Here is a 144,179-nt window from a genome sequence, read left to right as displayed (position 1 = left end):
TGCACTCCAGTAACAGCAGTTACACTCGAGGACACGCACAGGGTCCCTGGTACGCTTGTGTAGCCTGCCCTGCCTCAGCTCACTGCTGTAGTTACTGGCGCTAAATCAGCTCACTTGTGCTCACTCACACACCTCTGATTGCAATACAACAATAGTTATGCTGGGAGCTGCTGCAGGCCCCGTGTCTGAGCGTTTTGTGCTGTGCTCTTAGAATGGATGTTGCATATAAGGGTGTGTCTAGGTTACATGCCTCCGTCGATGGAGGCATGTAGATTAGACAGATAGGCAAAGGGAAATGAAGCCGCGATTTAAATAATCGCGGCTTCATTTAAATTTACATGGCTGCCGAGCTGAGCCGACAAACAGCTGATCAGCTGTTTGTCGGCTCCGCGCACTAGTCTGGACGCGCCGCGCTGACCTGAAAGCATTTTATCGACATCCCCCTTATGCCTTGTAGGATGAGGTTTACAGGGGGTGTCAATAAAAGGCTTTCATTTCGACAGGGGAGCTTCCAGACTAGCGCCCGGAGCCGACAAACAGCTGATCAGCTGTTTGTCGGCTCAGCGCGGCAGCCATGTAAATTTAAATGAAGCCGCGATTATTTTAATCGTGGCTTCATTTCCCTTTTTTGAATACACAAATCTACATGCCTCCGTCGACAGAGGCATGTAGTTTAGATGTACCCTAACTGACAAAGTCTGACTGCAGGAGCAAGGCCTGTCTCCTGATCTGTTACTGACTTCCTGAGTGCCCTTGGGCAAATCACTTATCCTCTGTGCCTCGGTTTCCCATGTATACAATGGTGATGCTAGCCCCTAAAGATAGTGAAGTGCACACATACTACAGTACTGGGGCCATAGCAATATCATAAACTACTGGGCACCTGCCATATAACTTGTTGTATATTGGGTTGTAGATATAGATCTTGTTGTTATGGTAACTGAGTAGGTCACTGGGGTCAGCCCAGCTAGTCTGGGCTTGTTCTGGTGAGTTCTATGCTATGCAATAAAATGGACACTTGCACCTACTCAAGCTCTCTGCCTTTCCACTGATTTCTTCCTATACTGTGAAACTCCCCACGACAGAACAAGTGGCGACGAGGGTGGGATGCCTGTGCTGCCTCCAGCAACAAAAGAAATAGAAGTCAATGTAAGAAAACAAACTCTTTCTGGCTGTTCTGGAAGGTGGGGTAAGAACTGACGGCTACCCTGTGCAAACTGAAACTAAGATCAAGGAGCCCAGAGACTGGAAAAGAAAAAAAAAGGGGGGGAGTGCAGCAGCCATGGCTACACTTACAGGGCCACTGGGACCTTTTGAGGAGACTGTAGAGCAATGGCAGGTATATACTGAGCGCTTTGAACTTTTTGTTATTGCAAATGACATTAAAGAAGAGAAGAAGGTGCCAATATTTTTAAGTGTTGTAGGGGCTAAGACCTATTCTCTGCTACGCAGTTTGCTGCTCCCTGTTAAGCCAGAGACCAAATCTTACAGTGACATTGTGGAAATCCTGGGGTCACATTATGCTCCAAAACCACTGGTAATTGCAGAAATGTACAGGTTCCATAGCAGAGACCAAAAAGAAAGTGAAACCATTGTACAATTTGTAGCCAATTTGAAAAAGCTTGCTGAACACTGTGAATTTAAGGAGATGTTAAATGATGCCATACGTGACAGGTTAGTGTGTGGCCTGCACAGTGAAGCTATACAGAGGCGTCTGTTAACAGAAGCTCAGCTCACCCTACAGAAGGCCATTGATATTGCGGTCTCCCTGGAACTGGCCACACAGGAGGCACAATACCTGAGTGCACCCCCTGGGGTGCATAAAATGTCCCAAGAACCTACTCACAAAACAGTGGGGAGCCAGGAATGTTACCGCTGTGGTAAGACAGGTCACCATGCCGCAGAATGCTGGTATAAGAACCTAGTGTGTCGACAGTGTGGAAAAAAAGGACACATTGAGCGTGCCTGCAGACAAAAGAAAAAGAGGCTTGTGGCCTGGCGGAACAAAAAGGAAAATCTGCATCCCATCGAGCAGATGCCTGATGATCAAAGCGACACCTTGTCTGAAGAAGAAGTGCCCTGCTATGTTTTGTCTTTGAAAGGGGGCTCCCATGAATACTGGGTAACCCCACTGTTGGATGGCAAACCGGTACGCATGGAAGTGGACACTGGTGCAGCAGTTTCATTGGTCTCAGACTCGGTGTATAAGGAAAAGTTGAAGCATCTTCCACTTAAAGCAACAAAGATCATTCTGAAGACATACACCGGAGAAGCAGTACCCCTATTGGGCACTACTGATGTTAAGGTGGAACTAAATGGACGGACTGCAGAATTACCACTGTTTGTGGTGAAAGGCCATTACCCAGCCTTAATGGGGAGATCATGGCTTAGGAAGATCCCACTGGACTGGGCAGAAGTGCACCGGATGACTAAAGAAGAAACAGGTCTGACTGATATATTAAAGAGACATGCTGCTGTTTTTGGAGAGGATCTGGGAAGTATGAGGGGAATCACCGTGAAACTGAACATTAAACCTGGTAGCCAACCAAAATATCTGAAGGCCAGAACTGTGCCATATGCTATCAGACCAAAAGTTGAAGCAGACCTGGAGCGCCTAGTAAAAAATGGAGTCCTAATACCAGTTACCCATAGTCCATGGGCAACTCCAATAGTTCCAATATTGAAGAAAGATGGTTCTATTCGGATTTGTGGGGATTTTAAGGTCACTGTTAACCCTGTTTTATGTGCAGAGCAATACCCCCTTCCTCGCATCGATGACATCTTTGCGGGCCTGGCTGGGGGACAAAGGTTCAGCAAGATTGATCTGAGTCAAGCATATTTACAGATGCAAGTTGAGGAGGAATCCCAAGAGCTGTTGACTATTGTGACTCATAAAGGGCTTTATCGTTACTGTCGCTTACCCTTTGGAATAACTTCTGCTCCAGCCTTGTTCCAGAGAGCTATGGACCAGATCTTGTGTGGCTTGCCAGGAGTTCAGTGCTATCTTGACGACATCCTGGTCACGGGTGGGAATGAGGAGGATCACCTTAAGAACTTAGAGGCTACCCTACAAAGACTGGAAGAGTATGGCCTACGAGTCCGTAAAGATAAGTGTGCATTCTTTCAGCCCTCTGTTGAATATTTGGGACACATCATTGATGCTACTGGTCTTCATAAGTCCCCTTCAAAAGTTAAGGGTATTGTGGAAGCTCCACCCCCTCAAAATGTTAGTCAACTTCGCTCATTTCTAGGACTATTGAACTATTATGGAAGGTTTATTTCATAGCTAGCCACACTATTAAAACCACTTCACGAGCTCCTTGGCCAGAACAAGGTCTGGAAGTGGACTGACGCCTGTGATGTTGCATTTAACAAGGCTAAATGTGCATTGCTGAATGCAGAGGTCCTGACGCATTTTGATCCATCCTTACCTTTACAATTGGCTTGTGATGCCTCCCCATATGGAATGGGAGCGGTCTTGTCACATGTTATGCCCTCAGGAGAGGAGAAACCAATTGCTTTTGCTTCACGCACCTTAAGCACAGCTGAAACTAACTATGCACAAATTGAACATGAAGCATTGGGAATCGTTTTTGGAATTCGGAAATTTCACCAGTACCTGTTTGGACGGAAGTTTACACTTCTCACTGACCATCGACCTCTGACGGCAATTTTTGGTCCACACTCAGGTATTCCACCAATGGCTGCTAGTCGTATGCAACGATGGGCATTGTGGCTTTCAGGACACACATATGAGATCAGATATCGAAAGCCACTCTACATGGCAATGCAGATGGTCTCTCTAGGCTGCCTTTGCCAGTCAAACATCAAGATAGTGGCCAGAAGGAAATCTTTTACTTTGAGCAGGTAGAGAACAGGCCCATCACTGCTGCACAAGTTAAGAGAGCAACTCGTGTTGACCAAGTACTCTCCCAAGTAATAGAACTAGTGATGCGTGGAACATCTCTACGGAACTCTCAGGTCTCATCTGATCTTGTCCCTTACATGTCCAGGAGAATGGAGTTATCAACCCATTCGGGGTGCTTGTTGTGGGGAATGCATGTCATTATTCCAAAAATACTGAGACAACAGATGTTAGAGCAACTGCATTCAGGTCACTGTGGAATGGTGCGCATGAAAGAAATTGCATGAAGCTATTTTTGGTGGCCTGGTTTGGACAGTGACATTGAAAAGAAGGCAAGAGCTTGTATTTCTTGCCAGGGTGTGAGGAATGCACTTCAATTGGCACCTCTGCACCCATGGGACTGGCCTGAAAAACTATGGCAACGTTTTCATGTTGATTTTGCTGGCCCATTTAAAGGTAACATGTTTTTGGTGGTGGTAGATGCTCATTCCAAATGGCCAGAAGTCTGTATAATGCCTTCCACTACTGCTGAGAGTACTATCCAAAAATTACGGGGAATCTTCTGTCATTTGGGTATTCCTGAACAACTTGTGAGTGACAACGCAGTCCACAGTTTGTGTCTCAGGAGTTTGGAAATTTTATGAAAGCAAACGGGATCCATCACATCACTTCAGCACCGTATCACCCGGCCACAAATTGATTGGCTGAAAGGTTTGTCCAGACAATGAAACAAGCTTTGAAATCGGTTAGAGAACATTCACTTGTACAAAAGAGTCTGGACACCTTCTTACTATCCTACAGAAACACTCCTCACGCTACAACCAAAGTGTCCCCGGCTTTTCTAATGATGGGACATCAGCTACGCACGTGCTTTGATTTGCTGAAACCTTCAGAACCACGACAAATTGTGCAACGTCAGCAGGAAGGTCAAGTTATCAGGCGTGCATCCAGAGCAAAAGACCAAACCTTTAGTCCTGGACAGACAGTTTTGGCTCGGAACTATGTTCCTGGAGCTAAATGGATCCCTGCCACTATTATTGCTCAAACAGGACCTGTTTCCTATACTGTCCGGACTGCGAAAGATCTCATCTGGCGGTGGCATGTAGATCAGTTATTGACAGGTTATTCCTGCCCCCAAGGCACATCTCCACTTGAGTTGCCTGTCCTTCCCACTGCTGGTGAGCTACCATGTCAAGAATCACCTGCTCCTGACTCTCTTCCTCCATCACCACCAGCGGCGAACAATAACCTACTCCCTGAGCAGGCTGATCCAACAGCCTCACCTGTTCACACTTCAAGTTCCCAGCCCAGTGTCAGGCCTGCACCCATAACATCTTCGGGTGCGAGAACGCCGGATGTCCACCGTAATCCACCTAGAGAAAGGAGGCCTCCTCCTTTAGTTGGGATTAACTCACAGATGGGGCAAAATAATCCCCAGGGTTAGCTGGGAACTTGAGGCGTTCTACCCTCATTTCATAGTTAGTTTTTGTTTTCTTAAAGGGACGTTTTTATTAAGGGGGGAGGAATATGTTGTATATTGGGTTGTAGATATAGATCTTGTTGTTATGGTAACTGAGTAGGTCACTGGGGTCAGCCCAGCTAGTCTGGGCTTGTTCTGGTGAGTTCTGTGCTATGCAATAAAATGAACACTTGCACCTACTCCAGCTCTCTGCCTTTCCACTGATTTCTGACCCATAGTCTCCTATAGACAACCACCTAACCTCAAGATGATTCTTACCAACCACCACAGGACATACCACACTAATACCAACCCTGGTACCTTCCCTTGCAACAAACCCCGTTGCCAGCTTTGTCCACATATTCGTTCTGCTGATACCATTATTGGACCTAACCAAGTGAGTTATAAGATCAAGAACACATATTCCTGCGCATCCAGAAATATAATCTATGCTATCATGTGCCGAAAGTGTCCGTCTGCTATGTACATTGGACAAACATCTCAGACACTTCGCCAAAGGATTAATGCCCACAAAACAGATATCAGACAAGATCACAAAGAGAAAACAGTTTCTTGCCATTTTAACCAGAAAGGACACTCTCTAAATGACTTAACCACCTGCATTCTGCTACAAAGACCTTTTACATCTGCACTTGAAAGGGAATCCTCTGAACTGTCATTCATGTTAAAATTCGACACTTTCCAAAAAGGACTCAACAAACATTTGAACTATCTCACCCATTACCAAGATAGTTTCCCCAATTATCACCTCTAATACCATTAACTCACAAACATCCCACTCTCCCTACCTCTAATATCATCAATTCACAGACACTTACCTTCCTTCCTCCCCCCCCCCCCCTGCATCCTCCTCCTGTTCTGCAATGTGATTTGTCCTTTTCATATTTGTTCATTTTTTTAATTGTATCCTTTGGTATATATGGTTGTGACTACTTTCTTCCACTATTTGATCTGAGGAAGTGGATCTGGCCCACGAAAGCTCATCATCTAATAAACCATCTTGTTAGTCTTTAAAGTGCTACATTGTCCTGCATTTTGCTTCCTATACTCTGAAACTCCCCACGACATAACATAACTCACCCCTGTTGTTCAGAAAAAAAAATGATCTGATAGCACTTTATAGACTTACAAAACATGTAGATGGTATCGTGAGCTTTCGTGGGCATCGCTCATGGTACCATCTACATGTTTCGTTAGTCTGTAAAGTGCTACCAGACCATTTGTTGTTTTTTTCTGTAACAGACTAACTCGGCTACCCCTTGAAGTTCCTGTTGTTTAGGTTACTGCTGAAATTAGCCCATGAGAGCCTCGTCTAATTCCTTTAGTGTCAGGCATGGGGGACTGTTGTTTCTCATAATTAAGGTTGTGACCAGGATGCCAGAGTAGGAAACAATCCTGCACACAAATCTCACTCTTGCAGGGGACAGAAAAAAATAACCTAGAGGGTCTTTTTTCTAATGTGGGAGCGAGAGGGAGACTGAAGCATTTATCTTTGTGAGTGACCTCATCTAACAGTGCTTTTACTTTTATTATTTAAGGTCTAAGGTATAAGTAGTGCTTTAAAAATACTTAGAAAGACATGGCCCCTTCCCCTAGAAATTAGCACATTTGCCTTGGTTCTTACAATTTATTTGTTAAGTTAGTTAGTGTTCCAGCTACTAAACCACAGTTCAAATGGCATCAATCTTCCTGTCTTATTCTGGATGTGGCTGCCTTTATATACATGTTGCCTTAGCTAAAGAGTGCCGACTCACATTTCTTTAGTGCTGGGCATCTGTTGTAGTTTCCCGCACCCCAATGTGCAACCAAAACTCCCTGGCCCAGCTGTGCCACAGCTGTTTTCTGCATATAATTGTCGGGCTGGCGTTAGGGGTTAGGAAGGAGGGCAGTTGCCTGGGGCCCCATGCCACAGGGGGAACCCCAAAGCCAAGCTGCTCAGTCCTACAAATCGAGACTTTGGCTTTCTGCCCTGGACCCTAGTGAGTCTAACACCAGCCAGGCCCGGCAGACCCCTTGAAACCTGCTCGCAGCCCCCAGTAGTCCCTGGACTCTGGCTGAGAACCACTGATTTACGTCACTGGAGACTCTGGCCTGTTCATCTAAGTCAAAGCACTACTGCAGGTGTGGCCAGTTTGAGCCAAAGACAGAGCCACAGTTTACCAATGTACATTGCCAAAGAGCTACAGTAATTTGTCAGCAGTCCCCATCAGGTGCCTCCGCTCCTGTCTCCAGTATCTTTTGCCCACCAATGGGCCCACCGATCAGTGCCTCCTCTTCCTTCCCCACGCCTCCTGCCCACTATATCAGCTTTTGCATGGCACTCGGTGGGGGAGGAAAGGAGCGAGGGTGCACTACGCTTGGAGGAGGAGGTGGAGCCAGGAGTTGAGCACTAGAAAGTTGGCACCTGCCGCTGCAGCCCCAGAGTCAGTGCCTGAGCAAGGAGCCACATATTAACTTCAGAAGAGCCACAGGTTGGCTGCCCCTGCACTACTGTGAGGGGATCCAAGCTAAGCTCCTAAAGTCCCAGGCTGGGGGTGGGCAGTAGAGGGTATAAGACACAACTCACACTTACTCCTTGCTCTGAGTGGCTGTGGATTGTCCCCAGTCTGATTCTCCTCCAGAGGGCAGGTGACTGTCATGTTTGCAGTAACAGCATTCAACACACTAGAGGCCCAGTTAGGAAAAATAATAACCGCTTTTAATTAAGAAGCTTAATTCAATTGTGCTCAACTCACACTGCATGAGCAGGGACATCTAGCTTATCCACAGCTTCCTCTGGCAGGTCACTGAGTGACAACCCAGCAGGCCAATAAAATGCAAGTAGAATCATCACATCATGGGACCAAGCTCATGCTGGCAGTGACCCAAGGCAGACTAATGTTATTTCCATCATGTAGGTTTTTGGAGGGCAGTGCAAAGGAGCATGTCAGATTTTCCATGAGCGCTAGCGATGGGTGACCCTGATGAAGTTTGAAGTTTGTTTAAACCCCATTAATGATTTGTTGGGGAGAGGGTTCCCCAAAATAGTTCAACTTTCTGCTCCCCGTACTTGAAACTCATATTTATGACAGGGATGTTTTATTTTAGAGAAATGCCATTGAGATTTCCAGCTGAAGACACTTGGGCTCATTGGTAGGGACAGAAGAGCCAGACAGCAGCTGGAGTGACGCAAATGGATACAGAGGAGACCTCAGTATTTTGCATTAGCGTTTTCTCAACTCCTCCCACTTCACACTCCCTCTCATACCATATTTCTGTGCTTTTTTTTTCATGGTCTCTCCCAGGCAGAACTTGAGACAAACTTTTGAGCCTATGAGCTCAGATCCATGCAGCGTTATTAAATATTCTATATACTGGGCACCCCGTCGAGTGCAACAGAGCGGCACCTTGTAATGCCCCACCTCATCTCTTTTCATGTCCATAAAGGCACTTTTGTACCGAGAGTAAGTTCTGTGGCCCGTGTTATGTAGGAGATCAAACAAGAGGACCACAGGGTCCTTTCTGGCCTTTTAATGTATAGGGCTATGTAAGCATCATTCCCATGAATAAAAAGTCCAGTGAAAGAACAGATTTTCTTGCAACCGTATTGGCTTGTTTCCTAAGCAGAAAGCAGCGTCCTGAGAGCTCCTAGCTAGGAGGTGCTGGGATGCTGGGAGGGACCCTCTGGTGGCTAGCCAAAAAAGAAGTAGTCAAAGCAACTGGCAGCCAAACCAATTCCACAGGGCCTTAGGGCTGAATTGTTCAGTCCTTAACTTGCTGTCAGTGAGCTCAGTGCCTGCAGAAGACATCCCTGAAGGTCTAGTTCTTGTTGCACCAGTGAAAATGAGAGATGGCTCCAGCCCTTGCAGTGCGTTTTCCCCACCCTAGCTTGCCGGCAGGGTAAAACCTAAAGTGAAACCATTTATAAGTTTGCAACTGTTAAGTTGCAGAGAAGTCTCTCAAGGGAAATGGTGCAGGCCTCACTGGCTAAACTAGGTCAGGTGCACTCTTTGTATTAAAGTTCCATTCAAGTACATCAAAGGTTGTTAAAGAGAGGAGAGCGATACATTGTTCTCCTTATTCATTTAGGATAGGACAAGAAGCAATGGACTTAAATTGCACCAAGGGAGGTTTAGGTTGGACATTAGGGAAACTTCCTAGCTGTGAAGGTGGTTAAGCACTGGAATAAATTGCCATAGGGTGTGTCTAGACTACCTAGTTTTGTCGACAAAAGTGGACTTTTGTCGACAAAACTATACCAGCGTCTACACACAGCAGTTTTGTCGATGCTGGTATACCTCATCTTACGAGGCATAACACCTTCTGTTGACAGAACTCTGTCGACAGAAGGTGTTATTGCCTGTAACATTGCGTCCAGACTACGGAGTTCTGTCGACAAAGCAGCTTGCTTTGTCGACAGAACTCAATGTGTCTGGACGCTCTTTGTCGACGGAAGTTTTGTCGACAGTATCTGTCGACAAAACTTCCGTCGACAAAACGCGGTAGTCTAGACATACCCTAAGAGGGTTAAGGAATTTCCATCATGGGAGGTTTTACAGACGGGTTAGACAAACAGCTATCAGGGATGGTCCAGATAATATTTGGTCCTTTCTCAGTGCAGGGAGCTGGACTAGATGACGTATCAAGATCCCTTCCAGGCTTAAATGTCTATGAGCTCAATAAATGGTTTATGCAGGGTTAATAAATAATGTTTTAAGATACCAGTAGCATGTGTTATGGATGGTCACAAGCACATCATTAGCCTGTTATGTTTATAGGACATGGTTATAAGCAATCTATTGGAGTCCTCAGCAATCTAAAATGATTGACTGACCATTTATTCAAACATCAGTTCTGGTTTAATAATCTCTTATGGGCTATTTATAAATGGAACCTTAATATAAAGTGTGACAGGTACAATATACTCTGGGGAATATATCCCACACTAGACTTCCAGGGGCAGGAGTGCATAAGATGATCTAGATGCTTCTCTCCATCGCTATGACAGCTATACTAAAATGTAGACTTTATTCTCAAAACGGTAATTTCACTCAGCCTAGGAGCAAAGGCTGGAGGGAAAGGATTTAACCTTAGGCTATGTCTACACTGCAGGCTTCTTGCACAAGAATGGTCGTTCTTGGGCAAAAACTTGCGGAGCATCTACACTGCACACATGTTCTTGTGCAAGTACATTTACAGTAAGGCATCAGAACAGAGGGCTTCTTGCACAAGAGTTATTCCGCTCCCCAGGAGGAATAAGCCCTCTTGTGCAAAAGCTCTTGTGCAAGAAGGCAGTGTGGACGGGCAACAGGGATTTCTCGCACAAGAGAGCATCTGCACTGCCATGGACGCTCTTGTGCAAAAGCACATGGCAGTGTGGATGCGCTCTTGTGCAAGATTTTTTGCGCAGAAGTTCTTGCGCAAACCAGTTCTTGCGCAAGAAGCCTGCAGTGTAGACGTAGCCATAGGCTGCGTCTAGACTGGCATGATTTTGTGCAAATACTTTTAACAGAAAAGTTTTTCCGTTAAAAGTATTTGTGCAAGAGAGTGTCTATACTGGCATGTGCCTTTGCGCAAAAGATTTGCTTTTGCGCAAAAGCATCCATGCTAGTGTAGCTCTCTTGCGCAAGAAAGCTCCGATGGCCATTTTAGCCATCGAGCTTTCTTGCACAAGAAATTAATGTTGCTGTCTACACTGGCCCTCTGTCTACACTGGCGCAAGAATACTTTCACAAGAGGGCTTATTCCTGAGCAGGAGCGTCAGAGTATTTGCGCAAGAACCACTGATTTTGTACAGTACCAAGTCAGTGTTCTTGCGCAAATACTCGCAGCCAATGTAGACAGGCGGCAAGATTTTGCACAAAAGCAGCCACTTTTACACAAAATCATGGCAGTCTAGATGCAGCCTTAGAGTGCAGTACAATGGCCAGCCAATAGCCTATGTCATGATAAGGCTCTTCCAGTTTTTCAATGTTACTTTTGGTCCTCTCTGAGAAACTGAAAAATCACCAATCCTTTCTCCCACAGGTGTTATCACCCTCCAGGCCAGAGAACTACTGTGGGACAGAGATTCCTTCAGAACGTCTCTGAATTGATATGTGGAACTCCCTGCCACATGGTATTATTCAGTCCAAGTGTTTAGCAGAATTCCGAAAAGTATTGACCATTTACACAGATAACAGATAAAAAGAAAAAAAGAAAAGAGAGTTTTGAAAAGGAAGTTAACCCTCCCGCTTCAGGGCACAATCCAACATCTCCTACTGGCAGTCAGGAAGGAACTTTCCCGCGAGGATGATTAGCCTGTAGAGCTCCTGGCGGTTTCCACCGAAGCTGCTAGTGCTGGTCATTCATAGCAACAGAATGCTGGACACGAGAGAGACCCCTCATTCAATCCAGTCTGGCAATTTTTATCTTTGTCCCAGCTGTGCCCCCTGTGTGTGCACATCAGGGTCCTTCTCTTATTTTCTTTTGTCCCTGGGATCACTCCTGGATTTAACTAAGTCCTGGACCTCCTTCTCCAGCACCTTGTTCCTCTTCTCGACATCCTCCCGCGCACGCTCCACGTTCTGAAGCTTCAGTTCCAGCTCCACAAACTTCTTCTTCTCTTTCTCAATCTCCTCATTCAGCCGCACCACTTTGGCCCAGACTTCGTAGTTCTCCTTGTGGAGGCTGCAGTGAGAAGGACAAGGGGATAGGAAGGTCATCGTGTGGCTGTGTTATTGTGCAATACATCACTTGACGCTGTTGCCCTGAATTTGCATATCCTCTTTCGAAAATAGAGCGTACTCTAGACATAGCCATGATGATTGACTGACGATTAGGCCATGCTGCCCTGAAGGACTTAGGCTGTGGCATTCCATATGTGAGGGCAGGACCATGGGAAGTACAAATACCCCCTCCCCACTCCAAGTGGGGATGGAGCACAGATAATATTATGCCAGATTGTGTCTATTGGCTACAGTTCTGTACTGGAGGTGGGACAGAGCTCCAGTGATCTAGAAGGAGCTTTGCAGCACTATAGAAGGGTTTAAATAGTGGTCTTCAACCTTTTTTCATTTGCAGAGCCCTTTCGAAATTTCCAAAGGAAGTGCTTTGGAAATCTCTTGTCATTATATATAGCTGAATTCTGTTCGGTCAGTTTTATGGACCCTTTAGACATAGGCCATGTCTATACTACCAGAGAAGGTCAACCTAAGATTTTCAACTCCAGCTATGAGAACAGTGTATCTGTAATCCATGTACCTTAAATCAAATTTTTCCAGTGGCCCCACTGCAGGAGGTCAATGGGAGAAACTCTCCCTTACTAAGTTACTCCTCATGACCAGGAGGAGTACCAGGGTCCATTGGTGCCATCAGCGGTCCATTTAGCAGGTCCTCACTAGACCTGTTAAATCAAACCCTCGGAGATCAATCTCCAGAGCACTGATCTTGGGGTAAGTGAAGACAAGCCCATAGCTGTGGACCCTGGACCACAGGTTGAAAGCCAGTGGCCTAGAATGCATTCTCTCTCATAGGCAGCAGCGGGAATGCATGGAGCTGTGAGTGTGGGGTGTCTCTGAGTTGTTAGAAGGGTATGCAGTCATGTTTGGTCCTTACACCATGGGCAGAAGGGAAGGGAGGGGCAAAGATACATGCACCCTCCTCTGTTCCTGCAAGTTTGCAGCTGGCCAGGTATTTTTGCAATGAAATATTTTTGGCTAGAAAAATGCCAACACAGCTGCAACAACACTCTTACCTTTTCATTTGCTCTTCATAGTCCTTTTTCTGCATCTCCATTTCTTTTTTCAGCTCCAGGATCATCTTTTGAAGGGACTCCTGGTTCTCCTGACCAGAGCCACAGTCCTCGGCATCGTGGTTTGGACCCACTAGTTCCTTTGGCACCAGGCTTGGGCTTTGGCTTGCTAACAAATCTTTCTTGGAGTTGCAGCTTGCCGTCCTGAGAGGCCTAGTGCAAGTGTTCTCCCTGCCCTCAGCTTGGCAGGTAGGGACATTGTCATAGGTCGAAGTCCGGTGAAGGTCGAGCAGCTTACAAAGATCCTGAGACAATGTTCTTTTGTGTCCATCAGTTGGGAAGGTAGGTGAAACCTGACTTCCTGAAGATGTCCAAAAGTCATTGCAGAATATGTCATTTTTATCACTGTTGGCTTTCTCTCCCTGCGAGGAATCAGTTAGGAAAGATTTCCTGTTGGGAAGAGTCTGAGTTCTTTTCCTGGACTGTGTTTTCCACATTCCCAATGCATCTTTGGGTTGATTTGTGTCATTATCTTCAACCAGAGCACCCAGCTGGGCTGCTGCTCCAGAGGACGTGGGGCTGCTGGCATCTAGGTCGTCTCTCTGAAAATAGAGCCAAGGACATTCGAAAGTAATTTCATTTTCACTCATACACAGTGTGGATGAACACTGGGGACAAAAAACACATTTTATATTAAAGTTCACAAAGCACTCGTTAATAAATGATGAGTGGCCTGGTAAAATGAATGGCAAAAAATAATGAGTAGAATCATAGAACACTAGAACTGGGAGGGACTTTGAGAGGTCATCAAGTCCAGTCCCCTGCCCTCATGGCAGAACCAAACATATTCTAGACCATCCCTGGTAGATGTCTATCTAACCTGCTCTTAAATATCTCCAGAGATGGAGATTCCATACCCTCCCTAGGCAACTTATTCCAGTGTTTCACCACCCTGACAGTTAGGAACTTTTTCCTAATGTCCAACCTAAACCCCCCTTGCTGCAGTTTAAGCCCATTGCTTCTTGTCCTATCTTCAGAGGCCAAGGAGAACAATTTTTCTCCCTCCTCCTTGTGACACCCTTTCAGATACTGGAAAACCGCTATCATGTCCCCTCTCAGTCTTCTCCTTTCCAAACTACACAAGCCCCATTCTTTCAGTCTCATATTCTCTAGACCTTTAATCATTCTTGTTGCTCGTCTCTGGACCTTCTCCAATTTCTCCACATCTTTCTTGAAATGTGGTGCCCAGAATTGGACACAATACTCCAACTGGGGCCTAATCAGCACAGAGCAGAGCGGAAGAATGACTTCTCGTGTCTTGCTCGTAACACACCTGTTAATGCATCTCAGAGTCATGTTTGCTCTTTTTGCAACAGTGTGAGTAGACCTAGTAAAGGAAAATTCTGTCAAAACTTTTTCTCTGGAAAACTGAATTTTCAACTAATTTAATATTTCTGTGGAAAGTATCTTCTTTGTGGGGGAAATTTTGACTGCTTGGTAAAAAAAAAGTTTTGAGGTTTCAACCAAAACTCAAAAATAAAATTGTCTGAAAATTTAACTCTTTATTTTTCACTGGAAACTTTTTGGTTTTAAGATTTCCAAATAAAAATGTAAATTTTCATTGAAAAGAAACCTGTTTTCCCACCAGATGTTGTTATAATCATTTTACAGGGACAAACAGTATTTTCTCTAAGCACATCTGTATGACAGGATTATAGATGGTTATTAGTAATCTCTTGACCTGTAGATGACCCATTTATTGAAATGCCCACTAATCATTTACTTACCATGTATTGACTAGTTATCATTTGTACCTTAATACAAAGAGTGATCAGAAATTCATCTATGAAAAATGTCGTCCCTTGTATTATTAACAATACAGATGTTGCATGAAACAACCCTGCTGGGATACATGAGTTTCATGAACATTTTTGAGTTGTCAGCCTTTCACATTTTGATGGCAAAGAAAACCAGAGGAAAAAAATCCAGATTAATTCTCCCCCCTGTTACCTTGTTTTAAAACACACAGCTCTAGATGGATAAAATATTTCAAATGTTTTGAAATGTATCAAGTATGTGTCATCAGAATCTGAATTAAAAAATGGTGATAGAGATGTAGCCGTGTTAGTCTGGTGTAGCTGAAACAAAATACAGGACTATGTAGCAGTGAGGAAGATCTGAGGAAGTGGGTCTGGCCCATGAAAGCTCATCATCTAATAAACCATCTTGTTAGTCTTTAAAGTGCTACATAGTCCTGTATTTTGAATTAAAAAATGGGGGTAATGTGGTAATTTTCTTGATTTTTTTCTTTCCCTCTTTTTTTTAACCAGCACTACTTAGTAAATCTTTCCAATCCATGGAGGCAGCGTTCTTAGTGGCTAGAGCGCTGGACTGTGACTCAGAAACCTGGGTCTTTCCGTGGCCACTGTTCTACTTTAGGAGCTTTGGCAAGTCACTTCACCTACCGGTCCCATAATTTCCCCACCTAAGCAATAGGAATAGTAATGCTGACCTCCTTCATAAAGCAATTTGAGATCCCATGGTTGATACATGCTCAATAAGAGCTTGGAATTATTATCTCACAAGCTTGATTCTTACCGTTTGGCCTTGGGTTAAAATGTTTGCCTTAGACGCTGGCGGTTCTTCTGCAGCATCCCAGCCCACAGAACTGCGGGGCACTTGGATTTTCTTGGAATTGCTCCTTTGGGAGGGTGGCGAAGAGCTCTCATCTTTTGAGATAGGGAAGAGCTTGGCATGGTCACTTATCATCACTGTCATCACTCTCTGGATCTGGGGAGTGCCTGCAATAGAAAAGAGCTGCATCTTTCAGCACCAAGGGAGAACTCCCTGAGCCATCAAGCTAGGAATGCAGTCAGCTGAACCAGCCGAAGAAACAGTCTGCTTCTATGGCTCAGTAACATGAAAAATGCACCACGGTTAATCAAATACCAGGCGCAAGGGAATAAGACATGTGGGAAGAAATGCAAACCATTCTTTTAAATCAGGCACACAACCCTAAATACTTTCCTTCCTGGCATTCACTGCACATTCTTCAAAGCAGAGCAGAATTTGGGGTTTGTGTGAAAGTTTTCTCTGTAGAAATAGTGGGACTTAAGCAACTCACAGGCCTCACCATCAGTGGTCACATTCACCATTTGGTAGCTCTGTGAAGTGAGCAAATCTTACACACCTGACACATTTCCTTAATTAGTTTTGAAGCATTTGCCCTTTGACCACAAAGTTCGGTGGAGAGGTCAAAAATCTACCAATTACCTTGAATGGCTATTTTCTGGAGTTCCACATGGGGCTGCAAAGGTATGAAAGAATTTCACACCTTTCTGAGGCCCAGCATGTTGCGTATCCACCCTTGTATAGATGGGATGCACAATACAAGGGTGAGGCATTATTATTTCAGACACATGCGTTGCCTGATTGACCTGCCATGCTTCAGGCAGAATGTTTTCTATCCAGGTAAAATGGTGTTGTGGCTTCTATACTGTGCCAGACTTAGGAAGCTCATTGTTTTAATCCTTTGGATACAGTAATCATTCAAATAGTGCTTGGGTTGCCTAAGTCAATGGCGTTACAGGCTTCCACTGTACCTCTCATTATAGCTGCAGGGTCTTCTATCTTTGGCCTGATGAGATTCACTCCAATCACTGTTGCCAGGTTATCCACACTCATCTTGTTAATGCTGGAATTCAGCTGTATTTCATGTAGGAACCTGCCAGAATCCAAGAGCCAACGTTCCATGTTGGAAAACAAACAGTCGGAAGATAAATCTTTTAAAAGATTTTATAAACCCCAAACAATCCATCCAGCACTTGCTTCAGGCCCCAGGGACAAAATCATAGATACAGACCCCTTATTATTACAAAGCAGGCTGAGCCTTTGTCTTTTTGGCATCTCTACAGAAGCCAAATTTGTCAAGTGGTAAAATAATTGCATCCCCCCCCAAAGCAAAAAGAAACAAAGATTGGTTCAATCCTTAATGATATTGCCAAAGAAAAATGAGACACCAAACAGGGGTGGGGTGGGGCGAAACTAAACAGTTTCACCATGCAAGGGTTTGGCTACATACAGTCCTTGATTCTAACTCTGCTGGGTTCAATGCACTACACATAGAATTGCACATGCAAGGCATAGTTAATCTCACTGAGGTCATTAAATTCATGGGTTTTAAGATCAGGAAGGGGAATTCTGATCATCAATTCGTGGCTCATCTATTCTGACCTCCCTGAACAGTGGCCAGAGAATTTCATCCACAAATTACTGCACCCAGCATAAAATTACATCTCTGTTCACTGGGGCTAAATTTAACCCACAGTTTCCCTCTCAGTTCTGGGCCAAGCAAAATGTGTTAGAACCCCTGAATATGTAATAGATATCTCATTAAAACCAATTGAAACCATGTTTTTTTATGACAATTTATAAATGAGCTCACATTTACAGAAAGCACAAAAAAGGTTTGTGGGTGTCTAGCCACAAAATCTAGACACATGTGACAAACCACCCCATGTCTGGAAGAGTTCAGATCTGAGAGTCTGGTTCAGGTCTTTGTAAAGACAATGAGATTCAGGTTCACATTTCAGACCAGGAGGTTGGGGAGAGCCCACCTTGGGGCACCTGAGCTGAGTTGCACATTTGGAAAGAAAAAGCCCAAAGCGGGCGAGCTTTGCATGATTTGGAATTTACTGGGATACCATTTTGCTCAGATCTGGCAAAATGAAACCTGTGTAGGGGACTCAAAAGAATTCAGTCCCTGAAGGTTTTAAAGGGGACCTGATTGGAGTGTAAGTAGGGTGGCCATCAAGGTACCTCAAGAATAGAGGACAGTTGCATTAAGTGCATATGGAGCCCAGGGCAGAGGGATGTGGGGGGTTTAGGAATCAGGGCTATAGGAGTGAGTAGGGGAGAAAAAGGCACCATTTTGGGATAGTGGGGGGCTCAGCCGCACATATAATGTCGCTGCTGCTCTTCTTCTTTCTCTGACTCTCAGGGAGTGAGGGGAAAGTTCACAGCCAGCTGCATCTTCCTCTGCAGCCAGGAGCAAGAGGAAGGCTCAAGCTGAGCTCCCTGATGGTTGGGGAAGAGGAAGAAGACCTGGCATGTGCAGCTGCAGCCCCTTGCTGTCCCAAAAGGGTGCCAGGGAAGGGGCTGGGGGCAGCCTCAGACCAGGGAGCAGCGCACCCCCACCCCCCGCCCCACCTCGTCCCTTTCACCTGCCTGGCCTCTTGTTGCTTAGCAAGGCAGACTACAGGAAAGCTCCAGGAGCCCAGCCTGGCTGGGAGCAGCTGCAGCCAAGCGTCCAGCCAGCCAGCTGCTTCTTGCCAGAGCACCACACCGGGCACATCAGCTCCTTTCACCTCCGCTCTCAAGAGAGAAATGGAGGCTGGAAAGGTGTCCTGTTTCATCTCAACAGAGGCAAGAGGACTGAGTAGCAAAAAAAAAAGAGGACAAACGGCCACCCTAAGCGTAAGGCAGCCTCATGTTTGCCTTCTGCAAGTGTCAGTTTCACCCGTAGGCTATGTCTACACTACTAACTTATTTCGAAATAATGACTCCTGAAATAACTATTTTGAAATAAGTTTATTCCTCTTCACAAGCAGGAGTTATTATTTTGAAATAACGGGCTTGGTCGTGTGGACGCTCGCCTTGTTATTTCAAAATAACTCATCGGTGTAGACATGCCCTTAGAGACTAAGGTTCTACCTCCTCAAGATCCCCAGATCTGGGCCTAAGTTTTCCCACGCCATGATGAAAGGGCACATACCTGCAGATGTAACTGAGAAGGTTGTAATTGACTCGGGGAAGCAGGGACAGCTGCTTCACTAGCTCCTGCTGACCCTAAACAGAATTTTAAAATTGCTTTGTAAAGGCTCATCAAAACCATATCTCAACTCCAAAGCATCTGTGAATTTGCCCCATTTCTCCAGTCCTCTCCTGGTGCGGTATCTCCTCTCAGTGCTTGCTCACCTTTGGAATGGAATCCACATGCTGAGTTTCTTTAGCAGTCCCAGTACATAACATGGCCAAGATTTTCTTGGCTGCTGAATCATCATTCGGGACCTATTTTCACCTCCCATTCAAGCAGCAAGATTAGTGGCTAGATATCCAGAAGTACTCCACTCTGGTGCGGGCTGAGCTCTTTTCAGAATCTGATCTCATGTTCTTATATTTACGGTGTCAAATTTTTTATCACATGGCATGTTGAATCCCAACGTGAAACTACCTGCAGGAGCCATCCATCATGGAAAAGCAGCTGCCAATGAAGTGAACCACTGCTGCTCTTTGGGAGCACTCTACTGAGCAACAGAAGTACGCTACTCCTGTGTAGAACTGTTCCAAACACAGGGACTCGGATTCCCAGCCAGGAACCCTGGCCCTCTTGTGCTCGGCACTGTACAAACACAGAGCAAAAGGATGGGCTCTCCTCTTCCCCAACAAACTAAAAACTTCCATCAACAAATTGAAACTCAGGAAATGTCAATCTGCTTTTTTCTGACTAGCTCTAAAGACAGATTTTCACCACACACGCTGTCATAGTGTGACAGACAATACTAATTATGCTCATCCAATTCCTATGTCCCTGTCTGAGTGACTGAAATGTTAAAACCCAGAGACTCTCAGCTTCTTTTTATATAGATCAACCCTCGTCCTCCCCAGCTAGTGCCACACAATGGCTGGTTGGTTGGATTTGTGGCTTCTGTGAGAAAGCGAGAGTGAAAACATGTCCCCACAGTCATTCTGCTCTGTTCCTGGCATGAGCTCCTTGCTGCAGGGCCATCTGCTAGGAAAGTTCTGATCCCAGCCACTGCTCGTGTTTCCCCAAACCATTGATCCAGTCTGGTCTGTGCTTCTCTCAGCCTCGTCATTCGCCCCATCTCCTTTCTTGCTCACCCCATCGGCATGCAGGATGTTGCACTTCCTTCCTCTGATAATTTTTTGCACTTTTCATTTACTGCAGGGACACTCAACTAAAAAAGGAAATATGAGAGACTGGGCCACATTCACACACCCTGACTGCTACACCGTAGGGTAGGTAAGCCTACACGGCCAGACTGGGGAGCTAAGTTTACTTCTTTGAACAGCAGTTCAGACAGGAAGACACATAAGTCATGCACTAATCCCTCTAATGTGCGACTGAGCCCACATGCAAGCACTCTCCTACTGGAAGTGGCTACACTAGTGTGAGGTCTGAGGGGAGTCAAGACGTGAAGGGGAGAATGCAAATAGCATCTTTGCCTGCGGCACCAATACTAGCCAGGATTCCAGTGTATCTTGGCAGCTACTTTTGAAATTGTAAAGCAGCAAATTCATCCCTCATGTAACTCCAAGGCAGTCAGTGAAAGCCAAACCTCGCCGAATGGCACTAGAGGAGTTTGTAACGGACCCCTCCTCCCCCATGCTTGATTAAATTGTCTTGTGGATACAAATAGGCATTGCTCAAAGATGCTTTGGGACAAAATATCTCATGTAATCTATCAATCTTCATGTCATAATCTATACATGATCTATACATCTTATTTTGGTGTCTGTATCACTCCTCTATGTAAAGTTAGATATATGGTTTATGGTTTTCAGTATTCAAATGCAAGCCATCCAGGGTGTGTCCCTCAATGTCGGGGTGATTAGCTATAAACAGCCCCTTTTGTCCTTTAAGTCATAGCAGCAATTGGTTCTTGGAAGTCATGTGACCTCCCCAACTGGAAGGGTGGAATGTAGAAACAGAATTTCCTACCAAAGTGGAATCTATAAAACAATGGGAAGCTGGCTGTCCCTTTGTCTTTGGCTGGTGTGGCACACCAGAGGTAACTAAAGACCCCGGGGAAAAGGAGATTTCCCTAGTTTGGAGGCTTAGCTGGAACAAGAATAATTTTAGGGTGAATGTAATAATAATAATAATGGGCTACGTCTACACTGGCCCCTTTTCCGGAAGGGGCATGTAAATTTCACCAGTCGTCGTAGGGAAATCCGCGGGGGATTTAAATATCCCCCGCGGCATTTAAATAAAAATGTCCGCCGCTTTTTTCCGGCTTTTAAAAAAGCCGGAAAAGAGCGTCTAGACTGGCCCCGATCCTCTGGAAAAAGCGCCCTTTTCTGGAGGCTCTTATTCCTACTTTGAAAAGGCCCCGATCCTCCGGAAAAAAGCGGCGGACATTTTTATTTAAATGCCGCGGGGGATATTTAAATATCCCCCGCGGATTTCCCTACGACGACTGGTGAAATTTACATGCCCCTTCCGGAAAAGGGGCCAGTGTAGACGTAGCCATGGAGATTGCCTATCTCTGAGAACTGGAAGGGACCTTGAAGTCATTGAGTCTAGTCTGCTGCCTTTGCAGCAGGACCAAGTACTATCCCTGACAATTTTTGCCCCAAACAGTCTCTGCAAGGATTGAATTTACAATCCTGGGTTTAGCAGCCTAATGCTCAAACCACTGAACTATCCCTCCCCCCGTTTGTAATAAGCTTGAGTGTATGTTAGAATTATCTAAACATTTTTTGTTATTTTACATTTGTAATCTACTATGCTTTGCCTGTTTTCACTTATAACCACTTAAATCTTACTGATTGTACTTAATACAATCACTTTTATTTACTATCAACCCTAGTGTAAATGTCACCTGGGGGAGCAGTCAGTGTGTACATCCTCCTTTCATTGTTAAAGGGGGCTAAAGAATTCCTTTGGGGATCTGATCCCATTTGGGGAGTGGTACCCATGGGCAGGGCTTGACAAATCCGCTTATCTACTCACCCGTGGTGAGTAAATTTCAGCCGGTCACCCCATTCACCGGCGGTTGGCGCATGCGCAGTGTGGGGCTGGTGAGTGGTTTTCACCGCAGTTTGTTGAGCTCTGCCTCTGAGTGCTGTGCCTGAAACTGCATTCGCCTCAGAACTAAAGTAATTCAGTGTCTGCATTGCTCTTTTTTGGGGGGAGGAGGAGGGTGGATCTCAGCTCTGTGCCTTGGCTGGGGGAGACCAGGTGAGCTGACCCAGCAGGACAGGGTGGTGAGAAGCCCCAGAGAGCAAGGAGGTGAGTGTCAGGGGCTTTGTCAGCCCTTCGGGAAGCAGCCCCAAAGGGTCTTCTGTGATCGCAGCCTGTTACAGTGTTATTATATTCACTACAGTTGTGATCTGAGGGCCAACCAAAAATATGGCACTATTGTGCAATGCACTGCACAAACACAGAGTAGGAGATAGACCCTGCCCCAAATTGTGTCTCTTCTTTTCTACCTACTGCCATACAAATCTATCTATCTATCTATCTATCTATCTATCTATCTATCTATCTATCTATCACATCCATCAACATTTGTATTTACGCACTGAATTGTAGATTCATGTAGCACTTCAATTCTTCGATTTCCGAGAAGTGTTTAAGGGGGGGGCATAGCCCCCTTCCCTCCTGCTTGAAGTGGTTTCCATTACATACTGGCTGTGTCTACACAGGCCAGTTTTTCTGGAAAATCAGCCGCTTTTCCGGAAAAACTTGCCAGCTGTCTACACTGGCCGCTTGAATTTCCACAAAAGCACTGACTTCCTACTGTCTGAAATCAGTGCTTTTTGTGGAAATACTATGCTGCTCCCGTTTGGGCAAAAATCCTGTTTGCGCAAAACTTTTGCGCAAAAGGGCCAGTGTAGACAGCTCAGATTTGTTTTGCGCAAAAAAGCCCCGATCACGAAAATGGCGATCGAGGCTTTTTTGTGCAAAAGCGCGTCTAGATTGGCCACGGATGCTTTTCCGCAAAAAGTGCTTTTGCAGAAAAGCGTCCGTGCCAATCTAGACGCTCTTTTCCGAAAATGCTTTTAATGGAAAACTTTTCCGTTAAAAGCATTTCCGGAAAATCGTGCCAGTCTTAGACGTAGCCTCCGGGTTTACAGTTTGGTTCAATGGCTTTCAGTATGCCCACTATACAAATTGTTCCAGCCCCTCTTTAGTCATTGGTACCTTCATTTCATCAGCATTCAGGAGCATTCCACACAGGAGAAAATCCTCATACTGCAACCAGGGCACAACCGGCTCGGGGAGTTCCCTCAGGTAGAGTTTGAACAAAGAAGCCACCGTATGTACATCGGTGTCACTGTAGAACAAAAGGTGAGATTGGAATCAAAGAGCGATTCAGATGCTGTGGGTGAGGGAACCATGGGTCAGTTTTGCTCATCTTTGTTGTGTGAATTTAGCATTTGGGAAACCTGCTTTGAGCAACCCTGGCCTCCCCCTCAGGAAAGTGGTGGGGCTACGAAGGGACTGAGGACACAAATCAAAACTGGATGAGCAGGCCACCAGCGGGGGACACCAGGAAGAGAGCCCAGGGAGCACCCACTGCTCTGAGACGAGACTAAAGGAGACAGAGGAAGGGAAGTGAACGTTTATCAGAGCTTCCTGCTCTACCACAGGGTTAGTGGTGTCCCATCATTCATAAGCAAGTAATGTTTTCCTGCATTGACTTAACAGGCAAATATTTTCTAGCACTCACATAGTTGGCAGGCCTTTTCCACTCAGAGCTTGCCTAGGTTTTGAAGGTTAACAGCAATTACTGAACATGGTCTGCTAGGACAGATGTTTGCAGCTTTGCCTACCATATAGTTTATATTATGTCATAAAGGACACTGTCAAGATTAGCCTCTGTTTTGACTTACCTTGAAGTTGTTAAACTGTTAAAATCTACTGGCAAAAATCCACTAGGACATTTATTTTTTAAGTTGTTGGGATTTTTTTTAAAGCCTGCCACTCGATCACTGAAAAATTCTTTAAAATTCTTTAAAAGCCACCATTTTTGTAGACCCGACCGAAACAAAATATTGTTTCACCTGCCTGCTCTGCATCAGAATTTCTATCACAAGCACCATGCCATATATGGCAGAGGAGACAGTGGGGGGAAAAGATCTTCAAAGGAAGACTGAAGTTATCAAATTCTTACTGTTGTTTTTACATAAAAAGAGCCAATAAGGGATCTTCCCCAGTCCAAGGCTATGTCTAGACTGCAGGCTTCTTTCTGAAGCCACTTCCTTGGGGATGGGATACCATGGGGGAGAGAGAGTGAGGAAGGGATGGGGCTTGTGGGCCAGTAACAGACACCCTCCTCCTCCCTGCCCACTGAGTGTCCTGGGCCGGATTGCACAATCATTCCAGCTGGAGCTGGCCCGCAGACCGGGCGTTTGAGACTCCGACCTTAGGGAGTCATTACGCCATTTATTCCAAATCCTGTAATGCAAAAGTGACATCACTGGGCACTGAAAAAACAATAGCCCATCCAAAGCATTGTTCTGCCAGAGGCTTTCCTTTCCTGCACACCCAGCACAGGTTGCAACAGGATCCGCACCGGATGTTGTAATGCAGAAACTCAGAAAGCAAGAACTGTTCAACTCCAGAAAGCAACAGCCAGGGAGGCCAGTTTTAAAACACAACAGACATGGGGGCTTTCAGATATCAGCTCAGCACAGGGATTATTATGGACTGTGGTTTACTTAACTGCCTTGCAGTGAACTTTCCTTTCTATATAAAGGAAAATAATAAAAAGGAAGGGTGATATTGTGGTTAATGTGGTGGACTAGGGCTCTAAAAATAGTGGTTCACTTCCCAACCCTACCCTATACACCTTGGGGAAATTAATCAAAACAAAACTTTCCGTGGTCTCTAATTTGAGGTCCCTCCATTTCTGGATGCTCACTTTAAGGCCTTATCTACACTTACCAGAAGATCTTCACTGCGGGAATCGATCTCCCGGGTATAGATTTAACAGGTCTAGGAAAGACCCACTAAATCAACTGCTGATCAAGCTCCCATTGCCCCTGGTACTCCAATCTGTGCTAGTAACTGGCTATTTCAGTAGATGGACCAAGAGCTGAATGGGGAATGAGGACTAAACTCTGGCCTCACAGTAGGTTCGCCAGGCAGGACGTAGGGTATGTCTACACTACCCTCCTAGTTCGAACTAGGAGAGTAATGTAGGCATACCGCACTTGCAAATGAAGCCCGGGATTTGAATTTCCCAGGCTTCATTTGCATAAGCGGGGAGCCGCCATTTTTAAAACCCCGCTGGTTCGAACCCCGTGCAGCGCGGCTACACGGGGCACGAACTAGGTAGTTCGAACTAGGCTTCCTAGTTCAAACTACCGTTACTCCTCATTTCACGAGGAGTAACGGTAGTTCGAACTAGGAAGCCTAGTTCAAACTACCTAGTTCGAGCCCCGTGTAGCCGCGCTGCACGGGGTTCGAACCAGCGGGGTTTTAAAAATGGCGGCTCCCCGCTTATGCAAATGAAGCCCGGGAAATTCAAATCCCGGGCTTCATTTGCAAGTGCGGTATGCCTACATTACCCCGCTAGTTCGAACTACCGGGGTAGTGTAGACATACCCTGGGACATATTCTCAAGGCAGAGTTTGTGGGGAAGAGCTGCACTGCGTCTGTTTGCTGAGCATGTTCGGTAAGTAAAGAGGAAACTTCAATTTCAATCTGTCCAGCACCTTTCCCCTATAATCTTCCAAATCCTCTTCCTAAACTGTGAGTGATGTTGTCTGCCAGTGTTACCAGTTATCCCTCCATCCCTGCGGTCACAGTCCAGGCTTTGACTTTCTCTTCACCCCTATCTTCTTGGAATCCTCTGTTCTAATTGGAGGAATGACCTTCCTTGCACAATGGGCAGGGACTTGTCTGCTCCTCCACTGAAATCAACTGGGCCAGGGACTTCCACGAGCTCTCAGTTGCTAACAGGGAATAGATAGACCTGACCCTGAAGGTCTTAGTTGGGTGGAATCAGGAAATGCAAATGTTACCGGTCAAAAGATGGCCTTTCCCCAGCATCAAACGCATCCCGTAGGTGCTTCACCAGGTTGTCTTGGCCAGGAAGTCGGAAGATGCCCTCCTCATTCATGCCGTGCTCACGTATGAACTCTGCGCACTTCTCCATCAAGATGGGGACCGGGTGCTTTCCGAATTTCTGTTCATATGCCACCGTCTCGGCCAGGCGCTGGCCAAAGACCACTGGAGAACAGAAGGGTTTTGTGAATATAGGCTAGAGGTGGGCCCAGAGGCAGCCTGTGGGATTTATCCTAGTCCCCTGCAATACTGACAGTGCATGGAGCTACTTTCAAAACTGAACACAGGTTTGGTTGCTAGATGAAATATACAACCAGATCCTCAGCTCAATCTCCCCTGATGTTCATGAAGCAATGCCAATTTACACCAGTCGTTTACATCTGGCCTGCACAATCATAAAAACTTAGAAACTCCCCGACCAAACTGGAACTATGGTCCATCTAGCTTGGGATCAGTGGCCACTGCAAGATGCTTCAGGCAATTTACACCAAAGGTGTAAATGATGTTTTTGTGTAGCTCAGCTTATTCTCTATCTGCCTGCTTGTTGTAAACTTCTGCTGAAACTTCCTTAAAGGAAACCCCTACCCTGAGATAAGCTGAAAAATTCAGCTCAAAACTTCCCCAAAGTTCCCGATTTGAGGCCACTCTGCACATTTCTGTTTATAAGCTCTCTCAGCACTGCACAACAAACAGCTGGTAAAGTTAACATGCCATAGATAGGAAATCGGGGTACCCCAGACAGAAGTTTGCTTTGTTTTACAATATCCAGTGACAAACACTTTCTTACAAATATTCCTCCTGAATGTTTGATGGGAGACAGATCAGGAGAAAATTGAAGGGGATAATTCATAGAAGCTATTGATTAAATAACAGAAAATAAAACATCTTCAGTGGAATTAAATTAACCTGTATTAAGCCCTTTCCCTCAAATGGTGTTAATACTTTAAATTTTCAAAGTGCCATGCAAATGTTCACGTAATGGCCTTGTTTTAAGGAGGATTGTCTGTTTACAGATGATGAGTCTGAAATAGAGCCAACATAGGGACATAATAAAAATGCCGGGGGAGTCCAGGGAGAATATGAAAAATGCCAATAGGATTCCAGAAGTGCAGAGGGTTAGAAAATCTTCAGGGAATAGCAGATCTGCAACGGCTATGTCACATCACTGCCTGGCTCCTGACACACATGCAGGGTAGAAGTGCCTGGGAATCCAGAGCCAGATTCCATGGGTTACGTGGGGCCCTGTCTCTTAATTCCTCCACACACTCGGGGGGGGGGGAGGGGAGGAGGGCAGGGGGATTATGAGTTAAGAGCCAGTTTCAGAGGCACTGAGCATGAGCAGCTCCCAGCGGAGCCAACAGCTCAGCACTTCTACAAACCCGGCTTTTCCAGGTGGAGCAAACCTCTAATATCAAGTCAAATGCCAGAGCTGTAGCTCAGAGATCTTGGTTTCTGGTCCCCTCCTGGGTTCCTTAGCTCTCACTGCCTCCCTTGTAGTCAGAGCCATTGCTAATAAACAGAGATCTTAAAGCTAAGGTGGCAAAGGAATAACAGCCTCACCATTGCAGCTCCAGGGGGTTTGGGCAGGCAGCCTTTCCCTAGCCTGATCCCCATGTGTCCTCCGCCATCACTAAGCTACACAAGTGCTGCTTTTTTAAAGGATCAGTACCTTTCCTCCGGAGCAACGGCTTTTTCCTCCTGAACTCCCAGCAAAAAAGCAGCCCCAAGGCTGGAAGGCAGCCGCCCACATCCCAGCTCTTCATCCTCAGGGCTTTAGGCATGATGACAGCAGAGACGTTCCAGGCCCCAGTGGCTCCCGAATATTAACGGCAAAGGGCCCCACGGCCTCCTACTGGATTCTGCCCCATAACGTCTTTGCCTTCTGGTCTGAAGGCTGAAATAATCCCTGCGTGTCTCTGGCAGAGCAGCATTGTGCTCGTAACTTCTCCCATCTAGTACCACAAGACTTGTCAGCACCTGCCCTATGTGATTTTTTCATTGACACAAGACTCCCCTTTGCTTTTAAATAACACACATAAACATGTCACTGTGCTCGCTACAAGTAAATGGCTCCTTTTTCTTAGTTCATTATTATCTGCCATTCCATTTTCACCCAGGAGGATCATAAATATCAACCCTCTTCCAACACTGCTCTGTGTATCAGTCATTCCATTGACACAGAGACTTCCACTTAGCATGCCAGCCAGGCCAGAGCTACTGCCCTGGGCTCAGAGGCCTCCTAAAGGCTTGTTTCACTCTACTCTCCTCCTCCACTTTGTATCCTGGAGCAAATTAACAAACAGCTGTTGTGTCTGCATGAGTCACATGGGACATTTTTCAAGGAGGATGCAACCAAGCCATAGGGCATAGAGATGTACAAGACAGATCGTATCCAGACCGTAGCCTGCTGCTTGGGAACCCATTAACCCCACGTTAATGTGTAACATGGATCAACGTCACTGAAAAGTGGCCTGAATCCTCATTTACAATGAAGCCCCTTTACACCACTCTGGGGCTTGCATTTACATGGGCTTTAAGGCCACTTTACCCTGCCAGCACAATTCCTTGGTGTAAATGAGCGTCAAAGCTAGAGTCTTTCTTTGCAATCATGGGAGTTTTTAGGGGGGCTGGCTTTGGGGGGGACCTTGCTCAAATGACCCGTTTTGTACCACTGGCGGTACAGCAACTTTCAAGACAATCAGAGGGGGCTTCAGAGCACTTAGAAAAACTGGCTGTTAAACATTAACCTTAACTACAGCAGCCCTACTGCTTGGATAGAATAATGCTCTAATGCCATCCACTAACCTCAGATCTTTGCCTTGTATTGTTGTTGTTTGAATCACAATAGCACTGAAAGGCCCCGCCTGAAATCAGGGCTTTGTAGTGCTGTGGAGAGACTGCCCCTGCCCAAATTGCTTATGGTTTAAATAGGCAAGATGGACAATAGGACGGATGGGGAAACAGGAGAAGAGACTTGTGCAGGTCCATCAGAACCACACAGCTCTCCTGATTTCTAGTTCTGTGCTCTATCCACTGGTCCATGCTGCCCCAATCTCTCTCTCTCTCTCTTGCTCTCACGCTCTCATGTTCAGTTCACTCCTCTATAGAATACTACTAATTCTCTTGATTGCAGAGTATGTCAGTCCAGAAATCTGAGCCCACCACCGACAGTCCCTCTGTTGTGGAGCCTACCCCTCAGCTGTTACAATGTCTTTTGCAGAGAGTGTCAATAAAGTCATAAGATACTGAGCAAAATATTAACCTTTTTAAAAGTGCATATTTTATAAAGCATTGGAGTGGCCACACGCCACAATGATGGGGGCACTCCTGGAAATCCCTAAGACAGATGGATGCTCCCATCACTCTTGGTGTATCTACAACACTGACTCGTTTACATCATGCTGCCTTTCTAATTGGCTAGGCATCCCTCTTGGCACAGGCATAAAAAACTGGACATTGTGCTGGGCAGTGGGGAACCAGATGCTGTAACTCTTCCTGCACCCAGCAGGGGCTGGGGAGACAAACACGTTGCTCACGCTGCAAAGCCAAACCACATGACTCTGCTGTGAATGGGCCAGATGGCCATGGGAGAAAGGGATGCAGCATGGTCTAGAAGTTAGAGCAAGGGATTTCCTGGGGGCTATTCTTGGCTCTTCCACTGTCAGCTCTGGCTGGAAGTGGCTGTAGGTCTGGATGCCTGCTGATGTCCATGGGAGTCTTTCCAAAGGATACTGAGTTAGGTCCTTAATGCGCCACTTGTTTTTGGGATGCTATTTACTTAAAATGTAAGCGCTCTGGGGTAGGGTCAGTTTTTTGCTTGGGGGTCCTGGCTGGGGCTTCTCAGCATTTCCACAATACAAATGAATAATATATAAATAAACAGCACTCCACTCTTCCATGCGCCGTTACAGTGACAGGGCAGCTGTGCTGCAAGGTTTAATTAGCATATAAGAAGTGCTTTGAATTCCGTGGGTGACAGTTCCTATAGCACAGGGGTCTCCAGCCTTTTTAACCACAAGGTCACTTCTTCAATTTAAGTGCAATGTAAGATCTACCCCCAACCCAAACAGTCTTGCCCAGCTTCCTTCCCCCCTCTCTGGGGCCGTGCTCCTTCTCCAACGCCTGACCCTCCTCACTCCATCCCCCTTCCTCCTCCAATCTCATTCACTTACACCAGGCTGGGGTGGAGGTGCAGGCTCCAAGGGGTTTAGAGTGTGGTAGGTGCCTCGCCCCGGGCCACTCCTGAGCCCATCCCACCACCTCCAGTGGGTCCCTTATCCTGTGTTGGCTGCCTGGTCACTCCCAGGGTGGGCAGGGCTTGATCTCCTGAGGGGGTGAGACTCCAACCCACAGTCCTGCCCTCCTTAGGCAAGTGCTGTATATCCCTAGGCTGCATCTACACTGGCAAAATCTTGCCACCTGTCTACACTGGCCGCGAGTATTTGCACAAGAACACTGACGTTGTACTGTACAAAATCAGTGGTTCTTGTGCAAATACTCTGACGCTCCCGCTCAGGGATAAGCCCTCTTGTGCAAGTATTCCATTAAAAGTGTTCTTGCGCAAGAGGGCCAGTGTAGACAGACAAGTTAATTTCTTGTGCAAGAAAGCCTGATGGCTAAAATGGCCATCGGAGATTTCTCGCGCAAGAGAGCGTCTACACTGGGCATGGATGCTTTTGCACAAAAGCAAATCTTTTGTGCAAAGGCACATGCCAGTATAGAGACGCTCTCTTGCGCAAATACTTTTAACGGAAAAACTTTTCTGTTAAAAGTATTTGTGCAAAATAATGCCAGTGTAGATGCAGTTCTAGTCCACTCAAGGACCCACCCCACCTTCCATGACTTCAGAGGGTCCCTTGCCTGGTCACTCCCAGGGTGGGTGGTAGGCTACTAGGAGGGAACAAGACTCAAACCCACCATCCTGTACTCCCCAGCTGAATGCCCCAGCCCTTAAGCCATTCTAGAATCCACCCCACTGCCCTCTCTTAGCCTGCCTGCCTGCCTTCCTAATACAGGAGCCAGCTCCATCCCTGGGGCAGCTGGGGTTGGCTGCCCAGCTGCTGCCTGAGTGGGCAGAGGTGGGTGGGATCAAGTCCACCAGCCTGTGCTCCAGAGGCTGATGCCCCATCCCCAAGTTCACTGGGGATCCCACTCCACCTCCCTACCTTCAAGCTCACAGTGGGAGCGACCAGATGCAGGATAAGGGACCCTCTGAAGGTAAAGCAATAGGGTGGATTCTAGAGTGGACTAGGGGATAGGGCACTTGCCTAGAGAGGGTTGGGTCATGAGTTCATGTCCCAAGCACCTAGACAGCTACCCCAGGGATGGAGCAGCAGGGCCTGTCCTAGCCCCCCACCACCCCTAAATACAGCTGGCATGTAGAACAATGGCTCCATGTGCTGCCCCTCATTCACAAGCACCACCCTCCCCTGGCTACAAATCTCCATTGTTGATCAAGGGGAGCTGCAGGAGTGGCCCACAGGCAAGAACAGCATGTGGAGACCCCTTGCTTGGCCTCCCTCAGGGGCTGCACGGAGCAGAGCTGGCTCTAGGCACCAGCAAATCAAGCATGTGCTTGGGGCAGCACATTTCTAGTGGTGGCATTTCCAGGTAAGTGCCTGGCCCTGCTGATTTTAAAGGGGCCACGAGAGCTTGGCTCTGGATGCTGGGAGCTGGCTGCTGAGTCCAGCCCTCTTCACTGGTGAGCAATGGCCCTGCTCCCCATCCCCCTCTGGCTCTGTGCTGTCCCTGCACCTGCACCCCCCTGTGGGTCAGGAGTGAGGGGTGCTTGTCCATATGGAGGGGCAGGGAAAAGGCTGTTGTGATCCAGCAGGGGGTGCAGGGGGTGAAAGGAGATGGGGAGTTTACTTGAAGTGCCTTTGCCTTTATGGGGAAAAAAAATAATTAAAATTATATTTGCTATTTATAGGGCTAAAATGCCGGGACGAAAACAAAACAAAACAAAACAAAATTGCAAAGTGCAAACATGTAAAAGACAACAAAAAAGTGGGGCGGGGGAGGGGGCGGGGGAGGGGCGCAAAACATAGTTTGCTTGGGGCGGCAAAAATCCTAGAGCTGGCCCTGGCAGGGACATGCCAGCCGCCTCTAGCAGCACAATTCACCACAGGGAGAATTACTCCAGACATGACTCAAACAATTAAATTTAAAGATAAAAGAGAAATGAAAGTTATGAAATGCACAGTCCAGTCAAAACCCAAAAATAACCCACTTTGCCAGCTGTAAAAGAAGGAACGACCCCCCCACCTATGTGTGTGTGTTTGTGAGTGACAGAGACACACACAGTGTGTGAGAGTGACAAGCTCCCTCCATCCCCTCTCTCTGTGAAGATAGTGTACAGAAGTGGGGGGAGGAGGGACACCCTGACATCAGCCCCCCTTCTTCTCCCTCCCACACCCTGCACAGCAAGCAGGATGCTCCCAAAGGGCAGCTCCAAGGCAGAGGGCAGGCGCAGCATGACAGCAGGTGGAGGGGCAACTGAAGTGCCAGCACTTGATGGCTTCCTGGCCAAACCCGTCATGATCCCCTGTCGGAGGCTCTAAGATCTACTGGTGGATCCTGAGTTACTGGTTGGTGACCACTGCTATAGAAGCACAAGATGTTCGTGAAAAGCCCCCACCCCACCTCACCCCAATTCTATTGCAGCTGCCCTTTACCTCCTGACGGAGATCCCACCACTCTTCGGATAGATTTAACCCACTCATCCATCTCAGACTGGGAGTTGGCCATCAGTACATAGGAGTCTTGTCCTGTCCGATTCTGGTCTCCCGAGACCCCTGGGAAAATAATTACTTGTAAAGGCAGTTGGGAGTGGAACAAAGATGTGTGCCCTTATTCATTTCTTAGCTAAATGCTATGGGCCCCAAAACCCTTTATCCTCTATGGCAGTGTTTCCCTATTTTATTTGGCCGAGGAACCCTTTTCAGCTTTTCAGAATTTCAAGGAACCCCTAGGTTTTTCAACAAAAAAAGGGGGGGAGGGGGAATCCCCACCAATGCATGAAAACCACATTCCTTCTCCAAGACCCTTCCACCCCCCCTTCCTTGAGGCCTCACTCACTCTGGGTCTGTCTACACTACAGTGCTAATTCAAACTAACTTAGTTCGAATTAGTTAATTCAAACTAAGCTAATTCGAATTAGCGCAGCTAGACTTAAAAACTAGTTCGAATGAGCATTTTGCTCATTCGAACTAGCATGTCCACACAGAGTGGACCCTGAACAGAAGTTAAGGATGGTCGGAAGCAGTGCCGGCAGGGCATCAGATGAGGACTTAGAGCGTGGAGCTGCTGTCTCAGGCTAGCCGAGGGCTGTGCTTAAAGGGACCCGACCCCAACCCCGGACAAACAGTTCTCAGGGTTCCCCGCTTGCAAAGCAGTCCTGGCTTGGAGTGCCGTGAGTGCCCACACGCGGCACATCACAGCACTCGGCCATCACCCTGGCTGCACTTGCCACAGGCTGCCATCCGCGAGGAGGGGACAATCGGGGGGCTGCAGGAGAGCTTCCACCCCGAGAAGCCCGCAGAGCCAGCCCAGTCCTCCCCATCGGGGGCTCGTGCCCCATTCCTCCCTCACCTCCTTCCACTTACCCTTCCCTAGCCCCCCTTCCTGATGTACAAAATAAAGAAAACGTGTGTTCAAAAATAGAATCTGTCTTTATTGAACAAAACTGGGGGAGACTGGGAAAAGGAGGTGGGAGAGGGGAAGAGAGAGGCTGGGAGAGGGGAGGGCAACTAAAATGATCAGGGGTTTGGAACAGGTCCCATATGAAGAGAGGCTAAAGAGACTGGGACTTTTCAGCTTAGAGAAGAGGAGACGGAGGGGGGATATGATAGAGGTCTATAAGATCATGAGTGGGGTGGAGATGGTGCATAAAGAAAAGTTCTCCATTAGTTCCCATAATAGAAGGACTAGAGGACATCAAAGGAAAGGAATAGGTAGCAAGCTTCAAACTAGTAACAGAAAGTTCTTCTTCACAAAGCAAAGAGTCAACCTGCGGAACTCCTTGCTGCAGGAGGCTCTGAAGGCTAGAACTGGAACAGAGTTTAAAGAGAAGTTAGATCAAGTCATGGAGGTTGGGTCCATGGAGTGGTATTAGCCACGGGGTAGGAGTGGTGTCCCTGCCCAAAGTTTGTGGAAGGCTGGAGAGGGATGGCACGAGACAAATGGCTTGGTCACTGTCTTTGGTCCATCCCCTCCAGGGTACCTAGGGTTGGCTGCTGTCGGCAGACAGGCTACTGGGCTAGATGGACCTTTGGTCTGACACAGTACAGCCATTCTAAGCTCAGGGCTCAGGGTCGGGGGTATCAGTGGACCACCCTGATTTTCATGCACACCTGCTCCTGGGTGGCCAGGCTGGCAGCTCTCCTGCCCTAGACGGCCACTTTCCTGTGCCTAGTGCGGAGTTCGTGGACAAGGTCCACGATGTCTGCACTAGACCAGGCAGGTGCCCGCCTCTTGCGGTCCTGGCCAGGCTCCCGAGAGCCGCCAGCCTGGTCCCGGGAAGAGGCGAAGGGCTGGGGGGCATTGGGTGGCTGGCTCATGGCGTGCCAGGTGCAGGGTCTGCTGGCTGGGTGCTGGCAGGCTTGGCCCTGGCACGGGCACCGTAGCCAGCCCATGCCCCTTTAAGGGCTCCAGGGCCGGGAGGGGGGCATATGAGTTTCCCTGGTGTTGGCCAGAGTGGCCACCAGGGAAACCTGGGGAGGGCTAGCCTCCCACTAGTTCGAATTAAGGGGCTACACAGCCCTTAATTCGAACTAGTAAGTTCGAACTAGGCTTAGTCCTCATGCAATGAGGTTTACCTAGTTCGAACTAAGCGCTCTGCTAGTTCTAATTAAGTTCGAACTAGCGGAGCGCTAATGTAGCGCCTATGAAAGTTAATTCGAACTAACGTCCATTAGTTCGTATTAACTTTGTAGTGTAGACATACCCTCACTAGGTTGAGACAGGGGGTGTGTGGTGGGAATGAGGGATTTGGGTGTGGGAAGAGGTGAGACGTACAAGCTCTGGGAAGGAATCTGGATGCAGGCGAAGGGGCTGTTGGCTCAGGAAGGGGGCTCCAGGCTCGGGAGTGTTGGCCTCAGGTGGAAGGTTGGGGTGCTGAGCAAGCCATGGGCTTGTGGATGTGAGGGTGCAGGAGTTTGGGCTGGATATGTGAGGGACTCGGGGCAAGAAGGTTGTGCATATGAGGGGCTCAGGACACAGATTTGTGATGTGTGGATGGTGCAAGAGTGTGGTGACAGAAGACTGAGGATGTGGGGATGCAGGAGTTTGGGGATGTAAGAGGCTCAGGACAGGGGATTCCAGTGTATGATAGGCTCAGGTTTGGGGTCAGGTGGTGTAGGAGTGTTATGATGCTGCAGTGAGATGGGGGTTTGGACCCAACTGGGGGCTTGTTGGCTAGGCTTCATTTTTAAATAAAATATTATGTCAAACTCAAAAGGTTTTAGCATTGTCTTTATTTATAGAGGGGTGAGGAACCTGTTTGAGTCAGGGGTCACTGACTCACAGAAAAGTCAGTTGGGCCACACAAGTGAGATGCAAAAAAAACCCAACAACCCTCCAAAACCCCCCAAGCCTCACTAATGTGGTCCCAAATGTGCTGGTGGGGGCAGGGGACAGAGTGAAAGTGGGAGCTGGGGCTGGGGAGAGGGTGCTGCTGGGTGGAAGGATGCTGGCTCAGGTGGCAGGGTGCTGGGGTCAGATACATGGTCACTAGGGGGACTGGCAGGGTGCTGGGGCCAGGCCAGGGTGGTGCTGAGTCCTGGGGTGTGAGGCAGGGTGCTGGGGACAGGGACAGGGAGGGGACTTGGGTAGGAGTTGGACCTCCATGCTCTGACACCCTCTGGACCTGCCTGGTCCCAGATGAGGGATTTTTGGACCAGGGGAGGACATTTCTGGGCTCCTGGGCTCGTCCCCCCATTAGGCTTCTTTGCACCTCTATCCCCTGCAACCCAACTGAGCTGCCCACCCCTGCTGGTTCCCTGTACCTCCCCCAAAACCATCCCCCACAATCCAAGGGAGTGCAGCACCAGTTCCCTGCAGCCCCTCACAGCCCAGCTGAGCCCTGTTTCCCTGCACCTTTCCCAAGCCCCGCAAAACTGCTGAGCCAAGCGCCGATTCCCTGCCCCTCCTTCCCCTTGAGTCTAGCCCCGGTTCCCAGCACCTTCCTCCTCCTGCAGCCAAACTGAGCTCCACACACACACCCCCCGCAGCCCAGTCCAGCCCAGCTCCCCGGACCTGCCCACTCTACAACCCAGCTGAGCTCAGTTTCCCTGCACCTTCCCCCAAACCATGCAGACATGCTGAGCCAGTGCTGATTCCCTGCACCTGCCTCCCTCCCACTCTCCCCTTGGCTGTGTCTACACTGGTGCGATCTTGCACCAAAGCAGCCGCTCTTGTGCAAAAACTTGCTTCCTGTCTACACTGGCCACGTGTTCTTGCGCAAGTAAACTGACGTTCTCATGTATGAAATCAGTGCTTCTTGAGCAAGAACTATGATGCTCCCGCTCAGGAATAAGCCCTTTTGCGCAACTGTTCTTGCACAAGAGGCCAGTGTAGACAGGCAACATGAATTTCTTGTGCAAGAAAGCCCTATGGTTAAAATGGTCATCAGAGCTTTCTTGGGCAAGAGAGCGTCCACACTGCTATAGATGCTCTTGTGCAAAAGCACAGCTCGCAAGTACTGAGTTCATGTGGCTTGTTTGGATGTACCACTGAGGCACCCAAGTTATTAATAAATATTTTTAAACCTTTACCTTTTCTCTCTGCTGCCATGTCTTCTTCCCTTATTCCATCACCTCCCCTGGTGCCTGCTGCCCCCCAACTCCTCACCCTCCTCTGCTGTCCGGACTCCTGCCCTCAGACCTCCTGTGACCTGCCCCACTCCTCCAGCCCTTCTCTCCTCCCTGTGCCCACTCCTCCAGTAGCCCCACTCTGATCATGTGAGCTACCCCTCCTCATCCCCTCTCCTAACACCTCCTTGTACAAACCTGCCCTGCGTCTCTCCTCTGGTGCTGGTCCCTCCCCTGCAGGTGTCTGCCCTTCTGCTTCACCCCCAGAATCCCCTGGCACTTGTACCTTCTCTTACTCCTGCACCCTCCTGGTGCCTCCCCCTTCCCTCACTGCCTCTTCCTCCTTTGCCCTCTTTTTCCCTGATGCCCACCCCCTCACCACCCTCATGCCCCTCACACATGACTTGCTCCATCCCGGCCTTCCTCATGCCCCCCCCTTCTTTCAAGCCTTCTCCCAGCATCTCCCTCTCCCTCCTGTAGTCCCCAATGCCCTTGCCCTCTCCCGTCCCAGATCACCCTGTTCCCCTCCAACTGACACCTCCCCTCCTGCCTTTTTCCTCATTGTCTGCACCTGGCCCCCGGTAGAGTCTCTCCTCTACCCTGTCCCTTTGGTGCCTTCCCCTCTCTTCCTCCTCTCCCTTCCCCTTCCGCACAAGCCCCTTCCTCTCCCAGCCCTTCCCCTTCCCCTACCTTTTGCCTTCCACTTTGTGGGGCTGAAGTCTGCGCTATGTCCCCGGACTCCGAACCCGCAACTCAGCTGTGCGGCGCAACACAGCACCCAGCACTTTTAAAATCCCGGGCCGTGACGTTACGTCATGCCCAGGCATCTCCCTGCCCACCGGTTTGAGCATGCCGCGCAGGGCAGCAGCAGCCAGCAAGGGGGAGCTCAGTGAAGGTTGTACACGGCAGGGACGGGCCAGGGATGGGGCTGGGGAAGAGATGCTCTGGGGCCGGGGTGGGAGGACGTGCGGGAGGGCTGGGGCCTGCTCCAGCTCCAAATATTGGTGGAGCATGGGCACCATGAACCCATACAACTCGCCGCCCATGCCTCTGCTGGCTGGCTGGTTCTCTCTCTCTTTCAGAGAGGGCGGGGGCGTGCCGGCTCCTCGCAGAACCCCTAGTTTTGCTTTGGGAACTCCAGGGTTCCCCGGAGCACCAGTTGGGAAACACTGCTCTATGGGATGTAAAATGAGCTTAGGGAGATGTGCTGTTTGTATCAACTCTCCATCACTACAGCATTCCACCAAGGAAGTGTATTAACAGAAGATTAACCCTGTCTTCCCTCCGTGCATTTACCTGGTACCTTCTCCCAATGTGACTTACAAAGCTTGGGCCTGACTCTCTTCCCAACACCAGTGTTGCTCCAGATTTTCCTGGCTTACCCTGGTGTTCATATGACAACAATCAGGCCCTATGCATACGGTCCAGACTCCCTTTAGCACCAGTGAAAAGCAGCCAGCTTTTGCAAGGCAGCTCTTTATCAGTTTAGAACTACAAGTGAAGAACACATGGCCGATTGAAACTAGTCATTTTTAATTAGACCCAAATTAAGCCCCAGTCAAGAACCTGGAGTTCATCTCCCAGGGAGCAGTGCTGGCTGGAAAATGGAATTTCTGTCCCACTGGAAATCCTGATATTTCAAATTTGGTTTTTGTTCTAAATCAGAGTTGAAATGAAAACTGTGAAATTTCTTGCAAAATGAAAATTCTGAAAAATTTAAATTTGGCAACATGTCATTTCAGTAATGTTGAAACATAATATAATATAGACTATTACATATAACATGTCAATAAAATAGACGATTGAAAATAACATTACAACGATAGCAGCTGAACGCCCATGCTACTGCCTGAGGGTAATTTGTAACATCAAATGGCTAAGACAGTAATCACTGGGAGGCAGCAAATTGCAGATCCCAGTGATGGCTGAAGCTGGTGAGGGTCTGAACCAAAGGGCACTTGCCCGTGCTTGCAGCAGTTTTCATCATTTCGCACCGACTCAAGAAACTCTTTGGGCTTCAGTGTGATACACACGGCCGGGGGCCGGCAGCCTCGCGGGCCCCTGGACAGGGTGTGTGGGGTCCCGCTCCGTGCTCCTGGTGCAGCCAGTCCTCAATGCCACCCAGAGCTCGGTGCTGAGTCCCCGCCCCAGCCCTCAGCGCCACATAGAACATCTCAAGCACCGTCCTGAGGAGACGTAAAGAACCCAGAGCTCCAGATTCTGCAGCCAGGAGCCCTGAGCCCCTCTGAATCGCCGGGGCCTGGGGCAGTTGCCCCCTTCCCTGCCCCCAGGCCTGTACACAGAACAGCTGTGTATTAAGAGCCCAGGAGTTAACAGGAAATCCAATGAAATGGGACATTCTATTTTAGATACACTGAACTGAGATGGGAAAGTCAAAACTCTTCATTTTGACACTTTTTCCATCAACATTTTCACCCAAAATGGATCATTCCCACAAAATATGCAGATGTTGATAAAACTGCATTTTCTCACTGAAAACCGTTCCTCCAGAATGTTCAGCAGACTCTCCGTGAGCCGCCCCCCTGCCAGGGCAGCAGATCGAGCTATAAGCATGCGAAACAAGAAGCACACAGGAGATCTCTGTGCTGTCACGGTGCTCACCTGGGATGATTTCAAAGATAAACTTCCCTGCTTCCTCTGGGTTGCCAGCTGCCTCCTTGATAGTGCTTCCCTGCAGAAACAGGCAGCCCTGGAAACAAAGCCAGCAACAGCCTGGAGTCAGCCATTTCAAAATAAAGAGCCCTTGGCAGTGACGGATGTAACGCTCATGGGCCCGTTGGGCTGGAAGGGAGCTCCAGCCATCATTAAATCCAGCCCCTGGTGCTCAGGCAGAGCCCAGTGAACCTGGGCTGTCCCTGACAGGCGTTTGTCCAACCTGTTCTTAAAACCTCACTCCATGGCTGGAGGTTCACACACTCCTTTGGGAGCCTGTCCCAGAGTTTAACTCCCCTTAGAGATAAAAAGTTCTCCCTAGTCCAATGGTCACCAACCAGTGTACTGGCAGGTCTTGGAACTTTTGACAGGTGACCCTGCCTGGGTTGGCCAGGAGGTCCAACACCTCATCTGCCCCTTGCAGCACTGCCGTGATGCTCCTGCCCTTGGCCTTGGAGCTGCCCCCCACCCTTGGGAGTCTCCTTGTTGCTGTGCAGGGCACAGGAAGATGGGGGGCTGATGTCAGGATGCCCCTCCTCACACCCTGTACCCCATCTCCACAGAGCACGGGGGGCAGGGAGGGAGAGAGTTTGCTGGCTGCTTTTGGGAGTGGTGCAGGGCCAGAGTAGGGGTGAGCCTGCCTTAGCACCCTGCACCACCACCCAGAAGCCACCTGTGGTAAGCAGTGCCCAGCTGGACCCTGCATTCTGAACCCCAACCCCCTCCCGCATCCCAAACCCCTGCTGGCACTGAGTCCCTGTGTATGGAAACTCCTTCCCAGAGCCTGCACCCTGAACCCCCTCCTGCACCTCAACTCTCTTCCCCAGGCTCAGCTCAGAACCCCTCCCACACTCCAAATCCTTTAGCCCAAGATCAGCATCTGCACCCCCTCCCCTGCACCCCAACCCTCTGCCCCCAGCTGATAAAAGTGAATGAGGATGGCGGAGGGGGGGATGGAGTGAGCAGGGTGGGGCCTTGGAGAAGGGGCAGGAAGGAGGCAGGGCAAGGGTGTTTGGATCTGAGGTAGATCCTGGATTGCATTTAAATTCAAAGAGTGCTTAAAAAGGTTGGCGACCACTGCCCTAGTACCTGGGGGTATGTCTACACTACCCTCCTAATTCGAAATAGGAGGGTAATGTAGTCATACCACAATTGCAAATGAAGCCCGGGATTTGAATTTCCCGGGCTTCATTTGCATAAAGCTGGCCGGCGCCATTTTTAAATGCCGGCAGTTCGAACCCCGTGCCGCGCGGCTACACGCGGCACGGAGTAGCTAGCTCGGATTAGGCTTCCTAATCCTAACTAGCTGTACTCCTCGTGGAATGAGTAGTACAGCTAGTTCGGATTAGGAAGCCTAATCCGAACTAGCTACTCCGTGCCGCGTGTAGCCGCGCGGCACGGGGTTTGAACTGCCGGCATTTAAAAATGGCGCCGGCCAGCTTTATGCAAATGAAGCTCGGGAAATTCAAATCCCGGGCTTCATTTGCAATTGCGGTATGACTACATTACCCTCCTATTTCGAATTAGGAGGGTAGTGTAGACATACCCTGGGTGACTCTCTTGCTACCAATCAAGCCCATTACTTCTTCCAGTGGACATGGAGAACATTTGATCACCATTTCTTTATAACAACTGAAAACATGTCTGGAGACTGTTAACAAGACCCTCCTTGTTCTATTTCCCAAGACTAAACATAGGCCCAGTTTTTTAATTTTTCCTCGCAGGTCAGGTTTTCTAAGCTTTCAGCATGTTTGCTGCCTCCGTTTAATTTGTCCAAATCTTCCTTAAAGCATCATGCCCAGGACTAGACACAGCGGAGGCCTCACCAGTGCCTGCCCTAGGAGAGTGTGCCAATTACCATCCGTGTCTTACATACGAGACTCGTGTTAACACATCCCAGACTGACCAGAGCCCGTTTTGGCAACAGAACCACGTCATTGACTCTCGTTCAATTTGTGAGCCACCGTGACTGGCAGACCCTTCTCGGCAGTACCTCCAGCTTGCTGGATATTTAGAGCCACGTCTCTTTGGCTGAGCACTAGGTGAGACAGTCTGAGAAACGGCTCCTTTAGCCTGGATTCTCTCACTGCCAGTTTTAGGGAAGCTGCAGTTTCAAACTGATTGGGCAGGAGACTGCAGGAGCTGTGTCACTCGGTATCACCTAGCTCATCAGCCTCATGACTCTTGCGCCCGCTTCATCAGATCACATGTCCAGCCTAAAAAAGGATGTGGACCCAGGCTGGCAGACATGAGACCCGGATGTTTCAATAACTGCATGAGTCAGCAGAAGGCGTGCCTCACTGGGCTGTGGGGGCAGGGAGGGGCGGGTTTAGGAGATGGTCCCATGTCTGCAAAGGGAGCTAATTATGGAGCCCACGTTTTCAGGCCACATGGAGATTAGGGGTGTAAAAGGTTAGCCGATTACCCGGTTACCCACTAAGCCTTAGGCTTACTGGAATGTTTACCTGGTAACTGGCTGGACCAGCCATGTGGAGTTACCAGCCAGGCAGGACCCCAGACACACTGGGGCAGCAGCTGGCAGCCACTCTAACTCAGCCAAGGGGGGCAGGTGAGAACTGGCCCTGCCTGCCGTGTGCTGGCCCACCATTGATTAACCCGTTAAATGGTATAATTTGAATCATTTAACCGGATAGCTATTGTAATGGTGATTTACAGACCTAATGGAGAGTGCATCCAGCAGCTTGGCAGTGGGAAAGGAATAAACCCAGGAGGTGCTATGTTAATAATGAACCTTTCCTGCGGCAGGCTGAGGTTCTCCACAGAAATACGGACGCACAGTTCAAGGGTTCAAGAAAGAGTTAGATAAGTTCATGGAGGTTAGGTCCACCAATGGCTATTAGCCCGGACAGGTAGCCTCTGTCAGAGGCTGGGAATGGGTGACGGGAGAGGGACTGCCTGATGATTCCCTGTTCTGTTCACTCCCTCTAGGGCACCTGGCATTGGCCACTGTGGGCAGACAGGACCCTGGGCTAGATGGACCTTTGGTCTGACCCAGTCTGGCTGCTCTTCTGTTCTTATGAAATGACTGGGAGTAATATCTCTATGTCCCCTGGGTAGCTCTGCCCGTTTCAGTGCTCAGCCTGGAAGCAGTTGAAGACTCCTCTCTGGTGCTGACAGGAATTTTGTCATCATAAAGGAGTTTCAACCAAAAAACGGGGGGGTCACAAAAATTGTGGACGTTTTAATTTTCATTTACATTTCTCACCAAAAAAGGCAACATTTTTTTGTTTTGCTTGGGGGGAAACAACAGGAAAAAATCAGTCTTGGTTAAAAATGATGAACTTTTAGTTGAGTGAAAATGGGTTTTCAGAAACCTAAAATATGTCTGTTGATAAAGCAACAAGAAAAATTGCAGGACATTTTGAGAAAATTGAAAAAAAATATTTTTTAAAATTTCCTCCACAAAGTAATTGATATTTTTTAACAGTTCTGCTTGTACCAGGGATCAGCCATTATTATGTGTAATTTACTGAACCAGGGATTTGGCTTATGGTTTGGAGACAGCACCTGAATTACAGGTCGATGTTAGAAGCTGATGGATGTATCCAGCTTGTGTATCCATCGGGATAGAAGACAGGGCACCATGCCGGGTGGGGATATTCCTCACCCTATGACCCGGAGGCTGGACACAGCCCACCAGAACATTTCATAAGGCCTGCTGCCTGCTTCAACACACTATACCAACAGCCAACACATTAGCACTGTGTCATCACAGTTGCATCACTTTAGCTTACACAAGTGGGAAAACAGACACTGCTGTACATAGGCCGTTTCTATCTAAATACACACAAAACAAACTGCACTTAAAATGGAAAGCAATGCAGGCGATTTTAAATTGCATTTACAATATGTAGAATCCCTTTGGCTCATACAAGCTTGGGCTTAGGGGTTGGTAGCAATAAGGGAGGGCACCACAGCTCTAGGTGATGGAGATCAGTAGCCCAGCTGTCTTCAGGCAGCAGTCAGCTCCATCTGCCCTCCCCAGAGGAGATGTGGAGCAATACAAAGGGGCAGAGTCATGTAGCTGTTTTACTTCCCTGGGGTCTGTGACGTTCCATTCCTGTGTCACTCACAGGGGATTTAAGCAGGTTCCATGACCAGGCATCAGGCAGCTCCTTTAACGGAAAGATCCTGCAGCCAGTGGGTGAAATGCCAGCGAGTCACTGGAGCTGTTCCCCTTTAGCCAGCAGCAGTAGCAGATGAAACCTTTGAAGCCAAGGGAGCTGAGCCTCAATGGACCAGCAGGAAATCTCCCCACCCCCGCATGTGGCCATGCAAATGAATTGTGAGCTGTCCCAGTGCAGCCATGGCTTTTCAAAGGCTGTTTGAAATATTAGCTGTTGTTAACACCTCCTGTGCACTCAAAGGATGTGGTGGGGGGCAGGGATGCTAGTGACAGGGGATAAACATCCGCAGGGCATAAACATGCAAATTCTGAGCTTTCCCCCCTATTTTCTGGCTATGACAATAAACCCTTTGGGAGCTAATATATTTCTGAGCAGCAAATATCCTGGCCTTGAAATGCACCAGATTGCTAGGCGTTATCACAAGGGATTTCCTTCCTAAAGGGTCACCCCTGCAGTGCAATAATCAGACTGAATTTCACCCTGAATTTTTTGGAAGCTTTCTTTCTTGCCCCTTTCTTCTTCACCTTATTCCCCACAGCCATCTTGAATGGTCAGGTCTCCTATGGCTTTGGTGACAGCCCCCGGTGCCAGGGTTCTAGTAGCACTGGACATTGGGCCATACGTTTCCTACAAAGCCCAGGGTGTGTTTTTGGAAACACTGCTGTATAAATCATTCTGCCTCACTGCACAGCCAATAAGGTCCTGCCCCCACCCCCGCTCCCACTTTCATAGCCAGAAAGAACAGAATTCGCCATCAAGGCTCGGCCTAAACTTAAATCCCAGAGCTGAGCCACCCGAAGGCAGGAGCTGGAGCCAGATGCTAAAGTGGCTTTCTCCTCACAGCTGTCAACTCAGCTGCAGCATGGCCAAACCTGTCTTCGTAATCTTCCTCAGTCCCTGCGAGCAACACCACCAGCCTACCCATTACTCAGGGCCAGAATGGGGGCATCAGCTTGGACTCCAACCCCCGTCTAGAGCCTTCCATCCAGGCTGTGTCTAAATCTTTCCAATTCTGCCTGCATCACGCCTTTCCTGCCCATTCGTATCACTGAGCCTCTCGTTCAAGCTCTGCTCTTTCCTTCTCTCTGGCCTTGAGAAATACAGTCTGGCCTCTCTCCTGTCCATGCAGGATGCAGCTGCTAAGTTCATTCTCCTGGCCTGTTGTTTGGACAATACCAGCCATCACCGCCTCTCTCTTCTTTATCACAACAAGCCGCCTTTCCAGGTCCCTCACGGCCTATCCCCACCCTTCCTATCACCTCTCATTCACTATCAAAATATCAACCCCACCTCGGATCAGCCCAGCATGCCAGCCTCCATCCCCTACTTGTTACATTTTCCAACAGGCAGCTTTGTGCTTTCTTGCATCCTGCCCCTTTCCTTCTTGGCACACGCTCCCCTGAGACATCTGCAAATGAAGTCAGTATGCTCTTTCCAAACCTGCCTTAAAACTCTCTTTTGCCACAGTGTCCACAAAAAACCTGACAGTGGTTAGGGCCCTGGTGTGCTGAGACCACTGCCTGTCCTACCAGCCAGTACCGTCTCACTGTTTCCTTGTACACCATCACTGGTGTGTCTGTACCACCACTGATATGTATCCAATCTCTGAGACGTAGCTTGTAAACAGCATGGGGCAGAGGCCCACTCTTTGGTCAGCATTCGTACAGAGCCTAGTACAATGGGGTCTTGGTCCAGGACTAGGACTCCACAGTGCTATGGAAAGACAATAATAATATCAGTAGGGCAGGGGCCAGGCTGTCCAAGGCTACATCCTTCCTGGCAAAAAACATCTCCCCTCTGTCATCCCTGCAGGACCTCATCCTTAGCCAGTTTCTTTCAGGTCAAACCACAAGTAGAGGATGGCTACAAGGCAACAAGGAGGTCTGCGCTGACTGTACCTGGGGTTTGGCATCCTCCTCATCTTTGTAGTAAAACAGCTGCTGGCCCTTAAGAACGAAGTACCGCTGCTGCCAGTTCTTGACAATGGAGCGCTGCTTCTTCAGCCAGCCGATCTTCAAGGGCCGCTCCAGCTGGTTGTGGGAAGCCATCCAGTTACAAGCCGCCATGGGATCCCCAGTCATCATGCTCCTGGAACGAGCTGGAGAAAGGAAGACAGACACATACTGGCAGAGGGACATGGGATTCAAAGGAGCCCTCAGGCAGAGATTCTCAAGGTTGTCTCATTAGGGGAAAACCAGCTGTAGCATGGAACATGGGTCCCTTCAAATGGAGTTAAGTAAAACCTAAAATCAACTGCACGGATCAGAGGCAGCTATCTGTCCCCTCTGCCTGCGTAAAGCCAATGGGCTACAGGCTTTTAAAGGAAGTGGCTGCAGTATCTGTCAAAATATGCTTCCTTTTTCCTGCGTGGGAGTTATTGTCTCACAAGAGAGAGAGAGAGAGAGCGAGAGAGAGAGGAGAAAATAATTAGCTCCTGTAAGGGACTGTTTCGTTTAAACCCATCCAAAAACAAAGACTCAGCCGAGAGGGGGACATTTCAAAAAGTGTTTTAAAATACTGGTTCTCAGCCAAGGGTACACCAGGGGAACACCAACGCATCTAGATATTTGCATAGCTTTACAATAGGCTGCATAAAAACACAAGCAGTCAGTACCAACTACGGTTTCATACACTGCCTGGTTAACACGGAACTGGAAGTATATTATAGACCTTGTCAGCCATGTTTCAGTGACAGTGTGTGGGATACGTTAGTATTTTTATGTCTGACTTGGGGAGCAAGTACTTTTGAAGTAAGATGAGACTTGGGGGCATCCAAGACAAATCCAACTGCTGCTAGGAGGCTGCAAAGGTCGAGAGCCACTGGTTTAAAGTGTTTATTCGGGATGGCACTAATGCACGGTAGAGAGCTGTGTGGCACAATGCCGCCCTGATGTTGAGAGGTTCCCCTTGGAGTGCTGTTGAATGCCAGTCTGGGGTGATGGGTTCCTAAAGAGGAAAACTATTGCTGCTCCTGTTATTTTCACCGGTGGGCCAGTCATCCGGCACCGCACCAGCTGTGTCACATTCAGCACCGCAGGTCAGACTGGGGGACCGGACTGGAAGCCTGGGCATTTAACTCTCTCAGCGTGAGTCTCTTCCCACTACCCCCATGTAAATTGGGAAGAAGGCCACTGTGGTCAGCAGAGTAAAGCTGCTATGAGTGACACAGGCCTTGAACCCACTGAATCATAAGTCACATTTCGAAAGCCATTTCCTGTTGGCAGGACCATTCTTGCCGTTCCCTTAAACTGATTAGTGCAACATAAATAATAAAATCTAGCTCCTATCTAGTGTTTATCAAGAAGGATCAGGATCGTTATCCCTATTTCAGAGATGGGGAAACTGAGGCACATGGGGCAGAGCCAGGAACAGCACCTTGGTCTACTGAAGCCCAGCCCATACTCTGGCCAAGACCAAAGCAGGCTGCCACAAGGTTAAAGACTTCCACAGCCTTTCAGAGCCACTCGGTTGCTCTGGTTGCCCATCTACTGATGTGGCCCCCTTTACCATCTGAGTGCTTCCCATTTAACATTTAGAAATGACTCTCTCTCTCTCTCTCTCTGTCTCTCTCTTTCGCTCTCTGTCTCTCTCACTTCCCCAGCTGGAGCAAAACCAACTTGATTTGTTTTCTGTCTGTCTGCTTGTTTCCATTTGTGCACATTGTGAGCAGGCACATCCTATGTCTGTATGTGCAGGCATGAAACGGGCATGTTCGTGTGTGGTGCACATGTGAGTGTGTGCCTGCCCTTGTGGACTTGTGACTGTGCATCTTTGGGGGCAAAAATCACTGAGGGAAGGTTGAGCCAAAGAACTGAGCTGTGTCCTGGCTTCTGAAAGTGCTTTGTGGTTATTTCTGTGGTCACGGAGTGTCGGGGGGCTGGAACAATTTGCTAAAAGCCATTGTCCCAAACTATAAATCCTGTACTTGATGGAAATCACTTCAAGCCAAGGGGTGCAACCGCATCCCCAGCGCCCCTAGTTCCAGCCCCTATACGGGAGTTGCAGTTTAGGGGACTGACAGTGAAGGCTGAATACAGCCTGGCTCCCGCATGGCTGTTAACACACCTCCAGAAGCAGAACCCGCTATGTCCTTGCAAGACAGACACCAGCCTATTGCAAGTCTTTTAGCTTATCTAGTCACATGCACTGTGTGGAGTGGATGCACACCACTCTCAGTCTGATTTCTGTTGTTTCTCACTCACTTTGCACAAGTGTAAAGGACTCCTCAAGGTGGGATGCAGTAGAGAACCGGGGCTTGTGTTCCTGCAGCAGGCATATGTTGCTATGGGAAGTTCCCCAATATATGGATTTGGAGGGGATTTGAGTTAGTCTTTCAATGGGATTTGAATGCCAGACTCCTCTACAGTGTATGTCTTCTGCAAAGAAAGGCCCACAGTGCCAAGTTTCAGAGCCTGGGTCAATTGACTAGATCTTGTGGGACGGAGCTAAAAATAGGGTCCCGGAGCCCAAAGGTCTGCACCTCCACTATTAGCCCTGCAGCCTGAGCTGAGGATCCTGAGTCAATTGCGATGCAGAACATGGGTTTTCCTTTGTAGTGTAGCTGCACCTTGAGACCCGCTTTGAAAACTACAGCCTCAAAGCCCCAGGAGCACTGCTCCTAGCCTGCGAACAAAACCCTGCGCATTAACAGCAGCATCCCCACTCCCTGGGCACGTGGCTTCATGCCCCACAGAGGATGCTAAGTGCTCAGCGGGTTGGATTTTTAGAGGCTGAGGGCTGGACACAGTGAAAATCGGACTCCACTAAACCGAATGTTGCTGTCTGGAGAGCGCAGCCCCTGCTAGTGCAGATTCCGTTTTGCAAATGTTTGTTTTGAAAAACCACAAACTGCTTCTAATGTGTTAAACCAGGACTGGGCCACCTTCAAACCGCTCGGTCTCTGTTGTTCAATGAACTGTGCTCCCACGCACAGCACTGGGACGAGTATGAGCCCTGGGCCAATGGCTCAGTCCCGATCATAGGCGTCATCCAGGAGCTAACATAACGCAGTAAATGAGAGAGCTGGAAGATGCTGTCCATGCCCAAATAGCCTGGACTCGTTTAGCAGGAGTGGAGAGGCCCCACTACAAACATCTACTCAAGGCAGACCCGTGTGAATCGACAATAGTTCTGCACTGGCCCATGTGACCAGCTGGATTTCTAGCAAGAGAGCCCATGGTTTCTAGTACTGCATGCAAGGGAGTCACTCTGTGAATTCATCTGCAGTGTATTAGCTCATCTCCTCACTGTTCCTCAGCTCCTCACCTCTACCGTGGGGATAATGCTACTTGCTTTCTCCTACCCGCTGTTGGTCTTGTCCATGTGGAATATAACCTAGGATCTGCCTGACACGCTGTGTACAGACAGCTCTGGAGCCCTGGCCTCTCTAGCTCCCACTGAACCACACATGTTAATGAACATGACACTCACTGTGCACGGCCACAAAGACCAGCAGGAGGCATGGGCCCATCATTTTCATTGTTCTTTTCCAAGCCCATATGTAGTTGTCAGATCTCTAGGAATGGTGATTCCTCAAACCTCCCTCTGCAAATGGGTCCACTCTCTTGCTCTGCAGCAGCTCTTTAATATTTAACTGGAATTTTCCTTGCTGTAGAGTAAGCCTATTACTGGACCATGAGCTCTGGCTGCTTTGACTAATGACTTCTTTACACCCCTCACATGTCTCTAGAATGCTAGTCACTGCGTTTCCCCTGTCTTATTTCAGAGGCAGAGGCAGCTACTGCAGTAGAAACAGCAGAGATAGCCCAGTGATAACAGCAGCCCTATCTCCACAGCCAGCTAATCTACCATCTACTAATAGGCATTGCTGTGCTGTGCTGGATCTAAACAAATTCGAAGGGTTTTGGCCAGCAGTCCCGGGCTTCATTTGCAACTCTGGTTGCCTACATTACCCCGCTAGTTCGAACTAGGGTGGTACTGTAGACATATCCTAACATCTCTGAACAGGGAAGCTTTAGGCCCTGTCTATGCTACACATTTTCTGAACGAGTAGCCAGCCAGTGACATGACTGGCTGCAAACCCGCTTCGCACCCCACTTGCACCATGCTGAGTACCTGGTCAGTAACCGTTATGCTTTTGCCTCCTGCCCTGCACTACGATGATGAAGCCACAGTTAATTTGGGTCACAGATAACTGTGTTCACTGACTATATATAAGCACCTGGGCTGCGTCTAGACTGGCATGATTTTCCGGAAATAGTTTTAACAGAAAAGTTTTTCCGTTAAAAGCATTTGCGGAAAAGAGCATCTAGATTGGCACGGACGCTTTTGTGCAAAAGCACTTTTTGAGGAAAAGCGTCCATGCCAATCTAGACGTGGCTTTGCGCAAGAAAGCCCCGATCGCCATTTTTGCCATCGGGGCTTTTTTGCGCAAAACAGTTTTTACCTGTCTATACTGGCCCTCTTGCGCAAAAGTGTTTGTGCAAGAGGGCTTCTCTCTGAGTGGAAGCATCATAGTATTTGCACAAGAACACTGACAGTCTTACATTAGATTGACAGTGCTCTTGCGCAAATTCAAGCAGCCAGTGTAGACAGCTGGCAAGTTTGCCCGCAAAAGCAGCCACTTTTGCAGAAAACCTTGCCAGTCTAGATGCAGCCCTGAAAATTTTCCAGGTGTTTGTTTGGGTCCTTAACTCAATTAATTTTTGTTTTTTGGAATATAAAATGAAAATGTCCAGGCTTCATTGAAATCATTGGGTGGAAAGGAGCTGGGGAGGGGGTTCAGTGTACAGGCTGCCCTGGGGAGCGAGGCCAGGTGAGAAACACCAGTCCATGGCTGCTGGGGCACTAAGCTGGGGAAGGGTGCATGTCTCTTGGCTAAGCCAGGTCCATTTGTCCTCCCCCTGCACTCCCCAGCCAGAGTGAGGAATGCAGCAAACTGTGCACTTTCCCCTGGCTCCTTCAGGAAGAGGAAAAGCCAGCAGTACTCCTGTATGAATAGGAGCAGAGGGAGCTTCAGCCTTCCCCACCCTTCCTACAGGGCACCTATGAGGGTGGTTTACTCAAGGCTGGGGCAGTCCAAGAGTGCCCCGCACCATCCCCTTTTACCTGCTTGGTGATTCTGTCTCTTTTCTGTATGGTCTTCTGAGACGTGATCCCTTTCCAGGCGCATTCCATTGTCCTGGCACAACCAAACCCTGACCTTGTTTTAAGTCAGGGCTACACAACAAGCGGCCCGTGGGGTGCATGCGGCCCGCGACTCATTTGTTTGTGGCCCGCAGTGTGATCTGGGTTTACACGGGGCTCAACACACGACCCACGGGTGGATCCTTTGAACATGGCTTCCACTGGGGACATCCTGCACAAAGGCCTTCTGTCGATATGCATTTTAGTAGTTAAATTCCTGGACGGTCAGTGTTCATTAAAAGTGCTGTCATGTGGGTGGAAATCGAGTAAATATTGCCTTTTATTAATATCAGCAGAACTGACTTCAATGGGGCCTGCGTGTTGTGTAGTCTTGCCTTAATCTTTGTATTCATGCCTGTCAGTGTGAAAAGTTATTTGCACATATTTGCATATATTTGCACATACGTTTGCAACCACACTTAAGTTGCGGCCCTCTGCATGTGCTGTGAGTATCATTGTGGCCCCCAGGGCTTCCGCACTTGAGTAGCCCTGTTTTAAGTTATGATAAGAGGAAGCTGAATACCAAATTTGGTGGTCCTAGGAGAAGTTCTTGAACAAACAACCCCCCCCCCCCACACACACACACACTCTCTCTCTCTCTCTCAAATATATAACAGATACAAGGCTTAGAGGTACACACACCAACTGCACCTCTGTTCAGTTTTGGTGGCTTCTAGAAGACAGAGACCAGAAGCCCCAAAGTAGAGGGCTCCCAAACTATTTAAAGGCATTCCACCCAATTCCTATAATCTACAGAAACTATAGTGGGCCATGTGGCCATATCAGTGGTCTGGGCTGTGATATAATTGTTTGAGCATAAGAGCATAAGAACGGCCGTAGTGCACCAGACCAAAGGTCCATCTAGCCCAGTCTCCTGTCTGCCGACAGTGGCCAATGCCAGGTGCCCTAGAGGGAATAAAGGGAATGAACAGAACAGAAAATTATCAAGTCCTCCCACCCCTGTTGTCCATTTCCAGCCTCTGACAAACAGAGGCTAAGGTCACATTCCTGCCCGTCCTGACTAATAGCCATTGATGGTCCTGTCCTCCATGAACTTATCTAGCTCTTTTTTGAATTCTGTTAAAGTCCTGTCTTCACAACATCCTCTGGCAAGGAGTTCCACGGGTTGACTGTGTGCTGTGAGAAGAAATTCTTATTTTTATTTGTTTTAAACCTGCTACCTATTAATTTCATTAGTGACCCCCTAGTTCTTACATTATGGGAACAAGTCAATAACTTTTTCCTTTTCTCCACACCAGTTATGATTTTATTTTGCTTGTGTGAGGGACATCCTGCACTGTTACCTGTACCTGTCCTGCAGGTCGTCTGTCCCGAGCGGAGGCACTGCGGACTAGCTTACCTAGCCCTCACTGATTATGAACACAGCCTGGGTAGCCAGTGGGGTGTGGCTGGCCTGTGGCAGTGCTGCGGGGAAAGCAGGCAGGTGGACACGGCCCTTCAGGCAGGTCAGAAGAGTGTGTCTCAACTGGGCTGAGAGCACATTTGCAATTGTCAAGGAGGCAGGGCTGATGATCTCCCACATAAGGGCTGGGTGCTGATTCTCAGCTGGACTGTCAGGGCTACTCTAGCTTACTTAGTCCCCTGGGGGCTTTAGGAAGCAAATAGCAGTATACTCCGACCACACCCCAACCGTCTCACCCCACACCACCAGCCACCTCCTGACATGCCCCCAGCCCTGGGGTCTGGGAGTAGAGCTAGGGTAGGGAGTTCCTTGGCTGGGAGCATTTCTCCGCCCTGTTTCCATCCCCTTTCAGGCCAGGACTCCATATGTAGAGCCATGCAGAGGTCTGGCTCCCTTAGCAGATTTCAGACCAGAAACTCCAGCAGTTCTCTAGGTTCCCACTTTCACAAGCTCTGACCCTGGCCCCAGTGTGCACAAGGGCCCTGGTCTGCAAACAGGGCCTGGTTAAAGCTTTCCCCTTTAATCTCCTTCCCTCCAGTGGAGAGCCCTGTGCTTTGAATTGCCAGCCAGAAGCCTAACCTGGCACCATTGCCTCTGCTTCTGTCTCTGGAGGGTTCCAGCGGGCGGCCCGGCCCACTTCTCACCACAGCTGTGAAAAGGAAGCTGATAGCAATTATGAGCTTGGCACATTCTGAGCTGCTTCCTTTTGTTAAATGCCTCTGACTGTTTCCCTCGAAACATCCTCGCTGCCTTTTCAGCTAAGAAGGGATGGGCCTGTCCCTGGGCACCCACCCGTGCTGTGCCCTGCCAGGAAGAATCAGGGCAGCCTATTCACTCAACACCCATCGTCCCCCAGACCGGGGTGCTCTCACACAAAGCAGGGCTGTATTTCCACAGACGTGCTGCAGGAGAGGGCCATGCAAACCCCCGAACCCAGCAGAGTGTTGGGAGGTGAATGAGCTGCCGTGGTTCCTGTAAAACGTAAAGGTGCTCTGCACAGAGAGAGGAGTTAAACCCACGGCCCTGATCCTCTCGGCTGCCTAAAATTCCACCGGCCTGGTTGTAATGAGTCAGTGCCTCTGAGTTCAGCTCCTCTGCAGAGCTGCGGCTGTGCACTCATAAGCAACTGCTGCATGTCCCTGCCCCTCCGTGCATCCCTGGCCTCCAGTGACAAGCCTGCCAACTGGCCATACAGCTCCCTATTACAAGTGCCCATGTAATGCCATGCTTTGTGCAGACAGCCCATGCACACCTACAACTACACAGTGCCCTCTGCTGGCTGTTGGGGAAGCTGCCAGATTTTTGTATGGTTGTAAATCTGATCTTTTGATTTGCTATAAAATCTACGAGGGTTGCCAATAGTCCCTTATTACAAGGGACATCCCTTTTTTCATCTCTGCACAACAAGTTTGGGAGCTGCTGAGTGCTGCAAAAGCAGCAAAGAATACTCCTGGGGAATGTGGATGAATACTGTTTAATATTATTAATTATTATTATTATTATTATTATTATTATCAGGAAGAGGGGGGTGGCCGGGATGCTAAGAAAACAGTCCCCTTTTATATGAAATACAACATGGGCAACCCTAAAATATGGTGATTATGGGTGTGAATTTTTACCATTCCAGTGTGGACACCTTTATTCTTTGGATAAAATTAAAAGCTTCCAGCCTTCCAGTAAACAAAGCACTTTAACTCTACTGCACAGTTAATGCAGTACAGCTTTCTGTGTTGGGAAGGCCTCAGGGTGCAACAAAGCCCCATCAGTTACTGGCACCATAGCACAATGTTTTATTTTAACATATCTGGGCAAGAAACAAAAGTTCCTGGCATGTCGCAGCTGTGCCAGGGCAATAGCTGCTGCACAGAGCTTCAGCAACACAACTTACAGCCTCCTTTTGGGCTGCCTGAGAAGCGACTTAGAACCAAATTCTCCTTTGTGCCAGTTGGGTTTACAACAGAGCTAGAAACCCCCCTGACGGAGGGGAATTCTCAGTGAGTCCTAAAGGTCACTGCCCTGTCTGGTGCAAGGGGCAAGCTGGGAGCATAATTAAAGCTGGCAGAAGTGTTTCATTCCATCAATTTTTTCAATGAAAAATGACTTTTTGGGGGAAATGTACATCTTCTTCTGAAAATGTACATTTTTCTTGACGTTTTTCATTAAAAAAAAAAGATGTTTCAAATTTTGGAGTTTTCAAACAAAAACTCAGGATATTTCAATGAAGACACACAAAGCTTTAATTGAAATTCTTTTGGGGGAAAAGTTTGCTTTCCCCAACCAGATTTTGTTATAATTCTGCTCATTTATTAATGCCTGGCCTAAAATTGCTTTGGTGTCAAACCATCAAGAGACCTGAACTCCATGGAATAATAGAAATATAGAAGCTTTGCAGGATAGCCGAGGTAGTCTAAGTCATCTAGTCCATACTCCCATAGGGCACATCTACACAGCAAGGCTAAAGCCAAAATAAGGGTATGTCTACACTACCCCCCTAGTTCGAACTAGGGGGGTAATGTATGCATACCGAACTTGCTAATGAAGCCCGGGATTTGAATTTCCCGGGCTTCATTAGCATAAAGCCGGCGCCGCCATTTTTAAAAGCCGGCTAGTGCGAACCCCGTGCCGTGCGGCTACACGCGACACGGACTAGATAGTTCGGATTAGGCTTCCTAATCCGAACTATCTGTACACCTCGTTCCACGCGGCACGGGGTTCGCACTAGCCGGCTTTTAAAAATGGCGGCGCCGGCTTTATGCTAATGAAGCCCGGGAAATTCAAATCCCGGGCTTCATTAGCAAGTTCGGTATGCATACATTACCCCCCTAGTTCGAACTAGGGGGGTAGTGTAGACATACCCAAAGCTATGCAACTTCAGCTATGTCAATGGCATCGCTTAAGTTGAAATAGCTTATTTCGGCTTTTGGTGCTGTCTACACAGCAGGAAGTCCAAGGAAGAGCACTCTTCCTCCAACTTCCCTTACTTGTCATACAATGAGGGTTACAGAGGTTGGAGTAAATCCTCCAGTTCAACATTATTTTGACATTATGTAGTGTAGACGCAGACTATGTTATTCCGAAACAACACTGCTGTGTAGATGTACCCATACTGAGCAGAATCAAGTGAACCTAAACCATCTTGCAGATGTTTGTCTAACCTGTTCTTAAAAACTCCTAATGAAGGGGATTCCACAACCTCCCTGGATAAGCTATGCCAGTGCTTACCTATCCTTAGGGTAGAAAGCTTTCCCTAATAGCTAACTTAACACTCCCTTGCTGCAAAACTAAGTTGATTACTCCTTACCTTGCCCTTGCTGAAAAAGGAGAACAGGTGTTCACTTTTCTCATTATAAAACCCTTTTATATATTTGTAACCCCATCCATAAGGCTGAGTATGAGCTAAATGGAACCTGCCAAGGTGTCAGGCCTGGAATCTGGGTATTTCCCACTTGAGGCTTAGCAGAGAAAATCCATCTTTCTCCGCCAGCTATTGGACAACAACCTGTTTGAAGTTAAAAGAGAAATGAGCTGAAATTAAGAAATGGGTAGGAGACCGGTAAGGATGGCTGATACATCTGTGAGTAAATAGCCTGTTGTAATTATTTTCCAATCGGCAGTCACATGTAATAGACAACTTTATGGACTGGAGTGCTGTCCTTGTACAAACGCAGGATCCCTGCTCTTACTGGGACTCTGGCATGGGCAAACAAGAACCCCCTGCTATTTGTTTGATGTTTCTGGGGGTTGCTCTGTATCGAACACAAAGGCAGGAGGAGTTAGTCACATGGAAATAGCCCCAATAGTTGTGCTCTGTGCTTAGAGTCAGGCACAGTACAGCAGGGCTGGGAGCCAGTGCTAGGGACTGGCAGGACCAATAGGATAAATGTGGGAATGAGACACATCCATCTTAATTAGCTTCATTAACACAGGCCCTACCATTGACAGGTAACTTCCTTTGCTGTTATATATACCCTGGATTCTGTCATTTCTATTCCAACGCATCTGACAAAGTGGGTTTTACCCACAAAAGCTGGTGACCTAATAAACGCGTTAGTCTCTAAGTTGGTGCCATGAGACTGCTTGTGGGTTTTGGGGGTAAGTGGAGTTTGTCCATCTCTCATTTGCAAAATAATGGAGTTTAGTTTCAGATATTTACCCACTTCTGTTTGCTACTTTTACACCAATGGGCAGGTAAATCATTAGCAAGTCATCTGTCCAACTTTAAACTGAACAGTCCTACTTGTCTAAAGTTTGACCCTCCCTATAAGTGGTCTCAGTGCCACTACATGGGACAGTGACCCACACCCATGGGTGTGTGAGTTACAATAGGGAATGATAAGAGTTTATAGGGATGAAGAAGAAAATATACTGGATGAAATTCCCATGTTAAAAATGTACTAAGAAATATTAAACAAAGGAATTTTAACCATCTCTTTTTAAAGAAATCTGAAATAAAAATTAGCTTCATAAAAATAATACTGTATTTGGGAAAAATACAATCATTTAAATAAAGCATGTACATTTGCCTTTCATTTTCCAAAAAAAAACATAATTAAGAACCCGAGGGCCACCAGGTCAATCTGCCCAGACCTTCTATTTTGATGGTCACTGATAACCAGAAATAGAGCCAAACCCTGATCCCACTGCAGTCTATGGGGCTTTGTCTTGCTGAAGGAAATGCATTTGTAAATATCAGCCCCCAGTTTCTACCCCAGAAGGTGTCAGTTGTTCCTGAAGGCGAGTGCAGCAATTGGCTGAGGTGGGAGGTAGGGATACTGAAGGAATAACACTGGAGAACAGAAGCAGAGTTGCACCACCAGCAGCTAACTCTGCTAGAAGCCAGTTTCACAAGGCTTAGAATCCTAGAATCCCAGGGCTGGCAGAAACCTCAGGAGTCATTGAGTCCAGCCCCTGTCCAAAGCAGGACCAACCCCAACTAACTAACCCATACTGTCCTAACTATACTTTCTGTACCATCCCTCCATCGGCTCATGCTGTGGGCAGAGAAACAGCTACAAGTTATGAAATCATTTCCTGTTGCTTCAGATGCACACAGCAAGTATGCGACCCAGCCCTCAGGAGAGTGCATCTGCACTGCAGAGTTAGCCCAGGTGATGAGTCCTCAGGGCTCAGATCAGTCCAGCCAGGATGTGTGCAGCTGCACTGCAAAGCATTGGCTGAGGCCAGGTCTATACTAGCCAGAAATTCAATTTAAGATCCACAACTCCAGCTATGAGAATTGTGTAGCTGGATTCAAAGTAACTTAAATCGAATTTCTCCATCATCCCCCACTGTAGAAACTCTCCCATTGACTTCCCTTATTCGTTGCAACCCTGTGGAGTACCAGAGTTAATGGGGATGCCATCAGTATTTGATTTAGTGCGTCTTTACTAGACCCACTAGATCAGGGGTCACCAGCCAGTAGATCGGGATCTACCAGTAGATCTTGGAGCCGCAGACAGGGGATCCTGACGGGTTTGGCTGGGAAACTACCAAGTGCTGGCACTTCAGTTGCCCTTCCCCCCACTGTCATGCTGCTCCTGCCCTCTGCCTTGGACTGCCCCTTGGGAGCCTCCTGCTTGCTGTGCAGAGTGTGGGAGGGAGAAAAGGAAGGGTGCTGATGTCAGGGTGCCCTCCTCCCCCCACTTCTGTACCTTCTAGCCACACAGAGAGGGGGGGATGGAGGGAGCTTGGCAATGCAAATCTCTGTCACTCTCACAAACACACACTGTCCTTCCCTCTCATCCCCTGACCCCACACGTACATGGGGGGTTGTTGCTACTTCTTTTACTGATTGCAAAGTGTGTTATGTTTCGTTTGTGACTGGTCTGTGCATTTCATCCTTTCATTTGTCTCTAATGCTTACATTTAATTCTTCGAGCAGTGAGTTTTAACATGCCTAACCTGGTGTGGTTGAAGTCATTATCCCCATGGATACAGTTACTGGAACTGGCTGGCATGGCCCTGCAGCCCGAGAAAGGCAGAGCAGGGGATCTCCACATGTGCCTTTGCTTGCGGACACTGCTCCTGTGGCTCCCATTGATTAGTAATGGGGAACCGTGGCCAGTAGAATTGGGGTAAGGGTATTTGGGTTGGGGGTAGATCTTACATTGCACTTATATTGAAAAAGTCATCTTGTGGTTAAAAAGACTGGAGACCCCTGTGCTAAATCAACCCCCGAAGAGCGATCTCTGGAGTATGGATCTCAGCATAAGTGTAGCCAAGGCCTAAGTCATTGCACCTTCCCTGCTGTTGCAATCCTCTGTGAGTGTCACTAAGGACTTTGGGGGCCATATCACATGGGTCTTTGCACTGCAGTGAGCTGAGTCGCTCAGTGGCTCTTTCCCAGTGAATTGTAGAAAAACTTGTCTGTCCTTCTGGCCACATGGGGAGAATTTTGGGAAGGCTTAGGACAGTGGTTCTCAACTGTAGTACATGTACTCTAGGGGGTAGACAGAGGCCTTCCAACTACTACATCAACTCATCTAGATATTTGCCTAGTTTTACAACAGGCTACACAGCAAAGTCAGTACAAACTACAATTTCATACAGTGACTAGTTTATATTATTCACTGTTATGTAAATACACTATCTTCCAATAGAGTAATTTTGTAATTATATGGTAAAAATAAGAAAGGAAGCAATTTTTCAATAACAATTTGCTATGACATTTTGTATTTTAATGTCTGATTTTGTAAACAAATAGTTTTGGAGTACCGGAGTCCATGGGGATGCCATCAGCATTTGATTTAGCAGGTCTTTACTAGACCCATTAAATTGATCCCCGCGGAAAGACAAATTCAACTCCTCAAAGGGGAAGTACTCCAGAAAGGCTGAGAGCCAGTAGGGAACTATGAGCATTTCCATGGATTAGGCAGTGTCCTCACTGCAAAGTGGCAAGTTCCAGCCCAAATGAATAAGGCACCAGGGTTCTAGCCTGTACCAGCCATCGCTACTAAACTCAGATGAAAGAGTAAGAGGGCAGAGGAGCCTGTGCAGCAGACACAGACCCCACCGAATGTGCAAGAGACCCAGGTGGGAGCAGGGTGGAGAAGCTTTCAGATTCAAGCCTAGAACGGCAGAGACCAGATCATCATTTATGAGGTTCCATCAGCTCAGGGGAAATCAAGGGAGTAATGTAATAACCACTGTGTGGAATTTACCCCTTTGTCAGGGAGCCAGTACCCCACCTGTGCACCTACCACATGATCTTGTGCACACCCATTGCTCAAAGAACTCTACATGGCATTTCCCCTCACTCCATCCCAGGAGAAAAGGAGTTTATCACTTTGCAGACAGGGAAACTGAGGCACCAAAAGGCAGCGTGACTGAGACCAAGTTCACAAATGGAGTCAGTGTCAGAGCTGGGAATGGACTTCAGGAGTAACAGGCATCTGAGTCTTGTGCTGAAATCACGATACCATATGGACTACGTGCCACAATGGCTCAACCAGCGCTGCTGTGTATACTGACCAGAGCAGGTAAATAGTGTAATGAAACAGGAGCTGTCAACACGCTGGATCAGCTGGCTCTCCAAAAAGCCTGTTCCATCAACATGCTGCCTCTCCTTGGGGCTGCCAGGTTAGGGCAAAGTAGATTTTTATCCCTGGCAGAGTCCAACAGCAATTCATGTCTCTTGTTCTGGGTTTGCTCCAAGGTGCTGTGGCGGTGCCAACAATAAATAACAATCCTCCCTTTCAGAGGGCCCAGGCCCAAGCCTTCGAAGAGGAGCAGCGGGGGTCAGTTTCAAGAAGGAGCATAAGTTTGTGGGCTATATAGGACCCTGTTGCAATTCAAATACCCAGGAGGTCCCTTCCAGTCTTATGTTCCCAGATCCCTAGTGGAGTCAGGAGAGCACAGCTGTATCGGTTCGTTCACAGCAGTAGCTGCACACCGTGACCCTGCTAAAGAGCCAGTGTGGCTGTCACTGCCACAGCCTGGTGGCAGTTATCATAAGAACATAAGAACGGCCGTACTGGGTCAGACCAAAGGTCCATCTAGCCCAGTAGCCTGTCTGCCGACAGTGGCCCAGAGAGGGTGGACCGAAGACCATGATCAAGTGATTTGTCTCCTGCCATCCCTCTCCAACCTCTGACAAACAGAGGCCAAGGACACCATTTTATCCCCTGGCTAATAGCCTTTTATGGACCTAACCTCCATGAATTTATCCAGCTTCTCTTTAAACTCTATTATAGTCCTAGCCTTCACAGCCTCCTCTGGCAAGGAGTTCCACAGGTTGACAACACGCTGTGTGAAGAAGAACTTCCTTTTATTAGTTTTAAACCTGCTACCCATTAATTTCCCTCAGCATTTCTATGTCAGTATCGCTGTCCTGGTCAGGTGGTCGGTAATATATCCCTACTGCTAATTTCTTATTATTGGAGCATGGAATTTCTATCCATAGCAATTCTATGGAACATGTTGATTCACTTAATATTTTTATTTCATTTGATTCTACATTATCTTTCACATACAGTGCCATTCCACCACCCACCCGGCCTGCTCTATCCTTTCTATATATTTTATATCCCGGTATGATTGTGTCCCACAGATTTTCCTCATTCCACCAGGTTTCAGTGATGCCTATTATGTCAATCTCCTCATTTAATATGAGGTACTCTAGTTCACCCATCTTATTAGTCAGACTCCTAGCATCAGAGCCCATGGCAGGTGAGTCCCTTAGTACAAACTCTCAGTGGGACTGGGAAAACTGGCTCCTTAAGGGAGGGGCCTCCTCATGTAGGGGACGCCAAACTGTGCTTACAGATGTGAGATTTGGGGAGGTCCCTTAAGACAGGATCTTGCCTAATAAAGGTGGCCGATTGCACAGCCTCTCGGTACAAAGGAAATCTTTGATCATTGATCGGAGGCGGCTGGCGATGTAAGCAAGTGGGTCAGCAGACCTGACTCAGAGTCACTGTTTCCTCTGGGCGTGGGGCCCTTTTTTCTCTCTTGCTTTCGTTCTCACTCTGCCTTGTACAGACAGCTGAGGGGATACGCCCCCAAAAGCCCCTTCCACAAGGCAGAGCATCCCCAAGGAGATCCCCCTAACTGGAGAGGGCCAATGCCACAAGACAATGCTATTTGGCCCCACTAGCCAGCTCTGCCTTCCAATAGAGCACTCAGCTTTGCAATCAGTGAAAAGAACATGAAATGTGTCACGCTGGTTTCTTTTCAGGTTTGCATGTATAAAGGGTGTCTAAGATATCACAGCCTCAAACTCAGTGATCAAATGATTTTATTGCAGATCAAGGAGAAATGACCTCGCCAACAATATAGGGAAGGGGCTGACCCTAACCCCAGAATCCAGACAACTCAGGCTTTAGCTCTAGCAGCAGGAGATGTTCCCTATTCTAGGGCTTTATACCACCGTGCCCAAACTGTGGCATCTGAGCAGCTGTATCCAAACCAGAATCTGAGCCAGACAGAATTTGTAGCAACCTCTGTACTTTCAGAGGCCAAACGGAATACTGTGAGCTAACCACACCCCAATTTTTTGAAGGTTTCAAATCCCAGTGTAGGCTCTGCCCCGACCTTGGGACCTAACCTTCTACTTTTCATAGCTGCACATGACTATACAGAGCACCCACATTTAGGGCAGAATAAAACTAATACAATACCCAAATCTTATTTCACTGGCAGACCTCAGAGATTCACAACATCCAAGGCTCTCAATGTGTTTTCCAAAGATATCATTAACCCCATTTTATAGACAGGGAGATAAGCCACAGAAATAAAGAGCTAGATTTTTAAAAGAACTCAAGGACAGATTTTTGAGTGTTTAGCATTGAATGTGGGACCCACCTGAAAAGGTTGGTCTAAGTGACTTGCCCAAGGTCACCAATCAATTGAGTCAGTGTCAGAGGTCAGATTTCCTCATTCACATTCCTGTAATAACCAGATCATCATTGTAAGCCTTCATTTTTTCAGCAGTCTAGACAGCACCAGGCTTTAGAGAATGACAGCACAACGCTGTGTTGTCAGCCTCTCTGAACCCAAGCAAAGGCAACTTTGAGAAACACTCTCAAGCTTCTCAGATCCCATGCTACTGCATCGCTTAGGCCTCCAGATCCCAGCTAGTGTGAATCAGTGTGAATTAACATCCACCGAGCTATGCTGATATGCTCTACCTGAGGATTGGGCCTACTGGAGGCCCAGAGGCTGAAGTGACTTCACCAGATCTATTGGCCAGACAGGACACTGACTCGGGCAGGAATTTAAGGGGGTAAAGAAATGATAACAGTACCTATTTTTCCAGCATCCATCTTCAGGTTGAAATCCCAATTCCGCGGCAACTTGAGGGACATTTTGCACCAGGGTTTTGTTCTGCTTTTTAACAGGGGTATTTTTCCAAGCGTGTCTGAACTGTGACACTTGTCTTCTAACCCTGGGACCTGTTTTGACTCCCTCCTGGGCTCACTTGAAAAATGAGGTTGATTTGCCAATGCACTTCCTCTTGCGCTTGTCTGTAAGCAACCCCATACAAGTCCTTTTCCACCTTTCTTCTTTTCTGCTAAGCTTTCTCTTTTGTTTTCCAGATGTACCATAGACTTCTTAGTTGGCCCTTTTGCCGGTCCCCGTTTGATAATGCCTTAGTCACACTCCAATACAGAGACACTGAAGTAACGGCCACGTTTTATCCCAGCCTCTGCTTCACTGAAAAGCACTGATAACAAGCACTGCTTCTGGGTTTGTTTTCTTTGCGTTTGAGGAAGTGGGTGTCCTTTCTGTGCAGTTGATGTGCTCAAAAAGACTGAGTGTTTGCTGCGTGGCTGAGGGGTATAGCCCAGCATTCAGTTTCGGGAAATGTTCAACTACTTGCTTTGGTGAGCTGCTGCAGCTTTATCAATTAAACCACTAAAAAGGAACACACAGGCAGGCCTGCGTGGCTAGGCAAGTATGCAGGTAATATCTGTGCCTGACACAGAAAACTGCTTTTTTTCCCCCAAAGACACGAGAGTCAATTTACTGTTGTTTGGCACCTGGTGTCATCCTAGACCTACATGCAAGAATGGTGCCAGGTCAGAACAGCAGTGCTTGCATACACTTTGCACTAGTGCAAACCAATGCACAAGGTGTAGGGCACTGGTAAATCTGGGCAAACTCACCCAGCTCTCATGCATTCTGCAGCACACTAAGGCTATATCTAGACTGCACGCGGAATTTCGAAAAAGCAAGCCGCTTTTTCGAAAGAAAGCACCCAGTGAGTCTGGATGCTCTCTTTCTAAAAAGCCTGTTTGCTTTCAAGAACGCCTTCTTTCGAAAGAGCACTTTCGAAAGAAGGCGTTCTTCCTCGTGGAATTAGGTTTACCACCGTCGAAAGAAAAGCTGCATTCTTTCGATTTAATTTCGAAAGAACGCGGCTGCAGTCTAGACGCAGGTGAAGTTTTTTCGAAAAAAGGCTACTTTTTTCGAAAAAACCCCTGAGTCTGGACACAGCCTAAGGCCTGCTCCCGGAGCTTAACTTTTGATCCCTGGAACCTCTAGGTTTGTCAATTCACAGCCCTGGCACCTGCTTCAGTAGTTAGTAGTGTAAAAAAATGGCTTGAGCCCTGGTATCTCATTTGTTACAAATTAAGCACTGTCTGCTATGCCATTTTGGTATGGTTAAGGATGTGATTTTACTTAATAGGTAGCATGTTTAAAACAAACAAAAGGAAGTATTTTTTCACACAGTGGACATTGTTTCACACCTGTGGAACTCCTTGCCAGAGGATGTTGTGAAGACCAGGATTTTAACAGAGTTAAAAAAAGATGTAGATACATTCATGGAGGTGAGGTCCATCAATACTTCTTAGCCAGGATGGATAGGAATGGTGTCCCTGGCCTCTATTTGTCAGAGGGTGGGAATGGATGACAGTAGAGGGATCACTTGATGATTCCCTGTTCTGTTCATTCCCTCTGGGGAATCTGGCATTGGCCACTGGTGGAAGACAAGATACTGGGCTCAATGGCCGCTCTTCTATTCTTATGTTACTGCTAGCAGGGGGTGCAATTATATGGGTATGAAGGTGCCTTGTACTTATATAGCTTATTCCTCTTCCTGTTGAGATATAAGCACCTTTTATATGGGTCTAACTGCCCTCACACTGGGGTAGGAGGATCCTGCGTAATCAGTTAAATCTAAACTGCAGGGTCTCTGACACACAGCTGTGCCAATCTAATTCCATCCAGCAGAGGGCAGTGATGTGCATTAGCAAATTCATATCAGTACTTAACTGCAAAGCAAAGCATTATTCTTTGCATGGGGAGTAGGAGACTGTTCATTTTGCAAGACTCACCCAGCCTCCCTTAAGCAGTGTGCATCACCTCCGTGAAAAGAGATCCATTGCAAATTCACCATTCTCTAGTCCTGTAAATTAAGCCACAGCTTGTCAAACATGATAATATAGACTAGATAGATCAGTTCATGGACAAAGAACAGTGAACTTAGTGGGACTTTCCTGGGCGGGGCAGAGGGAAGCTGTCTTTGACAGAAGGAACAACGAATAGTCATGTGGCACATTAGAGACTAACAAATACATAGATAGTGTCATGAGTTTTCATAGGCAAAACCCACTTCTCCAGATAAGCTTGAATGGAAGGAACAACCAGGCGATGAGTGCAATGCAGTGAAAGCAGGCATGGTCTGTGTTTCCTGTTACAACCTAACTTATTGTTCAAGTGCAATGCATTTCAGAAGCATGTACCACACTCACTGGGGTGCAGCGAGCATGTGGTAGGTGACATTGCAGTACGTTACCATAACTTCAGGCATCACAGCAAGGAAATACCAGCATCTATCTACCAGGAGTGGTTCTGCTCTGACTACTCTGTGTAGGGCAGGCCCATAAGGGACTGTCTCACTGAGAACCCCACGTACAGGCTATCAAATGAACTATACAAAAAGTACAGAGCGAGGTGGTGGACAGAGCAGGCATCTGTGAGAAAAGACGTTTATTTGCAGTCCTTGGGGAAATCCAAGGAAGGTGCCACAGTTGCTGGGTTTTGTGATGTAAATCTTGCTCTCCTTGACCTGAAGATTCTGAGGGTTTGTTACACATGAAAGACAATCAGGAATAAGGTAAAATGTGAATTGAAAGTGGATTAACTATTCCCAATTAACTCCGCATGCGGACACACTCCGAGTTACCTTAATCCACTTCCAAAGCAGATTATGATCATTCAGAACAGGAAGTGGATTAAAATAATCTGGAATAAGAGCATCCAGATATGGAGTTAATCACCCAGTCAGGAATAGCTGCTGCAGAATAACTCTCTGTAAGCCCCACAGGCCATCGTACTAGCAAGCATCACAGCTGAACTGGGTGTGGGGATGTAAAAGATAATGTAGAGGTGAAAGCAGCATGGCTTATTACTCATCAGCAACCCCCTCTGCATCCACTTCCCTTCTAAGGGATCTACATGCTTCACCAAAACAATAAAGCCAGATAAACGCTGGCTGCTGCTGGGTGTTTAGTTTTCCTGTCATTTAAATGCACTCAGCATGTACAAGAAAGGTTATATTAAAAATAAATGGAATTCTATAAAGGGCAAGCCCTTTTCTATGGACAGGCCATCGACGCCCCAGGATGTAGCCAGAGAGACAAGTGCTCCCCAGTCTCAACTATTCCATTGTCAAAACTTCTAATAAATGACAACATGAGGCAGTTATGGAAAGTTCAGTCACCACTCCAAAGCAGCAATCGCAGCAGCTCAGCCTTAGTTACTGAGTCTTCATTAACGCTGGAGTCTTGGCCAAACTCCAGCTTTGCATTCAGATGGTGCAAATTCCCCCTTAGGCTGCAGACAGATAGGATAGCGTCCGATCCGGAACTCGGGGGCAGGCCGGCCTAGCGCTCTTATTGCTTCCCCAGGCCCACCCCAGAGGTAACTGCATTTCAGTGGAGGAGAGAACGGACCCCTCTCTGGAGTTTGGCTAGTAGGACTGACAACCTCCCTGGGGCCCTGGCAAAGTAAGGGGTGAATGGCTCGGTGCTCCCCGAAAAAGCCGGCCTGGGGCAGCCAGCCACACAGCACCCCAGAGGCAATCAGCAGGCCCCAGAGAAATTGCCCCCTACCCTCAGCAGCGGCCCTGAGTTAGGCTCTTTGATTCAGTTTGCAAAGCGTGTTCGGAGAAAGGGGTATGTGGCCGACGGGATTGTGGACATGCTTTACAGTTTTGCAGAGTTTATGAACGTCAAGATTTTGTAAGCCTGTGTCCCAAACCAGAGTACCAACAGTACCAATCTTAGAATCTAGCATCATTTTCTGACATTTATATAAAACTCAATGGAAAGGAAAAGAGCTCTGGGTCACATCTCAGATACCATGTTAATAGCTTTTTATTTTCACAAGTTTCTTTCCTCATGGAAAACTCATTTTGTTCTGTCACTGCAGCTCTGGAGCTCTTGCATCAGCTTCTTGTGTGGACAGTCTGTCACGGTGAACAATTATTTTGTTTAAAGAAAGGAAATTGAAATGTGCATTTTCATGTATTCTGCTGAAAATTCAAACAAAACAACTATCCTGGGGCTTTTGGCAGAGTCCATGTACTTGTTACAGCTTAATTAGATTCACCACAACAATTGCAAAAGAGCATTTCAGCAAGGGAAATCTGAAAATACCAACTCATAGAATGCCATGGTTGCATAAAGTCTTTATAATATTACTGCTTGTTGTGCAGTAGGTGTTAAATCCTCCTGTAGGGTGTGTGGTTTTTTTGTTTTTGTTTTGTTTTGAAGAAATTGCTCTATAAAAAAGTTTAATAGGATATGAGTTCCTTCCTATAGAAATATTTAAACCACCCTGTGGCAATTAATATGGACTTGGATCTCAACCATAGGATTCTAAAGGCTGATTTAAACACGGAATAGTAAGGCTCTCCTTCAGCATAACATTTGAGAGGGCTGTTTTACAAAGGCGGGCAGCAGTGGTGTTTTCCTTGCAAGAGGTTCAGGCTTGCTGATACAGTCATAGGCTGTGTCTAGACTGGGAAGTTTTTCCACAAAAGCAGCTGCTTTTGCGGAAAAACTTGCCAGCTGTCTACACTGGCCGCTTGAATTTCTGCAAGAACACTGACTTCGTACTGTCTGAAATCAGTGCTTCTTGCAGAAATACTATGCGGCTTCCGTTCGGGCAAAAGTCCTTTTGCGCAGAGCTTTTGCGCAAAAGGGCCAGTGTAGACAGCTCAGATTTGTTTTGCACAAAAAAGCCCTGATCGCGAAAATGGCGATCGGGGCTTTTTTTTGCAGAAAAGCGCGTCTAGATTGGCACGGACTCTTTTCCGCAAAAAATTTTCCGTTAAAAGCATTTGCGGAAAATCATGCCAGTCTAGACGTAGCCATAGTGAAGCCAATCAGGGTAGGCAATCCCACGTAAGAGAGACACTAAACCAGTGGCTCTTATTAGGTCAAGCGTCAGAGGCCTGTATTTTTCAAGACAGACGGTACAGCATTCCAGCTCCTGACGAAACAGCACTGACAACCACTAAAACTGATGTCACAGAGATAGCCAAGCAGGTTACCCAGCAAGACTTATTCTGAAGAACTGGCACAGCTATGGGGTACGGTCTGCTTCCATTGTGGCTTCCAGGCCAATAGACTAATCCTAGAGACACCTCAGAACTGCAGAGAATAATCCAGTAAACACAAAAGTAGCAGCCATCTTGCTTTCAGCTTGTCACTGCAGAAGGATGTGAGAATGGTGGCAAATAGGCCTGCATTAGAAAACTGCTTTCAAGAGGCTAAAAAGCGAGATCTTCTTGAGCAATGTGTCTCATTCGCCGCCAATGTGCAAATCCCACATGGACCTACAAGGGCCAAGCAGTGCAGGCACCCCTGGGGTTCCATTGCAAATGTTCGAACAGCTGGCTGGTGATTTGTTCATTTACACAGCTGCCAGAGCAGGGGCCTGGAAAGCACTGGTGTGTCACTGCTGCAACAATCAGGGGTTTCTTGCACTGAATTAGCTCACTCAATGAGAAGAATGGGGAAGTGCTTAGGGCACTAGTCTAGGAGATCTAGTTCAATTCCCTACTCTAACATAGGCCAGGCCTATGCAACACACTTACTGCGGGATAACTGTGTGACGCAGGAGTGTGCAAAAGCCACATCCCTGAGTGTCATGATCATGAGGGTTAGCCAGCAGCCTGGGAACTAAGGGGTTAACCTTACCTAAGTCAGGTAGATTCAGCCAATAGGAATTTAGGTAGGAATTTCAAACTGGGACAAAGGAATTTTTGGTATTTTCTTCCCTCTCCTTTGTCCTGGCTAGTTTTCTCTCCAGCTATTGGCTGCATTTAGACTGGCATGGCTGCATTTAGACTGGCATGATTTTGCGCAAATACTTTTAACGGAAAAGTTTTTCCATTAAAAGTATTTGCGCAAGAGAGCATCTATACTGGCATGTGCCTTTGTGCAAAAGATGTGCTTTTGCGCAAAAGCATCCGTGCCAGTGTAGACGCTCTCTTGCGCGAGAAAGCTCCAATGGCCATTTTAGCCACCGGGCTTTCTTGCACAAGAAATTAACGTGGCTGTCTACACTGGCCCTCTTGCAAAGAATACTTGCGCAAGAGGGCTTATCCCTGAGCGGGAGCGTCAGAGTATTTGCACAAGAACCACTGATTTTGTACATTACAAAGTCAGTGTTCTTGCGCAAATACTCACGGCCAGTGTAGACAGGCGGCAATCGCTTTTGCACAAAATCATGCCAGTCTAGACACAGCCTATGTCTCCCTCCAAGAAAAGACTCTTTCTTCACTAAATGTAAGTAGGGTAAAGTTTAGATAAATCTGTTAGGTTTTATTGTTTTATGGTTTGGGAAATGGGATCTGATGTCTGTGCATTTAAAAATGTCTTTTTGCTCTCCTTTGTAACTAAGTTCTAGGCCCATGGTGGGGTTCCCCCATGAGAATATTACTTTATGACTTTTCCATCTAGTCATGCTTGCAACAGGAATATTGTTGTGATAATAAAAGTTCTCTCTCTTTTCTTTTATTAACCTGGTATTGGTTAATTTGTGTCCCCTGGTTTTTACTTTAGGGGGTGAGATTTCCCAAGTGATCTCTCCCCTGATTTTCTTATCATTACTTGGGTGGTGGCAGCGGATTTTATCCACAAAACCTAGGTTTTTAAGATTTTGGGAGGGGAAGTTTTATACCAAAGCCTGGGAAGATAAGGTTTTGGGGTACTTAAGCGGGCCCCACTTCTGCATTTATCATGCCAGAGTGGGGAAGGAGCCATGACACTGAGCAACAGAGTTATATGGACCTTAGTTATACTGCTCATGTGGACAGCACTGTGGGAGTACCCTGGTGACATAGGTACCACCTCTTTCAGAGGTGGAATAACTAAGCCCATGGGAGAGTTCTCTCCCGTTGGCGTAGAGCATCGTCACCAAAGCGTTACAATGGTGCATAAGAGCAACCATACTGGGTCAGACCAAAGACCCACCTAGCCCAGAATCCTGTCTGCCCACAGAGGCCAATGTCACAGGGGCCCCAGATGGAAAGAACAGAATAGGCAATCAAGTAATCCATCTCCCATTGCCCATTTCCCACCTCTGACAAACAGAGGCTAGGGACATCATTCCTACCCAACATGGCTAATAGCCATTGATGAACCTAATTCCATGAATTTCTCTAGTTCTTTTTTGAACCCTGTTATTGTCTTGGACTTCACAACATCTTCTGGCAAGGAGTTCCACAGGTTGACCATGCATTGTGAGATGAAGTATTTCCTTTTGTTTGTTTTTAAACCTGCTACCTAATAATTTCATTTGGATACCCCTACTTCTTGTGTTATGGGGAGAAGTATATACATCTTCTTTATTCACTTTTTCCATACCAGTCAGATATTATAGACCTCTATTAATCTTCCTAATTAATTAATTAATCCTTCCTTAATCTTCCCTTTTCCAACTTCCTTGCGGCAGGCCCCGTCCCCGTCCCATCCCAGATCTACTCCCTTGCCCAAAGCCCCAGCACCGTGAGCTGGGGGATTACTGAGGGGCCTAGCAGAGGGTGGCAGCAGGACTGGGCCTTCCCCTGCAATCACTGCAGCGGCAGAAGCCACAGTGACCCAGCAGCTTGCTCTGCTCTCCCTGCTGCCCGCTCGTAGCCTTCCACGCTCTGCGTCTCCATGGCAGTGGGAAGCAGAACCCCCAGACTGCAGTGGGCTAGGAGAGATCAGCGGGGCAGGGCAGAGCACAGCAAGCTACCAGGTCACTCCAGCTCCCGTTCCCGCATTGAATGCAGGAGAGGAGTGACCCCTGCTGCCGCCTCACGCCAGGCCCCCCGGCAATGCTCTAGGCTGCCCTGGGCCCTATCAATAGGAAGGTTGAGGCAGCTGCCACAGGATCTCCCAAAGTGCGGGGCCTGGGGCGGCTGCCCCAAACCAACCTACAACTACAATGAAGTGAGAATGACAGTGACTGTCTCCATTAAAACTGTACTGGGAGAGCGTTCTTTACGTGCAGCCCTGAAACAAGAGCCAAAGTTGAGTTGTAGTCCCAGCTCCTAACCATGGGCACAGTTTGGGACTCAGAGTTGTTGCCTTCTTCCTCCCCCCACTTCTCCCCCCCACTCGCGCGCACATGCACACACACACACACACACACACAGCGACTATGTCTACACTGGCATGATTTTCCGGAAATGCTTTTAACGGAAAAGTTTTCCGTTAAAAGCATTTTCGGAAAAGCGCGTCTAGATTGGCAGGACGCTTTTCTGCAAAAGCACTTTTTGCGGAAAAGCGTCCGTGGCCAATCTAGATGCGCTTTTCCGCAAAAAGGCCCCGATCGCCATTTTCGCAATCGGGGCTTTTTTGCGGAAAACTGTCTACTCTGCTGTCTACACTGGCCCTTTTGCACAAAAGTTTTTCGAAAAAAGACTTTTGCTCGAACGAGAGCAGCATAGTATTTCTGCAAAAACACTGACAATCTTACATGAGATCGTCAGTGCTTTTGCGGAAATTCAGCGGCCAGTGTAGACAGCTGCTAAGTTTTTCTAAAAAAGCGGCTGCTTTTCCAGAAAAAGTGGCCAGTCTAGACAAAGCCAGCATATTTTGGACGGTATGGGATTTTGCCCATATGTGTGGCCTCTTTGGCCTGATTGCAGCTGTCCCAGTACATACAGAAGTCAAACTATGCCTGCTCCTAGCACTCACTGCTCTCAAACATGCCAGAGCTTGCTAGCTGCAGCTCAGTTACCTTGAAAGCTAGGAAGTTATGCTGATTTACGACAGCTGAGATCAGGCCTTTCCGATAGCACGTCTGCCACCACTGACTCATTGTGGTGCTCCCATGCACCCACTTCCTGGCTGGCAGGTTTAATTGGCACCACTCCTCAAAGATGAAAAGCACGCTGTACAAATTAAGAGTAACAACTGGTTGTAGAAAATAAAAATAGGAACAAGTGTAGATTGTCCCTCAGCAATTGAGTCTTTAGGGTAAGTTGTTCCTTCAGAGATATAACCCAGAGAAGTATTTCAATTCCTTTCTAGTCTCTCGTGGTATTGCCAATGTCTAGCAATGCATTCTAGGCAGATGTCCCTCCACCCGCTAGTGGTGTCTAACACCATGAGTTGCCACATCAGCCTGGCCCAGCGCTGACTAACTCTCAACTCTGGCTCATTACTGGTGTCTCAAAGTCCCAGGGCTCCAACAGTCAATGTGCGAGTCTGAACCTGGTAACCCCTAACTCCCAAGGTGCTGGCCAGGGAGGCATATTGCTCCAGCTGTCAAGATCAGGCATCACTGAAGACCAGGTCCTGTTTTCAAAAGGAACTGTGACACCCACAGCTGATACAAGACTACCAAAGCAGACTGCAAAAAGCTTCAAAAGGATCCCACAAAACTAGGTGATAGGGCATCAAAATGGCAGATGAAATTCAAAGTTGAAAAATGCAAAGTAAAATGCACATTGGAAAACATTATTCCAACTATCCATATAAAATGATGAGAGTTACCACACAAGAAAAAGATCTTGGAGTCATTGTGGATAGTTCTCTCAAAACAGCCACTCTATGTGCAGCAGCAGCAGCAGTCAAATAAGCAAACAGAATTATTATGGAAGGGGTAGATGAGACAAAAAATATCATATTGCCTCTTTATAAATCCATGGTACACTCACATCTTGAAAACTGCATGCAGATGTGGTTGCCCTATCTCAAAAATGACATACTGAAATTGAAAAAGAGCAACAAAAATTATTAGGGATGTGGAACAGCTTCCATTTGAGGAGAGATTAATAAGACTGGGACTTTTCAGCTTGGAAAAAAAGATGACTAAGGGGGGGATATGATGGAGGTCTATGAAATCATGACTAGAATAGAGAAAGTAGTTAAGGAAGTGTTACTCCTTCTCGTAACACAAGAATTGAGGGTCACCATATGAAATTAATAGGCAGCGGGTTTAAAAGCAAACAAAAGGAAATACTTCATCTCACAATGCACAGTCAGCCTGTGGAACTCCTTGCCAGAGGATGTTGTGAAGTCCAAGACTATAACAGCGTTCAAAAAAGAACTAGATAAATTCATGGAGGTTAGGTCCATCTAGCCTGTTTGTCAGAAGCTAGGAATGGGTGATCACTTGCTGATTGCCTGTTCTGTTCATTCCCTCTGGGGCATCTGGCATTGGTCACTTTTGGAAGACAGGACACTGACTAGATAGACCTTTGGTCTGACCCAGTATTGCTGTTCTTACGTCGTTATGAGTAACCAGACAAGTACACAGACATTAACTTGTACTTGCTTTATTAAAGACTTATTTAGAGGAAAAGAAAAAGTCCCTCATTCAGTGTTATTATTCATTTGACAGCAGAAAAAAGTGGGGGAGGGGGAGGAGACAGGGAACGTTAGGATAGGATTCAATAGACCTACATTCAATTCCTTCTTCTGCCACAGACTTCCTGTGTGACCCTGGGCATACCCCTTAAGTCTCTCTGTGTCTACATTTCCACATATATAGGGATCATAGCACTACACTACTGCCCAGGGGGTATATTTAACCTCACAGGGTAAGGTTAAACACATTACAGTATGGGATATTATGTGAGCACAGCTTTAAAGGTATTTCAGACAGAATGGCTTCATACATCATAAATCAAGGCCCATGTATAAGATTTAGTTTAGTGGTTAATTAACCTGTTCTAAATCAGTACAATTGAATAGCTGCACTGTGTGAGAGAGAAAATTCTTTATGCCAAGTGCAGCCAATTATCATGAACTTTTTTTGTAAATTTCAGAGTTAATGAAATGCAATAACTTCAGAGAACTGATAAATATTGTATTACACAACACAACCATTTTTAGCAGATGAACCAACTTCCCTTTTTTGGGGAAGAGCTATCACAAAAGCATGGGCCAGACGTTTGTTTCTAATCCATCTTGCAAAATCACCCTGGTGAAAGGAGTCATTAATTGGTCATTAATTTCACTGTGCAAAGGGAGGGATTCCACCATGATTTGAACATGCAACCTGAGGGTGACAAAACTGTTAGCACATTAGGAAGGGTCACAGACAGTACAGTGATGGACAATAGCACAAAAATCCTATGAGACAGTCCAGTCTAATTTAATGAGGCAAGTTGAATGGCCCATAAACAACATACAGGGGGTCAGGGGGAGCAGATGAGGGGGTTTGAGGGTGCAAATTGCCTTTCTTGGTATGAACTAAATAATTTAGGACTTAATAGTGAGGCCAATTCTGCTTGCTTACAACTGGGGCAAAGCAGGAGCAACACCCTTGGGTAAGTACGGCAAAATCAGAGACTTTTTTGTGAGAGTCCATTTATAGTGGTTAAACCCCAGCACTCACACTGGCCTAGAAGCAGTTGTGGTACAGAACTGGGCTAAAATATTAGGTTCTAGTCCTCTCTCTGCCACTGGCCTGCTATGAGCCCTGGACAAGTTGCTTTCTTGCCCTGTGCCTCAGGTTTCCCCCAACCTAACATGGAGATACCCAACCTAATAAAGCTACCTTTATAAAAATACCAAATAGACTAGTAACACGTTAAAGACTAACAAAACATGTAGGCTGCGTCTAGACTGGCAAGATTTTGCACAAAAGCGGGTGCTTTTGCGTAAAAACTTTCCACCTGTCTACACTGGCCACTTGAATTTGCGCAAGAGCACTGACATTCTAATGTAGGAAATCAGTGCTTCTTGCGCAAATACTTTGATGCTCCTGCTCAGGGCTAAGCCCTCTTGCACAAGAATACTTGCGCAAGAGGGCCAGTGTAGACAGGCACCTTAAATGGCCATCGGAGCTTTCTTGCGCAAAGCACTTTTTGCACAAAAGCATCCGTGCCAATCTAGATGCTCTTTTTCGGAAATACTTTTCACGGAAAAATTTTTCCGTGAAAAGTATTTCCGCAAAATCATGTCAGTCTAGACGCAGCCGTAGATGGTATAATGAGCTTTCGTGGGTACAACCCACTTCTTCAGGATGACAGGAGTATTAAAAGTCCAGATCTAAGACTAAATAAGGGAAGGGAGGGGAAGAGGGGGAAAAAGAGCGGTGGGGGGGAAGGGAAAAAGAAAAAAGAGAGACACAATGAATAGATGGTTCAAATACTTACAAGAGGCTGATAAGAACAATTAACCAACCAACCAACCCAACAATGGAGGTGCTAAGTCATTAGGAGGTAGAAGGTAGTGTGCAAGCCAGCTGATATCCCTGTTCATACCATTTGCATAAGAATTAAACTTGTAAATGAAGTTAAGTTCCAACCCTTCTCTATGTATTTGGCTTGTGGAACTGGTTTGAAATGATATGGTGACTTGGAGATCCATTAAAGAGTGTCCAGGCAGATTAAAGACACTTTAAAGATTAATCGCATACTACCTTCCACATCCTAAAGGACTTAACCAACCAACTGGAGAATGGAGGTGCTAATTGTTCTTATAAAACTCTTGTAACTACTTGAACCATCTACTCACTGTCTCTCTCTTTTTTCTTGCCCCCTCCTTTCCCCCCTTTTTTTCCTCTCTTTCCCCCTCCCCCCATTTATTCTTGTATCTGGACTTCTAATACTCCAGTCACCTGAAGAAGTGGGTTGCACCCATGAAAGCTCATGATTCCATCTACATGTGTAGTTAGTCTTTAAGGTGCTACTAGTCTATTTGTTGTTTTTTAAGTTTTTCCTGTTACAAACTAACTCCACTACGCCTCTGAAGTTTATAAAATACCTCAGGCTGGGGCTATGTTACTATGGTAATGCCAGCCCACACAGGCTGCCCCAAGGATGGAGCCAACTCATGCATTAGGAAGGCGGGATTTGGGAGCTGCTGGAGACACAGTAGGGGAGTGAGTTCTGGCATGGCTTAGGGGCCAGAATATTTGCCAGGAGAGTGCTGTGTGGTGGGTTTGAGCCCTACTCACCCAGAAAGAGCCTGGAGACAGGATAAGGGACCAGCGGGAGATGAGCTGGGTTCAGCTATGGCTTAAGGGCTTTAGGTTGGCCACCTACACCTGGAGGATGACACTGTACTGAAAGCACTGACAAACCAATAGGACTTGTGTGCAGGAGATAACCTGGAATAAAGGTAGGAGGTGCATTTGAAGAGCTACAACTTTTCCAGACTAACTGCCTGTGTCAACATACTTATTGAAAAATAACAAGGAGTCCTGTGGTACCTGAGATACTAAAAAATACATTAGATCATGAGTTTTCGTGGCTAAAACCCCCTTCATCAGATGTGTTGGAGTGGAAATCACAGAATCCAGGACATATATAACAGCAAAAGCTGCGATATATATCTCTCCATATTTTAAATTGAAAGACCAGTGTTAATTATGCTAAGTCAATAATTTTCCCTGTAGATAAATCCTCAACCTCTGAGACAGGCCAAGGCCTGTATGAAGTAGGGATGTTAAATATCATTTAATTGATTAGTCGAGTAACCAGGTGGGGCCAACAGCCAATGAGGAGCCAGCCTACCAACGAGGGCCCCCTCTCCCCCGCCACTCCACACTGCTGCCTCTGTATCTGCAGAGTGCCAGGTGGGAGTAGGGTTGCCAGGTTTCCGGTTTTCACCCAGATAGTCCGTTATTTGCGGGCTCAGTCCGGTAAAAAACCCAGGAAATCCACCAGACATGTGCAATGTCTGGTATTTCCCGTTTCCCTGCAGGAGCGGCTTGAGGCCGGCTGCAGCAGCTGGCACCCCAGGCGGAAGGCGCAATCGGCGCCCCCGCCTGCACGGCCGTCAATGGCCATGACGTAATCATCGGGCTCTTTGGCGCCATGGGCCAGCGGCACCCTAGGTGACCGCCAAGTCTGCCTATGCTCACGAGCCCTGTTTCCATGGGATGGAAGCCCAGTGGGGACAATTTTCCCCTGCCATGTCTGGCGGGAGTGGGGGAGCGAGAGCACAGCAGAGTCTAGTGAAGGGGGGCAGGAGGGAGCAGTTGCCAGGCGCCACGTTAGGGGAGCGGCGTGCATGCTGCTCTGGCCCATGTGACCAGCAGAGACTGGGAGCTGGCCACGTGATACCTCCCTCTCTCTACAATGCGAGCAGAGACAGCTGGGCCCGGAGCAGCCACTTTAAAAGTCAGATTGTTCTTCTGTGCCTGGCTCTGCAGGGGGGAGGGGAGAGAGGGGGAGATTTGATTGGAGTGGGGGTTCCCGACACTAGGGATGCCTGCCTCAGGGAGAGGGGGGAGTGCACTGGGATGGGGGAACGTTAGGGGAGCCTGGCTCTGAGGCAGGGGTGAGTGCATTGGGATGGGGAGCATTAGGGGGGCCTGAGTCCAAGGCAGGGGTGAGTGCTTTGGGGGGGGGGCGCACTAGGGAGGCCTAGGTCCGAGGCAGGGAACTATTTAGAAAAGCTAAACGTACACAAATCCATAGGTCCGGACTTAATGCATCCGAGGGTACTGAGGGAGTTGGCAAATGTCATTGAGGAGCCTTTGGCCATTATCTTTGAAAAGTTGTGGAGATCGGGAGAAATCCCGGCTGATTGGAAAAAGGCAAATGCAGTGACCATCTTCAAAAAAGGGAAGAAGGACAATCCAGGGAACTATAGGCCGGTCAGTCTTGACTTTAGCAAGGTTTTTGATATGGTCTCCCACAATATTCTTGCCAGCAAGTTAAGGGAATGTGGATTGGATAAATGGACGGTAAGATGGATAGAAAGCTGGCTAGAAGGCCGGGCCCAGCGGGTAGTGATCAACGGCTCGATGTCAGGATGGGGGTCAGTTTCTAGCAGAGTGCCCCAAGGTTCGGGTCTAGGACCGGTTTAGTTCAATATCTTTATTAATGACCTGGATGAGGGGATGGATTGCACCCTCAGCAAGTTTGAGGATGACACTAAGCTGGGGGGAAAGGTAGATACGCTGGAGGGCAGAGATAGGGTCCAGAGTGACTTAGACAAATTGGAGGATTGGACCACAAGAAATCTGATGAGGTTCAACAAGGACAAGTGCAGAGTCCTGCACTTGGGACAAAAGAATCCCAAGCATAGTTACAGGCTGGGGACCAACCAGTTATGCAGTATTTCTGCAGAAAAGGACCTGGGGGTTACAGAGGATGAGAAGCTGGATATTAGTCAACAGTGTGCCCTTGTAGCCAAAAAGGCTAATGGCATATTAGGTTGCATTAAGAGGAGCATTGCCAGCAGATCCAGAGATGTCATTATCCCCCTTTATTCGGTTCTGGTGAGTTCACATCTGGAGTATTGTGTCCAGTTCTGGGCCCCCCACTACAAAAAGGATGTGGACGCATTGGAGAGGGTCCAGCGGACGGCAACCAAAATGATTAGGGAGCTCGAGCATATGACTTATGAGGAAAGGCTGAGGGAGTTGGGTCTGTTTAGTCTGCAGAAGAGCTGAATGAGAGGGGATTTGATAGCAGCCTTCAGCTTCCTGAAGGGAGGTTCCAAAGAGGCTGGAGAGAGGCTGTTCTCAGTAGTGACAGATGGCAGAACAAGGAGCAATGGTCTCAAGTTGTAGTGGGAGAGGTCCAGCTTGGATATTAGGAAAAACTATTTCCCTAGGAGAGTGGTGAAGCACTGGAATGGGTTACCTAGGGAAATAGTGGAGTCTCCACCCCTAGAGGTGTTTAAGTCTCGGCTTGACAAAGCCCTGGCCGGGTTGATTTAGTTGGGATTGGTCCTGCCTAGAGCAGGGGGCCGGACTTGACCTTCTGAGGTCTCTTCCAGCTCTATGGTTCTATGATTCTATGAATGCATTGGGATTGGGGGGGGGGGGGCGCACTAGGGAGTCCTGGGTCTGAGAAGGGTGAGTGCATTGGGATGGGGAGACTGGGGGGGGGGGGGCAGCTCAGGGCAAGAGGTGGGTGCATTGGTGCTTAGTGTGTGGTCCCAAACTGGAGGGAGTGGTGCAACTTTTGCTTAACAACTTCGGCTCCCCCCACTTTTTTTTTTTAAAACAACTTTGGTCTCCCCCTTCCCCCCTTGACATTTTTTCCCAATGGTTTTTTTTTGGGGGGGGGGTATTTTTTGTTAAACCATCTGGCAACCCTAGGTGGGAGCTGATCCATGAGGGGAGCCTGTTTAAAAACCAGTTCCCCTCGCAGACTGGCTGCCTGTCGCCCCACACTGCTGCCTCTGATACTGGAACTGAGCAGGGCTGCCTGCATGCCTGGCTCCCAATACACTTTAAGCACACAGCCACTATGGGGGTAGGCCCTAGACCCCCCCCCCCCGAATCAGGACTGAGCTGGACTGCTGGTCATCCTGCTAAAAAAGTTACTGGAAAAGGGGTGGGGGAAATGCCTGTAATCTATAGCATTAACCTATAAGCTTTTACTACACTATTACATCCCTAGCATGAAGCCTCTTTTTACTAGGCAAAAGATTTCTAAAATGTGTTAATTGGTAGGGAGAGGGCTGGCGTTAACTTCCCTCATCCCTAAAAAAAGGGAAGTGGTGACAGCTTGTGAAATCAGATAAGGTAACTCAGACCCTCTATGACAGGGGTGTCCAAACTTTTTTCAAAGAGGGCCAGATTTGATGAAGTGAACATGCGTGAGGGCCGACCATTTTGCCTGACATTCTTTGAACCATTAAAATTAAATGCAAATTAACTATTTTATGCAAAGTTTATTGCAAACGGCATACTTTTCATTTCGTCACATGGATGACAAATCTAAACAGGTGTTAAATCACTCTGCCTTTCATATCTGAAGGCCAGATGAAAAAAAAAATCCAGGAAGCTGAAATATATGTCAGGAACATTGTAAAGTACATTACATATTATTGGTAATAAAGGTTGTCTGTCAACTTTTAAGTTCAAAAAATATGAACAGGAACATAACACCAAGTATACATGTTGTGTCCAAATATATTTATAACTGATTTAGACCAACTGACTTTAACTGAGATTTTACAATGTATTCATCTCAATACATGTGGATTCGTTGGAGGCCATAAAAGATAGATATTGCCAAATTACCTGGGGGGCCGTATTAAACCGGAACACGGGCCGCAATTGGCCCGCGGGCCGGACTTTGGACATGCCTGCTCTATGAGGTCTGTTTATTTACTGGCTATGCAGATATTTGCTTTCCCACCTGAGATGCATGGCCTGCAGAATACTCAAAGTCCATCCTTTTTGGTTTTATTTTACTGGTTCCCAGGTATGTCACAGTTTATTTCAAATATTACAAATGGAAGAAAATTGTGCAAAAAAATGCACAGATTTCTGAATAAAGATCAGAGGGAGATGGGAGGACGGAAAGGGCAAAAGAAATGAACATCCAGACAATAAAAGCTGCTTAATGCTGGGATTTAGCCTGTTAGCATACATTCATGAAATGTCTTCCACTACCATGGTTCTCAGCCAGGGGTCCAGGTCCCCTGGGAGGTCATTAGCAGGTTTCAGAAACCAGACTAAACCAGAGAGGGTTTAGCCCTAGACTTGCTGGGTTCCAGGTCAGAAAATCAAAACCTGAGCCCCATTACCTGAAGCAGAAGCGCAAAGCAACTTAACTTCTCATGGCTCCCAGCATCCTGTTTTCAAAAGGAACCTTTGCCCTGCCAGCTACCCCGAACGTCAGTGGCTTTTAGTCTACTAGATCTGCAAAAAGACAGTTCTTGCAGCCTAGGTGGGCCATGACACTTTGATAGCATCTTGGGGGAAAGGGGTGCAGTAGTTAAAGGGGGGAGGACCCAGCCTGCCAGTTACAGGTACTTAGTAAACAGCTACCTAATGAATTTTGCCACAATCACTCTTTTCACATACAGGAATGGTACAAAATTCAGGTGGAAACTGGTTAAAAAAAGCATTGTTTTTATAAAAAACCTGCCATTTTTTGGGAGGAGTACAAAGATAGGAAAAAAGGGACATGACCTGTCTCCTGCACCGTGCAGCAGCCCACAAACCTGGAGCCTGGGTCCAGAGAGCCAAATCCACGCTCAGCAAGAAGCAGTTTGTGCAGCAGGCCAGGGGACGGGCTGTTACAGCTGAGACAGGGAGAGCTGGGAGCTGGGGCAATAGAATTGCTTTCAGGGAGGGTGGTTGCTAGGGCTGCCAGGTGTCCGGTATTGACCCAGACAGTCCGGTAGTTTCACCTCCGGTCTGGTAAAAAATTCAGAAAATACCAGACACCTAAAATGTCCGGTATTTTCTGATTCTTTCCCGGCCAGGAAGCAAAAATCCCAGGTGTTTACCTGGTTCCACAGGTGAGCTGTCCGGGCTAGAGCAGCTAGACAAGATGGTAGACAGCTGCCTGCAGCCTGTTAGGGCCAAAAAACCTCAAAGGCATTTCTTAAAGGGGCCATGCTGTTTTTTGGGGGTTTTCTTTTTTTTTTTTGCTTAATAACTGTCAGGGGTCCCTTCCCCCACAAACAACTTTGGTCTCCCCCTTCCCCCCCAAAAAATATTTCTCCCCCCCACTGGGTTTTTTGGGGGGGGGGAGGAGGGGCATGTTTGGTATTTTTGGTTAAACCATCTAGCAACCCTAATAGTTCTGTGGTTAAGATACTGGCTTTCAAGAGACAGGAGTTGTTCCCAGCTCTATGATAATCTCTGTGCTCAGTTCCTCTATGTCATGGGTTCCCAAACTGGGGGGCATGAAGCAATTCCTGGGCCCCCCCCCAAGACAACCCAGCACTCTTCCCTCCCACCCCCCCTTTAAGTTTTGCTGCTGTTTTTGTTTCAGCCCTGGTCAATTTTTTTTTCCCCTCAAGTTTTGCTGCTACTGGGGGGAGGGTGTGAGGGTCTCACAAATCAAAAAGGGGGCATGATGCCAAAAAGTTTGCGAACCCCTACTCTATGTAGTGGGGGTGGAGATCTCTGTTCATTTGTCTGATGTAGTTAAACCAGGGGTGGGCACCCTGTAGCCTGCAGGCTGTATGTGGCCCACCCATAAAGTAACTGAATGGGATTTTGCATCCCTAGTTCTATGAGCAGCCTACAAAGTGTTTTGCATAGCACAGGGTTGCCAGATTCCACTGGTTTCCATCTGTGGTTTTGTTCCTACCAGTGTTACTAAAGTGACACATGTATAGCAAGGGCACATGAAGCCAAGTGTGTGCTGAGTGCACACAGCATTGTCAGAGCTGTGTGCTCCCTCTGCAGCCAGTCAAAGCACTGCTGTGGGTCAATCAGCACCCCCCACAAGTGTTAGGGACTCAAGCAGAGTTAGCAAAACTATCCTATCCCAGGAGACCGGCTTGGTTACAATCTTGCTGCTCACTGAGATGAAGGAGGGCCCCTCGTGCCACCCACTCACTAGCCTAGGCTGCTTATTGCGGAGTTAAAACAGTCTCAAATGCTATTTAGGCTCCTAACTGCCATAGTTTTCAACAAGCGTTAGGTACATTTGGAGATCTAGATGTGCCTCCGCAATCTGGGTAGGGACTCCCAGACCTTAGTTGATGCCCCTGGAATACAAGGAAAAATCTAATACCAGCCCCTGCAGGAGCCTTCCAGCACCAAACACGGCTACCCATGGTTGGCATGAATGGATAGGAAGCAGGAAAAGACTTTAGGCTTCTCTAATAGTGCGCTTGAGGGAAACCAACATTCCCCAAGTGGAAAGTGCTGGTTTTCTGCCTTTGACCCCCGGCAGCTCCTGCCACAATAGGTTGCTTTTAGGGCAGGAGTGGGCAAAAGGGCCTCTGTGGGCCACAACCGGCCCGCCAAGGCCCTGCCACTCCCCTGCCTCCAGGCCAATTAGGGTCAGGGGGAGGGTGTGAAGTTTCCTCTGCCCTACCAGGAGCATGTGGCTCTTGGAAGCGCCAGGCACTCCTAACAGGGCTGGAGAAGGCTTCACGCATTCCCCCACCCCCTGGCCAATCAGGGCCTGAGGGCAGAGGAGCGAACAAAGTTTCCTCCGCCCTAGTCCCGCTCTGTGAGGAGCATGCGGCACTTAGAGGTGCTGTGTGCTCCCCTGCCCCCAGGCCCTGATTGGTCTGGGGGCAGGGGAGCATGAAGTCTCCTCCCCAGCCAGGGGCATGGGCACCTAGGGGAAAGGAGGGGCAGGCCAGCAAAGGTGCTCCTCTAACCCCAGATGGTCTGAAGGTAGGGAAACTCGGAAGTATCCCGCCCCCATCCCTTCGGCTAGAGGCCCCGCCCCTTTCGGAGCAGCCCAGGGCCACTTCAGAAATTTTTGAAGTGTCCCCAGGCAAAAAATTATTGCCCACTCGTTTTAGGGGCGAGTTTGCAATGGGCTTGCATGAAACCCCTGAAAAAACCTTAAGTTAAGCAATGAGTCAGGCTGCGGAGCAACGCAAGCCACAGCCGAGTGGGAAAATACAAGCCCTGTCAGGGAAGCTAGTGATGACTCATTCTCCAAATCCTTTGCAACATAAGAATGGCTTGTACCAAAGGTCCATCTAGCCCAGTATCCTGTCTTCTGACAGCAGCCAGGTGCCCCAGAGGCAAGGAACAGAGCAGGGAATCAAGTGATACATCCCCCGTCACCCATTCTCAGTCATTGAAGTTGGGGGGGGGGGGCGGGGCAGGAGCTCAGTGCTTCTGGAAAGGAAAACCAACGTCAGGAGTCTGGGGTCAGAAACAGCTCAGCAAACTGACCAAACCCACGGTCCATGGATGGAGCATCACAGTTGCCAGTACGAGCTGTCTCAAGAGGCAGGTGCAAGAACCTCAATGCAGGTCTCTAATCCTTGGAGATCCCGTTGTAAGAGGCTTAATAGTCCTTCCAAAAATGCTCTTAGCCATTTAAGTTTCCAATAACTGAGGACATTTCGGGATGAGAAACTTGGTTCCCTCTTAAAAATGACAGAAGGTTTGAAACAGGTGGAATCTTAGTTACCAGAACAAAGAAGAGGTTATCCAACCCCTCCAAGGCGTCGCTATTAGCAGTCAAAGAAAAAAGTGAGAGACCAATGCCAATTTAGGCAACATCAAACAGCTCCTTCCCCACCAGCATCAATAACTTTGCCACAAATAATGGAACTTACATATTTATTTAACAGTAACATACAGTATATAAATATGGTAAATGCTTTAAAATATACAATATATCACATTCTGACATTCAACCAAATAAAGGCAAGTCTACATGTATTGCTAAAACATTGATCAAAAACAATGCACGGAGAAGTAAATGGATGGCAGAGGACACGTCAGAGCTGAGATACAGTAACTCGGGTGAAAATTACTGTAGTACAAAAATGTAACTCGGGGGTTAACTACTGTGTCAAGAGGTACACTACAGCTTATGATGGCAGATGCATGCTGACTCCAATTTTAAAAGTTGTCTCCCCCAATAGGTGTTGATGACCACCACGGATGGGTGTTTCATGGTTACATCTACTTTCCAAATGTACAGAACGAGCAGAAAAAGATTTTTGCAAGCAGGTGGAGAGTTCTCCCCTCATCACACGCAGTGACTGCCTTGGCATTTGATATTGCAGGAGTCCGATGAATGCAGCAAACTAGGAGACCCACCCTTATCCATGTGAAATCAACAGTTCTCAAAAATCTCTGCAGTGCACTTACTGGAGCTTCTGTGGTATTGTAGGATTTCCCACTGAAGTCAGTAGCAAAATCCCCTGTTCAATCCAATGGGAGCAGATTCTGCAGGCTAGGTTCTGCAGATTTATACTCTCGCTGAGTAGGCCTCATTAGGACCATGGGAGTGCACACAGGGAAGATACCACTGTGGACTAAGAAACCACTCAACCGGAGTAACCCTAGCAGAACCTGGGCCGTAATGAGATTGTGCTGTGCATTCTGGGCCACCGCTATTCAAGCTGTGTCTAATCCACAGCATGACTTGGGAAGCAGCTGAGGCTGGAGAAGCCAGTGTCAAGTTGGAAACACCAGCTAAATTGCTCCAAGCTTCAGAAGCAATTGGCGACCGGCGTGTAGCTGCTTAGAACCAAAACCAGCCTGCCTGTAGGCAAGGGCAGCCCGTGAGCCTAGGCGAACTAGGCAGTTGCCTAGAGCGCCACTGGCCCAGGTGCCCGATGATGACATCATGGTCACTGACGGCCGTACAGGCGGAGGCGCCAATTACACCACCTGCCTGGGGCGCCAGCTGCTGCAGCCGGCCTCAGACTGCTCCTGCCTGTAGGCAGTGCTCCAATTGGCATTCCGGCATTTTAAACATTGCTCACATTTATCAAACTTGCCTTGTTTTCTCTTCAAACCCCTAACTGAAAGGCTACTGTTCCATTCCACCCACAGTACATGACAAGCCTTCAGTCTGCTACTGCTTTCCCGAGCGCTGGGTCTAAGCTGCCATTTGATGTAAGAATAAGATAAGAAAAGTGGATGCGTTGATCTCTTTTATTGGACCAACCTCACCCACCCTGTCTCTCGTATCTTGTGCATGCATGAGGAGGTGCAGATTTGGAATGGCTCTGGTAGGGCCCAGCTGAGTGATTCTAAGAGATGCAGGAGACAGCCACAGAATGGCAGGAGGGGTGGGCTCTGAAGGGCCTGACAGAGCATCTCTGGAACCATTGCTAGGCCACATCTCCTCTAGAAGTGCAGCTGTAAGAAGATACACACTGCAAGCAGGCTGCCTGCATTTGAAAACAAGGGCCTTCTTGGAAAGGGCTGGCCGTTTGAAAAGCCTCAGCTTGTCTGTTTTTCCAGCTGGCCCATGCAGACCCCCGAACTGCCTTATTCTTCATTTCGCAGGCAAGGAGAGAAACCACCATTCAGTATTCAGCCAATCACATCTCCTGACTGCAAACTGAAGTCCAGCTCCCTGGCTTTATTCTGAGTAGACAACACATGCCATTCCCTCACTCCTGCAGTCCGGTTTTCACCTCAGGTGTGAGGAGAACTCAGCACATACACAGGCAGCAGTGGGATTCTAGCTTCTGTGAAGGACGGAGGTTTGCTAACGATGAAGTCTCAAAGGAAAGAGCAATTGTCCTGACACACAGAGTCACCAAACACACTAACAGCCTTTCACATATCACCCTAGCAAAGGGCACTTATTGGGAATTAAATGGATTTAAGCAGGACAGATGACTGGACACTGGGTGGATCAAGACACCTGAAGACACTGGATTCCCACAAGTTCCAGCTGCTGTGCCCATCCACTGCTTGCTTACATGTCCACTTAGCTCAGAAAGCATCTCAAGGGATTTGTAAAAGCACAGTCTGCCTTCAGAATGACTCGCCATCCCCTGTTACCAGCCCATTTCAGCTCCAGTCCCTGCCTGCCTTCTCATCCCCTACTCACCATCGCTGCTCTCAAGGCACCTTCTAACCTTCACATCACTTAGCCGCTTCTAGTAGGGGTGCAGAATCCCATTTAATCAGTTAAACCTTATTTTTAACTGATTAGCCACTTAAACAGGAGTGGATGGCGAGCTTCTCTGGCTAGGCCAACAGGTCACACCACGGGCAAGCAGGGATGCTGCTCCAGCCCAGCCAGGCTGCCGGTTAACCATAACTGGTAAGGCAGTAAGGGTGATGCTTACCAGTTAACCATTCACATCCTTAGCTTCTAGCACGGCCATATGATCTACCTACCATCACCACCGGCTCTGGAGACACCTCTCTCCAAGCAGAATGTTTTAGGACCCCTTGTTCTGCTTGTGGATGTGACCAGTTCCCACATAAGGGCTTCAGATTCCAGCAGTCTCCTCACTTAGTAGAGCAGTCGAAAAAATCCCTTCAAACATTTCCTGCCCCTTTCTACTCTGCCAGCCTTGCTAGCAGGTGGTTTCAGAGCCAGCTCACGTGTAGAGCCCTAAACAGAAAGTAAGGAAGCTCTACGCTTTTGGGTTAATTCCGAGACTGGCAAGGAGGAACATCTCCTTCCTCCTAGCTCAGACAGCCCCAGATCTGTGGAATCCGCCCTTCAACCAATTGTTCTTATGCATCAGAACTTGCTTTTGCAGTTTCTCTCACTGTACAGCAAGCCTTTCCTTTAACCTAATTGTGCTCACAAAGCAGCTACCATTCAGGTAACCTGCAGAGGGTCTTGATTTTGTACATTTCAGCTGTGATGAAAAACTCCTCTATGAAAATCTTGCCAAGGCAGCTCTGCTGTTAGCAGTGTGGCTCATGAGCACACGACTACACACTAATTGTTCAGGGTTACTAAATCTAAGGCCTCACAAGAGCTGTATTAAGACCGACAACCTAGTTATCTGCACAATATACAAAGATACATATGTTAAAGTTGCTGGACTCCAAAGCACACTCTTAATATTCCGATTTCCACCCTGACTAATTTTGCCTCATGTCAACAAAAAGTTTTTGGCTCAAATCCTTCTTGTGCAGGCCAGAACCCAAACCGTACAACTCCAAGGTTTTTAATCTCTGGCCCACACTAACTACCATCTCCTCTGTGGCCTCAGGTAAGTCACTTAGTCCGCAAGTTTCCAAGAGTGGCCTGATTTTGGAATGACTAATTGAAGCCCCTTAGGGCAAACTACCAGCACATAGGGGGTTAAGAATGTTATTGCTCAGAAGCTAGACAATGGGATTACCTGCACTCACTGTGTCGCCATGCAGTGACTATGCACAGGCTGAAATTATCTGGTTTGTAAACCTGTTTCAGAGCCAATTTCCACTATGATCCAAACTCTGCTGTGTATGGGGGTTGGGGAAGAAATATAGGACTTTTAATAAAGCAATGGGATTTGTGTAATGAGGAAAGGCTTCACCACAGAGCTATGCAAAAGGGAGGCAAATTCTACCTTCAGGTATTTCTCAACTTCTGTTTAGCATACACAGGGTGTTTGCCCATAGTCCCTTGGATGTTAACCACTGTAGTTCTTGTACACTCATGCTGCACATTTCCTGCCCCATGAGAATTAGTAAAAGCGGTCTTCATCACAGCAAGTTACCAGGTAACAGTGCTTATTAGTGCCTTGACGGATAGAATTAATTCATCAGGATTCCTTATGGGTTTGAAGGTTAGTATCAACTTCACTGCACGGCTGAGGCGATGACATAAGTAGAGGAAATGTATGAAAAAAACCTCTAGTTAAGCAAGGTTTAATTAGATATGGGGATGGCTACATCCATCTCATATGAGTTTGGAGACTCTCATGAACACATTATGCCCTCCAGTGTTCACAATAAGCATTTTAAAAAAAGCCACAAGAAAACCCAAATCCTATAGTTGAAAGTCATACACATCCTCAAAAACAACATTTACACTTAATAAGTGTTAAAAAAAAGTGTGAAGATGTAGAACAGATGAAGGCAGGAGACCAAATTCTCACATGAAAACAGGTGAAAATGTTTTTTCTATACAGCAATACATTGTAATCATATTTAATAGATGGTATTGTAGGTCCACTTGATAATGGACCTGTCGGAGCAGATGTTAATAGGCAAGAATTTGGGCAGATATTGGTATCAGACAAGAAGTACCCAAAAGAGAAGAAACTTTTGTTATGCCAGATGAAACCCCCAAAGAAGGAAACTGAATCAGCTACGGGAAGAAAGGTTTGACAACCTCCTAAATCTCCTCTGAAACCAGAGGGCCTGAACTCAATGCCCCTTATGTCAAAAACCAAGACTCCCATGGATTTCAGTGGACATGGTACTGGGTTCTAAGCTTCGAGCTCGGGAAAGCATAAGCTTAAAAATTAACCAAAAATGATTCAATATTACCCTGAATTGGGACCAGAGCAAAAGTGCCAAGTCTTGCAATTTGCGGAGCATCTTTGATTTTAGCTGAGGATGCCTTACACAGTGCAGAATCAGACCCTTAAATTGCATTTCACTGGGGATTTTGAGTTTGATCAAATATTAGTTTGTGTAGCACTGGGGAGGCAAATCTCTGCCCTCCACAACTCCAGCCCAGGGAGAGGTGGAAGTGCTGCTATCAAGATAAAAAGACACTAGAGGTAAGTGGAAGCAGTAGACTAGGAAATAAAGCATACGGGGTACTTTATTTTCAGTTGCTATGTTTGGTAGCTTCAAATATAGATCTGTGCTGAAGATTTAGGATAGTGACTTGCTTTCAAGACACCAACAGCATCATCTGTCTTGCCCTGTCAATTGTTCCCCAGATTCAACAAGTATGTAAAAATGTATTTCTCATAACAGCCTGGATCGCACTCAAACAACAGAGAGAAGTCACAGTAAAATAAAGAGTCCCTAGTACATGACAATGTTGATACAACCCACTACTAAAATGAAATTTTGTGCTATTAGGTCACAAGTTATCATTCCTGAAGCTTGGAAACCTCCGATGGGAGTTTCCATTTATTTATTTTAAAAAATATGGTATGTTTGAAGTCAAGAAATAGAGGGCAATACCAGGAAAACATTTCATGTTTCCAAACAGCAAGTGCAACATACAAAAAACAAGACAGTCAGTAACAGAGAAGGGAGAAAAACCTAGAAGCTGAAAACCCTAGACTAATATGCAACCTCAGCAGCATGATGTCTAGAACTCAAGTAATACGTCATTGGCAGACATGATCCCTGAAAACAAAAAAAACAAACAAAAGAATCCAAACAACCCTCGCCCAACCAGAAACCCGCCCCCTCCTCAAAAAACAGCGGAGCCAGCTGGTTGCTATGCCACACTGGACTTCCAAATAGGAAAATAAAATTCAGCGATAACTCTTCAAACGGCTAAAATATCAGGGTGAGGTGTTTCCTACTCTCAAGAGACATTTTCATGCTTCCATGCTTTAAAACATCTCTATATATTTTGCTCTGGGTGAAAAAGAAGCTATGAAAAAGTGAACACTTTAAAAAAAATTGTTCTTCCTCAGCAGGATTTCTTAAATAAAATTTGTTTTTAAAAAGCATTCAAGTTATTTGATTCAACTTTGACACAACTTGTACCTCACGTATTCCCCTTTCTGTATTCTTGTCCCTGATGTTAGAAATTAGTTGGATCTATTTTTGCTTAAATGGCACAGTAAAAAAAAAAAAAAAAAAAGGTTTAAAATCTACTTTATTTAAATATTTGCTGGAGTGGGGGAAATGTGTGAGGTACTACAAATATGGCAAGTCAAAGTGGATGCATATCTCTCCTTGTGTGGATCTGATATAGCAGGTTAAGAGCAAATATCTTCTTCAGATTTGTTGAGCTTTCTGCAGAGAAATCTCCAAGAAGGTCTGTGCATACCTAGGATATGACTATACTAGGGAAAAGAAGACTCAAATTCATTCCCAGTACAGCTACCACCAGTGGATAATTACAGGTCCCCCATTCCTCTAGCCTACAGTCAGTGATACACAACATTATAAAAAACAGTCCACTCTCTATTCTACATCGATAACACTGACAGCTGCATGGCTTCCAATTTTCTTAGTATAGTCACAGCCTGGCAGGGTCAGAGATACTGATGCACAAGTGCCTGTGTCATCTTCACTAGAGTTTACACTCACGAAGCCGCACCTAGGCAGACAAACACACACATATCCCAGTGTAGACACATCTCTTGGAACGTGAAGACAAGAGCTGAAATGCAGATCCAAGACGACATCTTTGCACTACGATCCCTTCAGTTCTTGATTCCTTTCTAGCTACAAACCCCCATTTGCTTATTTTAACCAAAGCCATATAAATACATATTATAAAAATACCCAGGACCCCACAAATGCAAACATTTACAAGGAAAAAAAGCCAACAGTGAAATGAGGCCTTATTATTGTCTTAAGTCAGGTGAGCTGGGATTTCCTTGGGAGACTTGCCCTTTTTTTCCAGTCCTGTTCCAACTGCCTGGATGCCTATGCATCCTCGGAACTGGCCAACATACCCTTATCAACAAGGTGCGCCTTTAATGTGTTGAAAATGTAGACCTGCTGGTCGGGCCGCAGAGTTAAAAGCTGCTGGATCAGTTTGCTTGGGTTAGGACCCCTGCAACAACCAAAGAAAGAACGTTTGCAACACGTCTTAATTCTAGGCCCTAAGAATCTGGTTGTCTAGCAAATGCCTGGCTTTAAACATCCTTAAACACAATCCCCATCCCTCGGCATTTTAAAAAAAAGGCAAGCCTCATTCTCTGGACTCCATTTTCCAGGTGAGGAAAGAGACACCCAAAGAAGGGACATGTATAGAGTCTTCAGTTTCAAGTCACTGGAAGAAACTATCCCTCCCTCTCCCTCCATCCCATTAGAAGGTCCCCTAAAATCCAAAAAAATATATATCAATTCAAATAAAACAGCAAACCCTCCCTCCGTGCCAATGGTTTTCCTTTCCAGTGCATTATAAAGCTGCCTGCCAAGGCCCAATGCTCCTACACTCAGCATCAGCCGACTAATGGGCAAGAGTTATTCCTCAGTACCTGCTCTGAGGAGGCAAGGCGGCAGCATGGGTCAGGGGGTTGGACACAGGATAGGAGTGCAGGAAACAGATGCTACTGCTGGCTCTGCCACATGAGCTTGGGCAAGACAGTCTCTTTCCCCACCCACCTTTTGTCCTTGTGTATTTAGACGTTATGCTCTTTGGGACTGCTAAGTCTTGGCATGAAGCAACAAAGAATACCTGATAAAACTCGCAATGTACACGTTGACGAAAGTCGCCATCAGATACTGACAGTCAAAGCGATCCATGATTCCGCCATGCCCCGGGATTGTGTTGGCGAAGTCCTGTGCAATTGTAAAAGTGGCACTGAGCTGGGCCAAATGCTTATTATCTACATTTACTGCCCAATGCAGCATGTACACCCTGCATGGCGTGACTGTGCTCTTTCCAGAGCATCTGCTGATAGCACTAAACCAGCCGGACTAAGGATGCTGTGCATTCATCTCCCCCGTGGTACTTTTTCACCCAGCAATGCTGCTTGCAAAGTAGCATTAGAGCAACATCGGGGTGAGGGGAGCCAAGCACCTAGAGAACAGGAAATTCCAAAGGGGTTAATATTCTATCAGCTAAAATAGATCCACACCCTGAGCAGCCTGTATGTTATGGCATAAGCAGTTAATATTTACATATAAAAAACCCTAGGGGTGCACAATATGCTGGAGAAAGCTTCAGCTCGTGGCGTATCTGCAAGTCCAGAAACTCAGTTTCTCTGCCTGGACGTTGCATCATTGCTAATGCTTTCACTATTGTGTTTTATGACCCCACGAGAACTGCCCTCCTCTTTCCCCACAACAGGGTCAGGAAACCCCCTCCAAACTCACCATCCTCTTACCTGCAATACAGTTTATGGGGGTGACAATCAAGCATGTTAGCTCTTGTGCGATACCTGACTTTCCAGGAGGGGGCTACCCATAGCCTACCTTGATTTTGAAGGCTCTCTTAAACCCACTAGCGAAGAATCCTCCAAAGGGCCCAATGAGGGAAGCAAACGTGGAGAGAGCAATGCTGTGGATCTGGAAGGGATACATCCGGACTGTTTTCTGCAGACAAGGAGGGTTAAAGTGGGAGAAGGATCAGAGAAAGGCATTGTGCTTCATTTGCAATCTAGCTTTATCCTGCCTTTCTAAGATCCAACTTCAAGATTTTGGCATAACTAGTGACTTTGGAAGACCAAAGGTTGAGGTGTCAGATTTTCAGAACATGCCGTGCATCTTCCCTCAAACTCAGACCCTTAAAGTCAGGCACACAAAGTCTGTAGTTGCTTTTAGAAAACTTGACCTCGGTGTTGATTTCTCTCTATTGAAACACAAACCTATGAAGACAAATCTCTCACTTCTACTGTACCTCAATTCATCCCTGCTTGACATCAGAGCAAAGCCAAGAATATATCTGGCCAATTTTGTCACCATTTCCTTATATTCCCTCTCCTGTCTGTCTATCTGTTGTCTCTGGTCTCGTGCTGAGGTTGTAAGCTTCTTGGTGTCATGGATTGCATTTGTTCTGTGTTTGTACAGCACCTTACGCAACAGGGTCCTGTTCTATGACTGAAGGTCCCAGATACTCCTGTAATTGTCTATTCTGCTGGGCACCTTCTTGGTTCACAAATACACAGCTGAAAGGGCTCTTTCAAGTCAGCCTGCCCACCTCTCTCAGCTTAAGACTGCTCCCTGCAATATGTTCTCCTGGGCTCTGTCCAACTTAGTCTTACCTAACTTAAGAAATCTAGCTTTCACCTACTCTCACTGTTAGGAAAACATCTCTGGATCGGAAGCCTACATTTTCCTTGTTCAGTTTCATCCAGTTACCCCCTGCTGCATTCCTTTGTAGAACCTTATGCTAATCTCCTCTTTCCTGGGCATTGCCAGTTAACCTGTCCCTTTTTAGTGGCTATTGCAAAGCGATCCATAATTGAGAACACCCATTCAGAGTCCTACCCAGCCGGTGACAGGCTGCATCACCAGGGGGATGTTATATTCTTGCAGCTGGAACAGCTCAGATGGCTCGCAATCCACAGTGAAGCTGTTGGAGTCGTTATTGAATTCCACTGGACAGATGAAGCACCGGTATCCAGACATCACATACGACAGCTTGATTGTGAGAGGGGAAGAGGGTGGGAAGCAGAAAAGGCAAGTAAAAGAAAACCTCAATGGATTCAGACAACTTAAAATTCACAGCATAGCTTGGCTGGCTACAGGGATGATGGGAATTAGCTGTGGGACTCCCTTACCAGCTCTGGTAATTTTTCCTTATGCACCCAGCTACCAAAAGGGTTTTTCCTGTGGCCCCATGTTTATTGCTGTCCCTGCCTCTCATCTTGGATTGCTACCTTCCTAAGCATCCTTGTTTTTCTCCTTCCCATCATTTCTGAATCTCTTGGGGAAGAAAAGTAACAATCTAGAATATATTTTTGTGTGTTGCAATGTGCTAAAATCCTGCAGCACACTATAACAGAAAATACAGATTGGGGCATCTGAGCCTCATCAGGATGGTTCAGATACAAGACACCCCGTAAGTGAGATAGCTGAGATTTCAGGGCTGTGAGTCAGCACATCCTTGGTTCATTAAGAAGCTTACTCTTGCAAAGCACTAAATTAGCTGGCGGCATGATAAGCAGCTTCTCTTCATATACATCAGCTCAGAAGGCAGCGATCAGAATCATTACATGATCAAGGCAGAGAATCCTTTAACACACCCTAGCAAACTGGGACAATCCTGGAACTTGTCTTCAGCTCCCTCAGGCCTCTGAGCAACTGCACAGCTATTGAACGTGCCCTCCTGGGGGACAGAGCACTGAGTTCCCCATGCAACCTTGAGGCAGGTACTACAGAACAGTAGCAGAGTCAACAGCCTCAGCAAGCCCTGAGCAAAGGGGGTGCACCTCTGTGGTCCTGAAAGGGGAAAGGCCAAGAGCAGCTGGCCCTTCGCACTGCCTGGAGCATGCTCTCCCCCCCCCCCCCCCCGCAGTGTTGCCTGGAGTGTGCTCCCCTCCCCCCGCAGCGTTGCCTGGAATGTACAGCACGGGGTTCTGGAACGCACAGTGCAGCAGCAGCAGCAATTTCAAGGGTCTGGGCTCTGGCAGCCACCACTAACTGTGGAATGGTCAGAGCCCCGGGCCTCTTTGAATTGCCAGGCCCCAGGGAAATTGCTCCCTCTGCCTCCCCCATCAGATGCCTGCAAAGCCATCATTGTAGAGGAGCCCAAAAATTTCTGCTGACACCTCAGCACCCACCAAAACACTGTGGCCTCCTGCATGACCAGCAGCCACATGAAAAGACAAAGCCTCAGCCTAGACAAGGGCCAAACTACTGTGTGTCAAAGCGACCTGGTGCATCACTAGTGTCCAAGCAGAGCCACCGTGGCGTCTAGCTACAAATCCCCCTCCCCCTTCAGACAGGGTAAAGTTCACAGAACTCAGCCTATCCCCCTTAGAGTGTGTTCAGATCCTGACAGACCCACACTCCTCCCATCAACATTAGACAGGAAACATGGCATGCAATGGAGCTCCCACTGTAGTTCTTCCAGAGGAGACCCTGAAAACACAGGTCTCATCTGCTCCACACAGAGACTGAAGCGTCTCTTGCACCAACTGCCATGACTGCCCATCTGCTTGTGGCCTTGCTTATCATGTAGCCTGTGCGCTGCCACCCCAGAGGTAGCTGCATTTCCACAGTGTTGTATAGACATACAGGGTGGCACTGGGGGATCCTATGGAGTCTGGGTGTTATAGGTCTATGAACATCAAGGGCTGCAAGCTACAAAGCGATTTCTCAGCAGTGGGTTTGAGTCTTCATCCCTGGAAGGCAGAAGAAGTTGGTTTAAAGCCCACTGTAAAAACTTCACAGGACAAACTGGGACGAAGAGAGCACAACGCTCTCCCCTTAGGCTCAGCAAACAGACAGCACTGTCTGTCTTTATTCTGTAGAGAAAGCCAATTAAATGCCATTGCAATCTACTTACCAGCAGTCCGAACAGAACAGTGGCAAAGAAGCCGCCAATAAAACCCTCCCAGGTCTTCTTTGGGGAAAGCTGCAGATACAAAAAGAAAATATATTCAAAGCTATCCTAAAAACCCACCCCAAAAGCTCCGCAAATCCAATGCCCACCTCCACCACAGAACTCACACATCAGCCAATACCCCCAGACCGTGACTTCCAGCCCAGGCTAAGCCAGTACATACAGATGGCGAGGCACAGCCTCACTCCCTCCCTCTGACCCTGACACTCTTGCTGACCGGGAAAGGGAGGGCAGGCACATCACCTGCCTCGCAGCCACCAGGAAGTGCAGAGGCCAGGCACTGCAACAGAACTACCTTGAACAGAATCTTGGCAAGGCACGTATTTGAAATATTACAACTTTGGGCTGTCAGATACAGAACTATACACGCCCTCCGCCCAGAAAGGAAATGTCTGGTAGCCTGCGAGATACTCAACCCACTGAAGAGTATTCCTGGAAAAGATTTGCCTAAGCATTTTATGGCTTAGCCCAGAGTGCAAGAAATACAAAGGATGTTTTTCTATAATACAATATTCAGTACCATTAGTTTGACATTTTCTCATCACAATGCAAAGCTGTTCTCAATGCAGACTGAGCATAATTATTCTCCCTACCTTTTTCAAGGAAAAAAGTCTTCCAGCTTGCATCTGTTGTGATACAGAAGAGCCACTTCCAAATCTCATCCTCTATTTATGTAGTCAGCCAGCGCACACTGCACTGGACAGGGCCACACTCCCAGAGAACCTCACCAGACAACTAACCTCAACCTTTGTAGGAAACAGTGTATTTTGACACTAGCATGCAGCGCTGGGGATGGGGACAGAACTTAAACAAGGGCTGGATCAACAGATGTTGGATCAGGACTGTAAGGGGAGCATTACAGCCCAAATGACACGCAAGCCCTGAAGTTTCCTTCAGAGTTTCCACCAGTAGTCTTTGCAAACTGTGGCTGATGGGTGGCAAGTTGTCAGGCTGGGATCCAAATGCAAAGGGCTCCTAATTCCCTCAAGTTCCTTTTGAAAAGTCTCATCCTTAACTCATAGCAGTTAACACCACTATCTCAGGCTGGCCCAGTCTTGGGTCAAGTCTCCACAACAACAGAGCTTGATGGCAGGGCTTTGTACATTTGACAAACCTTGATGAGTGGCGTGCGGCCAAAGAAAAACCCAAACATATAGGCCATGATGTCATTGCAGATCACACATGAAATCGGGACAATGAACCTGGAAGGAAGGAGGGAGAAACCATTCAGAAGTAGCACACCCACAGCAGTCATTTCAACCTTAACCGCAATATGTGACAGAACTGGACACCACCTGACCAGCAGAAAGTTTGATATGGCTACACTGAATCAGACACTCACTATGCTAACGTACACACCCCACGGCCCTCTCAGAGCTCTACTTTGTGGTGTTCCATGCTCACTCTAACACACAGCGGGCTGTTAGAACAGTCACCGCGATCCACCCCAGAAGTAGCTGCATTTCAGTGATAAGCAAGTGAGAATGCCTCAGAATGCACACTCTACAGTGTTTTATCAGCACTGTAAAGTACTTTCATTATTGCTGCTGTGAGAAACAAAGAAGCCAAGGAGTGGCTGGTTATGAAGTCATCTTTTTACCCTTCCCCATCTCTCCCCTTTCTAACTGGTGGCTGCTTTAAGTTACACTGACTGCAGCTGCCTCACAGGGATCCCCTCCAACTCTCCACACTCACCCCCTCTGAGTGAGGATGACAAAGGCAGCTACACTTGCTTGATGCCTCAGTGCCAGAGGCCTGGCCAGCTGTCCCTTTAGAACAGCTTCCTGGCGGCTCTACCTGCACGGAGCGGCGCAAATATAAAAAGGGCCCCATGGTTTGGCTCTCTTATGCAAGGCACGAGGTAGTCGCTTCTGGGCAGCACATCTTAACCTAGCTGGTTAAAAGTTTTAGTTGAAACCACCATAGCAGGGAGATAGCCACAGCACGTACTATGCAACACGAATCAGCATAACGCAGAACAGGCACCCACTCACCAGATCATTCCTTCAAACAGGTTGTGAATGATTAGGTGCGACTGGGTAACAACAATGAGCAAGGTCACGTGGGTCCAGCCGAACTGGAAGAGAAAACAGCGTGCAGCCCAGTTTGCCAAGAGTCATTTCTCATCCCAGCCCGCGACAGAAACCGGACAGCGACAAATACTGCTTAGGGCAGGTTGCAACTCATGCACCCCGATCCCGCATGGGAAGAGCATGTAAACACAAAGCTGGAAGGCAGCGTGCACCTTCACTTGGGAATAAGTAGAGCAACATCTTCATTACAGTTTGGAATCTGAGTGGGAGGATGTGCAACATCCACGGCTGTCCTTTAGCCCATGCCTATCCCAGGTCTTAGTCTGCTTTGACTAAAGAAAGGGAACTAAAAAATGCCCAATTGGATGATGGACCATCTAGTCCAGTGATGCTCGGTTTAGAACAGCAAACCTAGGAGGGCGACCCCTCCACCTTATACAGTGAAAAACACTTTTTAAATATCTAACACTACTAGAAATGCTTGAGGCAAAGCAAGGCCTGGGGTTGGGCCAACAGCTTGCAACTTCCCCATGTAATAACTTTCCAACCCCTGGGGGATCATGACTGAGGTCCCTGTAAGCTGCATGCCTGTATGGGCGCACAGCCCTTTCTGAGCCCCGCGCAGAGGTTCAGTGTCCCCATGCAGGCAGGGAGCTCAGCTGATCGGGTGAGAAGGGGAGGCGGAGCACTCACCCTCTCAGAGGAGCAGCAGCAGCAGCTGCTGCCTGCTATAATTGGAGAAGCTGACTCCAGCCTCTACTCTAGGGCTGGGCAAAAGCTGATCTGTGGGCCGGATCCAGACATGAGAGCCTCAGCTGGCTCCCTGCCTGCCCCGCACCAGCTCAGCACTCAAGAAAGCTGGGTGCAGGGCCACATGTGTGTTTCTGAATGCTGAGAGCCTGGCGGGAGGGGAGACAGGCTTCTCATGCTGCCCCTACCCCCAGTAGCTGCCTGAAACCGGCCAATGGAAGCATGTGAAGTGCCCCTCCTCCCTCATCCCCTGGGCTCTCAGCATTCAGTTTTTAGAACAATAAACATGGCTCCTGCAGCTCCCATGAGCCAGGGGCTAGAAGGCAGGGATCCTGGCTAAGGAACCTGCTGGGTTGCTAGCTGTCAGCCTGGTAAAGTATCAGAGGGGTAGCCGTGTTAGTCTGAATCTGCGAAAGCAGCGAGGAGTCCTGTGGCACCTTACAGCCTAACTGAAGTGTTGGAGCATAAGCTTTCATGGGCAAAGACCCACTTCGTCAGATGCACGTCACCCTGGTAAAGTCTCCCAGCTAGAGCCTGCCTCTGACACCCCAGCCCATCTGCCCCCCTATCCTATGTAACCCAAACCTTCTGTACCCCTGCTCCAGCTCCCAGATACTGGATCCCCTCCTATATCCCACCTCAGGTCACAACCCCCTCCCAGACCTTGCACCCCAATCCACTATTCCTGGTCACAGCCCAAATCCCTGCACCCCCTCCTGCGCTAGATCACAACCCCCCCTCCCAGACCGTGCACCCCACTCTGTTGCCCCAGGTTACAATCCCCTACTTCACCCAAACTCCCTCCCAGATTCCACACCCCAATCCCTTACCCGCACTTCCTCCATTAATATCATGAAAGAGTGTAGCCCTCGACTGCTTACCAAATTCTTGGAGTGGCCCCCCCATCAAAAATTATTGCCCATCCTGGTGTTAATGGTTTAAGGTAAGAAAGAGAGAGATTCTTTTAACAGAATTTTTTTTTAGTGTTGCAGGTATCTAAAACTCAGATCTTAAAGATTTTTTTAAATCCCGTGTTATTAATTAATACGTGGTAATCTGTATTGCATTAAGGCCAGTTTTTTGCTATCTGGTAGAGTTCTAGCTCTTATGAGTCAGAAGCAGCAAGGACTAGGTGTGACACTAGCTGTTTTATAGGATGAAACCTTATTTGCAAGATCTTTGAAACACGCATCTGTCTGTTAGAAAGGTTGAGGATACTTGTTTTCCAAGATCTCAGAGGGGAAGCCATGTTAGTTGGTAACTTAAAAAAACCCAAACAAACAAAATCTTCAAAAACAACAATGGTCCTATAGCATCTTAGACGAACAAGAACAGAGAATCCTAGAATCCCAGGGCTGGAAGAGACCTCATGAGTCAAGTCCAGCCCCCTGCCCAAAACAGGACCAATCCCAACTAAATCATCCCAGCCAGGGCTTTGAAAGTGGGGACTTAAAAACCTCTAGGGATGGAGATTCCACCACCTCCCTCGGTGACCCATTCCAGTGCTTCACCACCCTCCTAGGGAAATAGTTTTTCCTAATATCCGACCTAGACCTCCCCCACTGTAACTTGAGCCCATTGCTCCTTGTTCTGCCATCTGCCACTACTGAGAACAGCCTCTCTCCATCCTCTTTGGAACCTCCCTTCAGGTAGTTGAAGGCTGCTCTCAAATCCCCCCTCGGCCTTCTCTTCTGCAGACTACATAAGCCCAAATCCTTCAGCTTCTACTCAGAGGTCATGTGCTCCAGCCCCCTTATTTTGGTTGCCCTCCGCTGGACCCTCTCCAATGTGTCCACATGTTGACTCGTATCCAGCTTCTCAGCCACTGTAATCCCCGGGTCCTTTTCTGCCGAACTGTATCATGAGTTCTTGTGGGCACAACCCACTTCTTCAGACAAGGGTAGCGTAAATTTTCTTTATTTGATTTCCCATTAAAAAATCATAAGCATCGCTCCTTTTTAAATTATCCTTTGTTATAATATATTTACTTCCACACTGTGACGGAGTGAGGCAACCCCGCACTAAAGGGGCCCCCCCCAGCGAGGCAGGGGAAAGCGGCGCGGCTTGTCTCGCCGCTGCCGAGGACGCGTCCGGTGGGGTAACAGGCGGTCGAGCTGGCGGGACCCCGAGCAGCATGGAGGAGGGTGGTGACGGGGTGAGGCAACCCTGCACCGAGGGTGCCCCCCCCAGCGGGGCAGAAGGAAGCGCCGCGGCTGGACCCACCGCCGCCGGGGACGCAGGCAGCGGGACAGCCGGGACACGCCGCCGGGCTGGCGGCTCCAGGGACGCAGCCCGGGACATCGCGGGGGAAGGACCCCCCACGGCAAGGTTAGCAGGGACAACAGGGAAGGAACGACACCCCACCAGCCTCGGGGTGGGCAGCCCCGCGGACGCCCCCAGCCAGCCCTATGCCCCACAGCTGCGGGAGACAGGGAGGACGCTGGGGGTGAGGGGAAACAGCTGGGGAGGAGAAGCTGGAGCGTGGACGAACACAGGTGTGGGTGCTCTGGAGGGGCGGGGGCGGCACCTTCCCCAGGTATAAAGTCAGTAGGAGCAGAAGCAGAGGGGAGGACGAGGAGGACGACGCTGGAGGAAGAGACTGAGAGACACGAGGAGGCAGCGGGACCAGCCGGCTGGTGAGCGGACGAGCGAGGGCGTGAGGAAGCAGCCCAGGGCGGGTGTACTGGAGCCCGAGGGTTGATGCGTTGCGGCTCTGTGCCCCATCAGCCAGGTCGGGGGAGAGAAGAGCATCTCCCCCGCCTTAGGGCCCTGGGCTGGGGTCTGGAGAGAGGGAGGGCCCGGACCCCCCTCACCTCCTCGCTCGTGGGACCTTCTGGGCAACCGCCGGGAGGGTCGACCCGGCGCCGCGTCACGGAGACTGGGACCTTCCGGGGCGGCAACCGTGGTAGTGTGGCTGCCCCGGGCGGGGTGGGCCTGTGGACCCCGTAACACACACCTATTGACTATTTAAATATATCTTTAGATCTGTGGTTTCTGTTTGTACTGGTGGGTGCACATCCACACACTACCTCAGTATTGGTGGTGCACATAAGAAATTTCAACCCACCCAAGGATGGAAAAATCTGAGAGGGAACACTGGTCATGACCCTCCACTTGAGAACCCCCGATCTATCTCAGAACCTGCATCCACAAGGAAGCAAAAACATCCCCTTAAAGGACACATGTGGCCAGTCCATGCATTGCTGTATTGTAGTTGGGCAGATTGCCTGGAGGAGTTAGTCCATCAACACTCTCAAGGCAAAGTCTGAACAGCCTTGTACAATCATTTTCGCTCCCACACCTGAAAGGGTTACTATGAAACACACTGCAAATGCAGACAATGGAATTCACACGTCTAAGGAAGTGAGTCCATTTGAGAGCCTTATGCCAAATGCTGTAAGCGGCCAGGAATAGCTTTCCCATTAAGCAGCATTGCAATGCCCAGGGGGCACAGGCGCATTTACAGGCTTGTGTTCTTCTAACCCACATATGCAAATGCCCTCTGTCTCCCAGTGCGAATAGCTCTGGAGCAGCAGAGGCGTGTATTGACACTTACCATGTAGAACTGAAGACGGTAATGCTTCTTCACCAGACTCAGGACAAACATGCAGAAGCCTTGTGGGAAGAGAAGAGAAGATGATCAGATCTTGCACTAGTAGGAAATGCCCCAATTTTCCATTACGTCTGCCATATCACTGCAGCATCTCCTTATCGTTTCTGCTACAGAAGAGGCAGCAACATGAGGGTGATGTGCACGGCACATGCACAAGGGAAATTCTAAAACAGAACAGAACCAGGGTCTTGTACCCAACTAACCATGATTCCCCCCTAGGAAAGTTAGACTGTTTAGCTCCTTCCAATGTAGTATCAACTACAGAGGATTCTGCACTTACCTCTTCAATGGCACTGAACTCTTAATTAGCTGCTGCGTTCCCCCTCCACCCAGAGCTGGCTGCATTTCTACAGTGAGAGGAGAGCTCTTTAGATAGTTTGTTTGCCGGTTAAATTTGTAAGTGTTTTATGGTCTCTGGATAACCCTGCTTAGCTCCTACCCTCCCTTTCCCCATTTTCACCAGCCTCCAGACATCACAAAATGATACCCACTGGAGATACCATGTGGCAAAGACCACTAGAAACCAGAGCACCACACTTAACACATGCCTCTCCATTTCTAGCTGGAATGCCATCCTAAGGATTCATGACTCAGTGAGCTAGCTAGCAGGGAGAGAACACCTCCATTTAATCATCAGAAAGGAGCAGTTAAAAATAGATCTTCAGTTTATTCAGAATTTGCCACTGCATAGTTTACACTGACAGCAGAGTTACCCTAGGTTTGGAGCAGTGTTGCAGAATTTCCATGAAAATGTACTAGCGAAGACAAGTTTACTCACCCTCGCCAGAATGAAAGACAAAGGATCATATGTACACACATCTAAATATAATAACTGGTCAAATACAACTTTGCAAGGCTAGTACAGAGGGGAAAGGGTGGAAGTTTCAATTATTCTGCCAGTCACTGGCCAAAGAAAGTAGCATCAAAGAGGACTGTAGCTTTGCATCAGAGGCTCATGATACCATCTCCATGTTTTTTAGTTTATAAAGTGCTACCAGACCATTTGTTGTTTCTTAAGTTTATCCTGTACAGACTAACTCGGCTACCCTCTGAAGCTACCACACAATTAGGCAGGTGTTGATCCAGTTCACAACAGACATGTCTGAACCTCAAAAGGAATCACTGAAAAAACTGAAAGCCAACGAGAGCTCTGCTGCTTCACTTTTGACTTGTTTCAAGGCAGGTGAGTGTCACATCTGGCCTAGAACTATGAAGGAAGCCTGGGTTAAGGCTGCATGTAGCAGGTCAACAGAAAGGGGAATAGCAACAAGGAGCCCTGTGGCACCTTAAAGACGAAGGGTATGTTTACACTAGCTCGTTAATTCAAGCTAGGTAGGCAAATGAGGCGACCCGAGTGGCAAATGAAGCCCGGGATTTAAATATCCCAGGCTTTATTTGCATGTTCCCGTCCGATCGCCTTTTTGAAATTTCACTAGCCCGAACTCACTGTTGCGTGGCTACACACAGCAGTGAAATGTTAATTCAAACTAAGTCCTTAATTCAAATTAACTGTTACTGCTCATTTGCCTACCTAGCTCGAATTAACGAGCTAGTGTAGACATACCCTAACAGGTTTATTTAGATATAAGCTTTCAAGGGCAAAAACCTACTTCATCAGATGCATTAATGGGTTTTGCCCATGAAAGCTTATGCCCAAATAAATCTGTTAGGGTATGTCTCCACTGGCTCATTAATTCGAGCTAGGTAGGCAAATGAGGAGTAACAGGGTGCTACAGAATTCCTTGTTGTTCATGAAGATATTGACTAACAACTATCCCACGCCGACAGAAAGAGGAATATTGCTTCAGGACAGTCTCTTGCCCTATCACCACCACATTCATGAAGCATGGGAATGCTAGGACTGGGGGGGGAGGGGAAAGAGGACACTAGGGGAGGCAAAAGGAAAGGAGGAGAGGAAAGCTCAAAAGCAAGCATCATGTTAATGTAAACTGAATCTCCGGAGTGTGTCAGTTATTTAAACTAACACCTGACCTACACCAGATCCTATTTGCTGGAATGGAGGGACCCTCAGTCAATCTTCAGCAAAAGAAAGGAGGATATGACTTTCCCTCAGTAAATCAGACGAGAAAACAAAAAACACTAAGTGCCTGGGCGGCCATCCAGGAGAGATTCAAATGCCACCCAGCTGATTAGCAGAGCGCCCACAGCTGGCAACAACACTGCTGCTCTCAAACCACTTACTCCCTATTTTGTAGGCTGTCTTTCATGGCCAGGCTAAAGCCACTTCCACCTTAGATACAAGGCTCCCCACCCCTATAGAACCAAGCAGCTCACAAGCTATGAGAGGGCAAATTGCTAGTATTGCCCTTCTACTGGCGAGGAGCAGAGGCACTAAGAGGCCCAAGATCAAGCAGTCCCTCATTTGTAATCCACTAAGGACACACTTCCAATGTTCCATTTTTATCCCCCCATCCATGTGCAAAATAAATTGTCTTATGTGCACCAAGGCACGTGCAGACATGCACCACCAGTAGACACACGTTGCCAGCTGTGGGCACTCCGCTAAGCAGCATTTGAATCTCTCCTGGGTGGCCACCCAAGCGCTCAGCATACAGGGAACACTGGACATTTCATATATTGGAGCCCTATGTGCCTGCAGGGGAAAAAAGTTCTATATCAAGAGGCTGATGACATATCCCATGCTAAAATCCTGCAACAGCAGAAGTGTTAATGGGTGGAACCAAAGTAAAGTTACCTGTTAAGTAGAGGGCGAAGGAAATGAAGCGATGGTATTTGCTGAGAATTCTCAAGGGCTCCTCTCTCTGAACCAGGGTGAAAAAGTAATCCGTTACTGTCTCGCCATAGAAAAAGTAGTTTACGCACAGCAGAAAGTACCTGCGAACAGAGGCACATTCCCTTTAATAGGAATCTACAGACACTGTGACGGTAGAGAAGCCTGTAAGAGTAATTATCAGATCGCAATAGCTACACTGTGTGCTGGGGTTCACATACTGGGCTATAGAATGATGATTTCTACTCAAATCTGCAGACAATTCACCCCCATTCACAACACAAGGAGAGGGGGAGGGCCTGCTTCAGATCTACACTAAGATGGCACAGGCAGAGTGAAGGAACCTTACTGCAAGTGGGGAAGACAAATCAAGTATTCACATCTCTTTGGATCAAACCACTACAACTTTATGTAGATACTAGGACTGTCAACTGACCTGCGTTAATGCTTGCGATTAACACAGGACAGGATTTACGGTTAAAAAAATTAATGCATTAACCGCAGGCATTAATGCTGCTCTGGCACTTCAAAGGGGCTTTGCAACACAGCCGGGGATCAGCTAGAGTTTCCAGCCGATTCCTGGCTCCTAACGAGCTGGATATGAGTCAACAGGGTGCCCTTGTAGCCAAGATGACTAATGGCATGTTAGGGTGCATTTGGAGGAGCATGGCCAGCAGATCTAGAGACGTGATTACTCCCCTTTATTTGGCTCTGGTGAGGCCACATCTGGAGTATTGCGCCCAGTTCTGGGCCCCCCACTATAGAAAGGATGTGGACGTACTGGAGAGGGTTCAGCTGAGGGCAACCAAAATGATTAGGGGGCTGGAGCACATGACCTATGAGGAGAGAATGAGGGATTTTGGTTTGTTTAGTCTGCACAAGAGAAGTGAGGGGGGATTTGATAGCAGCCTTCAGCTTCCTGAAGGGGGGTTCCAAAGAGGATGGAGAAAGGCTGTTCACAGTAGTGACGGATGGCAGAACAAGGAGCAAAGGTCTCAAGTTGCAGTGGGGGAGGTCTAGGGTGGATATTAGAAGGGCGGTGAAGCACTGGGATGGGTTCCCTAGGGACAGGGTGGAGTCTCCATCCCTAGAGGTTTTTAAGTCTCGGCTTGACAAAGCCCTGGCTGGGTTGATTTAGTTGGGATTGGTCCTGCCTTGGGCAGGAGGCTGGACTCGATGACCTCCTGAGGTCTCTTCCAGCTCAATGATTCTATGACCCTTTAAAGCACCAAAACGACACTTCAAAGGGGCAGCACAAGCGGAGCCAGGGATCAGCTGGAGACTCCAGCTGATCCCTGGCTCCCCTGTTGCAAAGCTTTGCAAGGAGGAGCTTCTTTGAAGTGCTGCTCCAGTGCCTTAAAGGGGCAGCGCTGCATTGAGCCTGGGGTCAGCCGGGAACTCCAGCTGACCCCAGGCTCCACCTTGCACTGCCCCTTGGAAATGCTGTCCTGGTGCTTCCAAGGGGCAGCACTGCATGAAGTCCAGGATCAGCTGGAGTTCCCAGCTGATCCCGGGGTCCATGAAGTGCTTCCCCTTTGAAACACCGTAGCAGCAATTCAAAGGGGAGTTGCATGCGATTAATCACGGTTAAATTTTTGAATCGCCTGACTGCCCTAGTAGAAACCATTGCTCCACTCTGCAAGTGCCTATGCTGTGGTATTAGCCCTGTGCAGTTTTGGTTAGTATTATGGTGCTTAGGAACTCTTGCCTTTAGGGGGCACTGCTTAACAGTTTACTCCAGTTCCTAGCTACTGGAGAGAGCAACCCCCCCCCCCCCCACTCTTCACTGTGGCAGGCCAGATCTTACATCAAAAGATGATGGGTGCCGCCAATTCAGTTTTATCCCCATGCACAAATACATTTCAGGGGTAGATAGCCAAGTGGCTCCTTACACCCTTAGCATGAGCAATGTGACTGGAACCACACATCAAATGTTTATTCGCAGTGTCAATCGGAAACAGCCTACACCACCACCCGGCCTGCACACTGCAAGTCAGACCTGGCTCGCAACAGGGAAGCAATGGAACATTTCGAATTATTGCAAAACACGCCCATTGTCAGCAGGCAGCCCATCAGCAAGGCGCCCAGTGATTCAGAAGCACTCACTGAAAGGCAGCTTGCGCATTGTGAAGGATCACATTAGTGTTAAGGAGAACAATGAAGAATGCAGCAGCTGTTCTGCTTACCAACTGAGTGTCCTGAACCAGGGCAGTTCATAGGAGTGATAGACTTTGTAGCCAATATCGATAATCTCATGGAAACACTTGATCTGGACACACATCACCTGCAAAACACACATGAAGCAGCAGTGTCATTCATAAACAAACTAAACCTGGACCAGATAATCTGCAGTGAGATGCTAAGTGCATATCAAGAGTGGGAGCCCTCGAATGACCCTTAAAGGAGCCCCAGGAGAAAACTTCTCCTGTCTTGCAAATGACCTCACCCTGCTCAACGCTCACATTAGGGGATCTCTCTTCAGCTGAGAAGTTGTTCACTCATTCAACCTGCTTACAACCAGAACTAGCAGATTTCCCGGCCAGGCAAAGCACATTTCTAGCTCTACTCCCTGCACCGCCCGGGGTTGGACTCCTCAAAAGTGGACAAACACTTCAAGAAACTGGGTTTTCTATCAAGAGTTCAGGTTTGTTCTGGAGAGACAACCCCCTCCTCCCTGGCACTGAGTAACAACAGTCCCTGTCAATCCCACGTGTTCTAGAGAACTGGCCCTTCACCACCCGTGGTAGGGAACATGCACAGCAGGGCGCAGCTACACTGTAGTTGGTACAGGCTTTCCAAACACAATGAGGCTGACGGGAGGGCTGCCCACAGCAGGGACTGGACCTGGAACCTCTGGATCTAGAAGCATGCACCTCTATAGCATGAGCTGAAAATCCTGGACACATACTGGCTCTAAACAGAGTGATTCCTGAGGCAGAGCCAACCTGCATGACACACAGTGTGGGTGCTCAATGGCAGACAATCACTCAGGTAGATTCGGTCTCCACCCACACGCCTGAGCTGTAACAGCAGCAAAGGAAACGGAAGGATTCCTCCAAGAAGGCACCAATTAAATAGTAATTGTGACAAGGAACCTTATTCCCAGTAGGTCCATTGAGCAATCTGGCAGCTTTCGGCTATGGCTGAGCAGGGCTAGATGAGCACTGGGAGCCAAGAGGCAAAAGGCTCCATCACCCACTAACATAGTTCCCTCTACAGTGCGCACCAGTGCGGGAACGCACCAGCAATCTGAGTCCCACCCACCTCCTTAACAGAGCCATGCAGTGGCTGCTCAGCTACTCCAGGGAGGGGCTGCATGGGGGGCAGCTGCCTCACCCCAGGAACAGCTTCAACCCTGTGCCAGCGTTGGACCTATGGCCAGGGTGGACCACATGGTGGCTGCCGGAACTGGAACCTGGGCCACGATACTAAAAATAGCATCACGGCCCCAGCCCAGGAGCAGCTGTACTGCGGTCCCGGCTCCAGTCCTGGCACATGGGGCAGCCGCCCACCATGCAGCCGCATCCCACGTGCTGGGACAGGAGCTGGGGCCGCAATGCTGTTTTTCATACTGCTCCCGGGATAGGGCCATGGGGTGGGCAGCTGCCCTGTGTGCCAGGATGGGAGCCGGGCCACAGTGCAGCTGCTCCTGGGCCAGGGCCTGGGCACTAAAAATAGCACTGCAGCCCCGGCTCCAGCACATGGAATAGCTGCCTGCTACGCGGTCCTGCCCGGGAGCAGCTGGAGCCAGGGCTGCATGGTGGCTTCTGGCCCTGGCACCAGGGGGCTAGAGAGAGTGCAGGTGTCAGGAAGGCAGAAAGTGAGGGAAGGGGCAGGGGGAAAACTAAGAGGAAGGTGGGAGAGAGGAAAGGAAGGGGAGAGGAGGGAGTCAGGGCAGAAGAAGAAAGAGGAAGGCACCAAGGGGCAGGTTGGAAAAAAAGAGACAAATGCCAGGGGGCCAAGAGGAGAAAGTAAGGGGAAAGGGGGAGAGGAGGGGGAAGGCACAGTGGAGGTGAGAGAAGGAAGGGGACAAGCTGTTGCTGAGAGAAGGAAGGGGAGGAGTGGGTGTCAGGGAAAGAGGGGTGGGCACCAGGAAGGCGGGATTGTGGGGGCGAAGCAGACGGGCAGACACGGGGAAGGGACTGGAGGGAGGGACGGGCACCAGAGGGCAGAGGAGAGAGGCAGGGCAGGTGAGTAGAGGCAGACAATAGGAGAGGAGATGGGGAAGGGGCTAGAGAAGGGGTAGGCACAGGGGGAAGAGAAGGGTGGGTGCAGGGGTCAGAGAGGACGGGGAGGGGCAGGTCCCAAAGGGCTGAGGGGAGTGAGAAGGGCAGGAGCCAGGACAGCAGAGGAGGGGGAAGGGCGGGGGGCAGCAGGCACCAGAGGAGCAGGTTGGGCGAGGGGAGGGTGGGAGACATGGCAGCAAAGGGAAAAGAGAGGTTTATAAGATATTTGTTAATAACTTGAGTGCCTGGTGGCACGTCCAAACAAGCGCACATGACCTCTATACTGGTGCACAAGTCACTTTGCTCATGGATGGAAAATCTTAGAGGGAACTCTGCCCATTAACTCTCTCAGCTGTCTAGGTTTCTGACGACCATTCACCCATAACGGCCCTTGAATGAAGTGGTTTAAAACAGCACTTACAATCATCATTAAAACCATGGGTCCCAAGTAGATGATGATGAAGAAGAATGCAATCATGGCCAGTGTGAGGATGCCTCTCACCCACCAGTTCTTCCATCTAGATCACAGGGGGAGGGAAAAAAAGGCAGTGTCAGACAAGGCAATGAAAACAAGGGGGCTATCAGGAAAGCCACGAGAGATGCACTTATCTCTTCTGCACAGCCTGCTGGTGAGAGGCGGAGGCAGGAAACTGCAGTTTATCCTGGGGGGGAAGGGCTGGGGGAGAATTTCATGCCCTTCCATTAACCCCGATCTGGTGCGGAGAAGAATGCAGACTCGAATGCAGACAGGGTTAGCTAGGGCCACGTGGGTAAGCTCAGGAAGGGAGTTCCATGCCGGGGGACAAATCGGAAAGCGCTGAAGATTTGTTTGCGCGAGGAAGCGCTAGATGAAGGTGGCAGATAGCAAGCAGGAATACACAGTGCTATAAAACGAGCTCAGACCAGGCAAGCCCATGTATGAGTACGATGCCCATTTTATAGACACAAATGTAGGTAGCCCCAGATCTCACAGGAATGGCAAAGCTGGGGTTCAAACTCCCTCAGTCTACTAGGCCATGCCCCCCCTTTCCCCACCCACCCACCCACACCAAAAAAATCTGTCAACCAGTGCTCCCTCAATCTGCTGAAACAGGACCACATGAAAATCCTGCCAAAAGAAAGCAAGCTCAACAGCACACTACCTCAGCCTGCTGCCCAAACCTCTCTCCAGAGGCAGAGAGAAGGACACACCAACAGCAGCCCGACCAGTTACCCATGAATCTGTTGCTGCTCTCACCATCTACTGACAGGACAGAACACCCACCCAGCCTTGGTTGGGTCAGTAAAGAGGGGGAAGTGCTACCAATTTGCTGGGAGCCCCGGAAGCAGCGGAGTTTTATTCAATGCTACCTTGAAGACAAGTTGGAGAGGGCCCTGTTTAGGACCTCGGGGGTGTCATCTGAGGTGGGTGCAGGAGGGGCCCCTCCAAACTCTGACTTGCTTTCACTGTCTGACGCTGTCTCTCCGTCCAGCTTGTTTTCTGACTCGGACTCCTGCATGACAAACACAGATAAGCAGGTGTATTAGATACCAGTGATGGCTCTTTTGAGCTGAATTTAAAAATTCACTAGATCAAGTCAATCGACTCTTACCCCCTCCCAACACAGCTGGTAGCAATAAAGAAAAGAGGGCCCGATATTCTGGGCACTGACTGGATTCCTTCAGTGACCCAGTTCTAGTTTGAGAGCCAAACATTTAAGTGATACGACCTCTGGGGCGGGCAGACTCTCCTGCCACTAACACCAATGGAGGTTTTACTACAGACTCACCAGAGGTGCTCTGAAGTTGTTAAAGGCCTGTAAGGTGCACCAAAGGTCATGGGAACACAGGGTTGTCAAGACATAGGGCTGTCCCTAAGGTGTTGAGGAATCCCGAGAGTACACAATAATGCACAGAATTCAAGTGAAAGGTCTCCAGACAAATGGGAAAGACTTGTACTTTTTGGAGATTGTTCTTTGTATGTTTCTATGCAATGGCTGAACTCACCTGCATTAAAATTGATCCCAAATCATTCTAGAACCACAATGTCAATAGCCAAAGTGCAAGTGGAGAGTGGACACACAGAGAAATGGTGCCAAATCTAGACTTGAATTGAATCCTTCCACCACTAATCAAAGTTATCTTTATTTGAGAGATGTCTCTGGACAGAAATCAGCTTTGCTGCACAAACAAGATTTTAAAAAAAGTTTCACTGTAGCTCAAGTATAGAACTCTGTATTCTCTGGAAAAGTGCTGGTTTCCGACTGTCTGGTCATATCTGGGGACTCACAAGGTAACTAAACTTTATGCCCCTTACAGCAATAGGCAACTTTGTTCTTGTGCCAGTGATGGAAGTACAGATGCACTAACCCAGAAAAATGGCCTTTCCACATCAATACTCATGAGTCTTCAATCTACTACTTCACTCCAGACACTCTGATCTGCTCTACTGAAGCACAGCAGGTTGACATGAACACCACCAAGCTACAGAGGACAAACCTGTTAGCGTGCAGAAACCTTAACCATATGGTCTTATTTATTGTGCATTCCACACGGCCAGCTCCATCTCAGAGCCTGTGCTGCAGGCTGTGCTCTGTAGGACTGAACGTTTCGTGGTTAACGCAGGAGTCTGGGATTCAAGGCTCTGTCTGCATACTATTCCCAAACTCTGCCACTTAGCCCTGATGAGCTTCAGTTTTCCAAAATGCAAACTCCCCAGCGGGGGAGGGGAGGTTTAATGTTTGCAGAGGGCTCTGAGGTTCAGAGAACATGCACCACAGAAGCACAAAGTAACACTTTTATGCTTTATTTTCTGGGCATGGGTTAGGAGAAAGGGCGAGGGCTGACTGCATGGCTCACACAACATCTTCAGTCTCGAGGGTACAGATTTAACTCTCACCCAGATTACTGGACAGTTATTCAAAACAGGAGATTAGATTGTGGCGATTCTGCATTTTCCTATCCTCCGCATGAGACCTTTCCACAGACTTCTCCATCTGGATCTTGCAATCTATTTGCCACACAATCTCCAGCTGACACCAGTCAAGCAGTGTTCCCTCCCACCAAGTCAGGGTCAGGATATGGGGAGAAGGTAGCAAGAGGAGGAGGGAGTTCTGCTGCCTGCAGACAAAACAATCTGGAGAATCTTGCCGAGGCAATGACTGATTATGGGCCCACACAGGCCTCATTTTTCAAGACACAGATCACCTCTGCTTCTAACATCTTATCAGAAGAGCGCCCCCTTCTCCCCCCAAAAGGCAATCAACAGAATCCTGAATTTCAAAGGACACTGAAAATACATTGCTAAATTAGGAGCAATTCCTACAACGTGTGTTGACTTTTAGACTCAAATGGAACAATCAATGGAAGAAAATAAGTTTCCCTGCTGGTAAAGTCACCAGTCAAGTTGACAGACATTGGAAGTGAGGTTTTCTTTTTAAAGCCACCATGTCAATGAAGCCCAGCTCCTAGGCTAATTCCTCTCTGAAATGCAACTGGATTATAGAGGCTGTGATGTTGCTTCATAACCTAGATTGGGGTGGTTAGAGACTCAATAATATTCCACTATTTTTATACCTTATGTAAATTGCAGCCACCTCTCAGCAAAACACTAGTTTAAAGCAGCTGACCAGGGTGCTTAATAACTTGCTGTTCAGCTGGTGATCTTAATCCAGCTGTGGCATTTCCATGGTAACAACCTCATGCATTACAGTTACTTTCTTGACAGGCAGAAAAAAGTAGCCAGATCCTTAATCATCCTTTACCAAACCGTCTATCAGATATTAATACATTAATTAATCAGATATTAATACATCTTGCATAAAACTGGCTGGTCTCAGCAGGCAAAACAATCTACAAGTAGCACAGATTATGTTAAATGATACAAAGGAAAACGGTAGGTAGAAGGATGTGGCCATCAACATTTAAAAAAAAATAGCCTGTGATTGTGTTGGGTTTTGTGACCAAGTTAAAAACAAAACGAGCACAATTCCTGCTTACATCAGCATAAGCTCAACACCTCTGGAGAAAATTTTAAAAAAAAAGTTCCCCAAAGCATCCCATTTTGGGCACCCTCAGAGGGCATTCTGTAAAAGTGTGGGCTTAACTTTCTTCGGAATAAATGCAGGCAATCTGTTCCAGCTTGGAATCGCAAAAGATTTAAAGGTGGCCAATGCCCTTTTTACTATCTGTGCTCTTTGTTTTCTGCTTGCAAGACAGACTACCACGTATCACACTCAAGCAATTCGAAAGGTGAACACAGCACACGGGACCGTTCCACTGAGGACCTATCGTTTTCCATCAGGTATTTATGTTTAAAAACATCCTGGGCCAAATCTTGCTGGCTCTTCTTCCTGCAAGAGTAGCACTGCTCTTGCAGTTGAGGTGCTGGCTTCTTTTCCTAGATGAGCCAGTCTTCTGTGCCCTTGCGCAAGTCATTTAATCTCACGTAACTTAAGTTCCTTGCCTGTCCCTTCCAGTCCTATCTTTTCTATGATTCTTCTCACACCCATAGTCTCATCTTTCGAGTGGATGGTATACAAGCTAGTTTAATGGGCTCTGGATTTAGCGAGAGGCTTCAACATTTCATGCCTCACTGGTTTCACTGCAGCTGCTTGTAAGAGAGGCTTGAAGGATCTGGCCTATATAGCAAGTCTGAGGCCTAAAAATACTTCTTGAACCTCCTCACTCTTAGGGTTGCCAGATGGTTGAGACAAAAATACCAAACACCCCGACCTCCCCCCCCCCCCCCAAAAAAAAAAACCACTAAGAAAAAATTCTGTTGGGAGGGGGCGGAATTCTGTTACGGGGGGGGGGGGGAGGAGAAAGCATTAAAATAGCATGCCCCTTTAAATGCAGGGATAGGAACGGGAGCAGTTAAGCACTAAGGGTATGTCTACACTACAATGTTAGTTCGAACTAACGGACGTTATTTCGAACTAACATTCATAGCCGCTACACTAGCGCTCCGCTAGTTCGAATTTGAATCGAACTAGCGGAGCGCTTAGTTCGAACTAGGAAAACCTCATTCTACGAGGACTAAGCCTAGTTCGAACTTACTAGTTCGAATTAAGGGGTGTGTAGCCCCTTAATTCGAACTAGTGGGAGGCTAGCCCTCCCCAGGTTTCCCTGGTGGCCACTCTGGCCAACACCAGGGAAACTCTATGCCCCCCTCCCGGCCCCGGAGCCCTTAAAGGGGCACGGGCTGGCTATGGTGCCCGTGCCAGGTGCAAGCCTGCCAGCACCCAGCCAGCAGACCCTGCACCTGGCACGGCTTGAGCCACCCACCCGATGTCCCCCAGCCCTCCCCCTCTTCCCGGGACCAGGCTGGCGGCTCCTGGGAGCTTGCCCGGGACCGCAAAAGGCGGGCACCTTCCTGGGCTAGTGCGGAGATCGTGGACCTTGTCCACGATCTCCGCACTAGGCACAGGAAAGTGGCCGTCTAGGGCAGGAGAGCTGCCAGCCTGGCCACCCAGGAGCAGGTGTGCATGAAAATCAAGGGGGTCCACTGAGACCCCCGACCCTGAGCCCTGAGCTTACAATGGCCGTCCTGGATCAGACCAAAGGTCCATCTAGCCCAGTAGCCTGTCTGCCGACAGCGGCCAACCCTAGGGACCCTGGAGGGGATGGACCGAAGACAGTGACCAAGCCATTTGTCTCGTGCCATCCCTCTCCAGCCTTCCACAAACCTTGGGCAGGGACACCACTCCTACCCCCTGGCTAATACCACTCCATGGACCCAACCTCCATGACTTGATCTCACTTCCCTTTAAACTCTGTTCTAGTTGTAGCCTTCACAGCCTCCTGCAGCAAGGAGTTCCACAGGTTAACTATTTGCTTTGTCAAGAACAACAACTTTCTCTTACTAGTTTCAAGCCTGCTACCCATTCCTTTCCTTTGGTGTCCTCTAGTCCTTCTATTATGGGAACTCATGAAGAACTTTTCTGAATGCACCCTCTCCACCCAACCCCTGCTTTTAGAGACCTCTATCCTGTCCCCACTCCATCTCCTCTTTTCTAAGCTGAACAGTCCCAGTCTCTGTAGCCTCTCTTCATCTGGGACCTGTTCCCAACCCCTGATCATGTTAGTTGCCCTCCCCTCTCCCAGCCTTTCTCTTCCCCTCTCCCACCTCCTTTTCCCAGTCTCCCCCAGTTTTGTTCAATAAAGACAGAGTCAATGTTGGAAGAAACGTTATCTTTATTTTGTACATCAATAAGAAGGGGGGCTAAGGAAGGGTAAGTGGAAGGAGGTGAGGGAGGAATGGGGTACGAGCCCCCGATGGGGAGGACTGGGCTGGCTCTGCGGGCTTCTGGGGGTGGAAGCTTTCCTGCAGCCCCCTGATTGCCCCCTCTCCCCAGATGGCAGCCTGCGGCAAGTGCAGCTGGTCTGATGGCCGAGTGGTGTGATGTGCCCAGTGTGGGTACTCCGGCACTCCAAGCCAGGACTGCTTTGCAAGTGGGGCACCCCTTAGAACTGTCTGTCCGGGGTGGGGGTCGGGACCCTTTAAGCGCAGCCCTCGGCTAGCCTGAGACAGCATCTCCACGCTCTAAGTCCTCCTCTGATGCCCTGCCGGCACTGCTTCCGGCCATCCTTAAGCAAAACGCTAATTCGAACTAGTTTTTAGTTCTAGACGCGTTAGTTCAAATTAACGTTGTAGTGTAGACATACCCTAACAGAGGTCTTTTGGCCAGCAGCCATTTTGTGCCAGCAGCCTTGCGAACCAGGTAAGCATGAGGGCTGGGGTTGGGGGACTGAGGGTGTTGGGGGCCAAAGGAGGGTTGGGGAGGGAGGCCGGGTGCTGAATGTTTGTAGGGTTGCCAGGTACCCGGCATTTTCTCCTCCGGGCCAGGGAAAAAAAAGATTCAGAGAATACCAGACATCTCAGGTGTCCAGTATTCTCTGAATTTTTTAATCAGGCAGGAGCCAAAAATACCAGACTGTCTGGGTGAATACCGGACACCTGGCAACCCTACTCACTCTGGCTACAGTCTCTGCATCTCTCAGATCCCTCCTTCCCCCGCTGCTCCCCTGAGAATCACTCTGGCTATTGAATCTCGTGGTATCCTTTTAGTTCAACTCCACTGGAGTAACACCACCCTCTGTCTTAGGACATTAGAACTGCAATAGTGGGTCAGACCAGCAGTCCCCCTCTAGCACATTTCCTATCACCAACACCAGCCAGTACCAGGGCAGATAAAGTAATCCTTCCCTGTCTTCCCCTCCCAGCTTCTGGTCATCAGAGGTTTAGGGCTGCCTTGAGCATGGGGTTGCACCTCTGATGACCATCCTGGCAAAGAGCTTTCTTCCATCAACTTACCCAGTTATCTTTTACACCTAGCTATACTTTTGGCCTTCACATCATGCTACAACAAGGAGTTCTACAGATTATTTATGCATGTGTGAAAGTGTTTCCTCTTGTTTATAGTAAATTTGTTGCTATTTGTTTCTCCTGGTGACCTATTGTACTATTGGAAAGGGTAAATAAACCTTTTTTAAATAGAGTAAATAAACCCAATTTACTTTTTCTACAAGACTCTGTTGTAACATACAGTCCGAGTTCTCTAACACGGTTTCCACCAGTTTGCCCAGTTGCACTCACCGCCGCAATCATCTCCGTGTAAAAGGTTTCTTCAGCAGTGGAAGATCAATAAAATGGGGTATCACTCTCTGCTCTTCTGCAGAGATGAGTTCATGCTTCTAAAATATCCCCCACATGTGTCTCATCCCCTTCTGGTTGTGGATGCTGAAGCTCAGAGAGGCTGAGACTCGCCCCCATATCACACAGTGAGTGTAAGTCAGGAACAATAGGCATCAGGATGCTGTGTCAGATCCTTTACCGGCAACTGACCAATTCCTTCCTGCATATGAGCATACACTATGCCGCTTCCCTGCACTTCAAACAGCTGGTCATGGAAACCCAAAACCAAAGAGCTTGTAGCAGGGGAAGCCACCCCAAAAAATGTCTTCTCCCTTCATTTTCCTATTTTGAGTTCCTTCATGGCAGCCTCCCAACTTGTATTCACCTAAGAGGCAGCAGTGCAGGAAGGGGGTAGGCAGCACCGCAGAGATGGTCCTAGGGGGAAACTGGCTTTTAAGTCACCGCCGCCCAGCATAGCTCCTGCTTCTCCCTACCCTTGAAACGCAAGCGCCTAGACTTACCAGTGAATTGACTACCTACTTACCTCCTTGGTGGCACAGGCCACCCTAAACTTGAAGCCAATCCTAGAAGTCCAGTCATTCTGAGGGAATAGGACCATGAGCAGCTGGCATAAACGTATCAGTACAGAAGAGCTGCCAGGTTCCTTCTCACTGCCTCGAAGTCTAGATTCTCTCCCACTAGCAGCTTATCATGGCCCATGTTCCACAATTATATTACCTCATATAACAATCATAGAATCCTAGGGTTGGAAGAGACCTAAGGAGTCATCAAGTCCAGCCCCCTCCCCAAACCAGGACCAATCCCAACTAAATCATCCCAGCCAGGACTTTGTGAAGCCGAGATTTAAAGAACACTCTAGGGATGGAGATTCCACCAACTCCTTAGGGAACCCATCCCAGTGCTTCCCCACCATCCTAGGTAAATAGTTTTTCCTAATATCCAAGCTAGACCTTTCCCACTGTAACTTGAGACCATTGCGCCTTGTTCTCAGTAGTGACAGATGGCAGAACAGCCTCTCTCCATCGTCTTTGGAACCTCCCTTCAGGAAGCTGAAGGCTGCTATCAAATCCCCCCTCACTCTTCTCTTCTGCAGATTAAATAAGCCCAAATCCCTCAGCCTCTCCTCATAGGTCTTGTGCTCCAGCCTCCTAATCATTTTTGTTGCCCTCTGCTGGACACTCTCCTTTGCGTCCACATCCTTTCTATAGCGGGGGGCCCAGAAGTGGACGCAACAGTCCAGATGTGGCCTCACCAGTGCCAAATAAAGGGGAATAATCACTTCTCTAGATCTGCTGGCAATGCTCCTCCTAATGCCACCTAATATTCCATTAGCCCTCTTGGCTACAAGGGCACACTGTTGACTCATATCCAGCTTCTCATCCACTGTAATCCTCAGGTCCTTTTCTACAGAACTGCTACTTAGCCATTTGGTCCCCAGCCTGTAACAATACTTGGGATTCTTCCGTCCCAAGTGCAGGACTCTACACTTGTCCTTGCTGAACCTCATCAGATTTCTTTCAGCACAATCCACTAATCTGTCTAGGTCACTCTGGACCCTACCCCTGCCCTCCAGTGTATCTACCTCCCCCCTAGATTAGTATAATCCACAAACTTGCTGAAGGTGCAATCATCCCCTCATCCAGCTCATTAATAAAGATGTTGAACAAAACCGGTCCTAGAACAGATCCTTGGGGCACTCCACTAGAAACTGACCACCAATCTGACATTGAGTCATTGATCACTGCCAGTTGAGCCCGACAGTCTAGCCATCTTTCTATCCATCTTACAGTCCATTTATCCAATCCATACTTCCATAACTTGCTGGCAAGAATATTGTGGGAGACCGTATCAAAAGCCTTGCTAAAGTCAAGGTATATCACATCCACTGACTTTCCCATATCCACAAAGCCAGTTACCTCATCACAGAAGCTAATAAGTTGGTCAGGCATGACTTGCCCTTCATGAATCCATGTTGACTATTCCTGATCGCTTTCCCCTCTTCCAAGTGCTTCAAAATGGATTCCTTGAGGATCCCCTCCATGATTTTTCCAGGGACTGAGGTAAGACTGACTGGTTTAGAGTACCCTAGATTGTCCTTCTTCCCTTTTTAAAAGATGGGCATTACATTTGCCTTTTTCCTATCATCTGGGGTCTCTCCCAATCTCCATGAGTTTTCAAAGAATGACCAAAGGACCTGCAATAATATTTGCCAACTCCCTCAGCACCCTCGGATGCATTAAATCCGGATCCATGGATTTATGTATATCTAGTTTTCCTCTATAGTTCTTAAACTATTCTTTCTCCACCAAGGGCTGCCCACCTCCTTCCCATACGGATTTGCCTAGTGCATTTGTCTGGGAGCTGACCTTGTCTGTGAAGACAGAGGCAAAGAAAGCATTGAGTACTTCCCACATCATCTGTCACTAGGTAACCTCCCTCATCCAGCAAGGGCCCCACTCCCTCTCTGATCACCCTCTTATTGCTACCATGCCTGTAGAAACCTCTTTTACCCTACACATCCTTTGCTAGCTGCAATTCCAACTGTGCTTTGGCCTTCCTGATAACTCCCCTGCATTCTCGAGCAATATATTTAGACTCCTTCCCAGTCATCTGTCCAAGTTTCTACTTCTTATAAGCTTCCTTTTTGTGTGTTAAGCTCACCAAGGATTTCCCCTGTAAGCCAATCTGGTGGCCTACCACATTTGCTTTTCTTACTGAGCATAGGGATGGTTTCTTCCTGTGCCTTTAATAAGGCTTCTTTAAAATACTGCCAGCTCTCCTGGACTCCTTTCCCCTTCATGTTAGCATCCCAGGGAATCCTGCCCATCAGTTCTCTGAGGTAGTCAAAGTCTGCTTTTTTCAAGTCCAAGGTGTGCATTTTGCTTCTTCCTTTTGTCAGGATCCTGAAATCTACCATCTCATGATCACTGCTTCCCAGGTTGCCACCCACATCTACTTCCCCTACTCGTTCATCCCTGTTTGCGAGCAGCAGGTCAAGTTGCACATGGCTCCTAGTCAGTTCCTTCAGCACTTGTACCAATAAGTTATCCCCAACATTCTCCAAAAACTTCCTGGATTGTCTGTGTACTGCTGTATTGGTCTCCCAACACATGACAGGGTGATTGAAGTCCCCCATGAGCACCAGGGCCTGTGATCTGGAAGCATCTCTCAGTTGTCTGAAGAAAGCCTCGTCTACCCCATCCACCTGATCTGGAGGTCTCTAGCAGACACCAACCACATCATCACCCCTGTTGCTTCCACCTCTAAACTTAACCCGTAGACTCTCAACAGGCTTTTCTCCCTCTATATACTGAAGCTCTGAGCAATCATACGGCTCTCTTATATACAGTGCAACTCCTCCTCCTTTTCTTCCCTGCCTATTCTTCCCGGGTTTCTACATGAGAAGTCAGAAACAATGGGTTTCTATATGAAAAGTCTCAGTCCTGCTAAAATAGTAGCACATACTGAATCAGATACCAGGAGGTCTGTTTATAATCCCTGTACTACAAAGACTCATTCTCTCACACACACAAAATCTTACATGATCTAAAATTAAAAAAGGAGTCTCATAAAAAGTGGAAACTAGAGACAAATTTCTATATAAGCAAATAATACAGGTATACAGGGGCAAGATTAGAAAGGCAAAGGCACAAAAGGAGCTCAAACTAGCTACAAAGGGAAATAAGACTTTCTATAAATATATTAGAAGCAAGAGGAAGACCTAGGACAGGGTAGGCTCACTGCTCAGTGAGAAGGGAGAAACAGTAACAGGAAACTTGGAAGTGGCAGTGGTGCTTAATGACTTCTTTGTTTCAGTCTTCAACCAAGAAGTCTGATGATGAAGGAATGCCTAACATAGTGAATGCTAGTGGGAAGGGGGTAGGTTTAGAACAAAGTAAAAAAGAACAAGTTAAAAATCACCTAGAAAAGTTAGATGTCTGCAAGTCACCAGGACCTGATGAAATGCATCCTAGAATCCTAGAAGGTATCTGATCCTTTAGCTATCATCTTTGAAAAGTCATGGGAGACAGGAGAGTTTCCAGAAGACTGGAAGAGGGCAAATATAGTGCACATCTATAAAAGGGAAATAAGAGCAACCCAGGAAACTACAGACCAGTCAGTTTACATTCTGTGCCAGGAAAGATAATGGAGCAAGTAATTAAGGAGTTCATCTGCAAACACTTGGAAGATAATAAGGTGATAGGCAACAGCCAGCATGGATTTGTAAAGAACAAATCATGTCCAGCAAATCTGATAGCTTTCTTTGATAGGATAATGAGTCTTGTGGATAAGAGAAAAGTGGTGGACGTACCTAAACTTTAGTAAGGCATTTGATACTGTCTCACATTACATTCTTATCAATAAACTAAGCAAATACAACTTAGATGGGGCTACTATAAGGTGGGTGCATAACTGGCTGGATAACCCTTCTGAGAGAGTAGTTATTAATGGTTCACAGTCCTGCTGGAAGGGCATAACAAGTGGGGATCTACAGGGGTCTGTTTTGGGACCGGTTCCGTTCAATATCTTCATCGATTATTTAGATATTGGCATATGCTTATTAAGTTTTCAGACGATACGAAGCTGGGAGGGGTTGCAACTGCTTTGGAGGACAGGGTCATAATTCAATGATCTGGACAAACTGGAGAAATGGTCTGAGTTAAATTTCATCCTATTTAATAAGGACAAATGCAAAGTGCTTCACTTAAGAAACAATCAATAAATCTCACATTTACAGAATGGGAAGTGACTGTCTAGGAAGGAGTACTGCAGAAAGGGATCTTGGAGTCATAGTGGACCACAAACTAAATATGAGTAAACAGTGTGATGCTGTTGGGAAAAAAAAAAAAAAAAAAAAAAAAAAAAAAGCAAGCATGATTCTGGTATGCGTTAACAGGAGTGTTGTGAGCAAGACATGAGAAGTCATTCTTTTACTGTGCTGTACTCTGTGCTGATTAGGCCTCAACTGGAGTAGTGTGTCCAGTTTTGGGTACCACATTTCAAGAAAGATTTGGAGAAGGTCCAGAGAAGAGCAACAAGAATGATTAAAGGTCTAGAGAACATGACCTATGAAGGAAGACTGAAAGAACTGGGCTTCTTTAGTTTGGAAAGGAGAAGACTGAGAAGGGACATGATAGCGGTTTTCAGGTATCTAAAAGGGTATCACAAGGAGGAGGGAGAAAAGTTGTTCTCCTTGGCCTCTGAGGATAGGACAAGAAGCAGTGGGCTTAAACTGCAGGAAGGGAGGTTTAGGTTGGACATTAACCACCCTGACAGTTAGAAAGTTTTTCCTAAACACTAGAATAAGCTGCCTAGGGAGGTTATGGAATCTCCATCTCTGGAGATATTTAAGAGCAGGTTAGATAGACATCTATCAGGGATGGTCTAGACAGTACTGGGTCCTGCCATGAGGGCAGGGGACTGGACTCGATGACTTCGAGGTCCCTTCCAGTTCTAGTGTTCTATGATTCTATGAAAATTGCTTGTAATTCATATCCTATATTGCTAGCTTCCCCCCCCCCCCCCCCCCCCCCCCCCCCCCCCACACACACGTTTGTCACCTCTGTTTAAGAACATTGTTTACACGGTCACCAACTCCCCTTTGTTTTTACTAGAAAAGACAGTAATTAAAACAGTGCATCCATTCTGGTTTTGTTTGAAGTTTATACAAGACCACTACCACACTTTACTGATCTTTATGAGTACAATTTCAAGCCCCTATAACAAAATGAATCCTCAATTCCTTGCAGATGGAAGATAAAGGATGAACAAGTCTGTTGAAGATAAAGGGCAAAGATATAATTGTGCTCTGTTTGAAACAAGTCAAGCTTTGCAAGTTTAAAAAATATTTATGGGGATACAAAAGGGGAAGTAGAAAGGTGTTTGTCAGATAAGGAAGATCTGAAAAATAAAAGACACATTTTGATATTTCTAAACTATTTACAGCCCAATTAAGGCCACTTTACATAACTGACAATGGAAGGGAGTTAAATCTACACATTTAAACTTTGTTTCCATGGCCAGAGAGGAATAAAAGTGGTGTTCCAGTGTATGGGCCTGATTCTCACTCATGTTGGGGAGGAAAAAAAATGCCAATCTTTAACTTCATTCAGTGTTTTAGCAAGACTACTAGAGAGTAGAATTATAGAACACTAGAACTGTAAGGGACCTCGAGACGTCATTGAATACAGTCCCCTGCCCTCAGGGCAGGACTCCGGTAGTGTGCATGTAGTGTTACATCTGTATAGCAACACATGATTTACCACGATTAGGTCATTGATCCAAGAAAAGCCTGATATCCTGCCATGAGTGCTGGCAGGAAAACAAGAATTCTCTCTCAAAAACCCCTAGCTATTTCATCATTTGTTTTCATTCCACTCTAGAACAAAAACCTTTTGAAATTTTTCATGAAATAAAGCAGGAGACCCACCCCAGGAGAGCCAATAGTCTATAGGTTAGGGCACTCATCTGAGAGAGCCTTAGGCAAGTGCCTGCTGTACCTGATTCAGAGCAAGCCTTTGGATGTCCCATGTGAGTGCTTTAACCTCTGGGCTATTGGTTATTCTGGGGTGAGTCTCAGCATTTTAGGCCTGTGAAACCTACCCAATGAGACCTGTCAAAATAGATCCATTTCCTCAAAAAGTTTGACACAACAAGTTAGTTTTTCCACTGGAAGATGCTTTTTGACAAATAATTTCTGCCCATCCCTACTAGCCTCTCTCAAGGGTTGTGGAGGATGAGGAGAGACCACAAGGAGCGGGCTGCGAGCCAGCATTCCCTGGGCTCTCCAAATGGCAACAGAGCTTGTTGTGTGACTCTGGGGTCCTAGCCAGTGTCCCTTCTCTTAGGGAGCCACAAATAAGGATGATCAAGTTATGAAGCTTTTGAAAAAATTTCAGGCACCTGACCTCGTCCAGCAACGAGTGCCACCTGTTGTGTGAAAACCCATTTTCTTTTACACAAAGCCATTAATCTTAGCAATCTCTTGCACACATAATACAAGACAGGCATGACGGATAAGGGTTACACCACTTATATTTTTATATCAAGAAGCTAAGGTGGGGACATTCTATGGCCTGTGACATATAGGTCAGCCTGTTGTACCAAATAAAAGCAAGCAGGATCTTATGAGGGGGATAAGGCAAAAAGCCACATTTATTGTAAAGATAATAATAAAAAATAAAGAAAAGATAGAAGCAAACAACGTTGTTTAACTACTTATTCCTAACACTACTTAACCCTTATACACTTATATATATATATAAACCATTCATTCATACATCCATTCATTCAAGTTCTGTGTATAGTTACCAGCCTGGAAGTTGCTTGTGACAGGATACTGGCCAGGTACTCTGTACACAAGTGATGGTAGTGGGGAGCGAAGTCCTGATCAGATGCGCATCTGAAGCTCCTGGTAGGCTGGCAGCAGAACCTTGGACTCTGATTCCATAGTTTTTTAGTCCAGTTCTTATAGGAATTTCTTCCTATGCCAGTCTATGGAAATTGCTGTATCATGCTGATGTCTCCAGGGTGGCTGCCAGGTGCTCATCAGTGATCTCATCGGGTGGACCTCCAGTTTCTCCACTTGACACCTTTTGGTTGCACTGGCACCTGACGCCTTCTTCAGCCCTTTGTTGCTGTATTCTCAGGCTGGCACCTCTCAGAACCATTCACTCATCATCCAAGCACTCTCTCATACATTCATACAGTATTTTGTATAATAATAAAAGTTGTAGTTACAGAAAGTTTCTGGGTGGTATTGCTTAAAACATTCTCTGAGTGCTGAATAAAGTTACAATGTTTTAAAGAGAACAGGCCTCAATTAAGTAACAATGCCCTTAAGTCAATTACAGGGCTTGGCTCCCATAGCAGAATTAGTGGCTTGACAATGCATTGTTACAATGTATCTCTGCAATGTCAATTTCAAGCAGCCCCTTGCACAAGCTTGAGTATGCCCTGGAGCGCGGGGGGGCCTGTTTCTGGTTACATAGGATTATATTCTTAACAGTTAGGATTATATTTTTAACAGTTCTAAGTTACATGACCTAATATATTATATTCTAAAGGGACAATAATAATAATAATAAATCTAAACATTTAACAATCTTAACAAATAATAATAATAATAAGAAGAAGAAGAATTAATAATAAATCTAAACACTAAGTTGTGGGGAACAAATTATGGGGAGTCACTTCCATTTGGAGGAATCATTTTCAATACATTAATATGTTATCCCTACAAGCCTAGGGGATCATAATGGTCCCTTCTGGAATCTATTAATCTCATTTCATTCAACTGTGGATGTTCCTTTTAGCCACATGGTCATCTCTAACCCCTGTGTGAACCTAACTAAATTCATAACCTCATCACTACTAGTCTCAAGCAAAAGAATGAGTTTATAAACGGCAAAGGAGAATAAGAGTCTTGGACTTTACTGGAGCAACTTAGAAATAAACACTTGTATTCATCTAAAACATCTACCAATACCTATTTTTCAACCAAATCCTATGCTGGTGAGAGACAGTCAATAGGCAGCAAACTCCACAGGTTAAGTGGATTGTATAAAATTATCTATTTCTTTTTATTGTGGTATAATCTGTCATGGATCAGGGCCTGAGGGTGCTAGGCACTGCACACCCAGAACAAAAACACCGCCCTCACCAGAGCTTTACAACTGCTTCTTTAGCATCAGTTTTAAAATGCATTTTTCGTTTTCACTCGTCTCCGTATCACTGAGCACTGCATTAGCAAAAAGGGTACAAAGCAGCACAAAAACCATCTTTCCTGATTCCATGTAATTGTACATCCTCTAGCATCATCTCTTCAAAGAACAGCCCTATTCTTCTATTTTCCAGGTTGAACTATTAGTTCTTGGCAGCCTAAGAGCACAATTTGTACTAGAACATGTTATAAACCAGGATTTTTGACAAAGGAGTCCTGGAATTAAGAAAATCAATTAAGTGTAAAACAATATGATCTTTCTCTTTCATAGCTTTTTGGACTCCTCTTGTTGAATGAGTATCAGTAAATACTTGTGACCATACTTGTGGCCATTTAGCACAGTTTTAAACCCACATGAACACTGAGCATCAGCTATTTGCCTGAGAATCTGTGACAAAATCCCTGTTGTCATGGAAACAAGTGGCAGTATTCCTATGCCAAAAACTTCACTATCAGATAGGGAAGCTGACCCATGCAGTTAACAGTGTTAGATTTGTATTAATTCAAGAAGTCCTTTTGCCTGTGCGCTCACCTTGTCTAAATAGAAAAGAGACATTTGCTCTTTTAGCAAGAATCTAAAAAGAAGCAGAGAGAAACAATACTAATTATTGCTCAGAAAGGAATTGGGCTTTCGGGACAATAGAACTGACAAAGAACTGGGAACTCAGTAAGGTCCCAAACTATACAAATGTGACAGGACCCCAGTGTTTCAGCAGCATCTCATGTGGAAGGCCTAAGGAATTAGTCCAATGAAAAACAAAGCTTGGGTCTTGACCAACTGTGATCATTCATTATCCCAAAGTGCTTTTCATGAGCAGTGTTAGCCATATACACTCCCTCTCATTTAGTAACCTAATTTATAGCTACTACAAAAGCTTTGCTCCCCTTTGCGTGTCTTGCAGATTCAACGGTTCTTAGGAAGGATTTAAACGCTGTGGTTTGTCAACTGCGTGTCATGATACCAAGTCCTTAGCCGCTCTGCTAGATCTAAGCTCAGAAACAGCTTATCCTAGCTGCTTGATCTGCTGGTGTGCAACATCTTCCAGAAACGGAGGCAACTAATTAAGCCAAGGGTGAAAATCTAGGAACCTGGCGACGAGACTAAATGTAGAGGGTGGGGAAGAGTCTGCAGTACAGGTTGTCCCTCCCTGGCAGCCTCAGGATCCGACTGGCCCCAAACCAGGAAACCTGCCACAACAGTGGTACCAGAGAGGCCAGCATTGATAGTGTAGAGCCTTTGGGGGGGGGGGGGTTCAGGGAAGGGGCAAGGTGGCTGCAAAGCCCTGTGGCTGGGGGCCAAAGGAGTGAAGCTCCATACGGTTCTAGTCATCCTGCCTCTTCCCCCAAACATCCCCCCACCCTCCCTGAGCCTGAACATGGCAAATGAGCTATTTGAGCGAAATGAGTGGAGAAGTGTTGCTCAATGCAGGGCCAGGCGAGGGAGCATCCACAGAGAGGTCAGACCACAGAAGCTGGCAGACTATGCAAAGCTAGAGGACCATGGAGATCAAACATGTATAGCAGCATCCTTTGTGTCAGGAACAAACCAGACTGCTCTCTTCACTTCCAGGAACACGGTCTGTTTCCCGGTGAGGAGAACAGCGCTCTTCAAGCGAACTTCTTGGCTGCGTGCACTGGGGGCCTGAGCTTGGGTGCATTTCTCACTGACGTGCATTCATGAGAAAGCATAAAGACCAACTCCCTGGACATTAAGCAGCCCATTTACTTGAACATGTCTGTGGGACCAGTGAAACAAGGGAGGCGGCGGCGCTTGCTCAGCTCTGGACAAGGAGGCGGCTAATTCCCCTAATGAGAGTAGTTTTGTCCATAGAACAGCTCTGGGTGGCCACCCCAAGCCTCATGCCAGCTATCTCAATTATCCCATGTACAGGTCCCAGGGCTGCCTGGTGGATCACATGGGATAGGAACCCAGCACAGAACAGCAGCAGGGACCATCCCCACGCACACACGCACAGTGGCTGCAGGAGCCAGAGTGACACAGGAGCCTGCTCTCTGCCCCGCCGCCCTCCAAGTGAGGGAGAGGGGGTATGGATCAACATTCACATCAGACTCTTCCTCAGCACCTGGCCCAAGTGGAGAACGCTAATGATCTAACCAGAGGACCAAATTCAGTGATTAATCCCAGTCACATGACACCTGAGGCTTATTGGGAAGACACCAAGACAACCCCTCTGATCAAGAACGTACATAGCTACTTAGGATACTCAATCTCCTCTGTGCGTGTGTCTCCATGATCTATGTGACAATGACAAAGCATGCCAGACAGATGCTGGCACTAAATAGCCAAGAGGTGCTACCTGTCTCGGATGTCTCTAAAATGCTCCTTGCAGTCCATGTCGACCTAGTCCCGGACCATTCTGAAAAATGGTTCTAGTGAGAAGTCTTCACAATCAGACCTAGTAAAAGTTCTCTCAAACAAGTGTAAACATTAGCCCAATACTAAGCTGATAGAGTCTTTCAGCTATTGTCTGTTGTAATACCGTTTAGGAGGAGCTCTTGAACAAACTCTCAAATATACAGTAGATGTAAGAGCTAGGACTACCAAATTTGGTATGTAGCTTCTTATAACTTAAAGCAAGGTCAGGGTTTGGCTGTGCCAGGACAATGGAATGTGCCTGGCATGGGATTGCTTCTCAAAACCATACAGAAGAGACACAGAATCACCAGACAGGTGAATGGGGCTGCCTGGGAGCGCATCCTCCCCCTCCATCCCACCTCTTGCTGGGGACTGCCCCAGTACCGAGATGCCCACCCCACAAGTGCACTTTAGGGAAAGGGGGGGAGGAGCAGTCTCAAGCTCCCCCTGCCCCCCCCCCCCCCCCGATTCGCACAGGAACATTGCTGGCTGCTCCCCTCGCTTCTTGGCGAAGAGGAAAGTACACAGTTTGCTGCATTTCTCACACTGGCTCGGAACCACAGGGAGCAGACTTACCTGGACCTGCCCCAGCTGGGTGACATGCATCCCTCCCCCAGCTATGCCCACTGCATCAGCCACGGAGAGGTGCTTCTTCGTGGCCCCACGCTGCTGTGGTAAGAGAGGGCTGGGGTAGTCTCTCTCCTGCCGAGGCAGCCTGCATCCTGAACCCCTCTACCTCAGACCCACTTCACAGCAATGATTTAAATGAAACCTGGACATTTTCATTTTATTTTCCAAAAAGCAAAACTGAGTTAAGGACCTGAGCAATGCCAGGTAAACCTTCTGAAGTCAGTACATTTACCTCTCAGAATTAGCCAACTCCAATTTGGATTTTTTTTTCTTTTTTCAGAATAGGAGGGGAGGAGAGAGTGCATCCATTTTCCCAACTAAACATCATGCTGTGCTGACTAATTGAGTCACAAAGTCCGTTGTTCTGAATGAATCACACTTGCTGACACCAATAGCAAGCGTTTATCTGGCTGTTGCTGGGCTGAAAACAGACTGCGCATCTCTGGTCAGATAATCTGACCATGTTCAAAACAAAGCTACAGGGATCAGTAATGGGGGGGGGGGGGGAAGAAGAGGGAAAGTAATGCTTCAGTCAGTAGGCAAATGAATGCAGTTTTGTGGTGTTATATGCAGCTGCTCCCCATTTACAGACATGTCCTGATTAGAGATGTTAGACATTGGGTAACTGAATAGTCATGTAACTGCATGAAGTTATTCAATAATCCCCAGGTGCAGGAGCATGGACACCCCGCAGACAGGGGCTGTTGCCGTGAAGCAGCCTCTGCAAGTGGGGGGCTCCTGCTTTTAAGCCAGCTCCCCAGAGCACTGGCTCCTGCTCCCCCCCTTGCTGCCTCTAATACAGAGGCAGCGGGGGGGGGGAGGGGGAGGAGAATAGGAACATGCATGTCATCCTCAAGATGAACCGATAAGCCTAAACTAATTGGTTAATCGTATAGTTGACTACATGTTGACATCCCTAGTCCTAATTCCTGAATGCTCATTCAACTGGAATACATGGGGGAAATGGCTGTGTCAAATATCTGACAATCCTTCAATTGTTTCAAAAATGAAATAATCTTACAGACTTCATTAGATGCCAGATTGGTGAGGATACTTGCATGAGGTAACTTTAACCTCCTGTCATCTTAGAATGGCTCTAGGGGTGGATGGACTGTTGGTTGTATGGCATATATCCTAGTTGCCTCTGGAGCATTCTACTCTTGTGTAGAATCAGACCCATGAACACAGCAGGGAGCCTCAGGCAGACTCCCTACTTGCCGCACCCTTCCCCATCACTGAGAAAAGCAGCTGCTGGGCTGTTTGTGTTTCACAGCTGTGGGGAAGGAGGGGCTTCATTCACTGTCCCCACACCTAGCACAAGCCCATTGGCCAACTTCTGGCTAATGGAAACTGCCTGTTTGAAGACCTGGCAGCACATGAAGCACCACTCCCCGCTCTCCTCAGGCTCTTATTCACACTCCTACATGGCCCCTGCAGTCTGGGGGGGGCAGGGCAGGCATAGAGCCTGCCTGAGAATCCTACTGAGCTGCTGGCTGGGAGGTCAGTCTCCCAATCAGAACCTGCCTCTGACACCTTAGCCCCTCCCTCCCCCAGGCCACTGCCACCCCACATAATGCAAACCCTCTGCCCCCCTCCTGCACCCATACCCCCTCCCACATCCTGCACCCCAAATCTCTGCCCTAGTTCACAGCCCAAACCCAAACCCTCTGCCCCCCTCCTGAGCCTACACCCCGTCCCAGATCCTGAACCTCAATCCCCCACGCCCCTGGTCACAACCCAAACCCCTGTACCATAGTCCCGTGCCCCAGGTCATAACTGCCTCCTTCAATCGAACTCCCTCTCAGATGCTACATGCCCCCCTGCATCCCAATCCCTTACCCCAAGATTTCTTCTGCACTCAACCTCCATCCCAGACCCCACGCCGCCTCCATTAATATCATGGAAGGGTGCAGCCCTTGACCATGTTCCAGAATCTTGGAGTGTTCTCCCATCAAAAATTATTGCCCACCCTGCCTTAAACAGTAAGAGCTAGGACCACCAAAGTTGGTTTGCAGTTTCCTCTTATGCCTTAAAGCAACGTCAGGATTTGGTGCAGACTTCTTTAGAAATCTTAGACACAGTGGGCAAACCCCCTGGGTTCTGAGGACCACAGGTTGAAAACCACTCATGTATATGGTCAATGAACAAAGAAAGGAGGATTATGTCTTTTTTCACCTTGGCCTTTTTTCACCTTGGGTATAAAGCTTTGTGAAACAGGAAGGGGGGTTTTCTTGGGACACTGATGTGTCCCACCAAGAATAGGATGGCTAAACAATTAAATGAATGCTGAGGATAGGAGGATCATGGTGGGCCAGATCCAGCCCCCTGGGTGGTTTGGAGTGTTCTCAGGAAGGCTCACCTGGTGGAGGTTAAGCTTCTCCTAAGACCTATTCTTCTTCCTTATGGCCCACTATCATCAACAGGTCCTTCTCAACCAGCTATTTAGACTGAAAACACCTTGCCTACTGGAGTCATCCACATCTGACAACATGTGAAACAGATATATGGTCAATATTCATAACTTCAGATACAAAAAAATCATACCTGCAGGCAAATCTGAATCATATTCAGCAAATAATTGTTCCAATGACACCTTAAATGGCCCAACACAATACATCACATTTGTGCTACAATCAGATCATAATAATATCACTACAAAGACTACTTGGTGCATGGTCACAGAGGGGATGGTCAGTCTTTTTGCAGAGTTCTATGAGAAGACCAACCTCAAAGGATGATCCGTATTCAGCCGTGCTTTGGGGAAACAGTCTTGTCCACTCATGAACCAATCAGAATACGTGTATCTACATGTAAGGAATCACTGCTATAAAATTAAAGTATTCTCTTATTGCAAAAGAGCCCTAAAAATCTAAGTGGTCATATCCAGGATAGAATACACTTAAAAATGTGAAATTTAGCCAAATGTCAGCTAAGCCAAACTACAGGTCAAAATTTTTTTTCTTACTATCTTATCAGTAACATATGTGCAATGACCTCTGAGCTACCTGATATCCTAAAGACCTTTGACTATTGTTTCCAGCGTGTCCGAGGTTGTGTAACTAACCATCCAAAATCCCACCCGTCATTGCGAACAAGTTTCAAGAGCCACACAAGGAACAAACCCTGATACTTCTGAAGCTATTGTACAGCATCTTCTTGTCTAGTGCCCTCACCAAAGAGCAAGCAGTTAAATTCACACCAGAGTCCTCAATATCACAAAAAGGCTAGGGATATAAAAGAAAAGTCGGGGGGGTCAGGAGAGGCTGCTCCGGCAGCAGACCCTGTCCTCTGAGGGTCCCCAATTCCCTGATGGGACCCCATGAGAGCCAGGACTGAGCAAGCCCAACTGGCACAGAGTCCAGGAGCTACTCCCACTGCGGCTCTGCTGTTTAAATATAGTAGGAGCCGGACTGCCTGCGTGCCAAGCACTTACTACATTTAAACTTCAGCACGGTTAGCTCCTTCTGAGCACCTTCCCTCATCAACTAAATTATAATCAACTACACGATTACCCAATTACCCACCTATTAACATCCTTAAAAATAGGTAAAATGCCACTCCCTTCACTGGAGTGGCTGGTTCCCACTTAAAGCAACAGGTCTCATTCTAGGTCTGCTTTCTTCTCTGCTCCCTAGGATCATCTAGCGTCTACCCCTCCAGATCATCTCACATCATTGCTGGGTCAAGAGCCCTTGTTGTCTTGCATTAGGAACAACCTTGTTCTCTCCCTACCCTCCTTCAGCTTTCCTTTCACGCAAGTCACAAGCTGTTACAGAGAAGGAAGTGTGGAACTTGACCTCATATCGCCAGGCAGAAGAGCTAGGTAGGGCTGAAGAAGTATGTAAAGCTGGGGGGGGAAAGCAAGCTCTCTTAGCCAAATAACATGGGCTGTCAAGTGATTACAAAAATTAATTGCGATTAGTCGCACTGTTAAACAATAAGAATACTATCTAAATATTTTTGGATGTTTTTTACATCTTCAAATATATTGATTTTAATTACAACACAGAATACAAAGTGTATAATGCTCACTTTATTTTTTATTATAAAACAGTTACACTTTAAAAAAAAAACCTCTTCAGTTCATCTCACTGAAGTATTGGAATGCGAATTCTATCAGCTGACCCCGGGGTGCATGTTACTCCGGTGGCTTTTCAAAGGGGCAGCACCACATAGCTGATTCCGGGCTCCATGCAAAACAACTGCAATTAATGCCTGTTGATTTTTTTAATTCATTAATTCTGCCCTGCGTTAATTGCAGGTGTTAATGTGCATTAATTGACATCCCTACAAATAACTAAGATGACCAGCTAGAGGCAGATAACTGAGTGTTTGAGGACCTACCCACATAGTCCAAGGGCAGCAGTTCCAGTGCTGCAGAGAGGTTCAAACGTCAGCAAAGTGGGCTAGCAATGCTGACAGCATCACTGCTGCCTACAAATTTCTGAATAGCCATTTTAATCTGTTGCTGACTGGGAAAGCTATAAGCAACAGGGCAGCTCTGGAGTCCTTTGCAGACAAAAAGAAGGGATAGATCAACAATTTACACTCTATTCATGTCTGGAAAGCCATTTTTGCCATCACAAAATAGAGACCATCACAACTGATGGATTATCATAGAATCATAGGACTGGAAGGGACCTCGAGAGGTCATCGAGTCCAGCCCCCCGCCCTCAAGGCAGGACCAAGCTCCGTCTACACCATCCCTGACAGATGTCTATCTAACCTGTTCTTAAATATCTCCAGAGAGGGAGATTCCACCACCTCCCTTGGCAACTTATTCCAATATTTGACCACCCTGACAGTTAGGAATTTTTTCCTAATGTCCAATCTAAACCTCCCCTGCTGCACTTTAAGCCTTGTCCTGTCCTCAGAAACCAAGAGGAACAAATTTTCTCCTTCCTCCTTGTGACACCCTTTTAGATATTTGAAAACCGCTCTCATGTCCCCCCTTAATCTTCTTTTTTCCAAACTAAACAAGCCCAGTTCATGCAACCTGGCTTCATAGGTCATGTTCTCTAAACCTTTAATCATTCTTGTCGCTCTTCTCTGTACCCTTTCCAATTTCTCCACATCTTTCTTGAAATGTGGCACCCAGAACTGGACACAGTACTCCAGCTGAGGCCTAACTAGTGCAGAGTAGAGCGGCAGAATGACTTCACGAGTTTTGCTTACAACACACCTGTTGATACAACCTAGAATCATATTTGCTTTTTTTGCAACAGCATCACACTGTTGACTCATATTCAACTTGTGGTCCACTATGACCCCTAGATCCCTTTCCGCCATGCTCCTTCCTAGACAGTCGCTTCCCATCTTGTATGTATGGAACTGATTGTTCCTTCCTAAGTGGAGTACTTTGCATTTCTCTTTATTAAACTTCATCCTGTTTACTTCAGACCATTTCTCTAACTTGCTAAGGTCATTTTGAATTATGTCCCTATCCTCCAAAGAAGTTGCAACCCCACCCAGTTTGGTATCATCTGCAAACTTAATAAGCGTACTCTCTATCCCAATATCTACATCATTGATGAAGATATTGAACAGTACGGGTCCCAAAACAGACCCTTGCGGAACTCCACTTGTTATCCCTTTCCAGCAGGATTTCGCACCGTTAACAACAACCCTCTGACTATGGTTATCCAGCCAATTATGCACTCACCTTATCGTGACCCTATCTAAGTTATATTTGCCGTAAGTTATATTATGGCCCTTTATTCCCTGATGGGAAATATTTTCGGTCCTAATATAAGAAAAATCTAGCTAATTACATTCATTTGCTGTTAAGAACTCTGAAAAACCTTGCTCAGCTTCCGCTGCCAATCCGTTCCACTGGACTGTCCATGTAATTAAGGCAAGCAGCTTTGCCCTTCTATGGATAAACAGACAATCCTTATGATCTTGTGTTGCCAATTTCATGAAGCCACAGCTATCTTTATAAACCTAACCACTGATTTATAGTTCATTTCCAATGTGAAATCCATTGATCTTCACTGTCCTTCACGGACTCAAGGTTTTTTTTTAATGTAAAGAAAAGTTCAAGACAATTTTACAATGTGAAGCAGATGACAGAGTGAGACGGACACATACTACACCAGACTGGATCTTTGGATCAAATGATAGCAAGCACTGTGAAGTTTCTACTCAAAATTCCTGCAGCTTTGTTATGTTAAAGAATTAGGCAGCCAACCCTATCCTTGCATCCCTGAATCAGGACATGTGATGGTTGGCAAAGCATGTACATACATGGACTTGTCTTCTTTATTTGTGGTTATCATCTGCACTCTGTACATCTAGCACTTTTCATCCAAGAAGTTCTAGTCTCTTCATAAACAAAGCCAAGTTCAGCCCTCATGCAAGTCTGTTAAGCCTGGCAATACCCCTGAGACACAGATAGATGCTGTTTACAGACCAGGTAATTAATATGTAGATTTAAGAAGGGTACAGAGAGAGGCAGAGTAGAAATAGAAGATCGGAGCTATGACTGCTACGCTTTGTCTACACTACACATCTTTTAGAAACACAGCAACGTCACCAAAAGTTGGGCAGCTTAAACACTGTCAACAAAATATCTCCATCTTCTACCAGCAGGGTTTTCATTGTTGACAAGACCATTCCGGTCCACAGTGCACTATCTACACAAACACTTGCCATAGCAAAACTTTTGTCATTTGAGGGAGTGGAGTTCTAGCACCTATGAACAACAAAAGTTTTGCTGCCCAATTGCTAGCATGGACATGGGAGCAGGAGATAAAGCCTCTGACCAGCATCCCCTCCACCTCAGCTTCAGCCGTCTTTCCATAACCATGTTATGGAATAGAAAGGAGGATATGATTTATGTACGAAGAAGGGTTCATTCTTGCAAGGTGCTGAGTACACAGCAGTCAATGGCAGTTGAAGGAACTCAGCACTTTGGCAAGTGGAAATGCCAGTCTCCATCACAATGGGCTAGAATGGCCTGATTATACACAGTAAATAGATATATGCACTGCAGAGCTTGAGGCCCTGTCTACACTACACAGAGAATCGACCCTGCAGCAATCGATCCACCAGCCATCAATTCATCATCTCCAGCATGCTCCCGCTGATGCCAGTACCCCACCAAAACGAGAGGAGTAGCCAGCGTCAACCTTGCAAGACACCACGGTGAATATGTCGACTTTAGCCATGCTACTTGCCTAGCTGAAGTAAAACAATGGTGAGGGTAACGTAGACAAGGCCAAAGACAGCAAGAGGGACCTAGGTAAACAGCTGTTAAGAAGCAAGGTGCAAATAGACTAGAGTTCAGCCAAACTGGCCAGTGTCTGCCTGAAGAACACAGCTGATCTTCTGGCACAGCTGTCTTAGAAAATGAAATACTGAGCCAAAGAGACAGAAGTAAGTGGCTAGTGTGAAGGTAGCACTGGCAACATCCCCATCAGGAAGATTTTGTCAACAAACCAGCGTTTGCCCCCCCCCCACCACCACCACCGTTCCTGTTTGAGATTTGCTACCAATAGAAAACACTAGTTTCAGCATTTCAATTCCTGCTGTGTCATACCTGGCCTTCATTATATGGGGAAACTCACGGCAGTTTTACGTCCATAACAAATGGGTTAGTAGAAACTGAGAACCTTGCAATACTTTTCATTTACACAAAACACTGTCACTGAAGAATCCTGGAATTAGATCCTTAAGTTAGATTCCAAACGCACTTCAGCATTGATATGAATCTGGAAAGAAGAGGGAAGCAAATAGGACAGTTGCACGCATAATTTCAGTTTGCCAAAGTGCTGAATGACCTCAGCTACCATTGACTGCAGTGTACTCCTTACCTTGTAAAAACAAATCCTTCGTGATATGTAGTGACTGATGGAAACCAGGCCCAGCTGGCGACATTTGCTCTAGCTGAAGGACAGATTAGCAGTGGTAAAAGTTGCTACCATCTGATGTCCAACCAGCTTGGAGTATGTTAGAGTGATCTCAAATCAATTCTTAGTTGCAGTCTGTCTTCACACTAACTGGCTCCACTGTAACACACTAACTGGCACCTGTTGATGGCAGTTTCAGAAAGGCCAAATATGAAATGGGCAAGAGAACCAAAAAGACCTCTTGGGCCAGGGGTGTGGCTGCTGCCACCTACATCCTGCCTCTCTAGAAAGTAAACCAGACTTGTCAGTCTCTTGTCAAAAATCAAACAAACTGGCGCTTTTCATCAGTTCTAAATCCCTTTATGAAGACATAGCAACAACCTGAACAAAGGGAAGTTATGCTGCTTCCCCCTAGAATTATATCAAACCAGAGAAGCACCATGTTTGTGGTTGATCAAGTTGCAGTCTCACCAGAAGACCCTCGAGGTGCGGTCATCGCTCCATAATTCAGGCTTAGTGATCCATATACAAGTCTGGAGCTCCTCCAAAGGACAATCTGAGGGTTCAGAATTGCTTCAATGTTCAAGTCGCAACTTACATTTTTTCTCCCCTATCCTCAGTGTCAGTCTTCAGCTTCTATCGTCTGTCCTCCAGCTGCCCAACCGAGGAAGTGCATATATACACCCAAGCAGAGAGACTGAATTCAAGAGCTAAGCTCTGCCATGCATTACAACAGGTGGGACTTGATACCACCAAAGCTCTTCACGCTAATTAGTGACGCCTCTCAAAACCCCGGTGAAGCAGGCAAGTATTACACTCATTATACAGGTGGACAATAGAGGCAAAAAATGTCAAGTGAAAGCACTGGTTATCAAGACACTACTCTGATGGGTGTTTCATAAAGCACACAGATAGCTAGACAAAAAGCTCAGTGAGTGAGCACACCATAGTCAGACTCACAAGTCCTCCCCACTGAACTCCTCCTCAAGCACCAAAAGTTACCACACTCCCATCCTCAAACCAAGAATAGAATTCTGGCCCTTTCATCTACTGTACATTTCTCTCTGTTTTCATTTCATTTTTAACTCCATCCCATCCCTTTTAGAAATAAGCGTTCTTGGTTTGTGCATGCTCAGTAAAAGGCCCTGGACACTGCAATGGAAAAATTCACCTGTACAGCCCGCTACACAAGTATGCCTTGCAGCAGAGCTGCTAAGTGTGCTGCTACTATTTGCTCCTGCAGCTGCCTGCATGTTAAGAGATATACTTTTGTCCACCAAGATGTAGGATGCAAGTCACTAAGGATATGCAAAGAAAGCTGTAAGTCACGCAACAGGGGTTTTCTGTGTGTGTGTGTTCGTTCAAAGATCATGTCTCTAAATCATGGGTGGGAGACCTTTTTTGGGTCAAGGACTGCTGACCCACAACAACAACAAAAAAAACCCACAAAATCAGTCAGGGGCAGGGTTGCCAGGTTTCTGGTATTTGCCTGGCGCCTTCCCCTGGGTAAAAAAAAAATTCAGAAAATACTGTACGTCTAAAATGTCCGGTATTTTCTGTTTTACCGGAGGCCTGGCTCGGGCGCCCGATGGAAGAGTGCCTCTGCCTTTGAAGTGTAGTATAGGACTTGTTTTTGCTCAACAACTTTTTTTTTTTGGGGGGGGGGGGCGCGCTCAATAGAATTTGGTCGAATTGGGTTCGGTATTTTTTGTTAAACCATCTGGCAACCCTAGTCAGGGGCTGCACTCAAGTGAGAAGCAAAGCAAACAAAAAAAACGCTCACCTATGTGGCCCCTCATTGAGAGGGAGAAAGATATTCCCCACCGCACCAAAGCCTTGGTGGACCCAAGCTAGTAGATTTTGTGTCCTCCAGCACCATGAGATCAGGGAGGCTAAAGCACCAGCTCAGGCTCCCCAATGCTGGGAGGAGCCCCAAGCCTTGGTGGGCCAGATCCAGGCAAGGTAGGGACCACATCCAGCCCTGGGGCCTTCGTTTCCCAACCCCTGCTCTAAATGGAACGGTCTTTCCTTCCTCTCCTCCACATGCCCTAGCTGAACACATTACTCGCCCCTGAGACTCTTGAAAAACCCGGATCTCACGTGCAACAGAAAAGAACACCACATGAGATCTGTGCATTGCAAAATGTAAAATTGCAATTTAGGAAGGGAAATGCAATTCACCAGGATGCTTGTAAACAGGAGATAGAATTTTCTCTCTCTCACATTGAAGTGATTCCTCATTTCAATTGTAGAGAAGACACCCATCTGCAATTCAATAGCAAGTGTAATGGGATGGCACCGCATACAAGTGTCTCGCCTCTGGCCGAGTGCGGGTTCCTGCACTGCCTGCTGCCGAAAGCCTCTTTGGCAACTTAGCCCCCCAGCCAAGTCACACCCCGTGCATCACAAACCTCTGCTGGGATACATATCTAACGGGACCCATCCTGGCACCCTCTGCAAGTCTCTCTGTTTTCCCACTCAGGAGAGAGCAGTGCCTCCAGGGCCTCTCCTCCTGGAGACAGCTCCTTGGCCCCGCTCAGCGCTTTAACTTGGTTCATCATAGTCGCACACCAGCTCCCTACACAGAGCTATGCCGTGGTGCTGCTGCTCCCTTAACTAGACAGCCACTCAGGGGCTGACTTTGGGCCTGCAGCACCTTTTACAGGGCCTTTCTGGTCCCTGATTGGCCGACTCCTCCACCGCCACTCTAGCTTCCTGGAGAATTGTCTATGGCCTTTTTTTCCGGGATAGTGATAGAAATGTAGCCGTGTTAGTCTGGTGTAGCTGAAACAAAATACAGGACTATGTAGCACTTTAAAGACTAACAAGGTGGTTTATTAGGTGATGAGCTTTTCGTGAGGAAGTGGGTCTGGCTTACGAAAGCTCATCACCTAATAAACCATCTTGTTAGTCTTTAAAGTGCTACATAGTCCTGTATTTTTTTCTGGGGTGGGATGTGGCAAGGCCACAGGGTCTCCAGCAGGGGGCCCCCAGGGTCTGGTTCACCTGTCTCAGCAAGTAAATGAATACGCTTATGAAAAGGGAGAACAAGAGCCTTGAATGGTACTGTAGCAGCTTGTTGTAGTCACCTAATAAACATCCATTGACAGTTATTTTTCAAGCACATCCTTTACTGATTAAAGAGAATCCACAAATCAGGGACAGAACAATTAACGGTGTAAGTTTCCCTAATTGTTGCAGTTCACTGTGGTCTGGGAAGAATTAAAAGGATCCTATCTTTGAGGCTCAGAATCTAAAGTCTTGTAAAATCCAACATTCAGAGAAATGTTTCTAATGGAATACGTTCTCATTTCAGTGAGAGGCTGCACATTTAAATGTTCCCTTGGACTAATGGAAAGATAAATGTAGCAGCTGTAGTGTTATGTTCCTGAATGAAGAGGAGAAAGTGAAACTAACCATTTGTTTTCATTATCAAAACTAACTGAAGTGCAAAACACCATAGAGGTGTTGTGGGAGGGGGAGAATAGAAATTTGAAATGCTAGCTGATAATGTAGAATTTTAAGTTGAAAAAATTATGAAAAGAAGAAAATTTGTAAGCATCATAGGAAGCTTCTAGGCTTCTATTCTTTTCAAAGCTAAATTGTTTCTATAAAACATAGTGAACCCTTTTGAATTCTAGTTGTAGTCTTGCCAATAAGAAGTTGGATAAATAGTCTAGGGATGTGAAGGACTAGTCAGTATCACTTCCTCCCTCTATCAGAAGAGGCAGCAAGCGGGGGAGAGGAGAGGGTACTTCAAAGCAGCAGCACCTGGTGGACTCCAGGAGCAACTGGGGACTCCCAGACCCCAGGCTCCAACTGGCATTTTCGCCTTCGAAGTGTAGCAACAGTCCTATGCATTGACTAGTCAATTAGTCAAATACTCGCAATTTAACAACCCTAAAATAGTCCCTTCCATACAACGTAGCTCAAACATGATGCACAAGATTCAGCAAAAAGACCTGCACGTATATTACAGCATGAACACAAGCTCCACTCAATTGCTATTCTTTCTAATCTGACATACCACCTTCCAAAACACTGAGGAAGATGACCTTTGTCCTGATCAGATTTACCCTCTCAGACCCTGGTCTTGCAGTGAGTGTGGTGCACAAACAAGGCCTTGGGGAAAATATTAAGAGATGATCTAGCCAAAAACCCAAGTTAGGTAATCATATTCTGACAATCTCAATCTCTCCCCTTAAGTGACAAGATAATATGTGCTGTCCATCTTAAATTGCATTGTATTGTTGAACAGCTGCCATAAGAAGTGGCTGCACTAATTCTTGTCTTTTGCATTTTGTTTTCTGGTTTTGGTTATTTTAGGATAAGCATACCTCCAAGTCCCACATCTTTACCGAAAGGGTTGGATCTCTAATTATTGACTTTTAACTGGAGGAGTCATTAAACTCATTGTATGTAAAAAAAGCTGTTTGTTTGTTGTAAGATTATAAAAGAGATTACATTCTAAACAACAGCCCTTTGACCTTCTTAAAGAAGAAGAGATCCCAAATAGCTAAGACAAGTTCTGCTTGCTTGGCTGAGAGAATGTTTTCATCTCAGTCAAGCAACACCAGTATCTCCAAATTTCCAGGGAAGAATTCCAAGTCTTACACAAGTATTACTGTAGAACAAGCTTGGCAAAACTCTTTTCCAATTACTGCAATAAATTAGTTTATTTTAAGCTTTTTTCTATTTTTATCAATTTACATTTTACAGTTGTGCAAAATTATGGGACATAAGCTTTTTTATTTGTAACCTGTTTAAAATTTCAAAGTTAGAGGAAATGATGGGAGACTCCAGCAATCACTGGGGAAAAGACATTTAAGAGTACATGCTGAGAGTCAAAAAGTTGAAGCTTCAGAACAGTTAAATCACAGTCATCACATGTCAATACAAAGTAAATATCCCTGAAACAAATGGTTATAAGTTCTCAAGAGGCATTCTTACTTTGCCTATTTACAAATATTTCAATTAATATAAGATTGTACAGTCTGTAGATTGAAATTTATGTTTATCAACTTTTATGAATAAAAATCTAATACTTGCACACTTACGTATGAGAAATTTCCTTGCTGCTAAATAAATTGCAACTGAAACAAATGCAGTTACCTAGCAGACGATGGCTTAACCCTCTTTTGTTGAATTCAGAAAATGAAGATGCTACCACCACTGAACAAGTGGTAGTCATTCATCTGAGAGCACATTGCTTCATAACTTGTATAAAGTTATCAGAACCTTGGACCTACATCCAGGCAAGCTTTTAGCAACCCCATTTGAAAGGATAATTTTCTCCCTTCAGTTTCAGCTCTATAGTTATAAAGTATAGATAATTAGAACCAAAGTGTGTGGGGGGGAGCTGAATATGTGAACAGTCATGTGACATGTTAAAGGGACACTGCAGCAACTGCAGAAACAAAATGTAATCTGTCAAATCAAGAAAGGATTTTATATAACCATTTGATCTTTACTTGAACACACAAACATACTGTCATGATTGTAACATCTTTATTTTAGGTAGTTCAAACATTACACTATAGTGTCAGAAGCACATGCCCAACAACATTGCTCTAATTAACAAGCCAATGAACATGAGCCAAAAGGAAACTGACATGCTACTGTAGCCTTCAAGTTGAGCAAGATGGAAAAATTAAACTAACAGCACAAGAAGGTAAAAAGTAAATATAATTTGTCAGGGTTTATTTTCAATGTCCTTAACATGACTAACCTCAATGCCAAAAAGATTTTTTAAATATGATTTTTATCTTGACAGCACATCCCTTTTTTAGAATTGCTTAGTACCAGGAGTGAAGACAACTTGACCATTTCCCCCCTTACATATCGGAGTGTTGTTTGAGATAAAGAAAACAGGGTGTAAAAAGCTTCTATTTTCATTCCCATTACAATTCTTAGAAATGTTTAAAATGTTCTGATTAGGAGAGGTAGACATTTTCATAATTGTACAGAAATAAAGAATGGCAGGTAGGTCTTGTTTATTTGGGGCTCTCTTCAAAGATCTCAAAGCCCAGCTCTGGGTTGCAAATAAATATTAAGTCCTCTTGAGACTGAGATGTGTTGTAACAGATTAAAAACAACCTAGTGCACCTCTGCTACTTGTTTTGAGAGATTTTAGCCTGCCTGAGATTTTGACCTAGCACCATTCAGAAAGGTGACAAATAAGCTTACACCTCTGATGGAAGACTCACCCCCTATCAAAAACCACCCTTCTACTTATACCAAAACACATGTAGACTACACAGCTCTTGCAAGTGGATGGAACTGCATCAGGCCAACCATTCGCTGTAACCCTATTCCTTAGGGAAGGCTGAAAATATCTATGTTCCGGTTCATGCTGCTGATCCCATCCAGAGTGCAACCCACGCACACTCTACTCTCCCCAACCGATGCACAACACTGCACCCCTAATTCCTTATGCAGCCCCAAGTTTTGCACCCCCTCTGTACTAACTCCGCCCCATTTCCTACCGAGCTCATGACGCTCTTCTGCAGGCCGCTGCGCGAAGCGCTTCCCCGCTGCACCCCAGGATCACCCCCGCTGCAGGCCCCCCCGCTCTTCACCCCACCTTCCGTTGTGCACCCCGCCCACACAAACACACCCAGGGCCCGTCTGCAAGCACCATCCCACAGAAGGAGGCGTCTTGACCCGGGGCAGCCTTCGCCCGCCCCGCCCCGCTACCTTCTCCTCGGGTTCCTGGGCCCCGTCGGGCTCCCGGCCGAGCCTCTGCCGCAGCTCGCTCATCTCGCCCCAGGCTCCTTGAGCGCCGCGTCCCCACCTGCAGCGACTCCCGGGGCAGCAGCTCTGAGCAGGCAGCAGCGGCGCGAGCAGCCCCAGGCTTGCACGGGGGAGGGGGAGGGGGAGAAAAGCCGAGCCAATAGCAGGCGTAGGAGAGCAGAAATGGGCGTGACCAAAGAGCTTTGTCCACCAGCCTCATTCTCAATGCGGAAGCGCTAGCTCTTTCGCCCCGCCCATCTGTACCTGGGCAGTTCTCCGGCGGCGGCCGCTATCGGCCGCCATGATGGGTGTACGCAGAGGCGTCCATGCTGCCCCCAGCCGGGCTCTCGCTTCCCGCACCACAGCCCAACGGAGGCCTGGGCACAGGGGCCATGCCGGCGGCGGGGCAGTGCTGGAAGGGCTGCTGCTGCTGCACCGTGGCTGGAAGTGGTTCCCAGTACAGACAGGCTGCGTCTAGACTGGCATGATTTTCTGCAAATGCTTTTCACGGAAAAGTTTTTCCATTAAAAGCATTTGTGGAAAAGAGCATCTAGATTGGCACGGACGCTTTTCCACAAAAGCACTTTCTGCGGAAAAGCATCCGTGCCAATCTAGACACGGTTTTGCGCAAGAAAGCCCCAATCGCCATTTTCACCATCTGGGCTTTTTTGCACAAAACAGTTTTTAGCTGTCTACACTGGCCCTCTTGCGCAAAAACGTTTCCGGAAAAGGGCTTTTGCCTGAACGGGAACGTCAAAGCATTTGCGCAAGAAGCACTGATTTCGGACAGTAGAGCGTCAGTGCTTTTGCGCAAAATCAAGCAGCCAGTGTAGACAACTGGCAAGTTTTTGCGCAAAAGCAAACGCTTTTGTGGAAAAACTTGCCAGTCTAGATGCAGCCACAGAGTTTACAATTTCACTGTGTCTACACTGGCCACGAGTATTTGCACAAGAACACTGATGTTCTAATGTATAAAATCAGTGCTTCTTGCGCAAATACTCTGATGCTCCCACTCAGGGATAAGCCCTCTTGCGCTACTGTTCTTGCGCAAGAGGCCAGTGTAGACAGGCAAAGTTAATTTCTTGCGCAAGAAAGCCCGATGGCTAAAATGGCCATCAGAGCTTTCTTGCACAAGAGAGCGTCTGCACTGGCACGGATGCTTTTGCGCAAAAGCACATGCCAGTGTAGATGCTCTCTTGTGCAAATGCTTTAACACAAAAACTCTTGCGTTAAAAGTATTTGCGTAAAATCATGCCAGTGTAGATGAAGCCTTTGTGTGCATGCTCCCAGGAGCATGGGTGATTGCATGGCCCCACGTGCTCTCTCCCTGTTCCTACAGACAGCAATCACCTATGCCCAGAACTCCTAGGACAGTGGTCTCCAACCTTTTTACACCCAAGATCACTTTTTAAATGACAGAACAAGCCAAGATCTACTGCCCCACTCCTTCCTTGAAGCCCCGCCCTCTCTATTCTCCTCCTCTCCATCACTTGCTATCCCCAACCCTTATACTGCTGGTTTTTTTCCCCAATTCTTCTGTAGGGAAAAGTTTTTCCAACATTTGGCCTGTCTAGACTGGACCAAAGGTCAGAAAACCTCCTTCTTTTGGAAGCCCCCTTATTCCTTGTGGAAAGAAGAATATAGGGGTGACCGAAAGATCATGTTTGCTCTTCCACTAAAAGAAGTGTATGACAGGCTCAGATGTTGAGTTTGGGGGAGTGCAGGAGTGTTATGATGCTGTGGCCAGATGGGGCTTGGCCCCAATTGGGGCTTTGTTGGCTAGGCTTCATTTTCAAATAAAACACTGTGTCAAACACAAAGGCTGTGTCTAGACTGGCAAAAAAACTTGCCAGCTGTCTACACTGGCTGCTTGAATTTCCGCAAGAACACTGACGATCTCATGTAAGAAATCAGTGCTTCTTGCGGAAATACTATGCTGCTCCTGTTCGGGCAGAAGTCCTTTTGCACAAAAGGGCCAGTGTAGACAGCTCAGATTTGTTTTGCGCAAAAAAGCCCCGAGCGCAAAAATGGCGATTGGCACGGATGCTTTTCTGCAAAAAGTGCTTTTGTGGGAAAGCATCCGTGCCAATCTAGATGCTCTTTTCCGCAAATGC

General features: G+C 47.3%; 2 protein-coding genes across 4 annotated transcripts; both read right to left on the bottom strand.

The window, feature by feature from the left end:
* Nucleotides 1-8,021: 8,021 nt before the first annotated feature.
* Nucleotides 8,022-62,808, bottom strand: ARHGAP25 (Rho GTPase activating protein 25). Of its 2 annotated transcripts, XM_006110791.4 has the most exons (11): nt 62,318-62,808; nt 45,404-45,603; nt 39,307-39,394; nt 32,551-32,670; nt 25,834-26,041; nt 23,006-23,138; nt 18,830-18,903; nt 16,659-16,780; nt 15,655-15,857; nt 13,060-13,658; nt 8,022-11,993 (listed from the first exon to the last, which is right to left on the bottom strand). In XM_006110791.4, the coding sequence occupies exons 1-11, from the start codon at nt 62,616-62,618 to the stop codon at nt 11,783-11,785; spliced, it is 2,259 nt and encodes a 752-aa protein (XP_006110853.2). In that variant the 5' UTR covers nt 62,619-62,808; the 3' UTR covers nt 8,022-11,782. The 2 variants fall into 2 exon arrangements, with proteins under 2 accessions (XP_006110853.2, XP_006110854.2); XM_006110792.4 differs by lacking the exon at nt 32,551-32,670.
* Nucleotides 62,809-83,425: 20,617 nt separating this feature from the next.
* CDS2 (CDP-diacylglycerol synthase 2) lies at nt 83,426-142,107 on the bottom strand. 2 transcript variants are annotated; one of them, XM_075911025.1, is made up of 13 exons: nt 142,030-142,107; nt 109,469-109,611; nt 108,540-108,636; nt 106,079-106,176; nt 103,857-103,996; nt 101,084-101,142; nt 96,739-96,821; nt 95,859-95,946; nt 94,688-94,756; nt 92,665-92,817; nt 91,651-91,770; nt 90,911-91,014; nt 83,426-90,283 (listed from the first exon to the last, which is right to left on the bottom strand). In XM_075911025.1, exons 1-13 carry the CDS (start codon nt 142,090-142,092, stop codon nt 90,154-90,156), a joined length of 1,347 nt encoding a protein of 448 aa, XP_075767140.1. In that variant the 5' UTR covers nt 142,093-142,107; the 3' UTR covers nt 83,426-90,153. The 2 variants fall into 2 exon arrangements, with proteins under 2 accessions (XP_075767140.1, XP_075767139.1); XM_075911024.1 differs by lacking the exon at nt 142,030-142,107 and adding an exon at nt 141,819-141,943.
* Nucleotides 142,108-144,179: the final 2,072 nt, after the last annotated feature.

This window comes from Pelodiscus sinensis, chromosome 28, assembly GCF_049634645.1.
Source record: "Pelodiscus sinensis isolate JC-2024 chromosome 28, ASM4963464v1, whole genome shotgun sequence".
In the NCBI taxonomy this organism is placed as follows: Eukaryota; Metazoa; Chordata; order Testudines; family Trionychidae; genus Pelodiscus; species Pelodiscus sinensis.
Note: the sequence above shows the minus strand (reverse complement) of the source record. Positions and strands in the feature narration are given on the sequence as shown.

Excerpts from the sequence above, each read along its gene's own strand:
- CDS2 (XM_075911025.1), bottom strand. The coding sequence starts at position 142,092 with ATGAGCGAGCTGCGGCAGAGGCTCGGCCGGGAGCCCGACGGGGCCCAG. Across the intron at positions 106,177-108,539 it reads CCATGGTTTTAATGATGATT|GTGATGTGTGTCCAGATCAA; the intron begins GTAAGTGCTGTT and ends TGTGTTTTGCAG. Across the intron at positions 92,818-94,687 it reads CTGTTCTGTTCGGACTGCTG|CTGTCGTATGTGATGTCTGG; the intron begins GTAAGTAGATTG and ends CTCACAATCAAG.
- ARHGAP25 (XM_006110791.4), bottom strand. The coding sequence starts at position 62,618 with ATGGTACATCTGGAAAACAAAAGAGAAAGCTTAGCAGAAAAGAAGAAA. Across the intron at positions 23,139-25,833 it reads GAAAGGCCATCTTTTGACCG|TGACACCGATGTACATACGG; the intron begins GTAACATTTGCA and ends TTTGTTCTACAG. Across the intron at positions 13,659-15,654 it reads TTTTAACCCAAGGCCAAACG|AGAGACGACCTAGATGCCAG; the intron begins GTAAGAATCAAG and ends CTCTATTTTCAG.